Source organism: Haemaphysalis longicornis, unplaced genomic scaffold (genome assembly GCF_048455015.1).
Source record: "Haemaphysalis longicornis isolate Haplotype H1 unplaced genomic scaffold, Haemaphysalis longicornis Haplotype H1 scaffold_1, whole genome shotgun sequence".
NCBI classification, from domain to species: Eukaryota; Metazoa; Arthropoda; class Arachnida; order Ixodida; family Ixodidae; genus Haemaphysalis; species Haemaphysalis longicornis.
In genome coordinates, this window is record NW_027526203.1 from 413,263,557 (window position 1) to 413,404,513 (window position 140,957).

The 140,957-nt window shown below is 46.2% G+C and overlaps 3 protein-coding genes and 1 long non-coding RNA gene across 4 annotated transcripts; 1 reads left to right on the plus strand and 3 right to left on the minus strand.

Annotated features, from left to right (window-relative positions):
- Positions 1-751: 751 nt before the first annotated feature.
- LOC144155533 (protein BANP-like) lies at positions 752-36,674 on the minus strand. The gene is made up of 10 exons (XM_077687043.1): positions 36,629-36,674; positions 36,505-36,551; positions 27,037-27,215; positions 22,261-22,430; positions 19,949-19,992; positions 15,944-16,022; positions 11,299-11,462; positions 7,180-7,315; positions 2,480-2,585; positions 752-1,349 (listed from the first exon to the last, which is right to left on the minus strand). Exons 2-10 carry the CDS (start codon positions 36,545-36,547, stop codon positions 1,179-1,181), a joined length of 1,092 nt encoding a protein of 363 aa, XP_077543169.1. The 5' UTR covers positions 36,548-36,551; positions 36,629-36,674; the 3' UTR covers positions 752-1,178.
- Positions 36,675-42,188: 5,514 nt separating this feature from the next.
- LOC144172564 (uncharacterized) lies at positions 42,189-43,748 on the minus strand. The gene is made up of 2 exons (XR_013323045.1): positions 43,331-43,748; positions 42,189-42,543 (listed from the first exon to the last, which is right to left on the minus strand). It is a non-coding gene; the product is annotated as an uncharacterized LOC144172564 (long non-coding RNA).
- A 22,335-nt stretch (positions 43,749-66,083) lies between these two features.
- LOC144155534 (queuosine 5'-phosphate N-glycosylase/hydrolase) lies at positions 66,084-101,438 on the minus strand. Its single transcript, XM_077687044.1, has 8 exons — positions 101,231-101,438; positions 101,032-101,132; positions 97,286-97,513; positions 94,060-94,209; positions 90,671-90,794; positions 74,829-75,014; positions 72,655-72,722; positions 66,084-67,347 (listed from the first exon to the last, which is right to left on the minus strand). The coding sequence occupies exons 2-8, from the start codon at positions 101,128-101,130 to the stop codon at positions 67,195-67,197; spliced, it is 1,008 nt and encodes a 335-aa protein (XP_077543170.1). The 5' UTR covers positions 101,131-101,132; positions 101,231-101,438; the 3' UTR covers positions 66,084-67,194.
- Positions 101,439-101,555: 117 nt separating this feature from the next.
- Positions 101,556-103,727, plus strand: LOC144155535 (uncharacterized). The gene has a single exon (XM_077687045.1). The coding sequence runs from the start codon at positions 101,877-101,879 to the stop codon at positions 102,711-102,713; it is 837 nt and encodes a 278-aa protein (XP_077543171.1). The 5' UTR covers positions 101,556-101,876; the 3' UTR covers positions 102,714-103,727.
- The last annotated feature ends 37,230 nt before the right edge of the window (positions 103,728-140,957 follow it).

Consider the following 140,957-nt stretch of genomic DNA (forward strand, 5'->3'; position numbering starts at 1 on the left):
CACTTCATCTGTGGTGTGCTGGCATAGATGGCCAAGCAGAGTGGCAGCCATGTGTCACTGCTGCCAGACGCTGAACGGCAACTGCTCCCCTCTGTTTGTGCATGCCCATGTATAGCCTAATCACTTGCGTTTTTATTTCCAAAGCACAGGCTCATGCTATGGAATGCGCTGCAGCGAAGGGGCATTGAGGAGCTGCGAGATACGCTGGACGACGTTTATGGTTGCTTTTTTGCTCAATGAACCATTCAAAGCTTACATTTTAAAAAGGAATGACATCTGTGGAGGTGCAAGTGACATTGAGTTAGGACTGCAATAACCATTCCTGGCTAGCAGATAGCTGGAGATATGCACTGCTGAATACAAATGACAACCGTACAGAGATTACTGTAAAAATAGTGATGATTTTGCTGTAGAAGGGCTGTTAGATGTTCTATACCAAAAACAATAACTCTTTGTCTGATAATGCCAAGACTGCTAGTTTTTCGCATATGTAACATATGGTCGCTCGTGTGTTCCGTCATATCCTACAAGTTAGAGCCTGGTGCACTACCCGCTAAGCATGTGTTCCAGCAATCGTCAAGGCTGAGATTACGGTGAGTGAGAGGAGTTTATCGCCTACGAATTATTTCACTTCATATTTGCACCACTTCACTGCCTAGGTTGCACAATGTTATATGCACTCCAAAGGTCTGTTAGAAATAGTTCTGAAAAACTAAAAGCAGCATTGTGCTTGCGCAGCACAACCACACTAAAAGAAAAGCAACACGATTTGGCAGAGAACTTTTTCATACTTTATGCACATTATTTACAGCAGCAACCAGAACTCACAATTGAACAGGCTGCATGGTCCTTCCTAAATGAAAGTGATGAAAAATTACAGTGATTCACAACTAGGGCCAACATCATAACAAAAAAGTCAACGGGAAATGTACATCGCAGAACACCACATAACAGTAATTCAACCATTACCACTGGCAACACGGCACAAGGTTATTTCCCCCAGTTTCTTTTTTGGCCTCAGGATATTTTGAACCGACGAGTCGCTCCACTACGATGCAGTGTGCGCCTCGAGGCAAACCTGTGGTGTCCCAGTGGCATAACAAGCAACCTGCCTTAGCTTATCGGCCGAGCTGGCAGTGACAGGGTGAACGGGGCCTCGGCTACTTGGGGACCGGTTGTCAGGGCTGCAGGTCTTCTTCCACTTCATTGGGCTCGATGTCTCTGCAGCTGAGGACCTCTGTGACCTCCGTGCTGGCCAGGATGTGGATGTGAGGGTCCTGCTCCATTTGCGCAAGCTGCTCAGCCGTCGCCTGCACAACCTGGATGTCCCCGTGCTCAGTGCGGATGATCTGCGCAAGAGGCCGGTGCCAACAGACGGAGGACTCATTAATGTGCTGCCCCACCACTGCTCTGCTCACAGGGCAACAACTTGGCCCTCTTTGACATGGCTGAGAACAGAAGCATAAATGAACCACATCGGGTCAACTGTGCAAGCAAGCCCATCCAAGTGGTGTACTCAACAGCTGCAATTCTTGCAGCCCCAAGCCCAAAAACACAAAAGAATTCACAAACAATTATGTACAGATAATGCGATGTCCAGCGCCAGCTGCAATGATAACACACCAAAATGCTTACTGTACGGCCCTCTGTGGCATGGGCAAGTTGTTAACATAGTGACTGCACCTCCTGGCAGAACAACAACATTTTGCTCCCTTTATTTTCAAATGAGGGGAAGGAGGCTGCGTGGAGCCTAAATTTTGGGATATGCCTGCAATTATTTGAAAACAAAAAAATATTCTATAATGAAAGCGCATGTTGCGCCACACGTAACTGTAAAATGTTCCTTATAAAAGTTGAATGAAAGCATTTCACAACATATGGCTTGGATGCTTCAACAACGAAGAAAACAGCATGCATGTAAGCCATTGTAATAGTACTAGCTTTGCTTTGAACGTGTGATACAGTTGGAACACGTGATAATGCCACCAATGTGATGAACAAGGCACTGGCACGATTACAATGGGAGGATGTGATGACACCCGGTGATGTTCCTGAGGCAGCAACCACACTGTAACGCTGTCTTTCTGCTCTTCTTTATAATGAAAGGGAGGAGGGGGGCTATCACATGAGTGATTACGTCATATCTGTGAAAAATGTAAACTGATCGTAGGGAGGGGGGGAGGTCTGGCAATTACAGCTAATGCTGTAAAAGACATGCCAAAATTTATAGAGTTCACGAATCGGAATTTAATTGCATAGTTTCCTTATAAAAGTTGACAAGCTCAACAAATGCTGCACATGTTCTACAACATAAATAACATGTCGTTAGCAATGTGCAACTGCTATTGCGGCTTAAACCACAGCATGCATTAACACTGGATACAACGTGACCAACATACACCGCTCTACAAAGCAAAGTAAAACTAGATTAACAGCATATAAGAAAAGCAGATAAGGAATTCACTCTCTTAACTCTCACCTGTGGTTGTAGACCAGAAATGTCACATAGGGCATCTTCAGAGAGAAGTGCCAGCTGCTCAGCAGAGTCGTCCACTAACAGTGAACTCGTGCTAGACCTCACTCCCCTTGGAAAAAAAAAAAAAGAGGGTCGGTGTGTAAAGCTCTAGCAAGCACATCCAAACACTCTAGCATGCCCAGACTGGCAGGGTTACAACAATGCAACTATCCAAAAAACACTAGTGTTTTTTGGATAGTGCTGCTAACTGGACACTGCTAACCTTTACCGGGTCGTTTGTAAACAACACTGCCGAGGACACAGCAAAACAGCATCTCCAGACACATTTCCACAGCTGAAATGTTGCAAAGTGCAATATCTTTGATTGGCGTTTGGAACGTAATCAGTCGCGGGCAGCCGTAGAGCAAAGAGGACAAGCAAGCTACTACCACAGTTGACAGACTAAAATGCATAAACAACAAAATGGCAGTGCCCATAAACCATCACAGCGTGAACACAAGTGTCACGTGATGCGAACTGACCAATGATCATAGTGGCAGCACAGAACAATAGGAGAAAAGAGTGCTGATACTCTGAAGCCTTATTTAGTAACACTAGTCTTGGATTTGACGCCCTGATGGGGTGGAAATTTTTTTTTGTGGCGGCGAAAAACAAGGCACCTGTGTATGCGAGATTCCAGCATATGCTGAAGATCCCCAGCTTGGCTAAAATTGATCTATATTCCAACAGTATGCAATGCCTCAATGCACAGATGCGGCTTCAGTGCACAAAACTAATTTTGAACTTTAGGAGAAACTTCACAGGGCTAAGTGACCCCATCATCTTGCTGCTGTCTACATTGGTACACTATAGGAAAAATGCTGCAGTGCAGGAGCAAAGTTACGGTGTTTGCAAAACTTATTCAAAATTAAGTTGTTTGTCTTTAAGAGAAAAAGTTCACACAGTGAATTGTGGTAGTAGAACATAGTGCTCGGCTGTAAATATTTTACAAATAAATAAAATAAAATCAGAAGAGAAAGAAGGAACATGACTTAAATTTACAAGACTATACTTCACTATACTATACTTCACGAGAAACATTAGCTATGAAATTAAATTTCCACTAAACTCTTTCAGTGTAACTGATGTAACCATATGTTTCATAAAATGCTTGGGGGGAAAAAGAAACTTGACAACGGGGGGTGTGTCATACAACACTGCATCGATCTACACCCTAAAGCCCAGGCCCAGCCTAGGCCCACCTAATCAGCCTGTACATGAACTGGCCTGGCCTGCCTCAAAGTCGTGCCTGGGCCCGACAGTCCAAGCCCTTCCCAAGCCTGTGGAAACCCTCACTGTACCTGAACTGGTATTATTAGCCTGGAAACAGGCACAGGATTTGGCCAAAGCCCAACATATGTGGCACATATTAGCAAAAACACCACAAACAAGATTACAAAACAGAATATTTAAAGCAGCTCAACATGCGACCTTTGAACAGATTATTGAACATTCTAAAAAAAGTTGGCTGTTGCTGCTCAAACCTGGCCCAGACCCAGTGACGACAGCTCGGACTAAGAGGTAATAGCTTTTATATTCATCAGTACAAAACATTTGGCTGCACATGTGCAAAAAGGCAAAAAAAATTTGCCCAAAATCAAAACTGAAACGAAGTTTACCAACAGTACCAGTGAGGGGGCCTGCTTGGTAATGTTTAAAAACTGAAGTTCGTGTCTTACGAAACAAATTTAGAGCTTTGCTCCATGAAGTGGACCCCAATTTTGTGTCAGCCTACTTTCTCTCAATTTCTGCTATCGCTGTTTATCTCCTTATTCTCCGAGCTTTCATACACCTGCGATGCACGTCTTCAAGGTTAGCGAACATGCACTCATGTAAAAAATTGAAAGTCCTTTCACTCAGGTGAATGTGAGAGGTAGCACTCGGGCAAGGGGGTGCCACCTGGTTATGCGCGGTAGCAGTTGACACGTGCACTTCAAATGCTTCCGCTTGCAGTGCCACAAATCGACTATCCGTGGAATTCTTGCTAATTAGTTTGCAAATCTTGTTAATGATTTTTTAATGATCGCACAGCCATCGGGCACATTGGGCTTGTCTGACACGACACTGGTCAACTGGCGTATGCGACATCACCACTAACGTGACATTTTATAGTGCCCGCAGCACTTGTACGACAGCAAACGATGCTTTATTCACTGAGAAATTAAACAATTTAAGCCAAAATTTTGATTCTCCCGCTGAATTATGTGTTTCATGATGTCTGTGATGACATATCCGGGGCAGGTACTTAAGCGAACGTTAGTACAGTCTACATCCGTTACAACAAACCCTCTTTATCCGGGGAAAAAAATCCGCTGTATCCGAAGTATGCAGTGTCTGAAAAGGGGGGGGGAGACACGCCTGCAGCATCTCTACACAGCATTCACACGGGGAAAAGAATCGCCAAATGCTGTTTTCGAAGCTTAGCACCAGCACTTGAAAAAGGCCTAGCACATGCAGTCGAGTGAATAGAGACGCATGCTAAGCTGACAAAATAAAGCAAGAATACAACTAGGAGCAATTACTAACTAGCTATAATAATCACTCAAGGCAAGCAGAATTAGCCAGGCTCTTTTCAAACCCTTTGTGACGAGGCAGGTTTACCCGAAAGTGTTCGTCAAACACTTCGGAAAGCCGCCTGACATTGCCGCAAGGCAGCGTCTGCATTTTTAATAATCTTAGTCTGGACAATAGAACAGCTGATACGAAACAGTCTGATTAAGGAGAGCTGTGAAATTGTAAGTAGACTAATTGGACTGTGCGTGGCCAGCGTCAGATTGCACACAATGGATGGGAACCATCCCCCTGCTTGAGGCATTTCTTACGTTTTTCACCGAACGGGAACGGTGCATGTGTGGGAATAATAAATGTCGAACTTCACTGAACCTGAGTTTTTTATTACATAAAAAACTGTGACGAAACCAACTCGATCTCCGGGTGCGCCACTTCGCATATTCGGAAGTGCTGTTCTTCAGTCTCACCGGAGTTGCGTTTTTCGGCAGCTGCCTTGTTCTTGACAGTCGAACAAACCATCTGCTTATATAGGCCCGTACTTCTGGCAATGTCGACCTGTTTTTCACCATGTTCGACAGCGTTAATTATGGTTCGTTTATCTGACAGTGGAATCAGCTACCCTGTTGCTCGTGCTGCTGGTTGCCCAAAAAAAAAAAATGGCCACCGGCACTGGCTTGGCTGTGCCAACGACCTGTTCTATGCCAAAAATGTTGCAAGACATAAGTAGTTATCTTGCCAAAATAAACAAAGAAAAAGCATATCGGGTTCCGGCACCAAGGAAGTCCGCTATTTACATTCAGTCAAAACAATTTTCACTTAAAATTTAGTCTGCTGTAGCAGATAGTCTGCTATAGCTGGGTCCGTTATGAGCAGAGTGGACTCTGTATGCTGACTAGGGCTGCAGCGAACAGCGAAATGCCTTGTTTACTGTGAGTCTTCCTAGATGGCGCTACGACACTGCCCAGGACCGCTACCCGCACTTGCTTTGTTTCGACCAGATTTGCACATGGTTAATTTTTATTACGGTTGATAGTAGTTGTTTCGTGAAACATTGGATATGCTTGACAAACAGAGTCACATAAGACAATGTTGCTTATGCCAGTTGCCCAGTGTAAGCTCAACGCGCCAGATGGCTGTGCAGTTAGTTATAACCGGCCATAGTGCGCGCAGTACACACTGTTGTTCCCATGTTTACATGTGTGTTCATACCTTCAAATGTTTACCCCGGCATTACTAATGCTATAAAAAAAATAGGCATTACATTTAAGTGAAAATAGCCCGTTCTGCAAGCTTATAAGCCCTGCCTAACATGAGTTTGCTTTTGCCAGCATCAGTCAATCGCACAGCTGCCCATAATATGTCATAGGTTCTAGTGGGAAATGAGCTAGTGGGTCGCATGGCCATTCATTTTTTCCCCCTAAGTATATAGCTTATTTGAGTGAAGTTTGCTTTAAATGTGGCGTCAGTGTCATTCTAACGAGGCAATCTTTCAAATGAACCAAACTTGCATTTTTTCGTCATGGCACTTTTAATTAAGGCCTGCCAACATGTTATTCTGCTCGTGCGGCATTCTTTCCCTCTATGACCTTGACTGAGATACCGTATCGATTCGAGGCACTACCAGTGAACCTTTTGCAATGAAAATTCACTTCAAATATCAACAGCTTGCTCAATATTGCAAACCTGAAAGCACTACGAGCGCAGTTGCCAAGATTTTCATATTCTGAATGATGGAGTTTATCCTGGTAACAACCACCACAATCCTGCTTTTAAAGTGGGAGCAATATTTTCACATAATATATTTGCTGAGCCATACTGCTAAGTCCTTGCCTCTCATTCAAGTTGTGTTGTGGTTTCTTCCTGCTAAAACCATCTGCGGAATCTACTGTACGCTTGCAATCACTTTCCTGCACCCAAAAGTTGGCACATCCTGTAATCTATTAACTTTGTTCAATATACACTTCATGTTTTCCTAATGTCTTTATATTGCAACTTCACAATTGCATAAACAAATGAACCACAGAAGGCGATATTCAATACATCCGAGTTTGATATGTTAGTCTGAGTTTGATTTTATATGGAAAGTAGTTTGTTTTAAACAAAACCACGCTAGGAAAACTTCTGCATGTCAGCTCCAAGTATAAATGTGGTACCTTTCACGAAAGGCCTTGACATTAAGGGGCATTCCTCGATGCTTCCGCCGAAAAGCTGTGCGGCACTTGGAGTCCATGTTTTGCTTGATTCGATGCCAGTCTTGGTCATTGATAGCAAAGTGGTGCAGTAGGTGACCTGCAAAAGATAACAACACATGCAAGGCTCATTCAACTGTCAATGCCCTGTACCACACATTTAGTTCCTTAGAAGTTTAGAACCTGTCTGCACACAATAATGGGTGTCGTCACAAAGCAATCTTGTCTACAGAGGTGGAATTGTTCCAGCATATTATTTCTCTGGGCAATCCTGTTTGGTATATTTTTTTTAAATAACCATGCAACTCTGTGACTATAAATATGCCCTGTTAGATGCTCTGCATTCTCTTGAGGCACATAGCATTGCTGGATAAATGTGGAGCAGCAACTTTTAGAGATGCTCCTGCTTTGCATGGTCCATTTTTGCAGGCTTCAAAGCAGGACGGAAACACGGCAGAATATGAAAAACATGCCAATCATGACACCCCCTCCTCAGGCTGCCAACTCTGAGCCATTCCCCACCTGCTGCACGCATACCGACAGATACTGAGTGAGCTCACAGCATGCTGCCAAAACTGAAAAGCAAGAGTAGTTTGAAAGCTTGAATGCGACAGGCCGCAAATTATGAACGTTTGGCAAGACAGAGGTACACAACTAACTCGAGAGTTTACTATGGCCATCACTCTTTGCAAACTACTGTATTTGCTCAATTCTAAGTTTCTCTTTTCTTTAAGAAAGCAGGACACACAAGTCATGGGTCAGCTTAGCTTTGGGGATTTAAGTTCAAATGCATCGGGTACTCACTCAAACCTGAGAAGTGACAGGTAGTTAGCGCTGCCTGTAGATTCCGCTTAAAAGGTAGTATTGCAGCCACTAGTATCTGTCATAGCCAACCAAAACACAAGCAGCAGGCCCTCAATTTGACTATGCTCACTTGGTGTTCTGCAACGGGTTGGCAGTCAATGTTCGCTTGCCTGGTGCCATTATGTCGGTAGCGCTGTCATTACAGTGCTGCTTTTGAATGGAAAGTTATGCTGACGGCCGAGGACTTATTGAACCTGTAGTCGAGGCACCTACCCAGCACTGATGAAAGAAATGTCCGCATTGATGAGGATCTCGAGAATCCTTGGATGACATCCTAGAAAGCTTGACTCAGACTTGTTCATAAAGTGCAGCACAGCAAATGACAGCTTGACAGCTTTTAATAATGTGTGCACTGTATTAGGGTGACAGCTACACGGAAGAGAGTAGCAATGAATCTAGTGAAGACGACAATGTCGAGTGAACCCGAGCAAGTTCGTGGCTAACAAATGCTGTTTTAGTTTTGTGGTTGCTGTCGTCTTTGTCTATTTTGGCCGGTTTACATTCAAGAAAATTTTTAAGAATTTTTAAGAATTAAGGGCTGGCCTAGAATCAAATAAACATGGTACTTTGAGGTAAAGTGGGAACAAGACTAACTGTGTGTACTTCTCTGATACACAGTAAACTCCCATTAAGATGAACTTGAAGGGACCGTGAAAATTTGTTCATATTAACAGAAATCCGTCTTAAGGGGGGACACGGCTTTCAAGTTCAGAAAAATGACCAAACCATCGTTTTTTTGAAAACCACATATTCGGTCTATATGTTTTCTATTCTGTGCGTCTGAAAACTTTTTGTGCCAAAAACAGCCGAAAAGTGGCATAAAAAAAGAACTTCTGTCAGCTGCAGTGCCAAAATATCAGTGCAGAAGGGAAAAAAAAAAGAAAAAAAAAAGAGGCAATTTTCAAAGCGATGTGTCTCCGCAAAAGTGTCACCGGGTGTGGCCACATTGATATCGTTAGATCAGCCAGGCGGTCCTCTTTCTGTTTCTGGTTGTCTCATTTTTCTTTGTTTATCCACAGCCGTACAAACGGCAGAAAACAAAAGACGCAGAAATGTCTTTACTGATTGGGTGTCACTGCGGCAACGCAAGATGGTGGCCACGCGAGCTGCATAGTGCACATTGTGCGCGATCCCAGTTCATGTTCGGTGCTTCAGTATGCCCCGTTTCTGTTCATACATTTTATCTCCTGTGGTATCCAACACGCACGTTGTTGCGACGGGAATACTTGAGATCATGAGTCAGATTAGGCGAAGTTGCGTGGCTTGAAAGATGGAGATGATCGTACACAACGTGGTGCGCCTGACTTTACCGTGGCCAGTACCCGGAGGGTAAAACACGGTATGCGCTTGTGACAGCAGTTCGCGAAGTCAACTTTTAGGCTGATTTGCGATGTTTACATGCTTAGTAGTTGCTATGTTTTACAGGGGGCTCGTTACCCTTGGGGAAGAAAATATCGATGCGTCAAAAGTTGCAGCATGCACTGCATAGCCACTGGGCGTTAGAGCGTTGCCGGAGTGTGCAAGCGGTTATGATTGAATGCCAGTAATTGTAACTAAATCCTGAGACGTTACATTTAATCTTAAGCCTTTCAGGGTCAATGACGTACACAAGCTTGCCCTGTTAACACCTTGAAAATGGTCAATGACGTACATGTATGTCACCGCTCATATGTTTAAAAACTGCACCTTGTTCAATGATTTCTCTCGCTTGACATGTGCTGCCACACTGTGGAAATACGTGAAATTTTGTTCTTGCACTGGTGGCTCTTTGCTTTTTTTAATGCTTTACTACAGCGGTGCGCAGGCTATCGCTTGCGCATCTGGCCACGCACGAACGCGCAGTCTCTAGTTTCGGATTGGATTGGATGCCCTGAATGTCAAGAGTACTAAAAAAACATGCACACATTGAAGTTGGAGTTATGCAGAATATTATACCAAGTTTCGAAGTAGCTCATTTGAATCCCTGTGGTATGTAAACTTTTGGCAGTGAACCCTTGCATGTATGAGTACTAAGTTACCAAGTTTCTGCTCCAGGTAAGGTTATAAAACATAGAAGCCGAAAGTCAGTTTTTAAATTTTTGTAAAAAGAAAAGTGCTTCACTTGTTGCCATGGTGACAACACTGCATAGGGAAGTTGTCCAGTGCAATACAGGCAACCAGCTAACCTACTTTGCATTGAAACACATCTCCCCTCCTCTTGGTCTGCAAACTGGTCTACATACTCTTCACAGAGAAGCTGAAAATTATGCTTTGTGGAAAGAAAAAGGTGGATAAAAGCACTCCAATTTCAAGACGAGGCCTTCCAGAAGCCCAGTGTTCAAAAGGACATGAAAGGCTACAACGCTGGTGAATTTTGATAAATGAAATCTATGTTGCAACTTTGGAAGCCATTTTCTCAAAACAGTTTTTTTTTTTTTTTTGCTACGTGTGTCGCTTGTTCCAGTGATTGATTTGTGACCGGTAGGTCTATTTTGATTCCGTTTTTTGCATTACATTCCTTGATGAACAGTTCAGGTGGTGACATTCCTGGTTTTCCAGGTTTACATTTTGCAAATTTTTTATTCGTGTCTATATTTATTCACTGTCTACATGCCTGTTATACACTCAACTCTTAAAAAATGAAAACTAAAAAAACTGTAGCAATTAAAAAAATCAAAGATTGTCACAACTTCGTCCATTCCTTTGGGAATGAAAGCACTTCGAACAAGTTTTCTATCATGTTTTATAAGCCGCTCAAGCTTGGTACAAGGTGAACAGAAAAAAAATTGTATAAATAAACATTTTTTTTAAATATAACTTTGAAATTTTTGAAAATCACAGAAGCATTTCCAGATACTGTGCCAAGTTTCATCAAAATCCACATTCACTGATTTCTGATTTCGAAAACCACGTCCCCTTAAGTGGACGTTTTTTGCATTGTGGGTGTTACAAGAGAGCGAGAGTGTTGTTCGTCTTAACTATGAAACTCATGTTAACGAGAGTATATTGTATTATCTGTTTTGTTGCTACAATACAAATGTGCCCCTACAAAAATATCATCATAACATTCCTCTGTTGTCTTTTTAACAGTCATTAAGGTGACACACTTAACCTATTATACTGAGTGAAGCAAATTGGTTGGCCACCTGGTATACACCTTAACGTTAACATTTACTGATTGCCAGGCAGACAGCCAGATTGCCCATGTGCTAGGAAAGGATCTGGGTAAGACGCACGTACATCGTATTGCAAAGATACGCAGTGGGTCCAGCTGCTGCTTTCCATGGCGTCCTGTGCCCGAGATATTGGAGCTGGCTTGTGTCTCCCGATCGAAAAGGTAGTCTAGCAGTGTCAGTGCCATCTTCTCTGGAGTACTGCACGTCCGGTTCATCATTTCCAAGTCCCTGCATGCAGATTGCACCGCAGCCCAAAGAATATGCAAGAAGGTGAGAGAGTGGAAACGTGTTGCAGTTAAATCTGTGCAACCCATACATTCAGAAAGAACTCATCTTTCACTGACAAGAATCCCGCATGTTAAAAGAAGATTTTACTGCACATCTACCAAGTCTCTCAGATTCCCCTTCAAGACACAAATATGAACAGTTTTGTGCATGACTTAGCAGGAGGATTTTTCCAGGAACCCGTGGAGAAAAGTCTCAGTTTTATGAATCCCAGAATACCCAGTAAATCTTTCAAGGCATAACCATTGAGACATCAATCGCTCAGACCAGCTGCCATCGTCACCATTAACTGGGGCTGATGCACCATTATGAGACGGCACAGGGGTACTACTGACTAATTGCAGTTTGAAGCAATTTTTGGAGCACAAATATTTAGGTTTTGGATCACTTTTGGAGCAGGCAAATACAAGTTTTGGAGCACTTTGGAGCAATAAATTATGAATTGTATAGACATATAGGAGGGTTTTTTTGGGAGGGAAATCGCAAGTAACAATGCGTTGCATCGAGAATGAAATGCTGCCTTAAGAAAAACTAGTAAATGTCTAAAATTGGGACACTGAACACAGTTAGAATATGATCACAACTTGTTTATTTGAAATGAAACTGATGACCCCACTGCACCGCATTCTAGAGCTTCTGCAATTTTTCATTGATAGCTGCCAGCTTGGCCATGTTCTCGGCAAGGCTAGAATTAGCCTCAGAAAGTAGCACCTGGCCACATTCAACATCATCCATGTTCCTCATCAAGTCATCAGGGGCTCATCAAGTCACACCAGACTTGATGAGCCCCTGGGCCCTTTCAAGCATTGCCTTTGACGAGTCCAGTCCTTTTTCAAGCTGCGAGCCCCAGGGAGCGCCCAGGGCAACCGTTCCGCCAATGCGAGTAACGCGATACTCGGCCGCACGTGTACCGAGTGGTACCTGTGACAAATGCGACAAATGGCGCCGAAGAGCAACGCCTACAAGCATACAAGGCCCGCCATTCTCGCGCTGTTTTGGTACACCCGCCAGGGGGCGGTAACTGACAAAAAAAAATGCAGGCAGTCATTTTGGAGCACACTGGCGCAATATTTTGTGTTTATATCAGTTTGGAGCAGAGAATTTGCCTTGGCGCAAATTGGCGCATTTGGCGCAAGAATGGAAGCCCTGGACGGCAGCACCACTGCTTTACAAGCAGTTTTTGGAACCAGTTTTGCCTTCCATAGCAATAGAAAGTACCAAACAACAGCTGCACACACTACATTCAGAAACTACAGCAGCCCTGACAGAAAACAAACATTGGTGGATTTGGTAAATGAACCACTGATGAGTCCGAGCGGCAGCTTATCAACCAGCATGTGCTCACCACTCCTCTCAGCCACTCTGTAATACAGGCACAGCCCCACGGAGACGAGTCCCAATAAGCAACGGTGAGAAATACAGCAGCAAATTGTGGAGACAGAAAAGCTTCGACAGACACTGAAGTCAAAATACAAGTTGCTCTACATTGATAGATTAGCTCACTGAAAACACAAATATACCACTCTTACATGTAGCTTTTTTAAAATTAGGTAGAAAATAGCGAAAACGTGAAGACTGGTATCGCCGCCACTGGCTATACCATGCAACTTGCACCGAAAGTGGTTAAGACGTCTGGCATGCGCAACGTCTTTCCTGGCTGCCGCTGGATGGCGCTACTCGTCCATACTTGGGGCGGCGGCACCGCTTTTCGAGGAAGCATGCAAGATACGCATGAGTGGTTGGTTCGACGCCAACATTCACGGAGACTCAAAAGGACAATATGGCTTTCTTCAACAAAGTGTCAATATTGATCAGGGTTCCATGAAAGAGCATTTTGCTTCGTGGTCCGGAGCTGTAAAGGACTGGGAGTACGGCAAAGCACGACTGATTTGACTGAAACTGACCAAACCGCTTGGTACGTGGCAGTGTTGTATTTGGTTGCTTCCATATCACTATAAACCACCACTGCCTCGCTTGCTTCCAGTTTATCGTGAAGCAAACAACGATTGCAGCCGTTGTTTGCACCACGTTTGATTAGTGTTAATTAGCGATTTCTCAGTAATCGAGGCAACTTTCGGCCCCGAATCAACACTAAAAAGGCTATGGGAAGGTCATATTTTCATCTGAAACGAACTAGCTGGTTGCCTTCAGTGCCTCTTTAAGACAGGCCTTCGGTATATTCCTCGCATGAAAAAACTGAAGTTTCTTGTTAGAATCAATACATAATGAAAGAAATAAACGGTCGCTGCCCTTGTCATCTATTCATCATCAAAGGCTCGTCAGAAGCACCATTTAGTAGACCAAACCCAGCAAGACCGCAACTTCACGTCTGCTGTACAAAGTACGTACTGTGGAAAGTGAAGTCAGCAAAGTCACCAATTCTTCATTCCTTTTGTCACCCCTGTGCTCCCCTATATAGGCTGTATAGGCGCATGTGACAGCCTGCCCCAGTGATACCCATAGGACATTGTTTAAACAAACACGGCCCCATAAATTCCTGCGACCAAAGCATGCATTCTGCTCAAAAGTGTGATGCTCTCACTTTGCAATACTCGTTCTGGGTAACTAGGGCCCATTAGAGGCTTTTGTGAGCAGCTTGGTACAAGAAATTGATGCACAATGGTACAGTTCCTGCATCTCTGTGTTTCTATGGTTTGGCCAGGTAAAACAACTATAGTGCAATGTTTTTCTACATGTCTACATGCACAGAAGAACAACCATAATTTTTTATGCAAACTCCGAAGGCTTTCTTAACCCTTTCACTGCCGAGTTTATTCTGTGCACTTTTTTTTGCAAGCCTTTTTTTTTTTTCCAGGTTTGTTTGGCGGAATTTTGAGGCTCGTAATGAACTACGATGCTCTGCAGGATGTGTAAGCACTTTAGTCAGGATTATCTTGTCCAAACAAAATGTTGTACAGGAATACAAAAAATTTAACGCCTAACATTTTCAAAAATAATTACCCACTAATTAAGATGGCCATGTGTTTGGAAAACGATTGTTAGTTAGATATTCTTCAAAGAATGCTGCACTCGAAGTGGCACCTCGCAGCTAACACGTAGATAATGAGCTTTCCTTTGCTGCTTTAGTCGCATCTTACTTGCCACGGCTAATGGGGCCGTGATGCTGAGATAAGCCACAGCAACGCGATTGAAGAAACATGGGCTCTATCTGTTGCCTAAAATTTACCCGACCCAATCTATGCATTTAAGTGGCTTTGAAATAGATGTCACGACACGCCTGCTTAATTTTTTTTACACGAGTTGTCTTGGGAGTAGCAGGGAGTTCGGTATAGAGACAACACGTCTAAACTCGGGCGTGGCAGGGAGTGTGCGTGTGCGTGGTTGGACCAGTTATCTCGGGAGTGACGGTGAAAGGGGTAAGACCAAGCCATGAAAAGCATAGTTCTTCCTTTCAATATCACCTTAAAGATGAGCGAAAATGGCCTCAAGGCCATTAAAGAAATTTTCAGTACAGGTGAATGAATAATAAAACTTCAGCTAAAATCAATCTGAATCAGTATCAAATAGTACAACCAATTTTTCCCCTTTAAATTCATAGAAATTTTCTAAAAAAGAAAAGCAAAAATAATTTCTTGGGCCACTGAAGTTTGAAGGCAAAAGGACTATGGCTTCCCCTGGCAACAGTACTAATTAAAATTTTTTACTGCATATCAAAGATTTTTATCTTATCAAAGATTACTTCTATTTGGTGCAAATTTTTTCAGCAGCCATACTGGTGACACTTCACACCACAGCTTCCCCTATTCAGAGTTCTTCGTGGCTGCGGTGCACCTGTTCTACTCACGGGCCGTCATGTTCACCAGTCACGTGGGTTTTTCACACAATGGGGCAGTTACAGCTTTCACTTCAAAATTCCTTTCCGTATTTGTTCCTGTATACAGGATCCCCAAGAGCAAAAGCGTCAAAAGTGCTGGAAACAGGGGCAACGGGAGACAAAAAGCAAGCTCCTTTGTAGACAGTTCCCCTACTCCCTCCTTACGACTCCCTCGATTCTGGAGAGGAAGAAAAAAAAAGAGACATTTCGCTTCGTCGTGGTGGTGACAAAGTGGGATCGTGTAGCTGCCAGATTCCAAACAAATGCGGAAACAATGTCCACAAGCACACTGGTGGAACCAGCAATGCACCGGCACCACAAGGTGCAGCTGGTACGGGTTGCAGCGAAAATTCCCACTCTGAAGAAAATTACTTTGAAGTAAAGCCTCTGCAGTTTTTTCAAGTTCTTTTTGTTGTTAACAGAATCCACAACAACTAAGTTTCCATGACAATGAATACCCAAAGTACCCCATGAATTTTGTTGCAGTGGGGTACATCATAAGCTGCAGTTACAAGACTTCATAAAGCCAGGAAAAGAGGGAGAAAGTCTGTGTGTGCCCAACGACTGCATAAAGGAGCAAAAAACTTACGAGGGTGAGATTGGCACACGCACGCGCATGTCTGGGTCGTCGGGATTTCCAAGCCAGCAGCCATTGGGGTAGTCATCCACTAGAACAGTGTCAACAAAAATAGAAACACCAAAATTCTTTTCAGTTTGTAGCGCCCAGGTGAGGCGATTAAGATTAATGTGAAAAATTTTGAACAATAGAGAACAGAAGTGTACTGTACTTTCTGGAGGCATATAAGTCTCATTGTGTTATAGGTAGCACTGTCACATAAGAACCATTCTTTTGAAATTCTGTAGCTCAGTCACACCTTTGGTCAAGTTTCATCTCTCAAACAACCTTTTTGTTTTTCAGTGCCTGTAATTTTGCAAAAAAAAAAAAGAAAGCAAGAAAGGAGAGTGGCAAAAAGTATTGTACACTACAGGCTTATCCTGAGGTAATACTGTTTTCAATATATCACAAAAAATTCAATCAAAATAAAATGCTTTTATGTAGCTACAAAAAAAAAAAAAGAGAGAGGGAGAAACTCAGGCCACCCAGACAGGACTAGCTCCTAGAGTGATCAGCAATGGCTTTTAACAGCGACAAGTACATTCACTCCCTGACCAGTTCGAGCCATGGAAGTGACAAAGTGCAAGTTCATTGCAGAATCTTGCAGATCTGCGCCAAAAATTCCGGAAGAATATTGCTTGCATGCCCACCTGCAAAATTTATTTGATGCTATACTGAGTGGCCGCAACCAATTACTCTAAATAAAAAAATTGAAAAGATAAGTAATATGAATACTAAAGACCAACTTTCAAGACAAGGCTTATTTCAATTTCACTCATAAATTAACAAGTACAGCAGGAATTACTGCCTTATTTCACTCAATTTTGTCCACGCTTATAGAAGAATAAGACATGCAAATGCCAAGCAAGGCAGCAGTGTGGCGTAGTAGCAACTTCAAAAGCTTTCCTACAGGCTTTTCAACAAGCTCTACCAATTTGCTTGCATAATTTGGGACATTTCAAATCTCCATGAGTAAGCAAAGGTCTATAGCTCTCATTTATTTTTGACATGCTTAGTTTATAAATTAGCTATGTGTGGCTCATTTTGAAGCCACCAATACACACCAACTTGTTTCTCACCTATCAAGTCCTTTTCAAGCTTCTTTTGCTATGCAATGAAAGCTCACCCAGGGTTACAGACCCTATATATTTGGCTAGCCTGACATTCGAGGGCCTCAGAGCGTGTCCTTCTTGGGATAAAAATTCAGTGGTGCCGCAGACGTCTGGCATGCTGTGAAGCAAGCTGAGGAGCATCAGGCATGGTCACCCCTTGGGAGGGACACCCCCGAAAAGAAAAGGCTGTAAGATTTTTGTCAAGGCTGTCAAAACCTCATTATGTTTCTGGTCAGGCTAAATACATCTTTCAATTCATTTTGCTATTTGTAGGGTAAACGTTTGCCAACAGGCTCCGAACTCCTCGGAATTCAAGACACTGTGCGCACAAACACTGAGCCACTTATGTCTGCAGGGGCCAGCCCCACTGGCATGCTCTGGAAAAGTTAAGAACAAAGCGATTCAGCAATGCTTCAGCAAGTAAATAAGTTAAAGTATTACTAACACCAAATCACCAATTAGTTTTTGGAATTTTTTTGCTTGCTTTTATGTGTCTATAATGCAATAATTAAGACTGACCAAAGTGCTGCCAGTAATGAGTTATAATGGTATTCATGTTCCTCTGTTTTGGTCTCTGACAGCCTGGCAGCAGTTTGGAAGAGGAGGGAGGGGGGGGGCTCTATGGCCTACTTCCACAAGCTGTACAGATTTTTTATTTAGTGCTGTTATTTTCTTGTGCATGGGCGTGTCGACTTTGTTGCCAACTAATATGCATGTTGTTGCAAGAGAAAGAATAGACTAGAGTCACTAAATACAGTTGAATGACTTTATGGCAGACCACATTGTTTGACCAGCTAGAGGCTTCTGTGTCATTCCCCTCCGTACATGCGGCCGTCGGACCATTTGACATCACAGTGGCTGAGGCACTGGTTACAGATTGTACAGTTAACAACACTGTAATAACTGTAACAGCTTCATTTCCCTGCCCCTCAAAACTGTGGCAATAATATTTATTTGAAGCTGGTTCCACACAGCGTTAGATGCACATAATTGAAAAAAGCCGTTTTGGCACCTTCATGAAACAAACCATATATTAAAGTTTTCATACATTAAATTTTGGCATCGGCACTCCCTTAAAGTTGTTTATTAAGCTGGTGTAGACAGTGATGTTCAATAAGGCCATTTAAAATTAAAGTTAGAGTGACACGGTGACATTGCTTCTCGTTTTGCTCCTCAAAGCACGTGGCAGGTGCAGCCGCAAGGTAGTTGCATTGCGAGTAGACGATGTTCTTTATATATGATCACCCACCTTCAAAGGAGCCATGAAGACAAAACACAAGTTTGGTTCATTCAAAAGATTGCCTCGTTAGAATCATACTGACAGCACTTTTAACGTAAACTTCGCTCAAATAAGCTATATAATTAGGAAAAAAGGGAATGGCCATGCGACCCATTAGCTCATTTCCCGCAACAGAACCTATGATGTCATACCAGCCAGCTCTGCGATTGGCGGAGGCCGGCAAAAGCAGACGCAAATTAGACAGAGCTTATAAGCTTGCCGAATGAGCTATTTGCACTTAAATTTAACCCACATTCTTTTTAAAGCAGTAAGAATGGTGGGACCGACAGTGGAAGTTACGAAAGCACACATAAACATAGAAGTACCGATGTGTACTGCTGTTGGTACTGCGCGAACTATGCCTGGTTTAGCTGCACAGGACTGCGGGGCTTTGGGGTAGTTTTAGACGACACTGGCCGACTGACGCAGGCAAACGGTGTCTTACGTGACCATATTTGTCGAGCGAGCACTCTGTTTCACGAAACGATTATTTTCTCCCTGAACAAAAACAAGCCAGGTTCAGATACGATTAAAAACTAACCAGAGGCAGAAAACGGCTTGCCACGGTATGGTGGCACCATCTAGGTTCACTAAAGGTAAACCAGGCTTCCCAATCGGCTGCAGAGCGGTCGGTTCCTGTGATGTTATTGCAGACCACGAAAACACACGATTTAACAGAAAAATCAAAATTTTAATTTAAATTGAATAATTTCTCAGTGAATAACACATCGTTTGCACCCAGACAAGTGCTGGGGGCACTACAAAACACTAAATCTTTCAAATAAAACAAACGTATTTTGTCTTCATGGCTCCTTTAAGCTTGTTGGGTGACTACGGAGTACCAACTAGCTTGAACCTATACGTTGTTTTAAGTTAATTTGCCCCCATTTAAAAAAACCCACAAAAACTAATTTCAGCAAAAAAACGTAAGAAAACCAAGCAATGAATAATAAAGAGCCTTAACAGAACCAAATTAAGTGTGAAAATGCACCACAATTGGGGGCACTGCAGGCGATCGGTGCACTGTTTGCCTGACAACTTTTGCTGCTTCAACAACGTTAACAACTTTTGACCTTACCCACCCCAAGCAGCAACGGGATGGCAAGAGCGTAATAAAAAAACACTAAGGTACGCTAAAAACAGAGCAGAAACTATTTCAGTCATTTATTCCTGCTGCCCTGAACTTTGAAGTCTCATGTCTGGCGTCTGGCTATTTAACTGTCCCTGACACAGCACCTCTCCTACTGACGGGTGTGATGATAAATACAGCGGCGGGCAGGCTCACCACCTGCTCAAGCAGTCTACGCAAAGTCAGCATATAACCAACCTGGCCAATAAACACAGATCAAGCTGGTTCACAACAAAAAGACTGAAGTTATGCAGGCAAGCCAGTTTGCTTTAGCTGCAGTTTAAGTCAGAAGTATTTGACATTCCCTCTGCACATGAATCAAACCCAGCACAGACATCTTGACACCCCAGAGTGCTGCCCGAATCACGATCATGTTTCGGTCACCGCAACAGCCAAGAACAAGAAAAAGCAAAAGGAACTGGAGGGTTTTAGTTACACACACTGTTCTCACGGCTCACCTGTTCCACCCGTCGGCGATGGGACACAGACAGTCACGCTGGGCCTACATGCGAACAGGGACAGGTCAGCAGTGCCAACAATCAAATTTGGCAATACTGCTGTTAGTATAAAACATCTGCTTTATCATACTAGCAAGCAAGCGGTCATAGATTCACAGGTGTCAGATTATTACTCGCAGGAAAGCAGTTTCAGCACTTGAATAAAAAACCTGTCTTCTCTCTATATTTATAGTATATGGATGCTATGCTACAACGAAAACCATTGCAAGAAATGACCCATGCTCAGCAGTGAAGGCACTACAATGAAAATTACCAACAGTGTTTATGCAAGCATGCTTTCTCTTACACACAGCGCTTTCTCTGCAACTGCACATTTCTTATGTGGCAACATACTGTGACCTTCCAGCTGGCATTTCATAAATAAAGCCATCTGCCGGCAGCCACAGCAGGAGTAGTTAACAGGCATCATCATTTTACCGGAGACAGAAAAACCTAAAATAACAGTGCATTGTACAAAAATAGCTGCGACCACGCAATGGGAAAGAGAATACAATAGCAAATTGACAATCTCACTGGCTAATTAGCCACCATTTATTATTTAAAGAAGCCATGCAGACAATACACAAGTTTGGTTCATTCGAACGATTTCCTTATTAGAATCATACTGACACCCCTCTTAACGTAAACTTAGCTCAAATAAGCTATATAATTAGGAAAAACTAGAATGGCAAAGCGACTCACTAGTTCATTTCCCGCACTAGAACATATGACGTCACATGCACAACTGTGCGGTTGGCTGAGGCCGGCAAAATTGAATGCAAGTTATGCAGGGCTTATAAGCTTGCAGAATGAGCTATTTTCACTTAGGTGTAATGCATATACATTTTATAGCAGTAAGGATTGTTGGGTAAACAATGGAAGTTATGAAAGTACACGTAAACATATAAGTACCAGGGTGTACTGCTGTTGGTACAGGGTGCACTATGCTTGTTATAGCTGCACAACAGTGCGGTGCTTTATGGTTGCCTCACACAACCCTGGTTGAGTGGCATAAGTGGCATTGTCTTACGTGACCCATTTGTCTAACATAAACCATTGATTGATTGATTGTAGGGTTTAACACGCCGACGCAACGCAGGCGATGAGGCGCGGAGGGCTCCGGATTAATTTTGACCACCTGGGGATCTTTAACGTGAGCCAAAATCTCATACACACGGGCATTTTTGCTTTTCGCCTCCATCAGAAAAGCGGCTGCAGCGGCCGGGAATCGAACCCGGGACCTCGTGCTCAGCAGCGCAACGCCTTATTAGCCACTGAGCCACCGCGGTGGGTGTAACATAAACCATGTTTCATGAAACGATTACGACCTACCATAACAAAAACAAGCCAGGTGCAAATACAGCCGAAAATGAAGCAAAGGTGGACAGCAGTGCAAAGCAGTATGGTGGCGCCATCTAGGAGGACTGGATGTAAACAGGGCTCTGCAGTCCGCTGAAGACTGAAAAGCATACTAGAATTTTGCTTGAAGACCCTTTTTTGTGACGTCATGGCAGATGTCACGAAACACACAATATGGCGGGAGAATCAAAATTTTAACTTAAATTGATTAATTTCTCAGTGAATAAAGCATCACTTGCTGCTGGACGAGCAAAAGTGCTGGGGGCACTACAAAACACCAAATCTTTCGAATGAAACAAACGTGTTTTGTTTGTACGACCTCTTTAAGCTATTATTCGTCTCTTTACAGGCACATACTACAATTTCCAAACAAGCCAGGTATTTTTACACTCACTCCAATGCTGAAAATCCCTGAAAGCAACATGTGGTTGGAAGTACAGTGGCGAATTATGGCACAAGATACACCCCTGCTACCTGTATACAAGCAACACCACAAGGCGCTCCTCGGCTAAAGTACATCAGCTGGTTATCAAATGAGTCACAGGTTGTGACAGTCTGTCAGTGTTTGTTCAAATATACTTTTTTTGTTGCGCAATAATTCCCACCCTCTAATTGACTGTTGCAACCTGTGCTTACCAAGGGCACCCACAGTTGCCATGCTGCCGCTGATTGATTGATTGACTGGTTGATAGTTAGTGGCATCCCTTTGTAACGGGGTGATGACGTGTGTCATCTCACCAAAAGAATCTAATGTATCTATGTTGTATTACTATTTAGAGCTGTTCTTAGCGGCAGGCTCAAATTAAATTTTGTCCATTACAACTGGTATCTTATCTTCTCTAGGCTGCCTTTATTCCACCAGCATTTCAACCTACCTCTACAGCCTTGAAGCTGCTCGGTGGTGTCTGCCTCACCTGGTGTCGGCCGCGGGTAGATGGCTGGCAGAGGTTCCACCAGGCAGCAGGGCCGCCAGGCTGTTCATGCGGTCCCCGAGGGCCCCGCAGCGTGCCTCGACTGCGCTCAGCTTGTTGGAGATGGTGTCCAGCCGCTGCAGCACCTCTGCCTGCAGCTCCGAGAGCAGGGCCTGTGAGGCCCATCCCGCCCCCTTTAGGCCCCTGCCGCTCACCGAAGCTTCGTCGCAAGGATGTCACAGTGCCCTGCTGCTCATTCCGAAAGTTGAATTATCACTGATATAACTAGCTTCCCTTTTCTTATGCACGTACTAACAATGGCACTACTAAACCTTGGCATCAGCAAATTCTGGTGCCTCCCATTTACTCTTCCTACGCAAGAAATTTTTTGTGCTCGAAACAAACACCTAAAGCTGTTTACACAAATAAAATAACCACTGACATTAAAACTTGTTCCTGTTGTATGCACCTGAACCGAGCTGTGGTATTGCTTTTTTAAAGGGACACTGAAGTGAATTTGCCAAAATTCTATTTTTGTTCGCATTGCAAGACTGGCTGAAATAAACACACTTTTCATTGTTTATCCGGTTGATAAAGCAGTATTTAATTTGTAAAGCCTGAAAGAAGAAAAAATACCATGCAACATTTGTGGCAGCCCCAACATCTAATAGCAGAGACACGTATTCGTTTTGCGATGTAATTGGACGATGTCCAAGATTGGAGTTCAAACCAGTTTGGCAATCAAAATGCTTGGCACGACGTTATGCTTGGTGGGGCATTCTCAATATCTCATGAATTGGCATACCACGCTTCTACCACGTCGCCAGCTGTAGAATGTCAGATAAGCCTGCCAGTGCCACTTAGAATCGCAATGTTTGCTAGCCTAGGCGTACGCTGTGGATGAATGCCCTCCACGTCATCACAGAGGCTCAACTACGAGGCACTCCGCCCCCACCTTTGGAGCTTGCCTGGCTCGTTCCTGTGTCGTAAGAGGCGTGTTCGCACCAGGCCGAGAGTCAGATGATTTGGCACTGTGCCCGCGAGCAGTCGGTGCTGATGTCAACACCACGCCAACAACAACGTGCCAGAGTATCAGTGTCAGTCTGCATGCTGTCTGCCAACTCTTTCATGGAGCAATGAACGTTACAGCGCAAGATGGTGAATGCAGTACAGAAAGCATTACCTAAACAAAAACAAAAGTTAACTAAAAAAAAGTGCAATAGGGGATTCGAATCTCCTCAACGCGACACACTGCTTCCAGTGCTTGAAAGCACTTGGCCATAACCTCAGGGGTGTCGGGAGCGGGAAATATAAAGTATATATGGTATAGGCTGTCTATTTTTTTTTTTTTTGTTTCACCATCCCCAGCTGCTTAGATGAGTATTCCTTGAATAATGCATGTGTGGTAAGCAACCCCCAAATCCCCACAAATATCTTATGACTAGCAACTGCTTCCCTTAGGCAGGAAAAGCAATCGCAAACGTGTGGTTGTGCTGCTGACTGCCGTGCTAGTTCGCCCTGCGCAAAAAGTGCTTTCCGTACCTTGGTTTTACGATTTACAATAAAAGTTTCAGTCAATTTTAATTCCTTATTACCTATATTAACTTCACTGACTCTTCTGCCGTCTTTAATTGGCCCTAGATTTTCTACTAGCGTACCAGTCGCACAGGCATGTACAGTTTACAGCTCTAGTAAAGCGAAGTCAGCGAAGTGTCGCATGAGTACTTGTGTGGAGCAACTTTGACTTATTTGATTTGATTATGAGGTTTTACAGCGCTGACAATCGAACCCGTGAATCAACCCGGGAATCGAACTTGCGTTCTTGGGCTCAGCAGCCCGACGCCTTAGCCTTTGACTTCATCGACTTTACTAAGCTTGATACAGTCTACAAACTAACCAACTCAGGCCACATTCTTCAAGGCACAAACGTTGCCATGGCTTAGTGTTAATTGAGGGGCCAACCGACTCTGCCGGAAGGGTTGGCAAGCCGCGCAGTCAAGCTAAGCCTGCTAAAGTAATTGCACACGAAACGCCATTGAAATCGGCAAGGGCAATGCAGAGAGTAGGACAGCACTTGCTAAATGATTTTTCAACTAAATAAAGTCACGTAAACACACCCACCCTGCTAGTGTGAATCCTTTCTAAACTCGAGCCTCCAGTGGGGGAGATCCTTGAAACTGATTTCCCCATGCATAAGCATAATTATTAATTTGCAGAATCCTCTCCTCAGCCGAGTGGAGGGAGCAAATGGAGTGGAGGAGGGACTCAGAATACAGCCCCCACAGTGGTCGAAACAGGGCCTAGGGCCTCCAGATTTCAATTTGTGCAAGTAATTCCACAATGTTCACGAATCACTTCAGTGTCCCTTTAGGCCTCCAGAGTTCAATTTGTGCAAATAATCCCACAATTTTTACGAATCCCCTGCAGTGTTCTTCACTATGGTGTTATGTTATTTACTCTGTCAAATAATAATGTGAAACTGAAATTGAACTGAAAGAAGTGCCTGTGATCGTACAAATCTGACATGGTGCTATAATGCCTAAAAATAAATAATTTTACTTCCCCCCCCCCCCTTCCGTTTTTTGCACTTAAAGTGCTTACAGAAGGCTTAAGTCCTCCAAGAGAGTAATCTGAGCAAAAAGCACACAGTGGCGATCCGGACACTGTATTTACGAGTGCACAGGCCTATTGCTTCACAAGTTATAGCCAAGTCGACATGCTAGTTTTTTGGCATGTACTTACATAGTCTGTGCTGGGCAGCAAAAAGACAGAAAAAAACCTTGTAACTGTTCCACCCCAGCCAACAATAGATACTTCAATGAAATCACTTTTATTAATCAGCTATGCAAGCTTTTTTTTTTTTCACACACATGGAATTGCTGCGTGACTGGGTATCAAGAATTCTGGTATTTCAAATAGCACACACCCTACAGATCATCATCAAAACTATTAGCCTATCAAAGTCCAGTGCAGGACAAGGGCCTCTCCCAAAGGCGTCCAACCACTTCTGTCCTGCTGCCCTGCCCAAATCCAGTTTTGCCCCTGAATTTTCCTAAATAATTCTTCCATTGAGTTAATGGTCTTCCCCAACTTGCAGTCCCATCTCTGAGCAGCCATAACTGCTGGTCCACCAGCTCATTGCCACCAATCGTTAATATAATTCCTATACAGTTAAAACTCGATTTAGCGAAGTTGAGGGGAGTGGCGAATGATTTCAATAAATTGAGAACTTGAGTAAATCAAGTTAGGCATTCCTTGGTCACATAATTCAGTACAATCGATTATATACTGTAGCAGCATCCAGTAAGCTTATGCGGCATCACATTTGCACAGAGTAAATGCTCCAAAAATGAAATTGCTGCCCGCGCATATGAAAAGTGACCACGAAAATTGTTACCTAAACAAGAATGGCCCCCGGGGGACTACACATTTATTTCCCACCTAAGTAGTCGGTGATCTTTGCTTCCGTGCGCTTTGTAAGCAATGGCCGCACAGATTTCTTTTAAGTTTCCGACTCTGTAATGCGTCAAGTGCGTTTACCATATCCTCGCGCATTCCAGCAAACATCCGCAACAGATCAAGGAAATCCATCACTTGACCCGGTGTTGGCACAAAAGCTTCGATATCTTCAGCATCTTCGCCAGCGTCTTCAGCCGCCACTTTCTCCACACTTCCTTCAAGCCACAAGATATCTCCATCATCCAAAACTTTTGCATTGACTGCATTTGCGTCGGAGCTCCCGTAGTCGGAGAAGCTTATCCTGACAGGCACTTCATCCACTGAACAAAGGTGCTCCCAAGCATCTTCATGCTGGTGCACAGGACAAAGGTGCTCCGCGATATTATCTTTGGTTCGCCATGCATCAATTTTGAGGTGTTCTCTACAAAAAAGACCAAAACTAAAACTTTTTGAGCTGCATTAGTATTTGAGAAAAGGTTCGCTAAGCCAGGGCAGATCTTGATAATTGTTTCATCATTTCGAGTTAGCCAAAGCATTGGGCTCTCTATGGGCCTCTGAGGGGGGATCAGGATACCTTCGTTAAATCAGGTATTTCGTTAAATCGGGTTTGGACTGCATATCCACATCCTGGTGTATTTGTATTTCTCCGAGTTCATAATGACTGACATTGCCTTAAAAAGAACTCAATCTCAAGTGAGATTCTCGAAAAATTATGGGGTATGCTCGGAACCTTCTAAGAAAGTGAAGGAAGAAGTCTAGCTGGACCTCCTGTTGATCTGTGCTTGAACTTACTCTTGAACTTTGTGGCCGCATGTTCATGGGGCTAAACAAGTTGAGATGGGTGCACCCATCACTACTTGTCCAGCCCCATGAACAGCACCCTCCGAAGCTCGTTCCCCTCGCTCGCCATTGCCGGAAGCCTCCTGTTCAGCCCCATCGGTACCTTTGCCTCTCAAGGCAGCTCGTTTTAGACGTGTGACAGCAGCCTACCTTTTTCAAGTGCTGCTGTTCCCTATCCCGGCACATGCCCCGGTCTTCTGTGCGATTATGTGTACCCCAAAAGGATTTTCTGGGCACATTCCATGAAACAGAGATCTAAGGCTTTCACCTTGAACCTTCTTTTGCTTTTCTCCATTTCTTCCAACTGGATGCGGGCTATGGGTAAGGCCACATCATGATGCCCCCGTTAAGTCAGCCATGACTGTTGAAGCAAGCAACAGACACAAACTGACCAGAAAAAATTTAGCCCCAGTTTCACCCCTGGAGAGGCCCCGCAGACTTCACCGGCATCCTACTGGACCCGAAGGCAACCAGACTCACCGCCAGGTCCTCATGGGCGCTGGCCCCAGCTGGGGTGGCCTCCTCCTCCTCTTCGGGGGGCAGGCCAGCCATTTTGGCCAGCAGGAACTGGCCCCCTCCGACGGGCACCAGCCGCAGCGGCGGACTCTCTGCTTGATCTGCCATCTGGTCCACCAACACCAGGCCCGGCAGGCTGTCTCCTGCCGCCAACACAAAGGAACCCATTGGTGGGCACCCACCTTCTCTAGGCCACGATGTTTGAAGCATACACTGAACAAATGTGGCTGAACAGGCTTCCCGGAGGCGCTGAATTGGCAGGCAATACCCTCTTCACTCACCAGCCGTCAAGCACAAAGCAGCATGCTACAAACCAGAGCTAACCAAGCTTGTATGCAGTTGCACATGCACCTTGGCAGCATAACATTTGTGCAACCTTTCAGGAGCTGTTCCTATGAGGCAGGCTGCACACTATTGTCACGTCTTAAATTAAATGTGGGCATCCCTCCATAAGCTTACCGTGCATGCTTCCATGCCAGGCCGCATAATTCTACTGTAGGATGCATGTAGGACACATTTCTCCACACATTTGTCCCCCTCACTGGGGATTAACAGAACTCATGTTACACTTCTCAAATCAGCGCAAGAATCAATTTTTCATGCAGTTGTTAAGTGCCACACAGCACACTTTACAACAGCTGGAATTTTGCGCCGTCACAGCAAATATACATCATGCCAACATTCACTCGTGCAGCTACCGTAATCCCCCATTAACTCGAAGTCGTAAAATCCGCTGAAAATTTCGACACAAACAGAGTTTTGGGCTAGGCGAAATGCTGAAAATTTGTGGTCAGGTAACTGAAATAAGAGCTAATGCTAGTAACAAAAGCTCCACTGCACAGGGGAGCTTTCGTAATAAAGGCAAACAATTTCGCAGGAAAAACCAATTTTCATTATTTCAGAAGAAACAACTGCGTGATCCTCGCCTGTTTGCGTTCGCATATGGTCCCAGAAAAGCGTTTTCGAGCTGCTCAGTGCATCATATCAACTGCTGGTCGCCACCACAACATTCTACCTTGTTTCAAAGCAGGCACAGAATCTTTGTTATTTCTATAGTTGTACACACTTCTTGAGGTTCCACTTCATCATAATGATCAGCTGCATTTTAAGGGGGGACACTGGTCTTAAAACAGCTTCTTTTAATTTTCAAGTAAACTCTGTGAAACTTGTCAGCCTTGCTGCTTTTTTCCCACTGATTTCGAATATGCCGTCATTTTTTCAGCTGGTCAATTAGTTCCAAAGATACTTAGAGATAATTAGCCAATCTTGGTCAAACAATAGACAAGACAATGTTGGTCATAAAACTGTAATCTTTATATTTTCCAATTATGTGAACCGTGGTGAATGCAATAATCGAAGGCGTTTCTTGGTGCATCACTTGGAACTGATTTTACAACTCTTGAATTTAAACTTCGGTGGCACCAGTGGCAAGGAACCATTTAAACTCTACAATCAATGTACAGCCACGATAAAAAGTTTACGGACCAGGGGAATGGTAATTTTAGGTTATTTCTCTTCCTATAGCAGCCCGATAAACTGTCGAATGCATGCGACATGTCGTATAAGTACTGAACTAATGAAAACTACCGCACATAGTACTCCGGGCTGCCGTGCGGCAGAGAAATAATTCAAAATTGCTGCTTTCGGGGTCCGTAAACTTCTGCTCTGGGGTGTACGTCGTAGAAAAATGTTTCGGGGATGTGATTACCCAATACCTGACTATAACTTGTGCCTTTTATGGGAATATAAGCCATGCAAAAATATTTAAGAGGCTGTGCGTTGTTGAATATGTGCCCACTCACGCCTTATTGCAAGAACCAACTTAAGGTAATGAAATCACGGAAAAATGAATGGTTTGCAAGTCCAGAGAAATATAATAGTCGTACGGGAATGAAAAAACCCATCGTAGCTTCGGAAATGCTAAAGACGTTCGTCTGAAATTAAGCCAGGTAGGACTCACCAGATCAACTAGACAACAAATGCACTGCTATTTCACAAGACAAGGGGAGTTTGGGGAGGGGGCGCTTAACTATCGCTGTGTTAAAATGCGGAGTGAAATCAAGGAATGAACCTTTTAGTAATCACACACACAAGCTGCGCATTCACTTTCCATTTGTTTTTCACCTTCAACAAATGGCTGATCAGTTGGCGAACGCATTTTCTTTTAAAGAATACCGGGTAGGCAGTTCACAAGCGATAAGGGGTGTTGTTGGAAGAGCGTGGTATCTGATAAGGCCCTCTCATTTCAGTTTTTGCTAGATTCTGCAGGCTCTCTGTGTCATATGACGATGTTTCGAAGAAGGCTTTAGTTGCGGACGCAGATTACTCTATAAGCCCGTCTTCGCGCTTTTCGTGGAGGATAAATGTAACAGATGAATGTGGGCTGACTCCTGAGTATAATTTTGCATTATCCATCGTACTTCTTTCGTAGAATGTTCATGAAATTTATGCCACATTGGCTTGTTCAGGAAACGAAAGATCTAATCAGGAAACGGCAAACCATGAGTATCTCTACCGCAGCTGACAGAATAGAACAAGCCGAGCTCTCGAAGTTAATCAATAAGCGTAAGACAGCTGACATACGGAAGTATAATATGGAGAGGATCGAATACGCTGTAAAGAACGGAGGTAGCCTGAAAGCAGTGAAGAGACGTCTTGGCGTGGCGAAAGATCAGATGTATGCACTTAAGGATAAGCAAGGCAATGTCATCACAAATAGGGATAAAATAGTCACAGTGGCCGAGGAGTTCTATAGGGATCTGTACAGTAGTCGGGACATACAGGATAATGCCGAACGAGACAGTAGCTCAGAGGAGATAGACATCCCACCAGTAACAACCGAAGAAGTAAGGAAGGCTTTGAAAGAAATGAAAGGGGGCAAAGCGCCTGGTGAGGATCAGATAACAGCAGACCTCTTGAAGGATGGCGGAGAAATTGTACTTGAAAAACTGGCAAACCTGTATACGCAATGCCTAATGACCGCAATGGTACTGGAATCTTGGAAGAACGCGAACATCATCCTAATCCATAAGAAAGGCGACATGAAGCACTTGAAAAATTACAGGCCGATCAGCTTACTGTCAGTCGTCTACAAGGTATTTACCAAGGTAATCGCTAACCGAATCTCTGCAACCTTAGATTTCAGTCAACCTAAAGAACAAGCAGGGTTCCGTAAAGGTTATTCAACAATGGACCATATTCACACGATCAATCAGGTGATAGAGAAGTGCGCTGAGTATACTGAACCCCTATATATAGCCTTCATAGATTATGAGAAAGCATTTGACTCGGTCGAAACCCTAGCAGTCATTCAGGCATTACGGAACAAGGGGGTAGATGAACATTATGTAAGAATACTAGAGGATATCTATAATGGGTCTACAGCTACCATCATCCTCCATAGGGAGAGCAGTAAAATACCTATAAGGAAGGGTGTCAGACAAGGAGACACAATCTCTCCAATGTTATTCACAGCATGCTTACAAGAAGTATTCAGAACGTTGGATTGGGAACAGGTGGGAGTAAGGGTTAATGGAGAATACCTCAGTAACCTCAGATTTGCTGATGACGTTGCCTTGCTAAGTAACTCGGGGGACGAATTGCAAAGCATGCTTTCCGCACTGGGCGAACAGAGTAGAACCGTGGGCCTGAAAATTAATATGCAGAAAACTAAAGTAATGATCAATAACCTCGGGACAGCACAGCAGTTTGAGGTAGATGGCGAGGCAGTGGAAGTGGTAAGCGAATATATATACTTAGGCCAAGTTGTGACCCCAGATCCCAACCATGAGGCAGAGATAATTAGAAGGATTAGAATGGGGTGGGGTGCATATATGGCAGACATTCTCAGATAATGAATAGCAGCCTACCATTGTCGCTGAAGAAGAAAGTGTATGACAGCTGCATCTTACCGGTACTCACCTACGGGGCAGAAACTTGGAGGCTCACTAAGAGGGTTCAACTTAAATTGAGAACAACTCAGCGGGCAATGAAGCGGAAAATGATAGGTGTAACATTAAGGGACAAGAAGAGAGCGGAGTGGGTCAGGGAGCAAACTGGTGTTAAAGACATATTAGTAGAAATTAAGAAGAAGAAATGGACGTGGGCAGGGAATGTAATGCGAAGGCAAGATAACCGCTGGTCATTAAGGGTAACAGAGTGGATCCCTAGAGAAGGCAAGCGTTGCAGGGGGCGGCAGAAAGTTAGATGGGCAGATGAGATCAAGAAGTTTGCGGGGATAAATTGGTCACAGTTGGCACAGGACCAAGGTAATTGGAGAATAATGGGAGAGGCCTTTGCCCTGCAGTGGGCGTAGATAGGCTGGTGATGATGATGATGATGATGATGGCTTGTTCAGAGTAGTGATCAATACCTGAGGTATGATACTGGCATGCATAACTGGCGTGCTGTCAGGCATGAGTGCTCCGCTAGATTATGCTAGCGCACAAAGCCGATTTACATCATAGTGTATGGCTGTAACATTACCATTGGAGGAAACGCTGCTTACGGAGACACTGCTACTAAATTTCAGGGCAGTGGAATTGCGATCAGCTGCATGCATATGCTGGCTTCGGGACACCGGCCTGTGACTCACAACTGGTGCTCATACAGACCGAATGTACCGCAGTAAGATCACGTCAGAATCGCTTAAACTCTCGTAAACACACCACACTTGCAAACAGAGTGGCTGCTTTACATTAATATGTATTTCGAACGCGTACAAACAGTAAATCACAGTCTTGAACATGCCCCAAAGCAACGGTGACAGGGGGGAGCGGGCCGGAGACTCCCGCGGCTGCTTTCGAAACGGGCCGCTTGAGGGATTTCAGTGGCGCCCCTACCGGAAGCGCTCGAGGCATTTAGCGTTTTGTGACCTCAATGTAAAATCAAGGATGCATTCAACAAACGAAAAGTATGCCTACTCCTACTCCTGAGCATGTCGGCGTGCAGGTGTTCATCAGCTTAATTCTGAGTCGTGGTGGGCATTTTGTGGCAAGAATGAAATGCAGAAATGCTTTTTTGGCTTGCTTATGCAAACTTGTGGCTCATGTACAAAAGCGAATTCCAATTCACCAACTTCTCAGTGATGATACTGATCACGAGGTTCTTTTTAAAGCAGTTGCAGGTATTTTCCAAGAATGAGATATTCGCTGTGTGTAATAGATTGCAGGGTTAAAAAACCTCTCTCTAGGCTGAGTGGACTTGCTGCACACATATACAGCAGTCCCTCATTAACTCGAACTTGGATAGCTCAAAATATCCGTTATGTTGAACCTTTTTTTCGCCGTGCATTTACCTCCCGTAGGCGCCATGTATTTAACCCCCTTTATCTCGAAATGCTTTTTTGGGGGACTGCAGATATCTCAAAATGTTGACCCAGAGGACACAAGGCAAAGTCCGCTACAGGAAGTGAATAGGGCTCCGTTCTAACGCTAAGCTCCCACTACGTGCCGAATGTGGTTGTGAACGGCAAATTTAAGTTGTACGGTGCCAATGTTCCGGTTACCAAAAGGTTGTCCGACCCCTACATCGTTAAAGGCCCGTTCACACTAGCGACGAAAGTGAGCGAAAGCGACGGGAATTCCGTCGCTTTGTCCCGTGACGACCGTTTTTGGCGAATGGTCGGGACCAATTCTTGTTGTCGCGCGACAAAGCGACAGAATTCACGTCGCTTTCGTCGCAGTGTGAACAACTTTTTTTAATTTTCAATTAAACTTTGTGAGACTTGTCAGTCTTGCTGCTTTTTTCCCACTGATTTCAAATATGCCATTATTTTTTGAGTCGGTCAATTAGTTCCCAAGATAATTAAGGTTAATTAGCCTATCTTGGTCAAACAACAGACAAAACAGTGTTGGTCATGAAACTGTAATCTTAAAATTTACCAATACTGTGAACCCTGGGGAATGCAATAATCGAAGGCGTTTCTTGGTGCATCGCTTGGAACTAATTTTACAGCTCATTAAACTTTGGTGTTTGAAACTGGTGTTTAAGACACCGACGCAATGCAGGTGATGAGGCGTGCCGTAGTGGAGGGCTCGGGATTAATTTTGACCACTTGGGGATCTTTAATGTGCGCCGAAATCTCGTGCACATTGGCATTTTTGCTTTTCGCCTCCATGAGAAAAGCGGCTGCCGCGGCCGGGAATAAAACCCGCGACTTCGTGTTCAGCAGCACAACGCCTTAGCCACTGAGCCATCGCGCGAGTTCGTGGCTGTACATAATTGAAGCAAAGCCACATTTGTTGCCCCCGCTGCAAAACGAAACCAACCTCTTACAGTGCCAATATCAGGTCTAAACGAGGCGACAATAAATACAATTCATTTGTGCTGACGTGTTCGAAGGTGACAGTGGTGATATGGTGCTGCTGTCGCAGACGCCCGTTAGAGCAGCCAAGAAGCGCGCAGAACCGCCTCCCCGGGTAGGTCTTGTTGGCGTTCGAGCACTGTACCAAGACGCAGCTGTTTTTTTAAGTGCCCCAAATGTACTATTTACTTACAGACGTCACCATAACAAGTTGTTTAACGCACAGAAAGGCTAATAGAAGTGAAAGAAAACCAACACACTGCATGACCACCTATCAGCCAAGCAGCACTAAACCCGTAAACGGCGTGGAGAAGCGACGGCAGGCGGCACAGCGATGCTCGAGGCGTATATTCCCAATGATGCAGTTAACACAGACCCGGTATTAAAAACTCAGTAAAGAATAAAATAATGCTGATGCCTACAGAAGCTCTGTTCACAATATGAGGGTTGTCTGATAAGCATAGTAAAAACAGAAGTTAAGCATCTTCGTCTGAAAACAATTCATTTCATTTCACAACACAGCCTCTTGAGACTTCCTTCCCATTGAGCCATATTTTCACGTTTTCAAACAAGAAATCAGAAACGGACTAAACTAGAGAACACAAGAAAGAGAGGGGGGGGGGGGGGGGGTGTACAAGGAGCCAGTTGAAAGGCGAATTCATGCAAGTTTGCCCTTGCAATGGTCAATTTATTGGATAATGTGTTGTCTTGGTGAAAGAGAACTGTCAATGTGTCGGTCTGGGCCATTCGTGCTGTTTTTTTCTAAATTTCAAACCTATCTTTCATACAGTCCAGTGCGTAAAAATCACGTCATTGTTTTACCATCTTGCCAATAGTCGAAAAAGAGATATTCCTTGACTGCACCAAAATACAGTGGCCATCACCGTCCTGCCTACAAATGAACGGCCTTTAATTTGTCCGAAACGATTTCACTGATTTGACTGCTGCTTCGACTCAAGGGTGTAGCAGTAAATCCATGTTTCCTCCACAGTCATAATCTGTGCAAGAAAGTCCTGCAAATTGCGATTAAACATCACCTAACCCTACCTGGAAACTTTCTTTCGCCCGTGCTTTTGGTCCATGGTTAACTATACCAGCCCCCACCATGCTCACAAGTTCACCTGCAGTTCTTCATGCAAGAATTTGGTGCAACCTCTCAGTTGAGATGCCGATGGTGTCGGCAATCTTGCACATTGCTATTTAGCAATACTGCGTAACAATGCCATTTCTTCCACAATGTTCAGAGTAAGAACCTCAACCGGATGTGCACTGCATGCACCATGTCAAGTTGACATCTGGCTAATATGAATTCATTAATCCAAACCTACTCCCACTTTTCCCGTGAACTTAATCTAACCTGGCTTTGATCTGCGCAGCTGTCCAGTAAAAATTTATCAGAGCACGGAACCCACCTCTTTCTATTTGCATTATGCGTGCTGACACGATTGCCACAATCTTATTTCAGATGACAATAATGCCACACTTATCGATGATATTCTGCTTGAGGTGGGTTGTAGAGCGTTACTTCCCAGACACCTTGTCACCACAAATGTAGTGCAATCTCATGGAAAATTAACAAGGTTATCTAAAAACCCTAATAACTGTGGCAAGGACAGGGCTGCTGTATAGGTACTTACTTAAATGAAATGATAGCACTGTGCGTGTGATGAAGGAAAGGTGTCAGCCAAGTGGTCTGGATTGCCACAAATTTAAAAGCACTACTTTCAGTTGTTTTTTTTAACTCGTATTAAAAAATCAACATTTTTAAAGTCTAGTCTCGCTGTGGGCAGTGTTTCCCAGAAGTTACAGAAGTTACATTTTCTTTTTTTTTTCTTTTATGGAACTCTAACCCCCTTGGGTGCAGCTTACACTGGCATTTTTTCATATTTCCCCTTCTATTAAAGATGCAGCTATTACGACTAGGAACTGAACCTGGACCTCTCACTCAATGGCATAATGCCTTAGCCACTACGGCATGTAGAACACTGGTGATTCAACTCTTATCACCATCAAAATTGAAGGCAAAGACAAAATGGCCCCAATATTTTTACTCTGCTTTTTTGTCAGAATATGCCCAGGGGCTTCACAGCGTGCCCACTGAATAAAACAATAGCACTGTAATTAATGTGCTTCTCATACTTGCAGAGAAATTTGTTTCTTTTTCAAAAAGCTTGGACAGCTGACTTGAAGATCCTTTAATAAGCATTATGGGAAAATTTACGTAGTAAATACAAATGCTAAAATGAGCTACATACAGACAGTAGTTAGTCACTTCCAGACAAAACTGACTGGTGTAACATTTTCAAGCTACGATGTTCTACAAGCAACATCTACCTCCACTAAGTATCCACGCTTTAGCGCACTTGACTGAACAGGTTCAGGCTGTGTAGCACTCATCACAATCTGCAAGTGACGTGTGGTACCTGCACTTCTCTCGACCTGCCACTGGCAGGTCAAGGAGATAAGTGCAGAGGAGGTGCATAAGTTACGCATGCCGTGGCACCAGGCCATGAACTATCGCGAACTGGTGTAAGAAACGCAAGCCAGGCATTTCTGCAAGTGCTCAGTAGTGCCGTATGTGTGTGACCTTTAGTTTTATTTGGAGAGTTTTAACGTCAATTTTATTCAATGAAACCTGAGAGTCATATTACTGCCTGTAACTGACTAGCTCGTTATTATGCAGTTCTGTACTAGCTGCTCACACAATGCGCTTAGTTACACACAAACAGGAAATGCCTGTTTAATAGTTTCTTTTAAAGGTGGCCTAAAACACCAGCCTGCCAAAGTGGTGCACTTCCAACCAAACATTCATTCTGGCCCGTCAATTCCAGAATTTGAATTTCGTTTCGTACATGATGCTGCACAAACCAGCAGATTGCGTGTTTTTTCTGTAATTTTTTATACAGAACGGTTCTTGACAGAAAGTTTCCCGAGAATGCGACCCGTTTAACAGGCGCCAACTCTTCCGGGTTTTCGAATACCAACTGCCGGCACACGCGACAGTTCACACCTCGTCCTGTGCGTTACACTACGGCGGACTGACAAGCAAAAATTCCAAAGTGCGCATGCTACCGAAGGCGACCAAGAAGCAGCCATGATGCCACAGAGACAAAAAAATAAATCATCACCATTCACTGTCAGCTGAAAGGACGATGGAATCTCGTCCGCCATCCTCCTGGGGGAGAAAAGAAAATGAACGTTCGCCGTCTATAATTTTCAGCGATAACTGCGGCGAATTAAAATACCGCGAACCCAGCAGGCGAGCGCTCATCTGCCGCAAGAAACGAGGCGCGCACGGCAAGAACAGCACACGTGGAAATAATTGAACACACTAAACTTTATTTTAACACTTGCGACAGGCAGCTGGTCTCATAAGAGCGAAATCTTACCGTGTTGTCAGAATAAATGTAGCAGTGGATACAGGTGCAGCTCACCAAAACTTTTTCTGGAGGGTAGCAGAGCGTCTGCAACATTAGGTTAATAAGCTATGGATCAGAATGGCAACCTTCAGCAGAATGGCTGCATCAGGATGTAACGTGTTCAGTTTCTTCCAGAACTGAAAGCTGCACCTCCACGACTACCCAAGCACTTCCTATGCTGGATTTCGGCCGGGGCACACGAGTTTCCCTTTTCGCGGATCGCGAGCTGCGCGAACCGTGGGGGGTTCTGAGCGTACAGGCCACGATTGTGTTGCAAGCTAACATGAGGCCGAGGCCTAGATGCAATTTCTACCTCCATTCTAACACGACCGTGAGGCGCACGTTGCTCAGACCTTCAAAACAGAATTTTTTTGAGCAAGCAGGCGATCTGACAGAAACACAGTCGCCGCCTCGCAAAATCTCAAACGAAATCACGTACCTTCTCGATATCGCGATAATGGCGTTCCTTCTCGACAAATTCGAGACAACTAAAATGACGTCATGACATGCCAGGTTTTTTTTCTCGCATTAGTCGACAACTATGCTACTAAACAAAGTTTTTTTCTTGATAATTGATCTTATTTATTTGTATATTTTATGTTTTGTTTCATATTCACTATTTTAGAAAGTACTGAAACCGAAACCAGACATGCTCAGATTTCGCCCGGACCATTTTCGCCTCCTTCACCAAGGTAAGTGTCTGTACTTTGTATTGCAACACCAAATTATGAGGGATGGACATGTAAAATTTACTAGATTCCGTTTTAGCTATAACTTCATGCGCATACGTCATTATATTAGATAAGATTAGGCTGGTCGGCGTCCGCCGGGGACGTGGTACTTTGCTGTTTTTTTGGGACCTTCGCTTTTCTGTGCCGAGAAAGCATCCGGGGTTAACAATATTTGTTACCCCTACCCCCCCCCCCCCTCTCCCACACGACACAACAACAACAATAACAATCTAATTAGTGGAAATCTTCGACTGATTTTCCACTGGTTTTAATTTATTTGATTGATTATGAGGTTTTACGCGCCGACTCTACACAGGCGATGAGGCGCGCCGTAGTGGAGGGCTCCGGATTAATTTTGACCAACTGGGTATATTTAATGTGCGCCAAAATCTCGAACATACGGGCGTTTTCGCTTTTCGCCTCCGCCAGAAAAGCCGGCCTCCCCACCGCCGCAGGTAACTGGTTTCGACTGGGACCAACTGGTTCCAGTCGTACCACCTGACCCCCGGCCATCGTTCCGTGTGCTACATTGCGGAATCTTATAACATATTATGCTGTTACAAAAAGAAAGGGAAATTTGACGCGCGGAGCATAAGACGGGACTTTTTTGGGTAGACGCTCTTTAATTCGTCCACAGCAGCACTCCCCTCCGGAACGAGTAGCAGTAGAAGAAGCGAGTTGGGCAGTCAGTACAAGTGCACCTTCGAAAAAAGCAGATCTAAAAGAGACAAAACTACAGAACAAGCAGACAAGATGATCGCTGGGCGAATGGGACAGTGTGAGGTACGTGTCATCTGCTTTATTACTGTTTCTGCTTCCAAGACAAGGTCGAGGGCTGCAATTTCTTGACATCGGTTGTTATTTATATCTCTAAAAAACGGAACGTGTCCATTGTACTGTCCTCAAAAACTGACCCCGGAACTCAGTTCCTTCGCATTGATGGTACGTTTGGTTGTGAAAGGCAGTGCAAAGAAAAGATTAGAGCAATATCGAAGTTCTGATGCTTTTTTTTTACTTACTCGGTTTTACTTACTTTTAGCGTAATATTTCAAAACAACGTGTTTCGCCTTTTCTTTTTTGTTGTTTTCCGTGTAAACACATTAAAAAAAACTGGCGCATTTGATGCTTCGTCTCTGCTCCAAGGCGCAGCTTATGTTGCAGGCCGGCAGACTTATTTTACCCAGCTGGTAATATTAAACGTGGATGAAATTCTCGATACGTGGACGTTTTCGATTTCCATCTACTTCAGAAAAACGGTCGCGACCGGGAACGGAGATCAAGGCCACTTAATTGTGGTCAGCAGCAAATGGCTTTAGCCACTGAGCAGCTCCTGATTGCTCCAATAAAGTCGCAGCTAGGGAAGGGCAAAGTCGTTTTATATCCCCTGCAAGTTGCCGAGAATGACATTTCGTTTGGTCAGCTTGCACTACGCTCGCGCTTCCAGCAGCAGCAGACCATTGCTACATTGGTGCTCGTTCATTTCCCCGGTTGTTACATCGATCGTGATAATGTTCAATTGTCTGGAGGGAAACGTGGGCGAGCGGGTACGAAGTTGATGGTACGTGAAAGAAAAAAAAGGGCCTGAATTGCATTTTCTGTGCAATATCAACAACGGAGGGTGGAAACGTTTCGGCATGAACCGGTAACCGTTATTTCTTCTTTCGGTTCAGTTCCGGTTCGGGTTCAGCGTGCTCGAAAAATAACGGTGCGGGTTTGGGTTCAGTTCCGGCAAAAATACCGGTTCAGTTCCAGTTTTCGGTCCGGTTCCGGTTCGACACCCTGATATATATATATATATATATATATATATATATATATATATATATATATATATATATATATATATATATATATATATATATATATATATATATATATATATATATATATATATATACAGAAAGAAATGCCGGCAGTCTACAACGCCAAAGAAGGCATAGGGGAACGTTACATCGTTACATTATTTTTTATTATTAATTACGTGAGAAAGAAAGAAAGAAAAACACGCGCCCAGAGTGGGGACCGAACCCACGCCGAACCCATATATATATATATTCATCGCAAGGGCAATCCTACGACCAAAAGCGGAAAATGTCTAAAAGAGGTGTAAAAGCCAACACGAACGCGAAAGCCAACAACAACGATTGCCATGACATACCAAGTGCAGGACGTTGATTCCAAACTCCTGCACATCTGGGAAGCCAGGCACAGCCTCACTAGGCGATGGAAAAAGCAGAGGCATAACCGCCGGCTCAAGAAACGCATAGTGCAACTGAGTACACAGGCGGCTGAGTACGCTGCTCACATGTGCAAGGAAGGTTGTGTGACGGCCTTCATGGCACGCTTTCTACTCGCAAAACGTGGCACCTGCTCATCGGCCCCCTAAAGAACAAGGGAGAAACCAGTAAAAGCTTGGCGCGCACCATGCACTTGTACCCAGGAACGTCCGATGACCTCATTCAAGATGGAAGGAACTAATACCTACGTCCTAGAAACGGAGACCCTCCTCCTCTCTATGAAGGCACACCTAAACTCGAGTTGGACAAGGATATCGAAATAGCTAGACGAGTTCCGAGGAGCCACTGCGGCCAGCAAGCGCAAGACCAAATAACCAAGAAGGTATTGGCTAACCTGGACGACAAGACTCTGGAAGATCTCACGGAGTATTTCAACGTTTTTTGCGTACAGGCAAACTTCCCATATCGTGGAAAACAGCGGAGGTGTGATTTATCCCAAAACCAGGAAAATCACCTCACATATCATCTCTTCGGCCGATATCGTTATCCTCCTGCGTGGGAAAAATAATAGAGAGAATTATTCTCCTGCGGCTTCAGTCACACCTTGATGACGTACACAGAACAAATGTTTGACGCTGTGTTCGGGTTCAGAAGGCACCTGTGTACCCAGGACATCCTCGTTCAGGTCAAGGAGGACATACTCGCCCCTGCCACCAGACACTCACCCCGGGCCATACTGGCCCTTGACCTTAAAGGGACCCAGAAAAGCCTTTTGTAAAAGTTACGAAAGGCCTTTATTGTCGAGTAGTACCAATATAGCGATGCAATGCCGTCGGAATTATTGATCTACATTCAGTATTAGCTGCGCCAGAAGCAATTATAAGTGCACCTCTCCCTCCCCCCTTGCCGATCGATTCCTCCTCCCTCTCTGCTTCTTTCAAAGCAGCTGGAAACACTGGGAATAGCCATGTGACATCGCGACGCTCGACTTCCATTCTCCGCTAGCTACATTCCTGCGCCAAGGCACGCGTCAATCGCTGCAGACCCGCCTTTGCCTCGGGATCGCGCAGGAAGGAGGAAGAGCAACCGGAAGCCAATGGCAGTGACGTTGCCGGCGACCGATGATCGGCCGAATCAGGGGGGCGCCTCGCCGTTGCGTTAGCCGCGGTCGGCGTTGCGTCAGCCGCGGTCGGCTCGCTGCGGCGGCGCGCTCATCGGCTGAGAAAGGCGATCTTCAAAAATTGTTTACAAATTATCCGTACAACGTATGGGGCTCACACTTGGCTCAAAAATCCCCCGTTATGTGTTCTACCACCTGAATTCATTTGATTGCCACCTTCACAAAGCTTTTCTGGGTCCCTTTAAAGGGGCGTTTGACAACGTGTCACACAAGACCATCTTCCATAACCTGGCAAAAACAGCCTGCGGGGAAAGCCTGTACAATCACAATTACAATTACACTCGGAGGCAAGGGCACCCCGCAAGGATCTGTCCTATCCCCCATTCTCTTCAAAATAGCCCTTCTTGAGCTGCCGAATCGATTGGACCAAATTCCCAACATAAAACACGGACTCTACGCCGACGATATTACTATCTGTACGGCCACAGGTTCCATTGGTGGCCTCCAAGACACGCTCCAGCAAGCAACCGATACTGTCAATGAGTACGCTAAGAAGTGCGGATTACCATGTGCACCGCAAAAATCGGAACTTCTGGTCGTGCGCAGGCAAGGCAGAAAGAAAGACAAGGACAATATTCAAATCACTTTGGAAGGTCATCCCATCAGGTTTACAAAAGACGATGCGAACTCTTGAATAGACATTCAGGCGGACACGAAGAACACCGGCCTGATTCAAAAACTGAAGGCCACCACAGAACAAATCAGGGTTGCCAACAGACAGAGAGGACTGAAAGAGCAGGACACCATCATATTCCCAAGCAGCAGAAATTGCCAAGCCCAAGCATGGCAAAACATCAGTGGCCAATGTGTCCGAGCTTGGCAATACCTCGGCCGCCAATATTGGCTGGTGTTTGGGAAAGGTGACAAGCCAACAATTGGCCAAGCCCTGGAAGGCCAATATTGGACAACGCTTGGCAAAGTACCTTGCCATGATAATGCCAATTGGTGGACCCCACGCTATTTTCATGCACATTTTTGGCTTTGTGGCCAGTCCTTATGACCAATGCTTATTTTACGAGTTGCCTCGCGGCCCGATTTCTGCTTTATACATGCCAGTATACAGGAAATTATTAAACGGGTGCGCATTATTTATTTAATGCGCACTCGTTAAATAATTTCCTGTACAATTGCATGTATAAAACAGAAATGGGACCGCGAGGCACAATAAGCAAACTGCATCAACTTTGCGAACCAATTATAGATAAGTGACTTGCCAAAAACAATGGAGCAACACAACACACCGGGTCTCTCTGTGTAGCTTTTTTATTATTCTCATCAAATATACGAGAAACCTCGCTTAACAGTGGCAAGAATACGAACACAAACATGAAAGCAAACACAAATAACAGTCGAGAAAAAATTTTAAAAAGCGCTGCTCATGAAGCGCGAACCGATTATCATTCGTTTAACTGCTTGAGATGCCTATAAAACAGAAGCATTCAGGTAAATGAAAACAGGACCCTCATTCCCGGTAATTCGCCGACCTGCCAAGACCACAATATGTTTTTGAACAGCACTATTGTAGAATAGCCCAGCTTGGAAAGCTTGTCACTGCTGCATCCGCCACTTGTCCACGGGAAACACCTGTGCGTCGTAGCGCCTGTAATAAGTAAAAAAAAAATAGTTCACTATAATGCTAAATTCACGCTGCTTACTAAATACAGCACCTATACAAGCCTTACCACATATCCGTGTGAAAATATTCAGCCTAAAGTTCTAGCTTGTTAACACTCGCAATGAAACATAAAACGTACTGCACTATTCATTTTTCAATACTGCGTTTTACGGTGGCAGTTACTTGGCTCGTTCTTGAGAAAACAGTCCGGAATTTCACCGAAAATGGGCTTCACTCTTATTGCATTAGCGCAAAGTAATATAAAAAGTCCAATAGACAAAGCGACACGCCAGCGGTTCCGTGAAATTTTGTTGTGCCTTCGCTCACTTCTGCCCCGTCAGACGCGGAATTCAGACGCGAACGGAACCGACGGAGAAGCCCAGCGGTAGTGTAATTACTTTGTCGCTCGACAATACCTTTACGTTGCTCAAGAAAATAATGAAACGAAAGCTTCATTAATAGGTAGAGTTTAATTAAGCCAGCGTAATACATCCGCAACTCTTATACTGCACACGAGTCTTGCTTCAACGCATGCTGAACGTCGTGAACCTGCAGTGGGAGCACGGCTGCTTGTTCGGAAAACCCAAAGCCGGAAAAAGGATAGCTAGAACTGGTGTCACACAATTGGAAGCACATGTATGTGACCACTTTTTTCTTCGCAAGAACCAACAACACTAAGCAGCACTCGCGAGCGCCAGTTATAAACGACAGCTGAAGTTTTGGCGGGAACGAGCGCACTCCCGCACCGCGAAAAAATGAAATGGTGACTTACGTTTTCAGCGGCGGCCGTAGCAGGCAAACGATGTTATTACACCAGTCAGTATACTTCACACAGCCACCGACACCAAAACGCACCTCACAGACACGTACAGGAGTACTACCGCAGTTTCAATGCCACAAAAGAGACGGAGCCGTCGGTGCAACGCGCCCGTGCACCAGCCCCGCCGCGGGTTCCAAGAACGCGCAAAGGCACAACGCTGAAGTAGTTCGACGTTCACCGTTGCGTTAGGACACACAAATGACCAATTCCTACTGAACGTTTAACACTCTCTCTCACGCTGTTTTGAATAAGCTGCACTTTAGTTTAAGTACGCTTTGTTTCGTGGCACGGTGCTGTGGCTCTTTAGGTAACTACTTTTTGCTGCGTTTTGGCCTGTGCACCGCGCTCTAACCGTTTGGGGAACCGCCGCGGGCAACGACCGCAGTGCTGCCCTGGAGTGGTGCTGCTTGCGCGCCGGGTGCGCATGTACACACGCAAAATGACGCACACGAGTGCTCTACAGTGAGACTTCATGTAACAATATGCAAAAACAGGCAAGGCTGTCGGCATTTACACCTGCCAATACTTTTTATTTAAATGTGCTACTTGACACAAGCTTGAAAATGATTTGGAACTACTTTTTTTTGTTGTGCGCTGCGCGTGAAAACAAATTCAAAAACACGCAAACTTCAGTAATATTTTGAGTAAACTTGAGTGGTCATTCAACTAACAAGAACATGCCAAGACGTGCGTAAAGGCACTCATAAATACCTGCGTCACATATAGGTTACTACTCTTCATAAAATTTTATGATCAAAAATTACGTCTGAATGAGCGCGCTGTCCAGTGTGATTTTTTGCGCACCGGCCAATGTGTGTCCTCAAGGCCGGTCGTATAGCGCTCGTTGTCCACGAATGGCTTTTGCGTACAGGCCGGCGTCTGGCCAAGCTATCGGAAGCCAAAGGGAAGCCAAGGGGCGTCCAATGATTGGCTATCGGCCAATGCTGCTTGGGTTGGTCCAGGCCTTTATCCTCTCGCGCATTGCCTACACGGCCTCGTACGTAGTTCTTACCAATAGAGAGGAGGAACAACTCGACGTCATCATACATAAAGCCTGCAAACAGGCTAGGAATCTCCATTAGCGCTTCGACAGCGCGACTGCTGAATTAAGTTAGACCTTCACAACACCATATCCGAACTAATCGAAGGTCACCTCTCGAGCCAGAAATTAAGGCTTGAACTGACACCCGCTGGCAGAAAGCTCATGGGGAAACTTCAGTGCACTCCCCAGGGTCAGCTACAACCCAGAGCTCTTGCGTCAAATACCAGGCAGTGCATACAAATCAGGCCAATCCCTCAGAATATGCATCCCGAACACCAGGAAGGAACACGACAGGCCAGGGCCAAAGGCCTAGATAAGATGTACGGCAACGACGAGGGAACGGTGTATACAGACGCAGCAAGCTGCAAACAGCCGAGAGCAATGGTGGCGGTGGTGACAATTAAGATACAAATGCCTCAGCAGCGCAACCATTCCCAAGACTACCCCTGGTATTCTGAATCCTTCTTCCACTCAAGCCTCCAGTGGAGGAGATCCTTGAAATCGATTTGCCCATGCATGCATTAGCATTATCTCCCCTCAGCCGAGTGGAGGAAGCAAATGGAGTGGCGGAGGGACTCGGAATACGGCCCTACGAGTCAAGAGGCGGAAAAAGTGGCCATAGCGCTGGCTATCACTCAAACCAAGGCAACTACGGTCATCTCCGACTCATAGCAGGCATTCAGAAGATTCATTGCGGGTATGGTTAGCACAACGCCGCCTGAGCGCGAACCCCCCAAACCGGAAGGCCGTGATAGTTTGGGCCCCGGCACAGCTCCTCCCTCGCGGGCAACGATTTCGCCCACGCGACGGCCTGCAGGCGCACTCGCCAACCAGGCCAAGGGAGGAGAGCCTGACCCCACCCCTGTTTTGTTTTACCGGACATTACCCAGCATTACAGGCTAGAATGAAGAATCTATTCACCGCCACACCCCTAATTAATTAAAAACCAAGGACACACGCTTCGATTGCTACAAACCAACACGTTCCCTCATCCGGTTTGATTTACCCTAACCAGCATTCACCGCAATGCAAGTTCTGCGGACAGACAGGCTCACCGTATCACGTAATCTGGGAATGCAGTAAAAACCCCGCACTTGCCCCCTCATTTCTGTAGCCCGAACCTCGAGCAGTGGGAGACTGCGTTGTCCAGCGCACGCCTCGCTGATGCTCAGTCGGAGAGGGCGGATCGTGCGAAGACAGCGTTTGGTCTTCTGGACTGAGAAACCACTCCAACGCATAAATAAACTAAATAAAAGTTTCGCGCGCTCTCTCTCTCTCTCTCTCTGGGTGTTTTAAAAACGATAGCAGAGTCCTTCAAAGCATTGAAGGACTCTGACCATAGTCTTTCTTGGGCAGCTCAAAAGCGAAAACTTTTGTCTGTACATCTGTCTGTCCCTCGATTCAACCACCTGGCCTAAGTTGAAAGAATTCCTCGAGCGATATGTTTAAATAGGCAAAACATTTTCAATGTAATAAATCTACAAATATGCTCCATATTTGTAAACATTGTTCAGCAAGAAGATAATACTATGTTTATTTGAGGAAGAACTTCAGCATATAACTGGTGCTTGCAGTGTTCTTTTAATTAAAAGGAAATGTGTACTCAACCGGTTAGACTCAGGTGGTATCGGCAGTATCGGTAGGCACTATGCCACTTTACTAAATGTCAATTAGCACCATACCAGTTCATGCAGCACGGCACGCTTCTCGCCGGTTTTGTTTGCTTTAATCTAATTTTTTTACATTTGTATCTTTATGTTTTTCCGTCAAAAATGGAGCGCTAGCCTTGAATTGGCGAGCAGTGATGTTCCGTACTGGACAGAAAAAATGTCCACTTCTAGGTTTAAAAATTCCAATTTTTTAGATTTTTTTTCAGTGCAGGTTCGTCAAGAATTCCCTGCAAATTTCCCTGCGTTCTCCTTTTGCAGCTGACAGATCTCTACGTAGATTCCTGTTCGGTGATGATGATGATGATTAGTGGCTTTAAACCGGGGCGTCGGTTGTCAGCAACCGACTTGCCTGTTTTATTCCACATACTTGTTCTTCTACTAGCCTAGATTTGCCTCCCCCATTTCCCCTCCCTTCTGTTTTAAACTCTCATCACTCCCACCACACCTTTTTTTTATCCCCCCGCTGTTCTAAATTCTCATATGCATGATTACTCCGCTGGCGTACCCATCCCTTCCCTGATGATGATGATTAGTGGATCTCCCTTTGAATCGGGGCGTCGGTTGTCAGCAACGACTTGCCTAAATTTATTCCACTCACTTGTCCTACTCCTAGCTAACCTATTAGATTTGCCTCCCCCCACCTCCCCCTCACTCCTGTTTTAAACTGTCATCGCTCCCCCCCCCTCTTCCCGCTGTTCTAAATTCTCATCCGTATGATTACTCCGCTTGCGTACTCAACTCTTCCCTACTTTCCCTCCACCACCATACCAACCGCCTCTTCGTCACCGCTATGGCTCTGAAGTTGAGGCTCCCCCTCACTCCAAATCCCAAAGCCTCCGCCAACGTCGTTTCCCCCTCACCCCGAGGTGTTCGTATCTCTGTGCAGCCCCTGACAACAGTTTCCCGATCACTGCCGCAGCACATGTTTCATCCTGCTGTCTGTAGATACCCGTGTATGCTCGGGTCCTTAGGCACCCCTCCCGTGCTTCTAAGAGCAATGCACTGCCTTTTAAATGCAGAGCATTTCAGTAACTCACGATGTCACCCGCGTTGACGTCCGTCGCAGTCCGCACCGTCGTTGTTCGCACCCCTCCCCCTACACTATAAAAAAAAATACTATCCGGCGCCTGGTTTCGATCCCTCGACCCTGCGGGCGGAACGCAATGTACATGGTGTTCTACCCACGGCGCCACAAAGCCGACACAGAATGGGAGGCTACGAACGCGCCTTATATCCTTGACTCATTCAAACTACGTCAAGAAGCTGCTGATACAACGCATTCACTACCACCAACTCCCCAAACACTAAACGTTAACGCAATACACCCACCCCCTATGCGACGCATTTACTCGAGTCCCCCTCGCGGGGAGATGCGACCGCCAAAAACAACGCGTTGTGGACTGCGCAGTAAGGTGCCGGCACGTGCGAGAACCGCTCGCGCTGTTCGTTCCAGGCAGGGGGCGCGCGAGCACTGCGAAGGCGGGAAATTTGAACTGCTTAGGACAAACCTCCGTTCAATTCATCAAGAGAGAAGTGAGACAGGGAGGCGAAGAGCGTGATGGGTAGTAGCAGTAAGCGGATAACGGTGCCACAGGCCGTTATGGCGAATCACTGCTCTGCATTTACGACAGCTTTCACGTTGAGTGGAACGGCTTTAATTTTTTTAGATGCGACTACGTCTCATTCACTCGCCTTGTCCATGCAGTCGGCGTTGTTGTCGTCCGCCCCTCCCCCATTCTCCTCGCTGCGCGAGCTGCGCTCTCCGCCGCTCACCCCCTCTCCTCTCCGATGCCCCTCTCTCGTCCACACCCCTCCCCCTACACTATATAAAAAACAATAGTTAGCGGCGCCCGGTTTCGATCCCATGACCCTGTGGGCGAAACGCGGGGCACATGGTGCTCTTCCCACTCCGCTACAAAACCGAGACAGAATGAAATGCTACGAACGCGCCTTATATCCTTGACTCATTCAAACTACGTCAAGAAGCTACTGATACAACGCATGATGGGGCAATGATTAACACTTGCAATAAAAGAAAAGAAGCTCCCACTTACAGCAACAATGATGGAGTAAAGGTCGTTGCGACAGCGAAAACACTTGTTGCATGTAACGTGAAGTTAATAAGACATGTCAGTCGTCTTGGGGTGTAAACTAATGTGCAAATATATGCCGGCCTTGCAGGGACACAAAGTTTTAATAGAAGTAAACGCGCATTCGGCGCGCACACTCTTGCTCGTAAGGTGAATTTGAGGCGGCATTGCCGTTTTATGATTGCCCTAGTAACTCGATTCATGATTCTTATCAATGTATTTTTATTGTTGTTTCGTGCAGTGGGTTTGAGTCTTGGTTGGGGCCCCAAGTCGAGGAAGGTTTGAGACTTCATTGGACGTTTCCTCTGGTGAATCTCCTCAACCCCTCCAAAGTCATCACGCTGCACCTGCTCACAAAGAAGGCAAGCTCAACTGTACGCGCTTCTTGTCATTGACTGCGTACCTATTACCACAGCGATTGTTGGCGTGGGGGTGGTGTGCCCTAACCAATTCTTCCTGTGCCATTTTGCTTCAAAAACGGATATTTGCGGCAAAACTGCTGCCAAGCGATGCTTCAGTGCTCCGAAAAATCTGGCGTAATACCGCGGTGTTCAATGCCAATCGATTTCCGCAGGGAGCAGTGGAAAGCCAAGCCGAAATAAATGCGTTGTCTGCAGCCGCCATTGCAAGCGTTTACCTTATTAAAAACAAAATCAAAAACAAAAAAACAAAGTAGCATTGCCGGTTTTGCTCTTCACTCTAACCTGCGCGCCCGCGCCTTGTCATCTTATCGCGAGTGGCGAGTGGATGAGATAAGAGGCGCGGCCCAGACACGAGCTAGAGAGTAGCTTGTGACAACCTAGCCGATATCTGCAAGTAATAAGCCCGGTACATTCGGCTTACAATACAGGAAGGCTTTTTTTTCTGCGCGTCTTCTCTCTCTCTCTCTCTCTCTCTCTCTCTCTCTCTCTCTCTCTCTCTCTCTCTCTCTCTCTCTCTCTCTCTCTCTCTCTCTCTCTCTCTCTCTCTCTCTCTCTCTCTCTCTCCCTGTAATGAGACTGTTCACGGGCCATTAAAAGAAAAGACGGTGCGTTAGATTTGTATTGCGATTGTGTTCTGTGGTATACGACGTGGTTGCGCGTTATTTTTGTACGCAGATATATTCCAGCAATGAGTGGTCAATAGTGCGGTTATTGCGTTGCAACAGTTTTTTCTCGCTGCATTTTGTTGGTGTGAACATGATTTCTCGGCAGTGTATGCAGGTTAATGGCCGGGTTAACGCTTTCTTTCAGAGTTTGCTTTAACAGGCCCAAAAGGCAGGCCTTGAAGCATACCTGTGCGTGCTTTCTTTTAATTTATAGGTTCCCGATTACTGTGTCTCTGAACTAAAACGAATTTCTTGAATGTCTAAGAATATTTTTGTCTCGAGGCGAGCCTAAGAAATAAGTATACATAGTGACTAAAACTTTCGAAGTTCTTCTTGCGTAATCAATTATTGTGTACCTAAACGTGTATCTCGCACGTTTATTTCCTATTGTGCAATGTTGTATGCCTAAATTTGCATGTCATAATTTTGCATAGAGTCCAATAGTGTGTTCATAACATGTATGTGTAATATATGAGTGCAGTGCATGTTTTTTCATGACTTCGAATCAAAGATGTCCTCTCATGAATTTTGAATAAAAGAAAACGGAAAAGAATGTTTGTGTAACGCTCCAATTAATATCGCCACGAAGACAACAATTCAACATAAGAAAACGCACTATTACCTGCATGTTTTCTTCGTTCAATTATTAAACGCGTTACTGCACACACATACTGCGAGCGTCAGTTGCTGCGGCCGGCGCCCGGCGGCCGGGCTGCCGCGGAAAAAATGACGTCAGAAGCGTCCGCGACGTCACCAACCTCCTTTCTCCCCCTCTTCACTCGTTGCCATGACGATTAATGCAACGTTTTTCAGACGCCACGTATACCATTAGGTGAGGATTTGGCGCTGTTGACGCGAATTACGCGGGACCACGGTGGATGCTACAGAGGACGCCCCGTGTTTAAAGCGTTGCTTTCCAATTACCTTCACAGCGTGCATTGGAGCCAATTTTTCTGGTACTATATGAAGCACGGGGTTGAAGAGGCCGTACATTTAAACTTTATTAACCTTGTCGTGTGCACTGTGTATTCCAAAATGGGTCTAGTAGTTGAACACTGACTAATTGGTGTGTGGAAACTGCGCTGAGCTGCCGTGCGTGCATGGTTCAGTAGTTGTGGTTACGACGTGACTGCAGCGGTCGAATGTTGCATTGTTGAAGTCGACGTGACCCGTGGGACTGTTTTTCCTGAGCTGAGGCGTAGACGGTGGCGCAGGCAATTGAACAGGGCGCACATTTCCTCTCCTAAGTTTTCGGCGTGCTGCTGCGCACACGAAAAAAATGACACCCACCTCCCCTCGCGGGAACCTTGGTGTGATGCGACGCTGAAGGGGGTTCCATTGTGCGTTTCCGTTGGGTCGATCACTCGAATTGCGTGAGCAATCGTCGGGTAATGCGAGAGAGAGAGAGAGCAAGCGTAGCGCGGACGACCGTCGACTGAGAGACCGGCCGCAGCGCGCCCGAAGCAGAGGAGACCGCGGAGAGAGAGGGCGCTGCACATGCGCACAGCGCGCTTGCGCCGCGCGCAGCGCCGCCCACCGGCGGAGTGAGAGAGCGCGCCGCACTGCGCGCGCCACAGATGTTGGGGGAGAGGGCGCGCTATGACGGCGAGAGGAGAGGGGGTGAGCGGAGGAGGCAGCTGTGCGGACGCGGACAACGACGACGACGGACGCAGGACAGGGCCGCCGGCAAGAGATGCTCCTCTCACCGTCGCATCTAAAACTAAGGCTCATGCAGGCGCTTGATTGATTTGATTGATTATAGGGACCGGGCAGCTGGACGGGTGGCGCCATCACTCGGCGCTCCCCTCGTCAGTGGAATGAGCCGGTGCATTGGACTACACAGCCTCCCGTTGTTTTTGTCGTGTTTGCTTCAGTGCTTTGAATGTTTTGGTGGTGTTGTGAACGTATATGGGCGGTGAAACAAAGTCTAGACAGATGTGTTGGGTTCTTAGATGCAGTAATGACTACGTAAACTTGTCGGACGCTTCTAAAGTTGGGTATCGGCTGCAATGGCATGAGCGCTTTTTCCAGCGATCTGCGCTTGGCTGCACCCGTTCTGAGTACGAATAAAACTACTATTAGTAGTATTATATTCTTCTTGAATGCACTAATGGCTACGCAAACTTATTGGATGCTTGTAAGGTTAGTAATGGGCTACATTGACACGAGCGCTTTTTGCAGCGCTCTGCGCCTGGCTCCGCGCGATCTGAGTAGGAATAAAACTATTAGCAATATTATTATTCATTTCTACCACTTTAAATTATCTTCACTGGTTTCAATGACTACGGTTTCCACGCCAGCCTTAGCGCTGGGATATCTCGATACGTGTGCTTTAAATAGAAAGGCACCTGCATACGAGATGGATTACCGTGTAGCCGTAGAAATGTTGCGGTAGTTTACACTTTTTGTAACCGTGAGCTTTGTGCCTTCGGTTTTGGTGAGCGACACTGTGACAGCATGGGAGCCTGAAAGCCGAAGTGTAAATCCCACATTTGTGGTGGTCATTTTATCCATATCCAAAGTTATTCACCAACTCAACAGCCCAAGTTACAAACTATCCACCATCCCTCCTCCCCTTCCCGTTTTACCACCTGCGTAGAATAAAGGCTGGCACCGATAGTTAAAAAATGTGGCAGCGGTAACGTCAGCCGGTGTTTTTTAATGCTTAAGTATTCTTTACAGAGTATCTAAAAAAATCGTGTAATGCCTGGTGAAGACACCAAAAACGCGCGATTAGTTGCCTCAAATATGGGTGCATCAGCCCGAGTCCTCCAGCACAGACACATTTCCGACACGCTGGACAAAGTTTAGATTTGGAGAGGGGGGCATGGAAGTTCAAAATTAAACAGCAAAATCATCTAGCCCTCCGTCTAATGATTATGATGGTTGAACGTAAAGCTTTCTTCCCGCGAAATCGAATGGGAAATGGTCAAAGTCAAAGACGCTGCGATCAAAAGACCAAACTGCGTGCTGGTCAAATTCGACGCTCAACTAGTCAAAGTTTAAATCCAGAAGGCAACCAAGGAAACCCATACGATAGAGCTTTGCGATAAACCCTCATCGTCGTTAGACGAAGGTGTGCATGATTTTTCAAGCGTAGGTGGCAGCTTATACACCGACCGCAGTATTCAGTTGTGAAGCTGAGTACAGCTTTCGGGCATCCTCCTGTCTTGCGTCCTTCAGCCACGCAGGAATTGGTTTTTGAAAAACCATTTACCAACTAGCCAGCAACCATTGCAATTCCTGTAAAGCAATGCTTCTCCACGACAAGCAATACCGTTCTACTATCATGCGGTATTTATTCTATCAACGATTCCCGATGACTGCAGTAAGAGCATTTCTGTGAAATTAAACACGTTTCAGCCGTAGGTAATGAAGTTACGGAAGCGTCATCCATCACAATTTCTGTTTTGAGGTAAATCTAAGAAGACACCCCCCAACTTTGTATTTCGCTTGTGCACGACGTCGACGCTGTCTCGTCATCCACTGTCCAAGGCCAGCGCCGCAGCATTCCTAGATTGGTTGCACACACCGGCTTTGTGGGAGCATTTAGCTGCAGTATACTCCTCGATACGCGAAACTGCATGTAGGCATCAAAAAATTGCATGAAGCAACGAACTTTCACTTCCAGCTTGACTTCCAGCTTGGCTCATTGAGCGTCGTCTGCTATTTGTAAATACTGAGTATGGGCGTAAATCACACACATGGCACGCCTCGTAAACGTCACATCCACGCTCAAGATTTACCGATCAGAAAAATGCATGTGGGGTTACGTACGCTTTGCAAGCCGCACCGCAGAAAAATGACAGAAAGCCATGCACAGTTACGCTGCGCTGACCGCCACCGGCATTCCACTGACGAGCGGTTCGCCACGGGCGGCGCTGTTCGCTGAAGCGACGGTGGTGCCATACAACGGCCGCCCGGTCCCTATTGGCGGTGAGCGCGAACACAGGCGGCGCTGCGAAGCGCGCCTCCGTGACGTCAGCTTAGGGATTCTCGCATTTGTCGTCTGCTTCACTCAGGATCGCTCTCCCTGCTGTTTCTTTGCGCTCGGTCAACGTATGATGCTTGTCCGTACCAGAATTGGCGTGTGGGTAACTTTTTATCATAATAATAGGCTTAAAATCGCATACACTAGCCCATGGTGTCAATTAAAGATAGTTTTGGATACCGCTACGGGAGAAACATTGCCGGCGGAAACCCATTCCTTGCGAAGCCGGTCCTGTACGGAGCGCGAAGAGTCGGAGCTAGGCGTCAGCTTCTCATGTAAGCACTCGAACAAAAGGAACAGTAAGCTGCTAATAACCGACAACAGCGAAAATGGAAGACCCAAACCAATTCTAGACCTTCAGGGCTGTTGGCTTTGACAGAAGGCATCACGATTCCAGGTAATCATATGTAAGGTAAAACAGTTTTTGCAACCTTGCCGAACGTTCGAACGCGTTTTGTAATATCACTTTACGTTGTCAAGGCATGAAAGTTTGCCGACATGCAAAAACTGTAGGTTGAGTTCCAAATAACCCAGTGTGTATATACGCGCGTGCTGATTCTATACCAGGCATGCCAGTATGGAGGTTTATTGGGCAAAACGAGTCACGTTTTCGTTAAATTTATAGTAACACATATATGTTTGTTAAGACCTGGAGGGATATTTCGGAACATTTTGCACAGCCATGTCTTCCCGATATTCGAATATGCGTTATAGGAAAACTGCACTCAATAGGAGGGGGAGGAGTAAGGGGAGGAGGGGGAAACTTTGTTTAACAATTAAATCGATCTGGTTAGTGGGACGGGTCCTCAGTCCAGGACAAGAGAGTAAAATTAATTTTCTTCAAATCATAGAACGCCATCCCGAGTAGAATAGGATTTGTTCTTCGCGCCTGGAAGGGTTGAAAAGCAACAAAGAGCTACTTGGAATTCTTTTTCGGTTTCGAGTCTTGTAATATATGCAGGTATACTATTTATTACATTAGTTAGCGAGTATATCATGCCTTCAACACCGTAATCATGTCATCATTGTTCGATTTGAGAGTCAGTTTGTTATGTTAACGATATAATTACGATAGAAATTCGGAGCACAAAAGCCGCCTTCGAGTAGTTTGGACCACGTTGTTTCGGGCGCGATCGCGGTGGCGAGCACAAACCTTCTCATTGTATTTGCATGTGAATAGCAGGCTGCGGATATGCACCTTCGTGCACGCAGCCGTAATGAAAGCCAATTTGTGAAGAAGGGAATGTATGCCACACGAAATGAAGGAAATATCCACACGACCTTTGTGAGGCTCCCAAACATCCCGAAACCTCTTAATAAGAAGTTGGTGATGGCGCATAAAAATTAATGCGTTGGGCAGAAAAAAAAAGCAAGAAAAATTAATCCGATACAAGACAACAACGAAAGAAACAGAAGAAAGCCGCTTTATTTCCTGCTGTGCGATGAGCGTGTAGAGGCCGCTGCTTGGTACGTAGTATTAGACTGTTGAGTCTTCTTAGGAGCATCTCAAAAATACTGCAGGGAAGCCTACGCATTTTGAATACTTATCGAGAAGCTCTGATCGCTGATCCTCGCGAATAAGCAAGAAAGGACGAGTTACACACGATCTTCTGACCGATACTCTGAAGAAAGTTGTTCTCTATCTCTTCGTGTGTTGCAAACTTGTGGGGGATACAGCTTCAAATTATTCAGATGCGTCAGAAGCTGGCAAAATAACTGAGTCCCTAGAAATACGCTTTTTAAAGCACTACAGCAACGAAGCGGGCGATTTCTAGCCCAGGCACTCTTGCCCCTCACAAGCGGAGTGTAGCAGACGACAGCGGCGCGAATCCCTAAGCCGACGTCAGAGCCAGGGGGCGCCACTCAAAGATCTCACCGCCAATAGGGGTTAACGCTCCGACGCAACGCAGGCGATGAGGCGCGCCGTAGCGAAGGGCTCCGGATTAATTTTGACCTCCTGGGGATCTTTAACGTGCACCGAAATCTCGTATACACGGGCGTTTTTGCTTTTCGCCTCCATCAGAAAAGCTGCGCGCCGCGGCTGCTTTTCGTCGTCCTCGTTCCATCTCTCGGCCGCTCGTCGTCGTCCCATCTCTTGTCTCGTCCTGTGTCTGCCTCGCGCGTAGCCTAGAAGAATGCATCACCAACAAGCCCAACTTTACACTCTCGGAAATCTAACTCGCGACCTCGTGCTCAGTAGCGAAATGCCTTAGCCACTGAGCCACCGCGGCGGGTATGCAGGCGCTTTCCTTCATGGCTTTATATATAATGTTTTTGGTGGTCAGCTTAGCGTTCAGTTGCTTCAAACTCCGCCATGCGTTTAAAGTACAAGACCCTTTGCATTGTGTTGCCATGATTTGGCTGAAACGTGTCTGCATGCAGTGTCTTTGTCTTGCTTCCATTTTTCGGCCTGGATTAACGGGTCGCTTGTAAAGCAAGTGTTACGCAGCGAATGTAGTGTTGAACAGTGTTGCCTAGAAGTATAAAATTTTTTCCCTTGTCCCAGGTAAAATGCTGGAATGTAGTCAATGGCTGCAACGTCACTACAGCCGTTTCCAACATCGCCCGACACTTTCAGAAGGACTGTGAGTACCACGTGATCAACTGTCCCAAGTGCTCAAGAAAGGTGCTGTCGGGTGACCTGTATCATCATCTTAGGTCTTGCGGAAGTCTCGCGGAGCACAGCGCAGCGCGCGCCAACTTCGGCCACTATGTTGATGAACGGAAGAGCCAAAAAAAAACCGCCCGCAGAACGCTGGTCAAGTGGCGCTTCTCAAGGCTGTGCTGGAAGAACACACAAATGAGTGGAGACGAGAACTCGAGGAACTTTCGAGTTCGCACAATGACCGGCTGAACGAGGCCAAGCAGAAGATCGCTGCCCTAAAGGACAGCTTAGATACCGAGCGGAACCATACCAAGGAACAAATCAAGCGCAGCCAGAAAGTGGCTGCAGAGTGCAAGAAAGAGAGTGAGCGTCACGCGGCAGAGTTGGCGGCTTTGAACAAAAAATTGGAAATCCTGAGGGCACAAGTCGATGAACTCTCGGTGGTAACGAATCTGCATAGTGGAGTCGTCGAAAAGATGTCTAACTTTATGAATGCTGTTGAGGCCGCACTGAGAGAATAGATGGATGAAGCAGCAAGCCTGTGGGGTAAGGAAGTGGGGGGGGTGGGGAGGGGGGGGGGGGGGGGAGGGAGGGGAGGAGGGTTTGTGTTGGCGGTCCGGCGAACGGCGGAACTTAGGCCATGGGGAACTCTCTTGGTGCGGGTGAGAGCCGGGACATAATGCCAAACCAGACTAAAGAAGTGAAACATGGACGAAATGTTGCCAGATGGTGTGAGACTTAATAAAGGCACTCTTGGACACCCTGGTGGACTCGATCCCAGGTGACCCGCCGCGGTGGCTCAGTGGCTAAGGCGTTGCGCTGCTGAGCACGAGGTCGCGGGTTCGATTCCCGGCCGTGGCGGCCGCTTTTCTGATGGAGGCGAAAAGCAAAAACGCCCGTGTTTACGAGATTTCGGCGCACGTTAAAGATTTTCAGGTGGTCAAAGTTAACCCGGAGCCCTCCACTACGGCGCGCCTCATCGCCTGCGTTGCGTCGGCGCGTTAAACCCTACAATGAATCAATTTTCCTCCTTCTCAAGCTTTGCTTCAGACCACCACAAACGTGGAGGAAGGTTACAAGTATTTTTTTTTTCGAACACCGCTAATATGGACACTTGGTCGTTGCTTGAACTTGCTTCACCTGCGTCGCCAAGGAGTGCAGTATGATGGCCTCAGAAAAGGTCATATGTGATGTTCCATTTTATAAATTGCCTTAGGCAGCAAGTGAAATTGCTGTGTTTATCTAGCTGAGTGGTGACCATGTGGCATTAAAGGTGTGTGTTTAGAGGCCAGAGCAACGAGATGCCTATTTTATTTTGGATGATGGCGTTCACTTACTGTCCGGTCTGGTGAACATATCAACAGCATGTAGCAAGCGTTAGCTGAAATACAAACATCATCGGATGCACTGGCAAGCTCTTTTTAGTTACCAATTTGTTCTGCTTTGCCAATGTTATTTGCCAGCTTTGGTGTTAAAATTACAATGGGAAATATCCGAAGTAGCATTGATTACGTGTTAACGTTAAGCTTTCTTTCCTTTGGTGCTCTTTGCCCTAAGTCGGCCATGCGAATAAAAATCCAAACATCATCATCATCAAGCCCCTTTAAAGATGCACGCATTGTAATCATTACAACGTTGTTACACTCTCCATCACGTTAGCAGAGAAGGAGCGGAACGTCAAAGGAAAAAGGCTTAAGATGTAGCTGGCATGTGGGAGCGCAAAATATTTCTTTGTCAGCAGGCGACAGGTTGAACAGCGGCGCCCGAACTCCCTTGGGCATTCTGGAGCGAGCGAGCGAGCGAGAGAGAGAGAGAGAGAGAGAGAGAGAGAGAGAGAGAGAGAGAGAGAGAGAGAGAGAGAGAGAGAGAGAGAGAGAGAGAGAGAGACTTTATTTGAGCACCAGTTACACTAACGGCGAGTGGTGACCAGCGCTTGGAGGGTATGCCATTTTCCTTTACAATTTAGGCATTCAAATTGACCAATTTTCAGAGGGAAAGTTGGTGAATATTACAAGGATGCCAGACATTGTTTTACATCGTAAAATTCTTAGCAGAAGCAACTGATAACACATGGCTAAACTGTAGCGTTAAAATGTGTCCTGGAACAGCATGCCACTGAAGAATATAAATAAAACTCATTGTGAAAGGAACACTCATGTGACGAAAATACGTATATGGTTATTTTTTACTGGTTTCTTTTCGCTGAGGTGTGTGAGCAGCTCTGTCGAGAAGTAAAAAGAAAAGCCAATCGTAAGTACACCTCATTATCAAGGTTATTGCAGAACCCCTTCTCTTGATTTGAGCGTCGTAACTAAATATCTATATCTGCGAGTGCCGGCCCCTTCATTTTGCCTTATTCTTGACAGGAAAATTGCGCGCTCCAAATATGCTCCATGTTTTACAACAGTATACACATCAACGAAGGACATGAAGGATGCATAGAAGCTAGAAATGAAAGGACAGCCTCTCGTTCCCGCTCTATTCTAAAGTGAACTGCATTAAAAAAAGGAGGTGAGCTTTCTCAAGGCACTTTTCGGCACAGGAATAAATGAATATGAATACAGTGAAAGCTCTTTAATTTGAACTTCGTGGGGACGCTTAGCGGTCTAATTAAAGCGAATTCGAACTAACAAAATGCATTGAAAAACAGCAAAAATTGAGATGAAGTTGCTTGAAATCACTCGAAAAAAACTCCCACCTCCCCTCGCGGGAACCCCTGTGTAGATTCCACGCATAGGCGGAGCGGCGAAGGGACCGCGTTTTATAGCGCGCATAACGTTGAGGGGACTGCGTAAGCCGGCCCCAGTCGATGACGACGTTGGCGTACTTGTAAAGCGGCGTGGACTCTAGGTGTTTGAGCCAAGCGTGGATGTTGCTTCGCCGCAGAACGGCACACCGGTTATATGCGCAGCGCGCCCGAAGGAGAGGAAACCGCGGAAGAGAGAGTACTGCACATGCGCCGGCCCCAGCGCGTCTGCCGCGTCTATGACGCAACGTGCCGCGGCTATGACGCAACGCAATCCAACACAATCCACTTTAATCCAATCCGAATCCAAGCCAAGCCAATTCAAGCCAATCGAATCGAATCCAATCCAATGCTCCTCGCGAGAGAGTGTTCGCTATCGGAGAGGAGCGGCGGAGAGCGCAGAGAGCGCAGCTGGCGCGGCGAGGAGAATGGGGGAGGGGCGGACAACGCCGACGACGACGACGACGACGCCGGAGGGACAAGGCGAGTGAATGAGATGCTCTGCATCTAATACTGGCGAAAATAATCGTTATGACTTTCTTTCTGTTCCTTGAATGCGACGACCATGGCTTTGTTTTCCAGCGCACGAACGTGATGGAAATAATCCTCTCCCCCCTCCTCAAAGCTAAAAAATAGGCGTCCGACACCCATAGCCTCCATTAGTTGGGAAGCCGAGGGCCGCGTCAGCCATGGGCGTCGGCTGGGCACTTGTGCTGGACAGGCTTCGGGGTCCATGTTCGGGGGGAACAACTTGCGCCAATGGGGAGGCGCGCGCCTCTTGGCGGCAGTTTCGACGCGTTCGAGATAGTTCGAGAAAGTCGGCTGGCTCCGCCGGTGATGTTTAGGCTTACCACACCCACACCGGCTTTCACTAGCGGCGCGGATCGTCTTCAACCTCCATCACCGCACAGGCAACTTCTTGTGTGCCTTGAGCGGCATTTTAGAGAGCTTCCCACACCACTTCGCTGTAACTTCGCGGCCGAAGCCGCCGCCATGTTGCCACCACCGTCCGCTTCGCGCGCAATGCGCGGGAGGTTCCGCGGCGGGTTCAGCGCGCCTGTGGCGTGCGCGGCGCGTTTTCGCGAGCAGAAAACGCTCTCTGAGGCACCAAGGCACTGGTCAAGGAAACAGTTTGCTCACCGCGAAGGAACAAAATACAGCGCCACGCTTTCCAAGAAAAGAAATGGTGCTGGGGATGGGGCACGTACAGCGCTCCGCATGTGCCTTTCTTCCTGCATGCCTTTTTTTTTTTTTTTTGTCCTCGTCCGCATCCCTGTTTGAGTAGAAGTTGGGGGCCCAGCGCTAAATTGGCGAGGGCAGGAAAAAAAAAAAAAAAAAGGAAAGACTCGTCCTTGGTCAATGTGCCAAGCCCCTCTCACAGGCACATGTAGCCCTGGCTGCGTTGCAGTGTTGACAGTGGTCGGTCGGGTAAACCGTGGGGCAGATGTGCTTGGCGAATACGGGGGTCCATATCGCTTCCGTTTGGAGTTGACGGAGTATCGTCGACTCCGCTCGTGGGAGGTCGGGGTGCGGCGGTGGGTACTTTCGTCTGGTGTCGCGGTACCAGGCTAGAATCTCACCGTATGTGAGGAGCGGCGTGGGTTTGGGGGGGGAGCTGTTGGACGGAACGTGCGGGGTCGTGTACGGCTGCGCGACTGGTAAGCGCGCGTGCCGCAGCGTCCGCCTCCGCATTCCTGTTAACAGTTCCGCCGTTCGCTAGGTCGGTGTGGGCCGGGAACCGTGTGAGTCGGGCGAGCTTTGCGGGTGCCCGGGAGGGGGTGCAGATCCGTAGGGTGGCGGGGGCTAACTGGTTGGTGGCGAAACGGAGGATCGCTAAGCGAGAGTCGCTGATGATCGTGGTGCACGGAAGTTGGGTGAGGGCCAGAGCGATAGCGAACTCCTCGGCCAGAGTCGTGTGTGTTGTACGTATGCTTGCGGCTGTCTTGAGGGCTCCCGTGGCAGCTGATATGACGGCGACCGCGTAAGCATCTGGTCTGCCGGGGTATGGCGCGGCGTCGACGTAGTAAGCGCTTGTGTCTTGTGCGTACATCTTGGTTAGGGCCTTCGCGCGGGCTAGGCGACGTTCAGGGTTGGCGTCGGGGTGCATGTGTTTGGGCAGCGGGGGGATCCTGAGCCGTCGGCTGAAGACTAGTGGCAGTGGGCCGGTGGGTGTAGGGCCGATATGGCCGGGGGGGTTGTAACCGATGCGGGCCAGGATTGCGCGGCCTGTCTTTGTCTGGGTGAGTCTTACGAACTGTGTGGTTCGCTGGGCTTCGGCGATCTCGGCGAGCGTGTTGTGAACGCCTAGGTCGAGGAGTTTCTCCGTGTTGGTATACGTGTAGAGACCGAGCGCTGTCTTGTATACTTTCCTTATTAGGGCGTCTATTTTCTGACGCTCCGCCGGCTTCCAATTGTGGTATGCCGCCACGTATGCGACGTGACTAACGGCGAAAGACTGAACTAGCCGGAGGAGGCTGGTCTCTCTCATGCCGGCATATCGTGTGGCTACCTTGCGGATGAGTTGCATGGCCGTGGTGATTTTGGCGTTTAGGCGCTGTAACGTGTGTCCGTTGTGGCGGAGTGCGTCAATGTACATGCCGAGTACCCGTATGGACTTGACTTGCGGGATGGGGGTGCCGTCCTTCGTCTTCAGCTTGATGTTAGGGGGTGCTTCACGATTGTTGCGCGTGCCAGGGGGTGGGAGGATGAGCAGTTCAGACTTTGCCGGGGAGCAACGGAGTCCCGTACCTTGGAGTTGCTCTTCCACGGTGTCAATAGCTTGCTGCAGGGCGGTTTCGATTTGTCCGTCGCTGCCACCGGCCTTCCATATGGTGACCACATCTTTTATGGGACTGCAGGCCCCCAGAAGACACCCAAGACCCAATGCCACCAAGCATGGCACTCGCCATAAGAAGCGACGACATCGGCCATCAACGCGGCACGGTCCGGCAAGTGATGAACATCCTCGCGCGGCAGCGGCCGAAAACGCCGTCTCCACCGAGACGCGCAGTGAGTAGGCGGCCGTAGCGGGGAGGTCCACCACACACCTCGCCGCCCCATCCCTTCTTTCCCCACCCCACTACTGCTGGACATGATAATAAATGTTTTATCTCTCTCTCTCACAGGCACATGCGCGGTGGTGTCGCACGTGTTGTTGGGCTGGCACTTGCACCCCCCCCCCCCCCCCCCCCCATTCGCAAAAGTATAGTGCCTAGAATATACTGGTATATTCTAGGCACTATAGCAAAAGAACAGCTTAACGACCCTTTTAGGTACAATTTTGTAAGCAAAAGACATGGCTGTATCTATATTTAGTTGTGTAGTGTTTCCATTGCTGGTATTAATACAATTATGAGTACAATTAGGCGAGAGCTACAGTTTTGTGACAGTAATCTTTCAGTTTTCGACGTCCACTTTACACGCTGAAGCACAAGCGGCTCTAACCACACTCCCACCTACTCAGAAGGCTGCACCGTACTTAGTCAGACTTTTGAAATAAAGTTTTCTCTCTCTCCGTCTCCCCCCTTAGCGACACCACTGCCTCACTGATCCTTTTCAGTGCCTTGGTCTCAATTTTACGTATCATCACATTCATTTGGCACATGACCTCAATACAAAAAACCCATTTGCCCCTAAATTGCTGGCACAAGCAGCAACTGAGACTGAGGCTTAATTCTTTGTCAAATATTTGTCATCTTCTAACCACCACATGATTAATATTGCTGTAGTTATCTTTTTGCTTATTTGATCTTTGTCAACATAAATCTTGCAGATTAGCCACGTTAAGGGGGCTTGGAATCTCCTAAGGAAATGTCACCCTCGAAAGAAAATGAAAAGGAGTACTGACACGAAATTTCAAAGCTGAGATAACTATGTAAAACGCTTCCTTTTTATCAGGAGATATCTCCCAGCAAGTTTCAACAGCAACCGTTCAGCGAAACATATTTAAAATCCATTTTAATCTTCGCCCGCAGGAGAAAGCCCAGAGCGGGCCGACGTGACATCATCTGCTACGTGCCCCAAACTGCCGACGTCGGGGCTCCCGTGACGAAGCCGACGCGCTGGCTGTGGTTGGCGCGCGCTGCTCGGGCGTGTGTACACGTCATGGTTTTGGGACTGACGTCATGCTGCCCGGGCCTGTGGGGACGGCGAAAACCTCGGCCGGTCTGGGCGCGCGCGTGCGCTCGCTCGCGCGCGCTTCCAGAGAGGCAGCGATACGGCAAGAATGGTGACGTCATGTTATACATGCTGTCATGGCGGCCGCTCGGCGTTTTTCAGTCGAAACCGAAACTGGCACGAATAAACGACGCCGTAAATGAATGTTTACGCTGCGCTCGACCGTCTAATCTGTCATTCTATGATTAGTGGGCTGGTAGGCACGCATAGCAGCGAAAAAAAAACGTAACATACAAATTTCGTGTCAGTACTCTTTTAAGGTCGCTTGGGGGTGGGGGGGAGCGGCCACATCCCCCCCCCCCCCCTTCCCCCTTTTTGAAATCCACCTCTGCCACGATGTCAGCGCTGCCATGGTGATAGCGGGTCCGCATAAGCGGAGGACAAGGAATATGCATGAACACGGGGGAAGGGGGGGGGGGGTGCTGTACACATACACACAGAAACGCGCACTATGCATTCCTCTTCGTATATAAAGTGTTTAGCGGGACCCTTTCCAGCACTTTTAGAGACCGCTCCTCCCAGGAGAATGACATGAAAAGAAACCACCGCTCTTCACGGCCTGTGCGGCGCCACATATGGATTGTCTTCTCTCAGGCAATCAGGGCTTGCTCAAAATGGACAATTTAAACATGAAATAGACAAAACTGGGAATTGTGCCTCTCCACAGTCTTCTAATCAGTTTTCACATGCTATGAAAATTCATACCCAATTGCTGTCAGGGTGTGGGAACAAAATTATTTTCCTCCTGGTTCTTGTATTGTTCCGAGTTAAACAGTTTTAAATGGTTCAGTTCCGGTGCTTCAAACCAAAATAACAATTCGTAACAGCTCAAACGGCTGCAGTTACATGCAAGAAAAAATTCATAAAATAGAAAATGTCCTTTTTTATTCACACCAAACTTGAAAACCTTAAAAGACCACAACAATAGTAGTGATAATGCAGTTGGAATTCCAAAGGCACATTTGGGAACATTCACTCAATACAGTAAGAATAAAAGTAGTATTCAAAACAAAAAAACGCCAGCACATTTGCATAACTTAGATTTAAAAGTACATGCATAATAAATGCATCACAGCTAGGCGCACACGCCTTGGTGCAAGATGATCTCAAAGTTGCACGTCATCTATCGTGCTTGGCGACATGTATACCTTCGGTCTGATAAGACTGACTTTAGCAGTGAAACACTAACCTGAGTGGCAGGCACCCCAAGGGCTACTTGTGCCAAAGCAAAGAGTATTCGGTAGCACTAGCATTTTTCTTCTCCGAACTGCAGTACATATGGAAGCTGTGGCTCTTTGTCCTGTCATTTCAAGCTGACAAGAAACGTCATAGGGCACAACATGGTCGTCAGCTGAGACTGCACTCAGGACTCACTTTTTTCCCCCCTGGAAAGCACCTCCAGACATACCATTCAGGCTTTCCAAGTTTTGGCAGCCCCATCTTTGTCTTTCCTAATTACCTTGCCTAATTAGGTGAAGTTTGCATAAAATTCACATTTGCTATTCTGCTATTGCAACCTTTGATTAGAGCTAAGCTGTATTTTGTATACTGGAAGAGTGTTAAAGCTGAAAAAGTTCATCACATGTGTTCTCCCAGCCAACCCTGCCATTGATGTACTATTGCCGTGATAATTATTTCCACCCACTGCCGATTTAAAATAATGGAGTGTACTCAAAGCCATTACTTTGTCCTTTATATGCCAAAATACTGAAACTTGTCTGTTTTGGTCCACATGTTTGGATCCGGATTGTTGCGGCGTGCAATATAATATGAATAAAATGAAACATGAACACAAAATTTAAGTTTGAACACACAATTTTAAAATGATGTCACATGGAGGTCAAGCAATGTCTTAAATATACCTAATAATCAAGTGTTAACATTGTTTTACGGGTCTATGTAAAGCACGTCGTTATTTTATATCTATGAACTGAAAATCCCAAAATCCAAGTGGTCAAGTTTAGCATTTAGTGTTAGCATTTCATTCTGCTCTGAATGTGTACAAATGTACTATTCTTTTCCTCCCCCGTAGGTGAACAGGTGCCCCAAAAAGTAAACAGAGCACAGATTCGAGATTGAGGGGATTTCTCCACCATGTGCCTTCGCCAGCAACCTCGGAAGACTATTCAAGAAAGTCATTCTAAAATAAAATCCGGCCGCACATACTCTATTTATGCTGGGAGCCACATAAAATAGGAATTATTCTAATTTCACGAAGCCATGCTCCGTTTACTTTTTGTCGCACCTGTGCGTTCATGGTCAAATGAAAACTGAACAAGGATATAGTAACTACAGCACCCCAAATAAGTCACTTTTTCCAAAATTATATGATCACATCTTACCACATCAAATGATCACAACAATGAAGTGTGCAGTAATGGTACTTTCTGAATGCCAGACACGTACACATTACTCAAACAAAGCAGCTAAATGCCACAACTCATTACTCACTCAAACAGAAACCAGTTTCATTGTTTTATACTCAGGTGCTGATGCTTTTCACTAGCAGCTGCACTGAACAGTTGCCATCAGTACTGCTTCCATGCTTCCTTGAAAAGACGTCTCTGGTGACGCTGAACCGCCCCTCAATGGAAGCACATGAACCAATGGCAGTGTTGAATTTGAAGAACAGCCCGTGGACCTTAGGCAACCGATCCTTTTAATTAAGGACAACGAGCCCTCATCAGTAGAGGCCGGCACCAGGTAAGTTAATCTGGCACATCAGTGGATCTCGTGCTTGGATCGAAAAATAAAGACGTTGCCATCTAGGCCACACTTCTTATCCTGCACTGTTTCATCCTTGGTCTGCTGGGGGTTGGTGAGTCGATTCCACAGCACGTTAGAAGGCCAGAAGTCACAATAGCTATGAAATTATGCTCCATAACGTCATAAATGTGGTGATGATCAACAGGCACAAGTGTGGAGAATAAAATAAGGTTGGGTAACTTGTGTTGTACATGTACCTGCCTTACAGTAAATATATAATGTTATTTATCACCCGGTCTACAAAGTAATGAAAGTATGTTATTATTTCTTTTTCACTGAATGTAACAAAGAAGAACCCTTCGTTTTGTCTATGACCGTGCATTTCAGAAAGCATCATATCATGGATGAAGTGTTGCATGCAGAGCCACACAAGAAATGAGCTTTGACAAATTCCTTTAGCCACACCAACAGAAGTGTGGCACTACCAGTGGTAAACTCTCTATGGTCTTCCATGCAAAACTACATTTGTCGCATTGAAAAGAAAACAAAGAGAGAAAACCATTAAAAATGACTGAACCAACGGAAGGCACTGTAACAAATTACCAACATGATTTATTTCTACAAAAACCTTATTACAAGGGTGTATATGTGTAAAAATATTTCTGTTCTATTTCTACGTATTTTTTAAACAAAAAAACAATATGTACGCACCATCGCACCATCTTGTGCCACCCCCAACACCCTCTCCCTCCCTCTCCCTTTCATTCACAGCCACATATCAAACATTATTGCATCAGCCTTCTTTTTTCCAGCTACTACAACATTTAATTTCATTCTCAAACATGTGCCCACCGTTCGAACAAACACTTCTGGCCGACTCAACAGGTACTTTTTAAGCTTTATCTGGACAGCTCCCAATCTCTCCGTAGCATAAATGCAGCTTTAAACTCCTATTGTTTAATACAGTCTTTGTGTGTACCTGCAAGAAGCACTTTCAAAAATACAATTGTTTTAAAGCTACAAACAACATAGCTACAAACAACATTTGCAATACATCATCTGTGACGTATAAAGCTTTATACTGTTGATTGGATTGAACTTAATGGGCCACTGCATGGGCTTTTACCTAAAATTTCGGCTCCTTCAATGCTCTATCATGCAACTAAACAGTGTTTTCCCCACTACTACTACATCGTAAACCTGTAATAACGAATCAACATGCCTATCTAGAAAGCAATTTGTACGCAGTCTTGTACACTTGTACGCAATTACGATAACCTCGACATTTGCCTAGTTTTGAAGCATTTAAAGTTATGAGGGTTCACAAGATACCTTTTTTAAAACAGCGCACGTAGTAAACCCCTAAAAAAATCTATACTGCTAAATGGTTACCAAGTTGTCATTAAGGGCTTGGATGACTAAGGTACATAAAATAGTAACCAAAAAGCAGAAGCAAACACAGCAGAAAAAAAATCTAATTACAGCCTGTACCAAACTGACAATGGTTGGATACAGAGATTGAGCAATCAAAAATTAGATGGATGTATGGTGTCTGCAATAGTCATAGTAAACAGCCTGCACCATAGTTATTTTTGTATCAACAAACATCATTTTTCAGTCCCTACCACAACAATACTAAAACGCAGCCCTCATTGCAGCTGTTGCATAAATCTAAGCACTGTTGTCTGACCTTGCCAATTTGTTCAGTAGTAAATGCAGCGAACACGGTGAAAAGGTGTGCGTGCAATTTCACTTTCATGCCGCCGCCGGTAATCCCACAGGCAGTAGTCAACAAGCACCGAGTTGACTGTGTCGCTGGACGATTGCATCCGTCTCTTCAGCTCTTCTTTAACAAGCTGCAAAGATTAAATTGTGACATTGCACCCACCACCACTCACTCTGCACACCAAGTTATCAGAAATGAATTTTCTTGTTTGTGGAGAAGTGAATTGACAAATAACACCCTCCAATGCCTACTTTGCAGCATTAATTAAAGGGACAGACAACCAATTTTTATCGAGTAAATTTTCTTTGTCCCAAATGAAAGGGCATCACTTAAAACACCTCAACCTATAACGGTTTCACTGATAGCGTCCTAGAACTTTCGAAATAAGAAATTTTAGATACACCAGCCATACGTGCCCCGTCAAAAGGAATGCTGGCAACCGTGACAGTGAACTGTATGGCAACACACTTTTAACTGCATGTGAGATTAAAAAAGGCATCTAAAAACTTGTCCCCAGCTGAAACAACAATAATGTGCAACCTTTCCCATTCCTTCATGTGGTTTTTGAGTCGCATGTTGAAATCGACGGAGTTGCTTGGACACGTAAAATAGTGTCACGTTTAGACACTACGTGTCGCCACCTTCCAGACTTCAGAAATTTTAGTGCAAAATTAAAATTATTTCCGCCTGTTTATTTAGAAATTCCTGCTGTTACCCCAGTATATAATATCGTGGCTTTCATACGAGTGGTTATGCTTGTATCTCTGGCTACGTGCATCAGTTCATGAACGCGCCAGTGCCTGGTCGCCGCTCGCCGGGCCGCGTGTGTGAAGTAACGTCATGAGTTTCTGACACGCGTTGGAGGCACACGGCTATGTCACTTCTTTTTCCTACGATGTTGTCACGCTGGTGCCGTTTGCTGTGCGCCACTCCGTGTGCTGTTCCGTCGGCGCGATAAATGAAATCAAATTGAGATATGTTCTACGGGTCGCAGGCCACTCACATTTCAGCCCGGCCATTCTGTTGAGTAAAGGAAGCGAATTGTGTAATAATATTCACACCGAAAATTGGTTTCAGTACCCCTTTAAGACGTCTGACGTGCACAACATCTTTCCTGGCTCCCGCTGGATAGCTCTACTCGTCCACACAGGGGGCGGCGGACCGGCTTTTCAAGGAAGCGTGTGAGCTACGCACAAGCAGTTGGTTCGACGCCAACGTTTGCAGGGCCTCAAAAAGACAACACATTGTTCTTCAACATATGTCAATACTGATCATGGGTCTCATGATGGAACATTTTGCTAAGTAGTCTGGAGCTGCAAAAGGACGTGGGAGTATGGGAAAGCACGAGTGATTTAACCAAAACTGACCAAACCGCTTGGTATGTGGTAGCATTGGATTCGGTTGCTTTTATACCGCTATACATAACCGCTGCCTCGCTTGCTTCTGGTTTATTGTAATGCAAACAGCGACTGCAGCCGCTGTTTGCATCATGTTTGATCAGCGCATGATTTGCGATTCCTCAGCAATTGAGGCATCTTTCGGCACCGAATCAACGCTAAAACAGCTATGAAAAGGTCACACTTTCATTTGAAACGAACTTGGTGGTTGCCTTCAGTGTCCCTTTAAAAAGTATTGTTGCACAGCTAAATTGACATGTTCTATGTTACACGTCAAATCCAAATGCAAGACAAAGACCGCACCTTTTTATCCAACATCACTCCCCTCTCCCCTTCCAAAAAAAGAGAACAGCATGGCTGGGGTGAAAATGAGATGCAAGAAGGATTTAGGTGACAGTGGCATCCACCAATTGTTTTGTGGGAGAAAGTGTCCACATACTGTTCACACCGGCCTGCACTTTTGGCTACCAGCTACACCTAAAATGACAATGCAAGTTTTTTATTAGTTTAGTTCACTAAGGTAGTAAATTTTAAAACTACAGTAGATTCTAGTGAAGCCAAACAATTACCTATGTGCCAACCAAACCTGGACAAAAAGTTTGATAAGCTCTCCATAGAAAAAATCGTGCAACACAAGTAGCTAGGAAACAAGTGTCTTTATTTACTTGGCTTCACCTTTGCAGGAGTGGCTTGCACGTACTACAAAAGGTGTAACAAGTAGGCAGTAATGGTGTGCAATAAGGTAGTGCCAATGCACTCTGGCGGACATTACTATGTTTAGCTGTGATACTTCCATAAATGCCTATATGTACAGGTGCCCCCAAAAGTAAACGGAGTACGGGTCAAAGATTTTGAGGGGATTTCTCCACCATGTGCCTAGCCAGCAACTTCTCAGTGACTTTTCAAGAAAGTCATTCTAGAATAAAATCTGGCTACACATATTCTATTTTTGCTGGCACCCGCATAAAATATAAATTATTCTAATCTCATGAAGCCATGCTCCGTTTACTTTTTGGGGCACCTGTACTACCATGTACACCCGTGGACACTTAACTGCCACTTAGGCAAAAAAATGAAATGATTGAGCACTTTTTTATTTACTGATGGGATACAGTGTTCCACTGGAACATCCTCCAATGAACCTTGGGAAAAGACCTGCCATTAACGCCATATAGCATTCGCTTTTTGCCAGTAGACAATGATGGGGGCGTGCTCTATGATATGTTCATGGTGTTTGTCTGCATTTTATGTGGAAAACTTACATGGCACTTCAAAAAACAGATGAGGATACTTATACAGTGCAAGAGCATTTCAATGAAAGTGCTGCTTATACAGTGTAGACCATTTATAACGTAACCGCAAATGGTGCGGGACCGGACATAACGCGGGCTTTCCTGGCCGCCAGTAGGCCTCCCATAGAACTCAATGTATAAGAGCACCACTTATAATGCAGTTGCTCAAAGCACCATACCGTTTACAGTGCGGTTTTTTTGGCGGGTCCTTTGATCGACTGGTGCAGCTAGGGCATCGTTTTACGGTCGCAAAAAAGAAAGGAAGATGGATTCCGCCATCCGACGCAGTCCACGCTCCCTTCTCTCCTCTAACTTTGGCATGTACAGTAAATCGAAAAAAATAGGCACCCTCTAGATTGCATGTTGCGTCTGCACCCATGCGATAGCCACAACTGAACTTTCTCTCTGCACACCTCTGAAAAATAGCAAGCCGCCGCCGCCCCCCACCCCTCCCCCACTGGGCGCAGTAAGTTGTTGCGATTAGAACCTTGTGCAGAAAAGCAACCACCCTTTTCCTTTTCAAACATCTGGAGATTGCGAGCTGAGCCTTGATGCAGGTTTCCATTACCAGCACGTTGTGTTGATAAGCCACTGCCTTTGGCACTGCAAACGCAAGCCGAGGATGAGAAAAAAAAAAAAAAAAACTTGCGTTCTTATTAGTACATTGTCTCGCCGGCATAGGCCGGGCTTCTTCCCTTTCTGCGGCATTTGTTCTTTTAGACACTAAGAAAAGCAGATCTTTCAAAACATAAACACAATGCATTTGTTAAAAGCCGCGCTCGCGGTTTGTAAGACCGTGCAGCAGCATCTGATGCAGAAAAAAAAAAAAGACGAAATAAAGACCATAGCTGTGTTTTTAAGTGGCATTTGTTTGAGTGATGATAAACAAAGAACGATTGAAAGGTAGCTTGCGATATTGTTGGATTCGCGCATGTTTTGTTTATAGTGCGGTAGCACTGATAGTGCGGATTTTCGCGGCTTCCACGATATACGTTATAGGCGGTCTACACTATATATAAAAGAAGAGTATCAAGTCATGCCAGAAGAAGCTGAGTGGCTACCCATTCTAGATGTACTAGCGTAGTTTAAAGCGGCTCTGCAATACACTTCGAGCAGAGCAAATAAACCTGCGTGGCGTTTAGACTACACTACCAGGAATACTTGAGCCAAATATTACATGTGCACGTGAAGCGGTAAGCTCGCAAATTGCTGTGAAAGACATGGAAAAGCCAACCATGCTCTCTTCTATTACCCTCATTCTACACCACTGTAATTACGTCATTATAGTGGTTGCTGTCCTATTGGCTGTTGCTGGTCTGACGATCCACCATCATCGGTGCTGTGCACCAACCTCTTCTATGCCTGAGCCTGTACAACTGGTTTTGGAGTTTCTTTTGTGTTTTAAGTGCACGCGGAGTTGGAGTGATGAACTCAATACATCCCTTTCAACCAGACCACTCGACAACAAACGTTTATTGCTTCAAAAACGCCTTACCAGCCTGAGCACACGCTTGCGAGTAGGCAGCCATGCCTGCTTTTTTGTTGCACCAGACCGGAAATAGACCCCTCCACATTGTGGAGAACAAGAGAAAACTCTCTGGCCTGTGATATATTGACGGCCACCGACCAGACCGCCACTAGAGCTGCCCCCGTCTCCAAGAGAGAGTGCGCAGCTTTTGTTGCATAGTCCGCGGTCGAGTTGAGAGGGAACGATTATGCGCGATTTTTCATCTCGTGTGGCTTCGGTGATAGTGAACAGATTTTTATAATTCTTGCAGGAAGAGATTGCCGGGACAATAGACTTTACCCCAAAATACATTCCGAATGGTCAGTGATAAGTGCTGCAAAGCTCCTTTAAAAAGGAGTAAGCCACCCACTTCAGCCGACTGGAGGCTGGAGCTTTTAATTTGTGTACTGTACAATGCGTTTTGCTTTGTTGCCAAGCAGGCAATAAAGAAAAAACAAACCACCCCATTACAAGGTGAGTGCATGCCAACAAAATGAAATTGTGGCAATTATGGGCCTTCTCGATTATCAGTCCTGGATCGTCCGCGGACTGCCAGAGACTCAGTCCGGCGCTCGATTTTCCCATCTATTCCTATGGGACTTCCGATACACAGTCCTTGGACTGCCCGTGGACCGTCCAGGACTGGTAAATCGAGGAGACTCGATATTAGCAACAGTTTCAGGATGACGGGGTGCATCGCACAAATAACTAGTTTCCCCCCCATGTAAGTTTTCAGTAGCTGCCTTTCCATTTTAAATTGGATGAAATTAGTATTAGTTTCATTAATGCCCTTTCATCTCATGTGCCCTGAACTGAATTTTGAAAGTCTGCTTGTTGTGCTATTGCACTCTTAAGACCAGGTAATGCCATGTTTATGACGTGTGTCCCCCTCTTTGCCACATAGGATGCAATTAAGTGATGCGTGCATCACCCCCAAAGTTAGAACTGTAACTCACTTGTGGCAGCACGGTGCCACTGACGCATACATCTACCACAAAGTGATGCTGTGATAGGAGTCCCTCTGCACGTAGGTCACAGCATAAGCACGTAAATATCAGCACACATATATGCCCTGTTGCCCAGGTAGATTTTTGGATGCCTGTTTAGCTTCAAACCTGTTTACAATCCACAGCTTCCTGCATACAGTACAGAGAAGTGCCTTAAACAGATAGACATAGATAGACATTGTTAGCCCACTACCCATCTTGAATTTCTGCCATAGTAATAAACTTGGTACTTGCCTCACACGCATGTATCGTGGCCCCCCGAATCTCCATCTCTTCTCTGCTTCCATTCTGGAGGAGGCTTTCTGGTGAAAAGTGTAGCGTGCACAGCATTAGAACACAAGCCCAGCATGTTGAAGGCATGCTACTAGAAACCATTTCACAAAAATGCCTTAGGAAATTCTAATGCCCACCGAAGTTCATTTAGGCAAGACAGCAGCCTGCGCTAACAAATGCAAGGCTTGTTTGCAAATCAAATGAAAGTGGAGCTTAACTCAGCAGGACAGTGTTTACTGTCAACACCATGACCAGGGGAAGCAATTATAACAGTCTGCCGGCTCTTGGCATGCAAATTTAATGGCCTAATTGATTGGGAGCTAGAGTTTCAGAGTGAAAGCTTAGCCAACAGCCAGTGCTTTCATGATTCTGTGATCGAAATGACGCATGAGGTGTTTGCAATCATAACCACATAGGCAAGGACATTCTAAATACACTGTAAAGCACAAGTCCAGAAGCAGGCTTTGTGGTATTTTACCTCTGCCGGTACTAGCCTGTCACCAATACTGTATCTGCAAATTTTTACAATTTTTTAGTCCACCTTAACAATGTACAAGGCATCTAAAGTAACTTAATGTGACCAATGACAATGGTTCATTTTATCTGGATTTTATCAAGTCTTCCGTGTTCAGAATGATTTCACTTTTGCTTTGGTTTAAAGGGACAGCCAACCACTTTTTGTGGAATGCATGCCCCCTAGCTCACATGAAAGTCAGTGTTTTATATAGTGAGAAAATGGCAAGTAATTTCTTAATAAATTGGTGAAAATAATTTCAATTTGGCACTAAACATGCTGAAATCAGAAAGGTGACGTCATTTAGTGCAAAATGTGATACTACTACCACTCTGTACAAAGCGCTCCATCAGATTCAATGCGTGATTGCAATTTATAGTTGTTTCAGCTGAGGACAAGTTTCTAAATACCTGTTTTCATCTCACACACAGTTAAAATTAAGTATGTTGCCGCGCGGCAACATACTTAACTCATTGCGCTCACTGTCACATGGTTGCCAGAATTCATTTTGGCAGCACACTCAAAGCTGATAGATCTAAGAATTCTGCTTTCAAATGATCTATGGCCCTATCAATAAAACCATTTCGTTCAAGGTGTTTGAAGTGAGTGCCTTTCAATTCGCATAGACAATTGACGCCATAAAAATTGGTTGGCTGTCCTTTTACATGAGCCCAGCGTATAGTGCTACATTATTGAAAACAGTTTGTAATAAGGGGGTGAAGCTCAGTTTTGTATTTAAAGCTTATATATGTTCAAAATTTGAAAAGATTCACTGGCACCGGTCACTACTTTCCTAGCAGGTTGCTTATCACTAGGTCTATTTCAAAATGCTGTGCACCACTACGAACGACACAATGGCTGTGGTGTGTGCATACACCAATCTCCCATCTTTTTTCCCTGGATCCAAGAGGCTCAAAATTTTCATTACTGCATCTAGGAACAAGCCTCTTTGAAAGCAACCAAGGGCTGCACTTCAGAAGGGCTTTACCCACTTCATGAAAACGGGCCCAGTGTTTTCCTGCTAAGCCAAACCCTTAAACCAATTTCTTGGATAGGCAGGAAAGAAAAAAAAAATTGTTTCAAATAGGTGCAATGGGAAAAGTTAGTGTTTTAGACAAACAAGTTTTCACAATCAAATTTTATGAACTCTTGACACTGCTTGGTTATTTGAGAATTTGGCTAGTGGGTTTACCTGAACAGTAGAGCACTGATACCATTGCTTTCCGATTACGATTTTAGGAATGTGCATGTATTTGTTTTTCAATAATTAAGCCTAAAACCAAGTGTGATTCTAACCTATAGGCCCCTTAAAAGTACAACTACGCTAGTTGAACTTAAATGCATCAGCTTCTTGAAGGTTGCCATGAATGCCAAGCAAGCAGTGCACAAGCATGGCAACACTACTGGGGAGGGAAGGCCCTCACTCCCCACCCACAGGACATCTTGCGGACAACTTGTGTAACGAAACAGATATGCACAAGTAACAAAAGTGCCTGCACACAGAAACAAGTCCGGCCTTGCAGTTCAAGCAACAAGTGGTCCAACATGAGTGGCTTTTAACGGCCCTAGGAGCTCGTGCAGCAACTACAGTGAAATGAAGAAGCCCCCTGGACAGTGTCACCTTTTGCAAGCATGGCTGTCAGCCGCGGGGAGTAACGCAGGGCTCCAAAGTAGGCGAGCACTTGAGGAACACGGTAGTCGGCAAACGCTGTCAGCGTGCCAATATCCTCAAAGTCGCCCAAGCCGTGGCCATCAAAGCAACTCCAAAGGTCAGCAACAAGGATCTGAGCACGCTTGTAGAATGACACTGCATCAGTTGAAAAAGGTAGCTTAAAATTAGCAATGCCATAAAATTAGGAACCGAAAGAGAAAAGCATTAAAATGCAGACAGAAAAAAAGAACAAGCATGACACAAAATTTTCTCATTTTATTTGCAAGACCTGCTACCAGTTTCTACACCTATTTTTGCAAAGCAAGAAACTGTGTATGATAATATGCATGTGGATAACTCTTACAGCCCAGATCAAGCATTCCTTTTTGTTGTTGCTGTTGTTGCTGAAGCATGGGCACAAATATACAACCTGCACTGTTGCTAGTGAAGACATGCACCAGGGACTAGAGATGTAAATTTTCATGAAATTTTGAAGGTCATGAAAAAAAAGTTTTTTTTTTCGTGTCTGTGTGTGCTTTTTTTTTCAGAAAAATATAAAAAATTGAAACAGGGTGAGCCTGCACAGATTTATAAAAAACTCTACATACTTCCTAAGGTGAAAGCCTTAGATGTCTTATCAAATGCAAAAAGTGACTGTAGTTGCTGGTGGCTGCATGAACAGAGCCAAATTACGGCCACTGTAAGACGAAAATAAGTAAATAAAATATACATAGAAACTTATTTGGGTTCGAATTGGATTTGAACAGGGTTGCCAGATCTGCAGCCAAGTGTGGTAATTAATGCCAACCCGGTACTGTGCCAGGATGGAACAAGAATTATCCGGATGCGTGCCACATGACAGCTGAACGTGATGGCACCGCAAACACGATGCAGCCGTGAAGACGTCTTCAATAACCGCTGGTTTTCACATTCAAATCACTTTAGTGACTTAAGTGCCCGAAGAATTTTTCCGTTAACACTGAAAAGAATTTATATGGTGCATCACGGAAGCCTTAGCAGAGCTTTCGCTCTGAAAATCCGCACACGATTTCACGTCGAGGCATTGATTTCAAAAAGTGTTTCCTCACTGCAGATTTGCCGCATCACAACGAATTTCTCTGGAGAAACTCTTTGTTTTTTTTTTTTTTCCAATGCTATCCTAGTAAAAAAAATGAAAAAACCTGTTTCTTTTTTTTTTTCAAAGGTTTTTTTTTTCTTTTTCAATTACTTACATCTCTACCAGGGACACAAGGTGTACAAGGTTAAAACAGCACAAAAACGCTGCATCAACTAAACAGTAATGTCCCTTCAACTAGATCTTTGGTATGACAGAAGACTAGTAGTAGTAGTACTAGTACTTGCACAATAAACATCACAAGATACATAGTCTGCCAGTACCAATCAGACTAGGAGTAATATTGTTAGCGCATATAACAAGAAGATGATAGGTGTAACATTAAGGGACAAGAAGAGAGCAGAGTGGGTCAGGGAACGAACACGTGTTGAGAACGTATTAGTAGAAATTAAGAACAAAAAATGGACGTGGGCATGGCATGTAATGCGAAGGCAACCGTTGATCATTAAGGGTAACAAAGTGGATCCCTAGAGAAGGCAAGCCTGGCAAGAGACAGCAGAAGGTTAGATGGGCAGATGAGACCAAGAAGTTTGCGGAGATAACTTGGTCGCACTTAGCACAGGACCGGGATACTAATTGGAGATCTATGGGAGAGGCCTTCGCCCTGCAGTGGGCATAGATAGGCTGATGATGATGATGATGATAACAGGAAAACTTGTTGTTCATGCTCTGGAAGTATGCACTGCCATGAACCGCAAACAAAAGGTGGGTGATCATGGGTTCCAGGCTCTGCTCGGAGAATACATGCCCCACACACTGCAGTTCTTCTTGCGAGGGTGCTCCATTAGAGCAATCCACTCTGCATAAGAATTGCTTCCTTAGTGCTATTTTCAGAAAGCAGCAGCAAAATTGGAGGCAGGATGTGTGCAACCTGTTGGCCTTATCTCTCTCTGGTCTATTTTTGAGTTTTTTTGGGCAAATTAAAATTCACAATTACTTGATGAGCAAGTGTGTTTTTTTTTTGTTTTTTTTTTTTTTTAAGATTTATTTGAAAATACCGAACTGTAGCTAGTTAAAGCAATTAAAGCTTCCCTGTCTTTACAAGATAATGCCAGCTTTTCAGTTTTGCAAATTTCTGTTTGCAGGTTGCAACAAATGAGCAAATTTCAATGCCATTTCGAAGAAATCTCTGGCTTAATTCCGTTTGAACTCTGCACCAAGGTCCCGTTTTGTGGTCTATTTTTGAGTAATAATATGAGCAAGCATGTTGCCTTACGTTATTTTAAATTAAAAGAATGAATTATCTAGACTAAGCATTCTGGGTTTTTGCATGTATCTATAGAGGAAAAAAATTCTTTCAGCTTGTTTTTTTTCCTGCAAGAAAAAAAAAACTGGCTTTTAATCAATTGCTAAGAGAACGGACCACTAATGGTGCCGGTTTTATTTTTTTAAAAAATTGACCATGAATTGTGAACCTCATTTAAGATTTTAGCGCAAAAGGTTCTGCAGTGTGTAAATTAAAATTGTTTGACGACACATTTATTGTCAAAACACATTACACCTAACACATTATAATGGCCATTCTGGCCCCTTACGATTCCTCGTGACACAATTCCTTGACACCACTCTGACTAATAAAAGCATCCTCCTTTCCGTTGGAGAAAGGCGTAGATTGAATTACACAAGACTATAACTACCCTGGAATAACAGTGGCTGGTGCTAACATCGCTAGTAGACGTTAGTAGGTATGAACGAACAAACACTGGCACACAATCATCATTTTTCAAGCAACACAAACAGTACCGCAACTGACACCTATAGTAATAAGTGTTGAACTTAAGAATTCAGGAGGCAGCTACACTGCGCAATGCTTATTTTCTAGAAAAGGAGATATACAGTAAGCCCTCGTTAACTCCAACTCTGATATCTCGAAGTATCGGTTAAATTGAAAATTTTTCTCGTTGCACATTTACCTCCTATAGATGTATTTGCCCCCTTTATGTCAAAATGATTTATCGGGGGACAACGGATATCTCAAAATGTTGACAGAGAGGACACAAGGCAAAGTCCGCTACAGGCAGCTGATAAGGTCTCTATGCAAACGCTTAGCTCCCACCACGTGTCAAATGCGGTCGTGAACGGCAAATTTGAAACCATGGCCGCCGCCGTGGTTTTCTATACAACGTGCCCAGCAACTGTGGGAGTGATAACATGTGCGTCAACAGGGCACCCATGGGGGGGTGCCACTTGTGCACAGGTGATCACAGGTTTTTTATCAGCAAGTCGGACCACGGCCGGCCCAGGCCTTGCAGGTGCACGAAGCAGGTTGTTCTGACTGCTTTTCTGGGACCAAATGCGAACGCTAGACGTGTGAGGATCACGCAGTTCTTTCTTCCACAATAATGACTCGTTTTCCCTGCGAATTATTTTCTCTTTATTACAAAAGCTCCCCTGTGCAGTAGAGCTTTAGTTACCACTAGCTCTTATTTTGATGATGGTTGGTGTTTCATGGCGCAAGGCCAGCGAGGGCAAAGAGCGCCAGAAAAGAAGTTATATAATGAATCGAAGTGATTACCATAAAAAGGTAGGTATAAAAACATGTAAATCGGACATTGTAAAATCAATTAAAGGTAATGGTGATGGCTGGTGTATAGGGCCAGATTTGATTATGCGTGATATGAGATAAGGTTTAAAAACTTAACATCTGACAAATAATCAAACACACGTTTCATAGAAACACTGGCATCGTCACCTAGAAACAGCGATGGGTGTAGTGGGATATGTTGTCTGTAGAGTTCTCTGAAGTGTTTGTGTCGTGTTGTGTGAAGTGCCTTGCATGTTATTAGTATGTGGGCTACGGATAGGCCCTCCCCGCACCTGCTACACAGGGGTCTTGGAGATCCCGTGAGCAGGTGGGAGTGTGTTGCATGCGTGTGGCCTATCCGTAATCGAGCCAGGGTAACTTCGTTGTGTCTGTTGTGAGTATCAGTGGTGTATGCTCCCAAGAGTGGCTTTATAATATGTAGTTTGTTGTCAGTCTGTTGATTCCAGTGCGCTTGCCATGTTGTGCGAAGGTGTTGTCTGATGTGTGATTTGAGGTCGGTGTAGGGTATTGTTGTTATGTCAACTGTTGTTGTAAGGGCAGCAGCGGCCGCCATTCCGTCTGCGGTCTCATTACCTGGAATTCCAGAGTGCCCTGGCACCCAGCACACGGTCACCTCAAGGTTTAATGCATGCACAGACATAATAGTACTAATGAGAGCACTGACCACATGGTTTTTAGACTTCTGTGAGGATAATGCACGCACAACACTTAAAGAATCAGTATAAATTACAGATTTCGGAATTCGACTTAGAACAATATGTTTAACTACAAGAAGTATGCCATAGGCCTCTGCCGTAAAGATACTTGTATTTCTATTCATAGTTCTACAGACATTAAAGGTACCACCACCATGCGCAGCACAGGAAACAGTTGTGGCAGTTTTAGAAGCATCTGTGTAAAATTCAGCACACTTGTATTTGTGCTGAAGGGACAAGAAATGTTGCACGATCGCGCTTCTAGGCACTCTGTTTTTCTCGACACTTGTAAAAGATACATCACATGATATCGGGCGAAGCTGCCACGGTACTAGAAGTTCAGTAGCGGAGGTTTTGATGGTGTCTGAGAACATGACATCAAGTTGTGACGCTTCTTCTCTTACTCTGAAAGCGAAGGGAGCAGAGACTGATGGGCGATTTGCAAGAAGTTGAGATATTGATGTATCATAAAAAACTGACGTAAAAGGATGGTGAGGCATTGATGAGATTTTAAAAGCATAAAGCAGGTCTGTGTAGGCTCGCTGACGTTCTAGGCTCCATTTGTTGCACTCTACATACACACTTTCGACTGGACTAGTCCGAAAGGCACCACACGACAAGCGGAGCCCTAGATGAAGCACAGGGTCCAGCATTCTGAGGGATGTTTTAGTGGCTGACCCATAGACAACGCTACCATAGTCCAGTCGTGAGCCTATCAAGCTGGTAAAAACACGTAAAAGAAGTTGTTTGTCAGCACCAAAAGAAATGTGCGACAGAACCTTCAGAATATTCATTGTTTTTAAGCATTTATGTTTTAGTTGTTTTATATGTGGGATAAACGTGAGCTTTTCGTCAAAGATTATACCTAAAAACTTGTGTTCTTTCTTGACAGGAATCGAGACACCATTGAGATGAATGTCTGGATCCGGCCGGATGCCACGCCTCTTGGAAAACAAGACACAAGTGCACTTCCCTGGATTAAATTTAAAACCGTTGCTGTCTGCCCAACCAGCTAGCTTGTTAACACCAAGCTGGATTTGGCGCTCGCAGACAGACAGGTTACAAGACTTAAAGGATAATTGTACGTCGTCTACATAAACGGAGCAGGAAATCGACGGTGGCAACGCCTTCCTGAGGGAATTCATTTTTACAATAAAAAGGGTGCAACTTAAAACTCCACCTTGCGGCACGCCGTTTTCCTGCACATGAACCCTAGAAAGTGCCGTTCCAACTCGCACGCGAAATGTTCTTTCAGACAGGTAACTTGCAAGCGTGTTCATCATGTTACCCGACATGCCAAAGGACTTCAAGTCGCTAAGGATACCGTACCGCCAAGCAGTGTCGTACGCCTTTTCAAGATCAAAGAAGACCGTCATGCAGTACTGCTTGTGGAGGTAAGCATCTTTGATATATGACTCTAACGCAACGAGTTGATCGTTCGTAGATCGCCCCGCCCTGAAGCCCGCCTGGCAGCTCTCGAGAATACCGTTGTACTCTAAGAAGTACACAAGTCTCCTGTTTATCATCTTCTCGAGGAGCTTGCACAGGCAGCTTGTCAGGGCAATGGGGCGATAACTGGCAGGAGAGGAAGGGTCCTTCCCTTCCTTCAGGACAGCCACTACTATGGCCTCCCTCCAAGAGCGAGGAATGTGCCCCGAAAGCCATATTTTATTGTATAGGTGTAAGAGTGTTTCAAGAGTGTCTGGGTGTAGGTGTTGTATCATGGTGTATGTGATTTTGTCTGCACCTGGAGCTGAAGGCTTACATGTGCTCAGAGCAACCTTCAGCTCATGAATTGAAAAACAAGAATTGTAGGAAGTGTGCGACTTGTTGTTATCACGCAGGGACTTCTTTTCTACAGATGTTTTGTGTTTCATGAAAGTGTTTGTGTAGTGTGCTGAACTGGACACGTGTTCGAAGTGTTGTGCAAGTGTGTTAGCCTGGTCTTCCAGTGTGTCCCCTGTTGTACTAACCAGGGGCAGGCTGTGTGTCTGTTGTCCTTTTAGTTTTCGTATTCGTGTCCAGACTTTATGTGTGTCAGTGTATGAGTTGATGGAAGTGAGGAAGGTGCGCCAACTCTCCCTTTTCGCCTCACGACGCACTCGCTTTCCAAAAGCCTTTGCCCGTTTAAAAGAAATTAGGTTATCTGACGTGGGGTACCGGCGAAGGACACCCCACGCCTTGTTCTGGGCCTCTCGCGCCCGCCTGCAGTCCTCGTTCCACCAGGGCCTCCTTGGGCTGCGGGACCCACTGGAGGCCTGGGGAATGGACTTTTCGGCGGCGTCGAGGATGTGCGCCGTGACGAGTTGGGCGGCTTCCTCCACGTGTAGGTGTTTTATGGTTGTGTGGTGTAGTTCAGATGTTTCTGTGAATGTACTCCAGTTTGCTTTGGATTCATTAAACCTGTTATGGGAAGATGGACTGCTCGGGCCTATACCTATATACGTTAATGAAGTGGGGAAATGGTCACTACCATATGGGTCCGTGCCCACACCCCACTCAAGACATGGAAAGAGAACTGCGGAACCAATAGCCAAGTCAAGATGAGAGTATGTATTGTGTCCTAAGTTATGATATGTAGGCTGTTTTTTGTTGAAAAGGCATGCTCCGGAGGATGTAAGAAACTTCTCCAACAGGCGACCTCGGGCATCCGTTCTGGAGGAGCCCCAAAGAGAGTTGTGCGCGTTAAGGTCGCCTGTTAGTATGTATGGTTCGGGCCGCTGGTCGACCAGTGCCTCGAAATCAGAGCTCAGAAGTGCAAAATCAGGGGGAATGTAAATGGAGCATACCGTTATCAACCTATTAAATATTATGGTACGGATCGCTACAGCCTCGAGGACAGTGTTTAAAGTGACAGGGTGGCATGCTACTGATTTCCGGGCGATAATGGCCACACCTCCTGAAGAGTGGGTGCAGCCAACCCTGTCCTTTCTGAATACCATGTACCTATTTAAGAAATTTGTTTGTTTAGAGTTGAGGTGGGTTTCCTGGAGACACATAATACTTGGCTGACTGGCATGCAGAATCTCATACACATCGTCAAGATTTTTAAGGAGGCCTCTGCAGTTCCATTGGATGATATTTTCTGTTCCCATTATTTAAATTTAAGAATGACTGGAATGTGTGTGTTCGTGTGTGTTCATGTGTCGTCTTTCGGGGCCGTTACTCTTGGATTGGGCTTTTTGGGCCTTTCTGTAGGCTTGGAAGTCGGTGGCCGCTCCTTGCGCTGCGTTGCAGGCAGGAACGGCCCAACATCCATCTCGTCGTCGGATGTCCGAGGGGTGCCCGACGGACCGGGCCCCCCGGACTTGGCCCCCCTTCGGGAGCCCTTCGTTTGAGCCGCCACCGTCGGGGGTGCCAGAGGTGGCACGGGCGGTGCGGTGGCGGTGGGAGCCGGTGCGGGGCCCGTGGTGTCCATCACCTCGGTACCCTCCAACGCACTGGAGGACGGGGAGACAGAGGCGGGAGCGGCACCGGTCCCGACAGGAGTGGTTTGCACCACAACCGCTGCTGCCTCAGCAAGCGGCGTGGTGCCAGGTTGGGCTGCGTGAGGCAACCCAGCGGGGGGCGGGGGCGGGACCAGGTCAGACTCGCTGAACTGGGTCCCTGTGGACACCAGACGCCGCTCCGCCCCCCGGCGAGCTGCGTCGGCATACCTCCCCAGAGGGAAAGAGGCGAACCTCTTTCTCGCCTCTGGAAAGGTGATGTTCTCGGTTACCTTAATGTTTATGATCTTTTTTTCGAGTTGGAACTTTTCACACTTGCGGGAGTACGCTGCATGCGGCCCGCCGCAGTTCACACAAGACAGGGTATTGGATGGACAATTATCGCTTGGATGATCATTCGCCGCGCATTTCGCACACGTCGTTCGGCCACGGCATGAGTTCGTACCGTGCCCGAACCGCTGGCACTTAAAACAGCGCCGCGGGTTCGGGATGTAGGGACGTATTGAGCACCGGATGAAACCTGCATTTATGTGTTGTGGGAGAACTGCGCGGTCAAAGGTCAAGATAATGTGCTTGGTGGGAATCTCCTTGTCGTCTCTGCGGATTGTGATGCGTCTCACGGCAGTGACGCCCTGATCCTTCAAGCCGGCAAGGAGATCCGCATCCGTTTCGTTCAAAAGATCTGTCTCGGATATCACACCCTGGGAGCTGTTGAGGCTCCGATGGGGTGTGACCCGGATGTCTAGATCAGCCAGTCTAGTCTGAGCTAGAAGCTTTGTGGACTGCTGCTTGTCATGTACCTCGATGAGGAGTTCACCAGTTCTTTGTTTTTTGGCCTGATATGATTTTCCTATTATGGCTTCAAGATACTTGGCGATCAAGAAGACTGACTGAGATGCAAGAGGGTGGGTTGGATTCAGGGACTCCATGACAAGAAATCTAGAGTAATGATCTGGTTCAGGAAATGTCAAAGATGGCAATGGGGGAAACGATACTTCGGTGCGGCCCCTTTTAGGGGGCCGATCACGGTTGGGGGGGGTTTTAGACAATACCATAAAGCATAGTATAAAAGCAGGGAGACGGGGGTACTTTCTCCTTTGACCTTACCCTGGTAGCCAAAGAGGTCCCGGAGCTCCCTGCCTGGTGAACAGACAGAGAGCCCATCCGCCGGAGCTTGACCTGGGCTCCGACGGCCACCGTTCGTGGTTTCTAACCCTCCACCTATAAACACATCGCCACGGTTGGATCCAGCTTATGTTTGGGGGCTCGGGGTCCGCGGTATCGCCAGTACCGTCACCAAGATTGCTCAAGGTGCCCCGTGCGGGGCTAGCTCTTATTTTAGTGAACTAGCCACAAATTTTTAGCCTTTCGCTTAGCTCTAAATTTTTAGCGGATTTTACGATTTCAAGTTAACCCTTTGAGGGTCACGGCCGTATATGTACAGCATTGGCAAATACTTTCAAAATGGTCAATGACGTACATGTACGGCATCGCTTGTATCTTTAAAAAAGCGCGCCTTTTTCACCAACTTCTCTTGCTTGGCATGTGCTGCCACACTTCGGAAATACGTCAAATTTTTTTCTTGCGCCCATGGCTCTTCTTTTTATTTTTTTATGATTTATTACAGCGGCACACTGGCTATCGCTTGTGCACCCGCTAACGAGGGGGCGTGCTGTGTACCGCCCACCGGGTATCCAGGCGCCTCTCGCTTCTTGCGCCTGCCACAGACCAAGGTCGCCTGCGAAACTGATGAGGCTCTTTTTTTTTTTTTTTTTGCATTTTATGAGCGGTGCGCCGGCTACCGCTCCCGCATCCGACCGCACGCGCCGGCGGGCGCGCAGCGGCTGGTTTCAGTATCGTCCTCCGGGCGCTTCCAGCTTTTTGCGCCTGCAAAACTGATGTCTATCTGATTTTTTGATTCACTCAAAAGGTGCCGGCTTGTTACTCTCTCGTTTTTATTTAGAATTTTTCTTGTGTAACGCCAGAATAAACCACATGTATGTAACAACACAAATGATTTTTTGTCACTTTACGGTCACGCAAAAAAATTTGATTATTTTTTCTCGATATAGATTCGTCCGTAGAATTTAAATCAGCAATAAAAAAAATCAACCCTGGCTGGACGCATTTGGCGAAAAAATTCGACCCTCAAAGGTTTAATGAGGTATTACTGTACTTCAGTCAGGGGCAGCATACAAAATAATGGAGGGAACATGATGAAAATATGACCATTTGAGTTTTTTACAGCGGAGCTGTTATACGTGAATGCTCCCGCTTTTTTGCGTGCATTGACAGAGCAAAACTGCTCCCCTCCTCTCCACTTAGGCCCATCCTCTTCCTTCGGCCACCTGCTCACCTCTGGCGCTTCATATTTTGACACAAGATAGTGTATATTGCCCCTAAAAAAATGTATTCTCAGCAATGCATTTGTGTTTACCAGGAAAAAGTGACTATAAGGAAATAAGCTTGGTCATTGTAAGCTGGCTGTTCTACATCATGTGTTGCACAGTAAAGCCTACTCATTAAAAAAAAAAAACGGTACGAGACCACTTACGACGATCGGGCTGCGGACGCCAAACGTAAGCATCACGCTCGTTCGGACCCTAAATACCACGAGGTGCAAAAAGTAAGATGTTGGCGTGGCTACAATCCCACTGAACACTCCCCTGGCCCAACTGCATGATTTGAGAGGGAGTTTGTGGCCAATTAATAAACCACAAACAGCTCCACTGGTCATATACATTGTCAGAGTGGAATGGCACTGAATATTTTTCCTGTTTTGAAAGAAACTTTTTTTTTGTAAGCATGCATACAGAGCCATTAAATACTGCTCTGATATCTTATACTTTTTGGCTCTTGAAATTCCGTGTACAGGTTCTGCCAATGTAATAATATACACCGTAACACTGGGAAAACAAAGAAACAAAAAGAGAGCTTGAAGTTGTCTTACTCACTGGTTCATATAATCGAAGTATACCAGCAGTAACTTCTCTCAAGATACATTAAGCACAATTTCAGCTCTTAGTCACACGCCATCTACATGGCTTGTTATGGTCCTAATTAGGGATGGGCGAATATTCGGTATTGTCGAATATTCGATCGAATAGCTCTCTATTCGTTATTCGCTTCGATCCGAATGCAGGTATTCGATATTTTCGAATTATTCGATGCTCCCGAATAGGCAGCTAAAAGCCAAGCTTTTCGGTCAAGCTTTCCGAGAGTTACCCCAGGCTTGGCTCAAGACCCACCGACGCGGACATTTCTACTATCAGTGCCGGCACTGCCGAGTTGCTGCCTTGCCTAGAGGTTCGACGAAGCTCTCGGCCGCCAGCACACTTAAGTTAAAAAAAAAAGGCGGCACTGAAACGACACCGCTCCGAACATTGCGGCACCAAGCCAGCAGACTTGTACAGGCCGCCATTTTGATAAGGCATGCCGCCATTTTGAATAGGCTCGCACAGCGCGGCAGTACTAGAGTGTACTAGAAGCTTTAGAGTGGCCCGAGCGGCGGCCTCTCCCATTGCTCCGCCGGGTCGACTTTCGCGCAGAAAATAAACCCGGTATAGCGGCGGCGCTGCTGTCGCCGACAACTGAACAGCCTACGCTCCCCGGCACCTGCGCGCGGCAAGATTTGCTTTGCTCACTGCGGTGTTTCACGCTTGCTCAGCTGATTTAGTTTGGATTATGAGGTTTAACGCACCCGTGCTACACAGGCGATGAGGCAAGCGGTAGTGGAGGGCTCCGGATTAATCTTGACCATTTGGGGATCTTTAGCATGCGCCGAAATCTCGAAGATACGAGCGTTTTTCGCTTTTATCCTCCATCACAAGAGCGGCTGCCGCGGCCGGGAATCAAACCCGCACCTTTGGTCAGCTAAATCTACTTTGGTGATTTAGAAAGTAGACGCAGACCGTTATGACTCCGCTTGATCAAACTATAAGCTAGTACGACCCAACATTTATCTAACCCCCCTCCCCCCCCCCCAAATACTTTCTCATGTTTTGATGCGTATTCTGAGAACGTTGTTGATATACAGTAACCTCTCGTTAACTCAGTCGTAAAATTAGCTGAAAATTTCGAGATAAGCACGGAGTTTCGAGTTAAGTCAAATGCAAGAAATTTGTGGCTAGGCTTCTAACAAAAGCACTATTGCACAGGGGAGATTTCGTTATAAAGGCAAAATAATTCGCAGGAAAAAGAAACTTTTAATATTGCAGAAGAAAGAACTGTGTTCTGCTCGGCTGTGTCGCGTTCGCATCTGCATACCAGAAAAGCCTACTCGAGCTTCTCAATGCATCGTATGAATTGGAGTTCGCCACCGCTACATTCTACCTTGCTACGAAGCAGACGCAGCATCTATGTTGTATCGGCCGTTGTTGTATGTTGTATCTGCCATCGTAGTCACTTCTGGGGGCTCCTCCTTCTCCGCATGATCAGCTGCGTCGTCCACAGCTATCTCAACGATGTACGTGCCAGACAGCATTCCGGTAACGGGGACGCGTAGCCCGCGTAATTAAACTTGCACTTCACGGCCGCGTTCGGTGCGTAGTGGGAGTAAGCATTCGAACGGGGACCTTATCAGCTGCCTGTAGCGGACTTTGCCATGTGTCCTCTCTGCCAGTATTTCAACATATCCGTGGTCCTCCGAAAAAAAAAAAAACGTTTCGAGATAATGCGGGCAAATGCGTATGGCCTTTGGGAGGTAAACACACGGTAAGAAAAAGTTTCGAGAAGATGTTCTGAGATAGCATGAGTTCGAGTTAACGAGGGATTAATTTGACGGACAGGCACCAGGAATCTCTTCCCTTGCCCTTCTTGACTCTGCTCGCGAAGCAAAAATGGCGGGGCGCACATTCTATAGGCTGAAAAAAGTTTGCTGTTTTTTTACGTTCCTATTTGGAACGAAAATATTAATAGCCTTCTTCTGAGATACCCCTAACGTTGGTGCTTGTACTGTCGTTAGTGGAATTTCTTATTTTATTAACGTACTATGTCGCACGCACTTGGTCAGTAAGTGTGTACTGAAAACGAAGTGCCAAAATAAGTCTGCAGGACCAACTACTCTTCCTGCATGCCAGGGGGAGATGCCGCTGTATTTACTACCTCTTGTAATTTTGGGGGACTTCTCAATCCTTCCGTGCATTTGTAAAGTTTATTAGCGATCTCTAGGACGTTTTTACCGGTTGCTTCAGCGACAAGGAGCTCCACCACGACAGCGTTATGGATGCGCTGCAGCCCTTATTCACAACAAACACCTTCACGGCGTTGGTTGCGACCAGCACAGTGAGACCTTGAGAACAAATTTGGTTGGTTCTGTATACATTGTGACACGGATTTATTTCTATATAAAAGGTTTAAACAAGTTTCGTGATTACATGCGAAGGCGGGAGCAACACCTTAAAACTTAGCCGTCGCTAATGATTGCAGGCTAGTTATGAAAATGCGTTGGCCAAAAATGTAAATTTAAATCTCCCTGTTAGCGTCATTCCTAAACCGTTACCTGTGTAGACTTTTTGCATGATTTCCTGCGTAACATTTTATATGCTGCGCTATTGAAAATGAAAACACAATGTGTATTTTGTTCTAGTTCCGTTTATTTGAACCAGCTATGTTAGCTTTCTTGACTTCGTGTATGATTTCCCGTGGTATATTTCATTTTTGTCGCGTCAATACATTTTCTGATCTATGCTTTGCTTTGGTGTTATGTGCGTCTAATTATACTCTCAGCATACTTGTGAATTAAATTTGTGGTAATTTGATTGAACTACTTTCTTGACCGAATCAGGTGAAAGGTGGTGCGATTAATAGAATGTTGTGGGCATAGTTCTGTGAAAGACGGTGATTGGGACAACTGAGCTAACCGCTGGGCTATCCCATTTTTATTTAAAGAGATATCTCCCTTGCGCGTGTAATTTTCTTTTCGGACAGGCGACAGCATTGACACCATGGTGACCCCTAATTATCACAAGCGGGCCACTGCTTAAATAACAACTCACGCAATAAAAAAACAAACACAACCTATGATATTAACCCACATAACTGCAGTCGGAGCGTAAAGTGCGAGACAATAAATAAGAAATTCTTCTGAAAAGCCATCATCCCACTCCTCATATTTTTTCATGTCATTTGTGTCGGCCCTCAGAAATTATGTCCCTCAAGCAGCGCAATAAGGACACACTCATCAAGCAATCATGAACTGCTATATCAGGCAATTTCGCGCAAAATAAATTTTGATGGTAAGTTGGAATAGCCAAAATGTCGTTGCAAATACTTTATTTACAATCCGCTAAGAATATTGCACTCAATTAAGAAAAATCCGTAATTTTTTCGTTGTTGTCGAGCGGGAAAGGCAAAACTAACGCAAAATGAGCTGCAGCGTTTATTATTGCTTTCGTTACCCACAGTCCACTGTATCTACAGTATATTGAAGCAATTGGACGTCCCGCAGAACAAATTTCAAGCGCTCCGCGCGTAAAGAAGCAGCGTTTCCTAGCCCGACTGGGCGTGCGGCCGTACGCGCGGCCAGCCGCCGCTTTCAGTTGTTGTTGACTGCAGCGCCGCCGCTATTTTCTGCGAGAAACGAGCACCTCTCCGGGCGGCCGGTCGAGCCACTCTAAAACTTCTAGTACACTGTAGCAGTACGCCGCACTAAGCGAGCCTATTCAAAATGGCGGCCAGCCACTTGCGCTTTGCTTGGCTACGGCCGAGGATACTAGTGGCTACAATACTTCTTTTTTTTGCGGAGCTTCTAGGCGGCGCTTAACTCTGCGAGTTTCTAGGCGCCGGCGGAAACTGCTGCACCTAGAGCATGTGGCGCAACAGGCATTTCTTCATGAAAACTTGTGAATACAGCAAAGGAAAGCTGTGTGTACGATTTTGCAATAAATGTTCAACTGGTAATAGTTTTACACAATGCTCGTGCCTACGTGAGTTCTAATTATTAGAAAAAAATGTGTACATTAGTCAGGTCACAAGTTGCTCATTTGTCTTTGTGATTTGCAATGTGCACTATTCGAACTATTCGATTCGAAATTATTCGACCAAATCACTATTCGCTTCGAATTCGCTTCGAACCTCAAAATCTATATTCGCCCATCCCTACGACCCTACTACTCCTCTCAACCCATTTCTCATATCAAACTAACCAGTCTTTTTACTTCCATCTGTTTGCTTGATGACCGAGGCATGTAATGTTATGAGCTACGCAGCGCAAAGATAGACCAGAGACGAGAAGAAGACAACAAACGAGCACTGACTTCCAACTAATTTTAATGAAAAGTTGGAAGTCAGCGCTTGTTTGCAGTCTTCTTCTCATCCCTGGTCTTCTTTCGCGCTGCGTAGCTCATGGATTACCAACTGGCCGGAACCCTCACGCTTTTATGTAGTGCTAAGACAAAAGTTCGCATGTGATGCCCTCCTAGAACAAATAATATTACTATGAATAAATTTCGCAAATAAAAATGGAGTGACTGAAAAAAAAAACGGTTTTCCTGAAAATTTTACCAACTTCTCCACAGCTCCCAGGCCAGCCAAACAAATTGACTACATCTAATATCTCCATGAGTAAATTTTCCCACCTTAAAAACCTGAAGTGAAATGCAAAACAAAAAACTCAAATCAAAGGCCCTTTCTTAAGAGGGAGATGGCTAAATTGCAAAGCTTTATCCCATGCAACCCGAGTCAATGTCAAAGCCCAAAATCCAAACTGCTTCAATTATGTCGGAATAGCGCAATCAGATAGACATTGGCTTCATAACGCGAGGGACCCATTCTGACCCCAGGAAGCATTTTTTGTTGAGGCGCTTGATGTGCCTTCGCTTATCATCATCGCCGTTGTCATTGTCGTCGTTTTGTGAAACCCATTGGGTAAAGTTGGCTTTTTGGCAGCGTATTATGTAGTGACATCAAACGCCATCAGTGAGGCCTGGCTAAGCATGTAAGTAAGCATGTAAGTTGTGCTACAGTCTTAAAATGACAAAATTTGGACAAACCTTTAACACCATCAAAAGTTCCTTCATCTTGAAATGATGTAAAGTTTTTCACAACGCTTTTTAGCAGAGTCTGGCAGCTTTTATTGCATTCTAGAATGCAGTTAACAAAGGACCCACTGTACATCTGTGTCCAAAAAAACGGGAAAAGAAAAAGGAAGCAGTTGCATAGTTAACAAAACTGCTGCACAAAGAAGGGCTTATCAAGCTCAGCACAAATGATGGTATAAATTTAAAGTGTCCATTGGAGGCCACGAAAAAACTGACAAACACATGCCAAATATGATGCTGAATCAGCGACCCAAATGTAGGTGAAAAACTTGCCCTGTCAGCCGAAAACCAGTCAGGTGGCAAACACGGTTTAGATTGAATTTCCCATAGACGTGTTTGTAAAAATGCAAAGCTTTCCCGAAAAACAAGGCGCCTTGTTGTTGACACAAGCCAAGATAGTCAAGATGACTATTTAAGAAACGCAACCAGACAACTGTTCTCTAAAAGACCCTGTCGCCCCTCGCCACCCCTCCCTGCCTGTGCCTCCACACACCCATGTGCCATGCACACACACACTTTTTTCCATTTTTAACCCTGTAATATCATACGGTTGGTCAGTGCTTTTAGTAAATTGTTTGTTTTGTGTTTCGCATACATAGACTGCTTTGGGTAGTGCAACTAATGCATAAGAGAGCAACCTTGGTCTTCACCTGACACTTCTGCTTAAGGTTCTGGCCATGTGAATCTGAGGACACCACTGCTTATGGCGACTGAGCCAAATAATGTGCGAGTAATGCTCCCACAATAAAAACGTACAAAGAGCTGGAAGGGTGCAAAACGGCAAACAAAGGGCAGCCACATACTAAACAGAATCCAGCAATGCCCAGTACAAAGGCATGCTGAAATGCTTGACATTTTAGATCAATCAGTTACACTGCTGGCTGTTTGAATTTTCTGCTTCTTAGGGTGTGTAAAAAGGTTAGTTCACTTTGTAATGCAACCTTATAAGACTCCTCTGCATATCGGAACACCCACAACAGACAAGACCAACACCTTCCCCTCTCAAGAGCCCACTTCACCTTAGCCCATCTTTCAGCCTTTTTAACCCCATTCCCACAACAGGCCTAGAGTTGGCCCTGCCCCCAATAAAGACGCATTATTCGGTTGAAAAGGGTGTTTTAGCTAACTTTAGCCAGAGATCAAAAAGATGATGCCACCAAATGCATGTTGCTCTCTTTTGTATGCAGTGTGTCATGCTATTTTTGTATTTTGCTTAATAAGATAATTAGCCAATTTTAATTAGCCAACTTCTGAAGAAACGAAGCTACGAAAAAAATTCTAATTAGAAAGTTGCCGAGCGATATGCAAAACACCCGAATATACAGTTTCTGTCCTTCTACCTATTAAATATTAGTGTGATTTTCAGCTCACTGACCATGCCCACGAAATACAAGAAACCGCCATGCGACATAATATGGCCGTTTGAGCATGGAACGTCTGGGAGCACTGCAATCGCGACGTGCAAGTGGGCATGGTCAGTGAGCTGAAAAACACTAATAGAGAGTTTTAGCATATCGTTATTGTGCTGCCGTGGTGCAGGTAGCAACATCTGATGAATTAGTCTCAAACCAAATCACGCATAATTTTGTTGCTCATATCTATTTGCTTTTGTTTAAAGTAACTCGAATATTTCACTCTTCAAGTGAAGCGTTCACACACTGCAGCCACCACCTGCAGAGCTTAAAAAAGAAAACGTGTCGGTGACGCCATCTATCGAGTAGAGTTAGAATCAAGGTAAAATAGAATTTGCCCCCGGACTAAATATTTAGGCAAGAATTGAGTAAAATATGTTGTAGTAATTACTCAGTAACCAACACTATCTCACCGAGCACAGTTTTGGAGGTCTAAAAGCACTTTGCGAGCTCAGAAACACACCTGAACTATTTGAGGTGGGCAAGGCTTAGCACGAGTAGGGGGAGCCATTTTGCTTGCCCATCTGAGAAAAATGGTTGTTTGTCATTGCCCTGAGCATTATTTAACTAGAAAAACATAATAAACAGCATCAAGTAAGATTACTTTTATTGGCTGTACCAAGCAGGAAGTGCCGAGCGACTTGCATTTGCTGTAATCAATACACGAGGGTACACTTCGTCTGCTCAGAAAGCTCGCTGGCAACAGTAAAGCAGGTAAAGCCTGAGCCGGTAAGTTACCGTTCGCGGCAACCCCTGCGCATGCGCAGTCGACTCCCGCAAACACGGTAGGCGGTAACGTAAACACGGTAACGATATGCTAAAACTGTCTAATATTTAATAGGTAGGACAGAAACTGTTTATTCGGGTGTTTTGCTAACCGCTCGCAACTTTCTCGCTGGAATTTTTTTCCTAGCTTCGTTTCTTCAGAAGTTGGCTAACTCCGTGTTTTCCTCCTTTTTGCCAAACCTTGCTGGCAATGTTAGTTGGATGACTTGCACGTGTAATTTCTCTGAGTAGCACATGTGCTAACGTCGGGTTTTTGCACTACACACTCGCTATGCAGAAAAGCCCGACATACAGGCCAGGTGCTTGGGCGACTTTAGCTGCAACAGCAAATTGTGTGACAATATGACAAGTATCAGCATAAACGTCAGACACAAAAGGCAAGCATTCAATAGGTTCATGGGCGAATTCAGCAGCAAGTGCAAATTGTTTGACATTACGGCACGGATCAACAAAGTTCATCAAGGAGAGTCCCCAATACAAGCCCAAAAGGGGTCCCTGGCACACTCACAGTTGAGAACCACTGCACTAGCAGCACGAATAGATGCTGAACAAGGAAGACACATGCATTATCTGTGCAGATGTGTTTTTTGTCCAGTGTCCTTGTGTTGCTCAATGCATTGTTACAGTATGATGCATTGTGACACCGGCAGCACTGCATGAATGCGTTACGCAAGACCGGCAATGCCAAAGTCAGCACTGTGCTGAGTGCTCCGTGATAGGGGATTGGTGATAAGGGTGCAATAACTTGGAAAAGATGAAGCCCATGATGACGCCAATATTATGACAAACATAGCCCAGACACACAAACAGCTTAAACAACATCAGGATGTAGCCAGTTGCCCATACACATGACAGGGGCTAATAGATGGAAATATACCCATGCGTACCACAGGCAACCTGGGAGCACTGCAGTTCCCCCTCTCCTTCCCAATCCAATACCACTGCTATTGTGGTCACAGCTTTTCATTTTCTACCTTAGCGAAAAGGCAAAATAGTTAGGATGAGCAGAGAGAACGGCTAATATTTAGTGCACACAGCACAACTCAGTACATTACAAGTGTCACCACTGTATTTCAACCTAATTTCTCTCTTTTGTTCCCCCAGACATATGAGCAACCATTAAAAGATCAGGCAGGTACGTACAGTGGAAAGGACATGGCCCCACTCTTGCAAAACCTTGTGCCGTTCTTCTAGCAAGGGTATTTGTACATTGGTGTCTGACCGAAATATATGCTCCACTTGTTGCAGGGAAATGCTTCGGCAGAATTCAGCGTCGAGAAGTGGTATACCTTCCTGTAACAGATAGGACAAGTGAACAATTGCAAGTCAGTACAGAACAATTTGCATTTCGGTTGGTAGACCTGGCAAGAACACACAAAAAGAAATCTCGATAAAAAGCTGAACGATGATGCTTGTAATAATCTTAAATATATTCACATAGAAAATAAACCTTGAGCAATAGGTTTTGTACTGGAAACCAAGACCATTGCGATACACTCCATTAAATGTGCAAGTAGGTAACTAATTTACAGATTTATGGCTGCAATGACAAGTGATGTCTTTGACCCATTCACTGGAAAAGGATTTGAGCTTGTATGCTGTTATAATAAAGACGTCAGCACGGGCACAGTGTGTACATCTCGATGATGGTTTGAGTTTAATGGCGCAAGGCCAACAAGGGCAAAGAGCGCCAAAGACAGTTATTTGATGAGGACAGGTGCCCAATTAAATACTAAATTGTCTCAGTAAAAACAAAAGTGAAGCGAATCCATGAAGATGGCTGGTGTATAGGGCCAGGGTGATTATGTATGATATGAAAGAAGCTGTAAAAACTTGACGTCTGATAAAAAACTGAAAAACACGCTTGTTACAAAACATTGGGTTGTCGGCCAAGAAGTGTGATGGGTGTAGCGGAATGTGTTGGCCGTACAGTTCAGGAAAATGTTTGTGTCGTGTGGTGTCGAGTGCCTTGCATTGAATGAGTAAGTGAACTACGGATAGGGACTCTCGCACCTGCTGCACTGGGGTGTAGAAGATCCCGTAAGCAGATACGAGTGCGTTGCATGCGTGTGCCCTATCCGTAGCCTGGCCAAGGCGACTTCCATGTGTCTGTTGTGCGAGTCAGCTGAGTACCGTCCCAAGTGTGGCTTTATAACATGTAGTTTGTTGTCTGTCTGTTCACTCCAGTGTGCTTGCCATGTTCTACGCAAGTGTTGTCTTATGTTTGGCTTGAGGTCTGTATAGGGTACCATTGTAATGTCTACAGTCTTCCTGAGTGCAGTAGCAGCGGCCCTCTCATCTGCCAGCTCGTTGCTAGCGATCCCAGCGTGTCCTGGGACCCGGCACAGGACCAGTTCATGCTTTTGTGCATAGACAGACATAATGGTGTTGAAAACGAGACTAACTATGTGGATTTTTTATCTAGGCGTGTGGGATGACAATGCCCGAACTATACTCGAGGAATCTGTATAGATGATGGAATTGGAAATTTTATGTTCAAGCTTGTGTTGTACAATGAGCAAAATTCCATATGCTTGTGCTGAAAAAATGGTTGTGTGTACGCTCATGGTTCTGGAAGCATGAAAATTCGGACCATGAGCAGCAGTGTGTACATCTCACGCTAGATTATTACCTGCCTCCGTGATAAACCAAGGTGTTAGAACAAGGTGATGAAAATGCACATCTGCCATGGCTAGGTTGCCACAGTGAGTTTTATATACAATGTCCCAGCAAGACTGATTTACAGAAAAAAAAATTGGGGCTGAAACTCTCTCTTGGCGAATTGCTATATAATTTGCACATTCTTTGTGGGTTTCGGTGGTGCTAATTCACCCATTTATGCAATTTCCTGCATTGCAAGGTTGTCAATGGTGCAACACCTGGTGCTTTTCTATTCTACCAACACGCGAATGCTCGTGAACTCTGAAACACATAGCATGATTAGCTTGCTTATCTCCGGCATCAGTTTTTCTAGCCTATCTTCCAACAACTGATTTGGCAAGCACTTTATTTTTAAAAAATGGTTTCAATTTTCCCCTCCACTGTTTCCCCCATTTCCCGTCAAAAAATTATATATATATATATATATATATATAGAATAGGAAATGAGGGGCTCGTTGAAAATAAGACAGAAATATGGGCTGGCAGTCAAGGTTGGCAGAAAGTGGAGAAAAAATGCCCGCCAGGTGGGATCCGAACCCACGACCTCCAGATTCTGGAGGTAATCTGGAGGTCGTGGGTTCGGATCCCACCTGGCGGGCATTTTTTCTCCACTTTCTTTCTTTCTTCCTTTCCAAATTCTTTATCTGTTTCAATGACCTACCACATCCTCCCCTTTGCTTTCCGAGGTTTTCTTGACTGCCAACCCATAGTTCTGTCATATATATATATATATATATATATATATATATATATATATATATATATATATATATATATATATATATAGGGTTTGAAAATGAGGGGCTCGTTAGGAAATACAGAAAGAAATGCCGGCAGTCTATGACAGGCAGTAGACGTTCGCGTCACGCCCCGGGGGTTGAAAAGAAGGTTCCCTTCTCCCCGTGCAGTTTGAGTGGCGCCGGCTACCACCCTCAAGCGTCAGATACAGTTGTAGTAAGTATAAATACCACAGAAAGTGAAGGAGAACACAGTCGCCCAGATAGCCGAATTGGTAAGGCATTCGAGATCTAATCGAAAGGCGTGGGTTCGGTCCCCACACTGGGCGCGTGTTTTTCTTTCTTTCTTTCTCACGTAATTAATAAAAAAAATAATATAGTCTAACCATTCCTCTGTGCTTTCTTTGCCGTTGTAGACTGCCGGCATTTCTTTCTGTATATATATATATATATATACATACATATATCCTGAGAATCAGCACGGCATCAAAGGGACATTGCCTGGATATCCTGTGGGCAGAAAGTTGACTTTCCTGTATATCCTCTGGACATTGAATGTCGACGAAGTTACATTGCATGGACATCCACAAGATATTTTACGGTTTGCTAGCTGGGATTCTGCCAATGCCAGATCTGCATTTGAAGCTTAGTAGGTTAGCATTCAAGCAGCCATCAGACAAAGCATTATAATATATTTACTTCCTAATTATAGTCAAAAATGCCCAGCAAAAAGCTGTCCTTGTGCAGATAATTTGGTTCAAGATTCATTCAATTCCCTAGCAGCCACATGCCTTAATACCACTTGGTACTACGTGTCCACACAAAATGCATGTTGTTTTCAGGCACAGTGTTTGCATTGATTACATCTAAGCCATTTTTCTAAAGTTTTACTTCTTAACTGCATAACAAGTCTACCCATATAGTGCCAACATATGAAAAATGTTGGCACTCTAATGAGGGCTATGCCTTACCCTCAAAGCCCTAGCCACCACAGCACACAATGAGAAGTAGCCAGTATGTAGAGCTCCATTCCAGGAGACCGCAAACTTCTCTGCGCTGTCTCCTGCCCAGAAGTTGAAGTTCAGGGTATCCACAAGAAAAATCCACTGAGCTGCAGAGTCATCCGCCACCTTCGGATGCAGAGGGTGGTCCCGCCAGGCATGCGTTCCAACAAGGCCTTTGCTGTAGCAATCTTGAACCTGCATTAGACCGGTGTTCTTTGCAAAACAAGTACAGTAAGCTGTCTTTGATTGTGACACCAGTTCCAACTTTACACAATGCCTGTACCAATCATCAGTCCTGTTACAGCACCTTCACATTTGGCTCGGGCAATACATCCAGGGTGCCAGAATTTTCCAACAGGCAGTGCGCTAGCAAATGGGGTCGGCCCTCTGCATACATCGCACAGAAACCCAGAAATAGTTGACTTTACAGTACAGCCTTCATCAACCTTGCCTAAAGCATGCGACCGCAAGTGTTCTGAATACTGCAACAGCCTACAGTCACTGCTGTGGCCACGGTAGGTTGACTTTGCACATGTTCTATAATACCAGGCAAAGACAGAACAGTGCATGCTGACTTAGCAACCCGTTTCGAGCCCTGCAGCCACTGGGAGATCCTCACTTGAAGCAGATTATTCGCACACTCGAGACAAGTCTCACATGGGCTGCATCAGGGCCGTAGCCAGAAATTTTTTTCCGGAGGGGTTATGGGTTATTGTGAGGGAGGAGTTTTACCAAAAGGAACACAAGTTTCGCTTTCGCACTGCCTGGAATAAATTTCGGGAAGGTCAAACCCCCAAACCCTCCCTCTGGTTACGGCCCTGGACTGCATACTTAAGTTTAAGGGTATCCAATGCAGGCTACCACATTACCTTCCACAGAATGACAAAAATAATGAAGAAATAGTCTCAACTTAGGTGACCTCATAAACGAATACAACTTTAGACACTTATAAACGGATAAGTAATTTCCACAGCAAGATGTGGCTTTTCTAACAAGACTGCTATGTATGGGCAGAAAAGAATTAAACATGCACAGAGGCACAATGGCATTGGATACTCCATGGGTATGCAAACTGGGACTTTAACAGTATACATTTCACGCAGTTAATGAATTGATTCGTTTTTATCACGTTACAAGTGGGCAGCTGCCAAAGGCTTCTTGGCCTTGCACTGGTGCATCTGTAGTGACTGAATATCCATTATTTCAAGCAAGTAAGAACTTGAAAGCAAACCAAAGCTCTGTTGTGGGAAACTAACAACAGCCATTTGGCTTCAATAAGCAAGGTTTTGCATGCAAAAAATTATTCCTCCTCTTCCAAAGAGACTGGTTTAATGTCTCAAGAGAAGCGCGCCCTCCAAGTTGGTTACCCTGCCCACATGTGCTGGCTGTTTGAACAGTTTTGCATAATGCCTTACTTGCTTACATACTTGGCTGTGGAAACAGCTGGATGAAATCCCTCCAGCAAAACCATCAACTGGGCCTGGTTGACAGGAATTTATAGTTTAGCATCAACACTAATAAACAAGACCTATTTAACTGGGAAAAATAAAAGAATATACACACAAGGGCAACAATTCATAAGCTACACACATAGCATGAACAGCCTTTTCCCTGAACTCCCCCCTTGGTCAAGAAACTTCACCACTGAAAACATCAATGAGAAAACAACCTGCATACACACCTCTAAGCCATCTTCTGTTCTCCATGTAAAAAGACTATGCTATTTCCCTTAAGCACATATCTCAGTGGACAAACAGTGCTTTCGTGAACTCAAAAAACGTCATACATGTGCCCTCCCTACGGTTGCCCATTAGAGAAAGATTTTGCTCTTTGGAGCATGCTCATGCAATGCCTAGTTTACCCTATGTATAATCAGCTGCAACTGAAAGGGACTTTGCATAGTACACTCATTTTTCAATCAATGTATTTGTTTGCACGTTTCACCTGGCACTGTTGTGGCCCCTTCCCTCTGATCCATTTCTTAACTAGGAAGACAACCTGTACTCCATATTTTGAAGCAGCTTTTAGTCGCGTGTTGCATACAAAATACCCTCATTTCTTCCTTAGTCCTTGTCGCTGACATTGAACAGTCCGGATGATTCTTTGTGCTTGCGCTTGAACTCAAAACCTTTTACCAGCTGCTGAGAAAAGATAACTGATACACAAACTCAGCAGCAGTTCTCTCTACTTTACAAGCAAAATTTTCATTCATCTGGTGAACGCACATCTTGGCGGGTGCTTAACCAAGGCATGAACATGCAACTCCACTCATCAGCTTAGGGTGCCCAGGACAATAACTGAACATGGCTTAGCCAATATGGAGGTTTCCTGCATCAATAATAGCTGCTCTCTAAGAAGTTTGTAAAAAGCTTTAACGTTAGGCACAAGAGCAAAGAGCGACATGAACTTTTGAATGGCACTGGGACAAGGACCAAGAAAGACATTGCAGTAATTCCATATGTGCATTATTGCTTGGAGCATCGAATGAAAATGGCTGTGTTGAAATATGTAGGAGAGTCGTGCTAAAGTGAACAGAAAAATGGATGGGAAATGGTCACAATGATGCGAGGCAGAACATGGTAACAGGTTCACTGCTTGTAATAGACTTTGCATTCGAAATCCCTTTCAGTTGCAGCAAATCATACAGGCAAACCTGACATTGTGTGAAATCGCTCCCAAGGCCGCACCATTCTAAAGGGAGCATGAAAGCGCTTTTTTTTTGGGAGCATGAAAGCGCTCTTTTCCACCAATGTGGGTGCACGAGAGAAATAGCAGAGGCCTTTTGCATCCAGAAGAACAACAAGCATGTAAGCCAGGCTTCTCTTTCCCTTATCTCTCCAAAGGCAACATTTCTTGACCGAGGTGGTTTGTGAAAAAACTACTCTTGTCACATGCACACGTCATTGATCCTTGTCCTTGTAAGCATATGCCCGTATTTTTTCGGGGATGAAATTTAGATGAGTGAATTGTCGCCCTGTTTTCCCATTTCTTCCTGTTTCGTCACTCAGCACAAGTAAACCATGGATAAAATTTGCATTTAAACTCAAAAGCATGGGTGCAGCCTCTTTGGTTATACGCTGTCACCCAATTCCAAAGCCATTTCAGCTAACATTGCATCACTTCAGTTTGCTTCCTCCCAGCTTGGCACCAACTACATGCCCTTCCACCAAATATGTTCAGTACGTACATCCATGCAGCTTGTGCGGCCGAGCCGCTAGCACACACGACTGCTGCCACGTATGAAATCAAGGATCCCATTACGAACTTCATTTTATTAGTACCAACCGTGAGCACTTCTTTTCTAAAGATTCGTTGTACCGATAAGTGAGGATTTTCGCAAAAATTTTCCAGATAAAGGTGCTTTTACAAACACATTTTCAAGCTTTAACGCAGAAACAAGGCTGCTGTAAGAGTACACAGATCTCACGAGTCGGTAAGGGCACACCACAGGGCATATTTAGGCAGGCACACTATTTTTCCAGTCCTTCAACATCATTAACACTCAATACCAACTGTTGATAATGTGCAACCGACAGCGCTAGGATGTCTTCTTGTGCTTTCACACATGTTGAGGGGAGTGAACCGAATAAACATCGTATCTTAACGTATTTTAACATTTTGCCCAAATTGTCCACTAGGCACCCACTGACTACCACTAGTGTTAAGCAGGTGGGCGTAAAGCCTTGGAAGAGAGAAAGCAATATCGCACTCACAACATCCGCGACCCCGCAGATGCCGACCGAATCAATGGTCACATCTTTAGCATTTCGAACGATGAAGTCTGCCGCATCTCTTGGGCTTAACACGCTCATCCCTGCACAGAAATGAAACGCATGAACGATGTGTGTGTGTTAGGAGCAACATTAGGCAAGTAAAAAAAAAAAAATGGCAACGGCGGTGCGCTTCACTTGCTTGTCGAGAAACCACGTGCGAGGCGTCTCAGCAGCGTTTCCCCTGTGATCTACGCTGTCGGTTCCCGGAGCAGACGCAAGCGACGCAAGCTCTGTCGTTCCGTTCTAGCTCGGCACCAGCCCGTGCAGGCACATACACAGACAAACAAACGTTCTCGCTTCTTTTAGCAGCACGCGTGATGCCGCCTCGCTTCGGTGTCAGTGAACGTCGCTATCTACCGGTGCCGAAACGGCTCGTTGCATTGGCTGCGAGATGAGCACGTGACAGCCGCTGCACGTGACTGCTGCGATCCAGCCGCAGCCAAGTTGACAGCCGATTTAAAAATGGCGGCGCGCAACCGGCGAGGATGCGGCGAGGGAACCACAACAATCCTTGCGCAACCACCGGTGAACAGCGGCAAAGGGCAACCGTCACGTGACGGCGACGTACAATAACCCGTGAGGGGGTGAATGTCCGGCGGTCACCTGTAAACAGTTGCCCCGCGGTCCGCCGGGCGGCCCACGATACCGCGGCGGCTGCTGCAACCCGGGCCCGGAGCGAGCAGCCAGGTCAGTGGCCGTGATGCTGTCGCCGCGCAGGTGTTTCGACGTGGCGCGCTGGCTGGCCCCGCCACCGCCGCGATGACCCCGTTCGCTGCCGGCTAGCCATGGCGCTGAACTTCTCGGGCGACGACTACGGCAGCTTCAAGGGCCGCCTGGGCCGGGGCTGCTCGTGGACGCGCGAGGAGACGCTGCTGCTGCTCGACCTCTACGAGAAGGAGCGGCTGACCGACGAGCGCGCCGACTTCCCACCACACAACACGCCCAAGTACCAGAAGGTGCACCAGGCCATCTCGGGCTTCCTGGGCGCGCACGGCTACAGCAGGACGCCCATGCAGGTGCGCGAGCGACTCAAGCGGCTCAAGCGCGACTTCAGGGAGAACCGCCACGGCGAGTTCACCGACCGCGTCGGCACCATCCTGGCCAAGCGGGCCGCGCTCGGGGCGCCGGCGTCGCCTCCTAACGGGTCCGCGGCTGCCTCTGCTGCCGGCCCCCACAGCTCGCCGGAGCATTCCCTCGAGGCCTGCTGTCCGGCCGTGCTGGTCAAGACGGAGCTGGGCACTCCGCCGGAGCAGCCGCCGCAGCAATGCAGCGCGTCGCGCAAACCGCGCCTCGAGTGGCCGCTGCCGGCCGCGGGGCTGCGGCTGCCCCCCGAGCCGCCGAGCGGGCGAGTCGCGGAAAAGCAGCGGCCAGCCGTCTCCGAGGAGCTGGGCGCCGACCGGCCGGCCGCGTCGAGCAACGGGGGCCCCCGCACGCGACGCAGCCTGCAGCAGCGGGTGGTGCGGTTGCTGAACCAACTGCTGGCCGAGAGCCGACGCCAGACGCAGGCGGCCGAGGCCTTCCAGCAGCAGCTTCTGTACCAGATGCACCTCATCTCGTGCTCCCTCCAGGTCCTGGCTGCGGGCAGCCCACAGGGCCCGCTCAAGCGTGACGACGCCAGCTGACTGTTCTCGCCCACCCCGCCGTCCACGGCCGCCACACAGGGTCCCCAGCTCAAGCCGGCCGCCTCCCCCGTACGCAAAGTGACGGCAGGCCCCTGCCGAGCTGCTGACTTGACAGAACACTTAATGGACCTCGGTCAGGTGCTTGCTGCAGGGCAGAGTGTGAGCCGAAAGGGCAGTAGCATGCGGAGTGCAGGAGGCAAGCTCCGTGCTGTCCTCTGTTCCCTTTCAGAACACCAGTCACAAACCATTCTCCACTAATCTCTCGGTTGGCGCCTGTGCATATACCTCGTGGATCCCAGTTTTGAAATGCCGTTCTTGGTGGCTGCATTTCACATTTACTCGGAGGGCAAGCTAATAGGGCACATGTGATTACTGGACTTTCAGGTGGGGTTGTTAATGTTCTGCGGTGTACTGTGGAGTATGTCTATTTTTGAGATTGTACGGAGGCCGTTTCTGTCGAGCTTTGGGGGCTGTGTATAGCAGCAACTCAAAGAGAAATGTTATTTATGGTCAGACGGTTGGTAAGACTAATAAGTATATGTCTACAATATATATATATATATATTATATTATATTTATTGAGGGGCAATACTAAGAAATGCATTTTGTATTCATAAATCTCCAGTGTATTTTTAATACTTCTGAGCAACCAAAGGAATAATTGCAGTGCAATTGGGTGAATAAAACAAGTTTTTACATTCATGAATTTTGTCGATAGTTTATCCGTCCATTGGGATTGTATCGTTAGTGCCATTAGACACCACACAGAATGGAAGCTAAGGCCAGGGTTGCCAAGAAGGCTTAAAGCTGCCATAATTTCATGACCAAATACGTTTATGACTGAATAGTTGTTGACTTGTTACGGTCATTGTACTTGCTTGCTTGTTTTATTTTGCATGAAGTCCTAAGAATTGTGTTCAAGGCATAGCACCATGTCGGCGCTTATTGCTCACATCGTAATTTGTGGTAAAGTGCTGTTTTTAAATGCGGGATAAAAATTAATTTACCTGCTTCCATGATTCTATCTACGCCATAGATGATGCTTCACAACAGTGATAAGAGTCTGCAGTGATACTCGTGGTGACAAGTCTTGCTGTTATCAGCAACATGTAATACGCTAAAAGTTGTTGGCGGTTGTTCAAGCTTACTACTGGCGTAATTAGTGGCTCTAAAATAGAGTGGAATGGATGGTTTGGAAAGCTGGTCAAAGTTCATGATTGGAAAAAGCAGTGTGGAACAATGTACTCAGAATTGTACAATAACACAAAACAAATGTTGAACTTGCCACTGGCAGTCTTTATTGAAACATGTAAACTTATGCACGAAAAAATGCATAATTGCGTGTTTTAATAAAGACTGCGAGTTCAGTGCTTGTCCTCGGTCCTCGATCCTTACACTGTCTAAGCTGTTTCGTGTTTTTTTCAATTGTGAACGTGAAATAGGCAAAATTGTTCTGCCAGGATATGATATCTGTATTAAGAAATGAGAGCCTTGCTGCACCACATGGTAACTGCTGAAAGGGTGCATGTGTGCAATAACTAAAGTAGGGAATGAAAAATGCTGGGGCATGATGTGTCTCTATTTCAACCCAGTCGAAATAGTTGTTCTTTGGAGCATAGCAAACAGCCACAACCACAGTTTTGTCTCATAGCTCCTAAGGAAGCTTCTCCAGAAAGCCCTACTGTCGGCTATTGCCATTCCGTACTCTCAAATGGGATATTTCTGTGGTTGAGACCTTCATGCTTAAAGCTGCTTTAATTTTTATTTATAGCCTAGCAAATTTGCCAAGTGTTGCTGGTGGAATAAGACATGCATTATGACCCTGAATGAAGGTATGAAAATAAAGCGACCTCTAAATTTTTTGTAAGAGCCAAGTTTGTCAGGCAGCTAGCTTTTAGCAGCGTTCACCTGCAATGCTGCAATAATTGCGTGCATTGTAATGGAGTTTCTCAACATGCTGCTAGACTTGATAAGTGATAGACGAATGTGATAAACCAATGATAGGTCTGACTTAGCCGGAGCCAAGCGACTATGCCCCAACAGCAGTGGCAGGTTCATAGGGGATGAGGGCCAGGGGACGCAGTAGCAGAGGCTCCCAAAACTCCGTATGCAGTTCCGACTGCCCAGGGGTGCAAACGGGTGAGTGGCTGCACCACAAAAAGATCTTCTATCTTATCTTTGCGCTGCCAGAGTTTCATTGTCTCTGTTATGGGTTTGGGTTCTGGTGGTGGTGGTCATTTGAGCATCAAGGTGTACCAAGTTTGGCCAACCGCTGGAAGTCTCCAGGTGGTTTGAATTAATCCATCTATTCCTTGCGCATGATGGCACACCCTATGGCCGAGGATTGTTTCGTGTTTTGGTGTCTAAAACCCCTGTTGCAAAATTCTTTTGCTTCATCCTTTTGCACTCCTTGCACCTTCAATCTCTTACTGGTAATGCCTGAGCAATCTCAGAACCTCCCCCACCACACACACGCATGCTTGATCTTGACCTGCATCGTGAACCACTAAAAGTGATCCTTTATTGCAAGTACCTTCCTTTTTGTTTTCCATGTGATAACAAATACACAGGTAGCTTGCTGTCCTTGCAACAGGCTCCTTGTGTTTCTATCAGTGTTTTGTGAACAGTTCCTTTTGATTTCATCTTAAATTCGAAGCATTTCCTTCTCATTTCTGATAATGATAGTACCAAACAGCAGGTTCTTTCTTTGGTGCATAAAGTATGTAAGTAGCAATTTGTGAACTATCATGGACACGTATAAGCAGTGGTAGAACATATTTATTTTGGATGTCTGTTTTTTTTTTTTTCGTGAACTTTTATGTTGCTTCACAGTGGATGCTGTAAATGCTTAGGTGTCACCTTCTGCTAAGCTTTTCCCTATGTTTACGTTGTACAAAGCACTGATAATATTGCTAACAACTGCAGCCATTTCCCTACATCATTGTTACTTAACTGGGTTGGTAGAGAAACATTGCAGGCAAAGTACCCCGGGTTTGGTACAATTTCAATGAAATGCAGCATGGGAAGAGTGGATGTGCAGTGTTGTTTACAAATACATTTGCTGCCTTCCCTACACCTGTGGGCTGACCACAACTGGGATACATGCATTTGCTGGCTCCGACTCCAACTGGATGAAGCAACATGGAAGTGGTTAATTTTACCAGCCCTGGGGCAATTTTCTGTGAAAGTGGTGGGACAACTGTTATTCATGAAAAAGCAGTCATCCGCAACCTGTTCTGCAGGAACACCATTGGGCACAATGCATTCACCCACATCTCGTGTGTGCAAAACTTTTTGATGTCAACTGTGCGTCTTTCCACATTCAGGCTTGACTAAACCACATTCAAAAGACAATTTACTATGGAGGTATGTCCAACGTATTGCTTTTGTTGTGCGTTTTCCCAGTAACTGGGATGCCAGTTGGACATTTTGCAGGCAGAGTATGCATATAGGTACAGGATAAGGGAAGAAGATGGGGCTCATTGTGAAAGATGGGAGAAGGGGGGGGGGGGGAGGTCATCTGTCTCCCGCTTCTCGGGTATTTTTCATCACTTGCACTTCACCTCTCAGTATCTCCAGTTCTGCACACCCTCCCACTGACTTGTTTAATACTTATGATTACAATGGCAGCTAAAGATTTCCTCAAAAGTTTGTCCTGTTTTTGCATAACTACACTCTTCCTACAAAGAAGCTGCTGTGAAGATCAAGTTGTATTGATGGGAAGTGTCTACTTTTCGGTTATATGTGTGCATACAAACTTGTCCACAAGCAAGTGAACTTGCAGGTGTTCCAGGACGCAAGCAAAGCAGGTTTTTTGCAATCGAGAGTCTGGGTGGTGTTAGGTGCCTCTGCACACTACAAAATGCTGAAAGATTGATGTGGTGCACTGTGCACACAGTTATCAAAGCACCAGCAAAGTACTTTCATATTTGCAGTTAAATAATTGTGGTTTAGAGCCTCCCAAGCCTACAATGGTACAAGGTATACCATTTCTATCCTTTGTGAGTAACACTGGTGACCTTGCAGTTTTCAAGTGAAGCCTTTCTGCAATGCTGTATGAGCATGTGGGTGTGGCACCCACTCTACTGCGCATCAGTGCGTTGAAGTAGAAAAACACACAATAAAACGTTGGCAGGTTGCAGACAATACTGTAGAAAATTCACAAATTGTGTACTTGTTGAAATCACGGGCATACTAGCTTGCTGAACAAGTGGGCTTGCTTTACTAATGGCAAGAAAAAGAATGTGCCATATTACTGCGTGTGCAGCATATAAAACTGCACAAGTCGCTCATTTTACTTTTTTTTTTTTTTTGAGCAGGAGGGTTTACTTTTTCTCAGTGCAGCTAAAATGAGGCACACAAAACTAGCGAGGTTTGGCCTTGTTTTGATTAAAATTGCACCTGCCATGAGAAATGGGAAAGAATTGGCCGTAGGAAATATAGTTGCCATGCTTCATCAACAGAGCTTTACAAGCGTTTGGGATTTAGCTAAGTGAAATGCACACAGACCAGTCGCAGGCAGCCCTTTTCTTATGCTTGTTTAAAAATGGGTTGCAAATTGTGTGGCATTTGGGTTCGCATCCAGCTACGATAGGCCATAATCTCAACCCTTTCTTTTCACTACAGCTTTATTGGCACACTTTCACGTTGCACTTACTACTTAATATATTGAAGGCGCCTCGTGCTTTGAAATGTGTCACCAAATTTTCTCTTGAAATGTGTTGGCATTGTTGCTCATAGCTTTATGACCTTAGCACTAATTTGATGAAATAAAACAACGTACATATCGAGCCACAAAGTTGGCACAAACCATAGAATTTTTGTGAAGTGGGCAATCATGGCGCTTAATATATATATTATAAGTGCTTCCTTCAAATCTACAATACAGCCATAAAATTATGACAAAAGCTTTTTTTTTATAATTGTAGTTGGGCGCTGAAATAGATGGCTATGATAATTTTTTGTTTGCCTGGGAGCAGTGGTGCATATATGCATAATTGCATTTCATAGGGAGAGGGGTTCTGAAAAGAAGGGAATAACACGAGAGGAGGAAACACGGGAAAAAACTTAGGGATTCCGTGGGCGTAATTTACGCACACTTCCGGCTGTTTTGTACATTTTTGGTATTTTTCTTCGGGTACTTTGTAAAATGTTTATTGCTGACTGTGAGGGGAGACAATAAGGCCGCGGTAGGATATGGTGTGTAGCTTGCAGCAGAATTATAATTTGTAGCCATTGCTGAGTTCGATCTCCGCCCTACCCACTCCCCACAAACCTCGAAAATTTCTGGGAGGAGGGTTCCGCGGCCCCCTCACGTCCTGCGTGCGCCAAAGTCCAGCAAGCTGTAGAAAAATAAAGGACAGGGACGGTAATTAACTAGGATTCGCGAAGGAAAACCGTCGATATCTTTTCAGGGCAAAAGCAGCACAGGGCGTGAGGTAAAAAAAGCGATGGAGGTAAAAGCCCAAATTTGGCACGTATTAGCGAAAGCGTGGCTTCGCGCGGCCGAAGTGGTGCAAAGTGACGCCGCCAAGAGCCATGCATGGCGTACTCGTGTAAGCCGATCGAGGTGCTGGTCAACTGACAGGCTTCGGACAGCTGCACCGCCAGTAATGTAATACACCCAAGTCCCACAGCCTACAGGATCGCCTCAGCATGAATCGGCGTTAAAAAGAGTAACAACGCGAGCACACGCGATTGGTCCTTACTGCGCTGTAGGTGGAAAAGGTCGACCGCCACAAGTGAGGAAGATGTATAGTTTTATAGGTGGGTTATTAAGCGCATCGAGAAGGCTCAGGCCAAAGTAGGAGAAAGATCCCTGCGTGAGTATCTCCTATCCGAAAGGAAAAAGAACCTGTAGCCCCGTCAGCATGCCGCAACGTTTCGTCGAGCATTCAAGGGGTCACGGGCGTCCGATATGGTAAGGTTATGTGTTCGTGTCTTTTTTTTTTTCCCCTCACGGCACGATTACTAGAACTTGACTGGTTGGTTGATTATAAATAATAGTATCGGGCCTTAAGAACTTTACCGGTGTAATCAGTATAGACACATGTGCGTCCGGTCAACCCAGACGCACACGTGTCGATTGTCTTACTTTAGGATTCATACGAGGCCCCGAAGGGCCTACCAAACGGAGCCAGCAATAATATACCCGACGAAATATCAGCTTTACTACGTCATAATGCATTGAATACCTCAGCAGGCAATACAAGATGGTTTGAACATGCATTGAAACGGTGCCGCGGGTCACTCAAACAAGCCTTCACAAAGTGCTCTTACGTTCGTAATGAATGCAAAAATTGCCTATTTGGCTAATACCTGTTGCTTTACCCTGTGAAATGAAAAATGTAGTTTTCTGACGCAGCCCATTCTTTTTATATCACTTTAGTTTTAAATGCAACATTTAAGTGAAGAAAACGTATTTATAATGCGAGAAGCGCACATGCTTTGATTTCTAAAATTTGGGTGCGCTTGGTTGGCGCCTAGAACTGCCGGTGCCTCAGCCGACTTGCCGACTTGTGGGTGTACGAAATTAACCCGCTGACATCGGTTACCTGTGTGTCACAGGGTTTTTTCTAACGGTCGCTGCCGTCTCGTTGTGGTTGTCGTGCTTGTCCAAGGGCGACTGAACGCGGGAGTAGCACGCGCCGTAGTCGAGTAAAGACCACCCGCTGAGAAGACGTAAGGGCCCGCGTCGCGGCGCCACTTAATGGTGGTGTCGCTCTGCAGGCGACTAAGTAAAGTTGCTTCTATCTATCTTCTAACGGTCGCTGCTGTCTGTTTCTTTTTAATGCGATAGATTGCCCTACGGCATAACAGGGGGGTTTAAAGGTACAACACTGCACCAGTTGCACGCAGAAAGCCAAGAAGAGACCGGTACTGGGGTCCCCATATTCAACGCTTAAGATCGGGGGGTCTCCCAGGATGGAGCCCTGTGCCTCGGAGGTGTTGGATTCTGGCGTTTCTAAGACCTGAACAAGTCCACAACAGGTGTTCAACGTCAGCTTCTGGCGCAGGAGTCACACAGAAGGGGCAGGTGTCCGCAAACGGGTTGTGGTATCGGGCAGGCCAAGCGTGAGCAACTACTCGCAGTCCGCAAGACATGCAACGCCGCTGCAGAACTATTGACGCCTTAGAACAAATGACAAATGATGAGCTACGACGTGATTTCTGGCTTTCTTTTTTACTTCTTTCAAATTTACAGCGAAGCTGTCTTGCGCTGGGTTATGACTAAAACTGCGTGCGTGGGTCGCGTCGACAAAGAATACCACGAACTCAATTCAATATGTAGGTATCCCGGCAAAAAAATCTACTGATATTGGCCGCTGAGTCTACCATTACGCCGAGACTAATTTAGTTCTGAGTATACGGTTACAGGCGGCTGTAACTCTTGTTTCATCGAAACTATCCCGAAACAAATAATATGATTCAATTCAGAAATGACTCAAGGGTGAGTTGTGTGCATATTATTCGGTCAACATAGTAAGTCACCATGCATAAACAGTCTTTCTCTCTGATCTTCCATATACAGTAGTGGAAGGGCTCTAAATTTTTTACCTGTCTGAAGTAACGTACATATCAAAAGGACTTCACCTGTGATCAGAAATGTCCCTGTAAGAACTGCTTCGAAGTTTTATTAAGCTAGCATAATCAAGGTTTCTATAGTGTGATAAATACTTTTTATTTCACTATTGTACAGGGTGTTAGACAATAAATGAGCATCTTTAAAAAAATTCCTGGCCGAACCGCTTTTTAGTTCATGCTAAAACTTTACATGAAGTTCCTTCTTTGTGGTTTATGATTTTGTTTAATGCAAGAACCGCGACGGAAGTTGCCTGCTTGTTTAAGAAATAAATAAAAACGAACAAAGGACTCGATGGCCCGCAGATCAGCATTGCCTGTTTTGTTCCGGAAACTCCATGCCGCAACTACAAGGGCTGTCGAGATTGTAAGATGGCCACCGCGGCTTTCCCGTCGTCACCTCCTTTGTATTTAAGTGCCAAAATATAGTGCCTAGAAATTCTAGGCACTATTGCCAAACACACACATATGTTAGCCCCGTGCACGCAACCAAACCTTTTCGTGCCAATCCTCCTCTCTCCGCCAATTGCAAGTCTTCACGGTGCAAGAGTCACGTGACCTTTCTGAAGTAACATATCAAAAGAAGGACTTCACCTGTGATCAGAAATGTCCCTGTAAGAAGTGACGCGCAGTGGGAAGCGGCGAAAAGAAAAACCCGCGCAAGGTCTCTGAAAGAAGCCTCCTGCAAGAAAACCAACAGACAAGTAAAAATGGACAAAACAGGTCTATAGCCTAGTCAAACAAAAGCCAAAGTGCCGGCGAGTTCCATTTATGCAATGGAAGTGGAACTAATGCACACTAGTGCAACACTAGTGGCGGATCCAACGAGGAGCGGGACGGTTGGGCGATCGCCGCCCCCGCTCATCCCCCCCAAAGCCACTAACTAATCCCGACACTGGTTTTTCGGCGGGTGTAATTTTTTAGACCACGGCGGGGACCATGGCTGTCCGCGGCGAGCAAAGCACCTCCCACTCCTAACTTTCTGTTAGCGTGATACAGGCGTGCAAATCGCTTTCTCCCCACAGCCGTTTTTTTCCCTCCAAAGCGCAGACTGTCGTTCAAGGCTTATTGCGGCCATCAGCGCGGCAGCGAGGCCTTTTTTTAACGGGTCACATGGGTCCTGCAAGAAGTTGACGAAAAAAATTAGTGCCCTGTCATTCTGTGAAGATGGATGATCTGCGAAGCTGAACGCAGTCGACGGAGTGCACGAAACAATTAAACCACGCTTAGTTTGTCATTTGCGATTGAGCATGCTTCTAAATACCCGAATGAAACTTGGATGGACTCTGTCTTTATTCTAGCGAACAAATGTGAGCCTGCCAGTTTCCCTCCCGCGTACGTGGTAGGCAACTGCAGTGTAACACACAACCCAATCCCAATCCGCTCGACCAGTGAAAACACCAGAAAGGTCGCGTTCGGCTGTTTGTCGTCCACGTCTGCACAACGGACATGTCATCAGTGAGGGCATGAAACCTATAACTTCGCGTGCACGCTCCCCCCCCCCCCCCCCTCCTTCTTTCCCCAACTCCCGCACGTGCGCGCATAAACCGGCAACCGTTTATGTGCGCGTGCTTAAACGTGAAAGACACCGGCAAATAACAGTTGTGAAAGAGGGGTCGGCGGGGCGAGGAGCAGTGCCGGAGCGGCGCCGAGTAAAGCGTCTTCACCGGAATGAAAACTGGGAAGTAGGGGAGGGGGGTGTAGACATATATTTCTTCGCAGTTAAAAGCACTAAATGTGCAACTGAAAACAAATCATGCCTTTATGGTTGGTTAAACCCTTCTTTTCCCCTCTATCAGCATTATGGAACGCCACCGCCTCCCCCCTCCCTCCTCAAAGAAGTAGGCACCTGTATCCATCCTGCGATCGGGACCCTAGCACTTGCTCCTAATACGGCCAGAATGGTGCCTGGGAGAGTTGGCGAGTTCCGCCTGCGCGTCACGCGCCTGCATCGGAGCGGCACTTTCGGGGAGACGTGCCATATTCGCTGAGCGTCGTCTGCTACAGCCACGACTCCGGGGCGCTCTCTTGAAACCCAGTTTTCCACTCTTCGATTGAAGCTTTCGGGCAAGGTAGCAGAGTCATTCGATGCTGACGGTAGTCTTCTTTGGGATAGTTAAAATTTTGTTTTGTCTGTCTGCATGGTGGGTAGCACGACAGCGGGACAGTGGGGTGGCTTGAATAGTGGTGAAAAAGGGCGGGGTGGCCTAGTAGGAGAACGGGTAGGGTTGGAGCAATACCTTTTAAAGAGGGAGGGAGGGAGGGAGCGAAAGAGAGGAAGGTGAGAGGAGGAGGCGTGGAAGGAAAATGAGAGCGTTACCTAGCAGGGGCTGCAACCGCTATCGTTTTTTCATCTCATGCAGCGATGCGAGGATATACGCGGCCATTTTTTTATCAACAGCTTCAACGTGATCGTTCTCCTTATGAAGAAAAAAAAACGTTCGTGTGAATAAAATTCCGAACCCGCCCGCGCACTTCAGCGGGGGCCAGGGCCTCTCTTCCCGTGGCCGCAACCGACATGGTTGCACCGTTCGTGACGCTATGTTGGCGCGGCTCGCAACATACAATTTGAAAACGTAGGGCGCTTACTTTGTTTAGTGTAGGGTTGTGGTTATTTGACTGGTCTGCCCGACAGTAGGGTTTCGCTAAAACGAATAATTTTACGCTGTACCTTGAAGTTCGTTATAACGAAGTTTTACGCTACTTCGTTCGATCCAACTGCTGCTTGGGATCCAACCTTTCCATCTGCTCTTTTCGACTTTAGGTTCTTAAAATCTGCTCCTCTTTCGGTGGGATTCTTTGGCGCTATCGGTGGAAGTGCCTTTTTTTTTATTTGTGGAGGTACCGCTTTTTAACAGTGCCAGGATGTCAACAGTATTATGTGTACAAAAAATGGGGAGGGGGGGATTGACGGGATGTATAGGCTTCTATGGCCTAATAACGAGCTGACAGTTGATTGCAGCGCAAATATGGAACCTTTTATAAAAAGAATACTCGTATTATTTCCATATCCTGATTTTTTTTTCTACCTGTGTCGAAATAACTTTATATTCTAGCTTCTTGGCCAATCAGACCACGTTGTACTGAGCCATTTTTTCGAGGACACCCCCACCACAGCAGGAAGAAAATAGTAATAAAAAGAGGAGATGGCGGAGCCAGTGGAGAGAGAGAGAGAGAGAGAGAGAGAGAGAGAGAGAGAGAGAGAGAGAGAGAGAGAGAGAGAGAGAGAGAGAGAGAGATGTTTATTAGAAAAAAACTCTTTAGAAATTCAGAAAATTACCTAATGCGTAGTATTAATTATCATGCCGCTTGTCTTGAGTGTGAGTTCTTTACAGCCAATTTTTTTTGTTTTTTCTAAATCCTTCCCGACCAATTATCTCCATTACGCTAGTATAACGATTACAGGTGTTACTTGCACCAAATCTCTTTTTTTTTTGTAAATTAAGGGCGTTACACGGTTCGCCATTTGGTGTTTTTTCTTTTGTTTTTCTTGTTTCTTGGTTTTTCAAAATTTGGTTAGACCAATTGCCTCCAGTTACGCTACTATAACGATTACAGGTGGAACCTCCGAAAAATCTGCATTATTGTTGAAATGCAGGGAGTTACACCGTTCGCCATTTTTCCGTATTTTTATAATCTTTTTTTATTTTTTAGTTTTTCAAAATTTCGTTCGACCAACTATCTTCTTTTACGGTATTATAACGATTGCAGGTGGAACTTCCACGATATCTGCATTTTTGGGGAAATGCAGGGCGTCACACAGTCCTGGCTGTGGGGGTACTCGACAAATAATGCTACGTGCTACGTCTTAAAGAAGAGGTGTTGGCATTGTTCTATAGGGTGGTGCTTTCCTTTCAGGGCCCCAAGCTCTTCTGCTCCTCTCCTGGCTCGAAGAACCAAGTCCCTCGAGCTTGTGAGCGTATAGATCTACTCCTGCACGCGTACCACACCTTGCCGTCAACGCCGCCCTCGGTGATTCCTTCGAGCACCTATTGCTAGTTCCTGCGATATCATCCTCCGTGTTCCACGGAGGTGACCACTGGTTGCATCGTTCTGCACCACCCACCAGACCTCCCACCATGGCCTAGAGCCAATCAGTAGCCAATAAAAGTTTCAACTTGTGATCGCAAGTTGATGAAACTTGATCACCTTCACTTCTTTCACAAGCTTTCGCCTGTAATATAAATTAATCGACTTCCTTCGTTGTGGGCTGTCCTTGTCAGCCCTCTGCGTGCTTTGTAATTAAATGTAATCTAAGCAGGCCATGTTGTTCTCTGAGTCAGCGACGGAGATACCTGCAGGAACGGCATTCAGTCAACTGCACACAACACCGTATGCATGCCTGTAAATTTGTCATTCGGGGCTACAGCACTATCTTCGCCACGCGGCCCACTTCCAAATTTCAGGAGCTGGCAGCTTACCGCGCTGGCGATCATCTGTTTTTTGCCTTGCATGCACATCCGAAGTGAATGCCTATATCATCAAGATGACGATGGCCTCAACGAGTTTGGTCCGTATATGTCCTTACTCTCACAGCCTCGTCTTCCACGCTCTCCTGTTTCACCCCATCCCCATTTTTCGTCCTCCTTGCTCACTTTTTCTTTCCTCCAAATCACCGCACATTGCCCCCTGTTGAGCGCCCTCTCCTTTTGCCGGCCCCCTTTGAAACAACGAATGCACGGCAGCCGCGCTCCGGCCGGTCTCTTTTCGAACACCAACTGCCGCAAGAGTACGCATATTCTGTGGCCGGTCGCTAGCCGTGCTTCGGCCTGTTACCGCTTCCCGAAAAAAAACGGATGCCCTAGGGCCGTACTTCGGCCGTTCTCTTTCTCAACATCGGCAGCCGTAAGAGAACTGAATATCTGGCAGCCGGTTAGGTGCCGTTGTGCGTCCGGATACGGGCGGACGGAAAAATACCGAAGCGCTGGTTGCCGAATGTTGGCCGTTCAACGCATGATCAGTGGCTGCCAGAACCTGGATGCTGGCCGGACATGCCAGAAAGCGGCCATAGACGGGCCGGTCTTGGGGCACACTTTCTGTGCCGCCTGGGCTCGTCCGCAACGAGGTAAGGCATGTCGATGGGTCCGCAGGCGAGCGTAGTGAAACGCAGAATCCTCGAGCCGGAACCAAAGCCGCGTCCTTGCCCCCGCGCATTTGAGAGCGGAGGAGGAGTGGCACTTTGGTAGCTGCGAGTACGCCTCTTGGAGTACATATGTCGCCATGTCTTAAACCACGGTTACCCCGGGTGGTAGAGCGTTGATGGGCATCGACATGCGCTGCGAGGTTTGGACCCTTCCTTCGAAGGCGCCCACCCCAGCGCAGTGGCCGGCACGGGGAAAGAGAGCAGCGGGAGCGACGATGCGGCCGTCTTCAGTCTACAGCAAGCCAAACCGGACTGGAGGACTCATCCGTCCAAACCCGGCGGCTCGTGCTACCTGTCGGTGCAAAACAAGCGAGGCGACTAGGGACACGCTGCGGCGACGATATTCGCATTGAAGAGCCACGGCGACGATGGGGCCTTCACCACGACGTGTCCAGTAATTGCGTAGCGAGATGCCCTGCATGCGGAGCAGGTGATTGCACTCTGATTTTGGGGCCGTCAGCCTGCCTGATTTTCGGGCGCGTGGGAACATGGTATCTTGCGGGAACTACTGCCGTCGGTGCAGAGCAGCCCGCCGTTTCGTGGTTAGACCGGTTGGGCCAACCGCGACGGGACCCGTTGCAAAGCCCAAAGAATGCCGCTGTTCCAGGACCAGGCTAGTGCAGGTTTACATAGTTTTTAGCTACAACTGCGTCTACAATCACATGCTCAACTATACAGAGGCCGGACTGGAAGATCTTGTGTGGGCGTTTGGCTCAGTTGCATGAAATGATTCGCCGCAGGCCTTCGTGGGTTCTCTTGAGCGCCGTGTGAGACTGGCGCGTTTTCTTCTTTTTTGTTGTTGTTGCTGTTGTTGCTGTTGCCGCGAAGTTTGATGCGCAATATTTTATTTAAATTAACTGCCGTTTCCAGACGTCTTGAAGCGAACTGTTCTTGTTGCAATCTGCTGCCACCGCAGAGATATATGGACGAGTCGCTTGTATATATGGCGCACTAAAGGTAAGGAAAATCAGCATTAGTGCAGCGTTTTGGATACGTTCGAAATCACCCAGCCGCGCTGCATAACTAGTTGGACATCACGTGCTTACATCACTCATTCGAAACACCGTTTTGCGATCGTTTCAATAGTACGTAATGCATGGTTGGAGCGAAAATTAACAGACGCAAAAAGAAGATGGGGCAACCACACACCCTGGAGTTCAACCAAAGTTTATAATGAGAAGAACCAGGAAATCACGCGTATATATACGCCTTGGTTATTGTGAGTAAACGAGGCGAAATCTAGCGTGTGTGGTTGTCGCAACTTCTTTTTGTATGTTTTGTAATTTTCGCTCCAACCACGCAGTCCATATAATAAGTAACCAACTTACTCGACTTTGTGGGAAATGGGGCCAAAGACAAGTACGAAAACAGAGAGTAACAAGAAGGACTCAGTGTCCTTCTGCTCAGTTCGTACCGGCCTTTCACCGCCCATTTATCTGCATTGCCAAACTGCCCGCATTCCTTTAGGTATACGTCAGTCTTACGCCTGCAGTTGAAGTATCTACGCTGGTGTGCACGTGTACGACGTCATTGTTGTGAATTTGTGGGTGCAGCTTGGACGTTTTGTGAAGGCTTCAAGTTCCGACTCCTCGGGACATTTAATTCTGCTCACGTGCTTTGAAGGCGAAAGCCTGGCGATACTTATCGGACTTCTTTACTGCTCCGTCGTATTTGCGTCCCTTTCCTCACTATTGTTTCTTCGTTTTTTTTTGGTGCGAATTGGTTCGGCAGGCTCCTTTGCTGCTACATCGCGTTTTCGTTTCTTTGTCTCTCGATGCGAAGCACAACAAGCTGACTGGTGACAATTGACAACGCAGCTTCCCCAGAATCAGTGGCCTGCGCGGCTGTGCTGTTCTGTCACGCGCTATCACGCTCATGTGTCACGTACTAGAGGTAAACCTGGATGTAACGAACCTCTATGTAACGAATTCCTGGATTTAACGAATTTTTTTTTTTTTTCATTTCCCGTTGCCAACCTTTTGAAACCCTTGTGTTCGCGACCTCTATGTGACGAAGGCGTCGCTACGGTTTACCTTGATGTAACGAATTTGCTACGCCGATGAGACATTGTTTTTTTGCTCTTTTTCTAAAAAATTGTCTGGAGACATACATTAATTTAGCGAACTTCGTCCGATCCGCAAACTACCGTGCGTTTCCAGTGTGAGTGTGGTGTCGGTTAAGCTCGCCTGTCGGCGTGTAGCCGCGCGTCTCATCTGCCATCTGTGGTGTCGGTTCGTGGGTGATGAGTTCTGCTGCCACGAAATGAAAATTTATGTCTTTTCAAGACAAGCTCGCAATTTTAAATGCCGTCTCCGCCGGCGAGAAAGAAAAATGTCGCCGCACGGCACAGTATTCCAGCTGGAACGCTCTCAACAATTTTGAGTGCGGGAAAGAGCGTAAAGTTCTCGAAAAGGCACCCTTTCAGCGTCATTTTCGTCCTTGAAACGGGTTAAGGCACCGAAGTGTCAAAAGGGATACTTAAGTTACGTTTGTGAATACGTAAGTGTCCTTGCTTCTTTGGGTGCGGTGTAGTGCCTAAGCTCGTGGGAAAGCAGCAGGCGCAAATGACGCAGTTTATCACCGTAAAATAAATCCTTGAACGGTGAGTTCACCATCACTGATGTCTAGCAGCTTGTTTTCGTTTCTCCTTCATTCACGCTAGCGTTAACTCGAAACCTGCATGTCTACGAAAACCTGGGTGTAACGAAAAATTGCGAATTTTCGTCACTGACTTCGTTATATCAAGGTGTAACTCGTTATATCCAGGTTTAACTTGCCAACGTGCCGTATCGTGGTGGTAGCGCACTCGGCTTCTACCCTGACACCCGGGTTCAAATTTAAAAATGTTTTTAAAAACGATAGCCTTTCTTGGGCTCCTCAAACGCGAAAATTTTGCTTTGCATGTTTTTCTGTCTGTCTGTCTCTCGATTCAGCAGGCCGGTCAAGGTTGAAAGAATTCTTGAGCGAGCAGTTTGTATAGGCGAAACATTTTCAATCTAATAAATCCCCACTTGGCCTTGAGTCCTGCCAAAATAAAAATGAAGGAAGCGAGGAAGGTAGCGAAGCTGCACGCAACCTTCTTCAGCACTGAACTGCCGCTTCTTCTTAGATGCCACAATTGGAGTTCAGCGCTCCTTGGCCCGTTTGCGTTGAACGGATTCGTTGTTCTGGGCCCACCGACGTCTCTTGGCAGCATTCTCTGTGACCACTATAAACCGTGAACTCTCTGTAATCTGTAGTCGTGGACTTAAACCGTCGATCGTGCACCGCTCTACTACTACTGACGATGAAGAGAACGCCTACGTGTAATAGTACACAACACGACAATGTACTTCCACCACCACAGGCAATGGAAGTGGTCACCGAGGGAGAAGAAGAGTTAGTTAAATTCTTTAATGGAGATGAGTACTACTCAACTACACTCAATGATGATTAATAAACGCACCTCTAACTTAACGATGTCAGTGTGAGGAAATGTGCTACTGCACACACAACGTCCAATGTACAATGATTATAACTTATAAAAAAATGAAGGAAGCTCGCACTTATAGCAACAAAGATGGGGTAAAGGTCGTTGCGGCAGCGAAAAAGACGCAGATCGGCTGCAAGCGTGGACTTAAACCGTCGTAATCGTCACGAAAGTTGCGTACAGATTCGCTTCTTTCAAGTCTTTAGTGTGAACTTCCGTCATTTTTCATCACTTGAGCAGCACGGTAGTTCGGGCTACCGAGGAGTATCAGGCGTGTGACCACGCTGGGCTAGTCCTCTTTTCCAAAATGATATTTAGTGCAATTCAGCATGGTGATCTGTAGCATCGAGACCTGCGTCGTTGAGCATGTCGACCCTTGGCGTACCTGGCCCAATCGGTGACGAGGTGTTTTTTTTTTTTTTTTAATTTGAGATTTTGAGGTTGACGTACAGGATTGCTCAGGTGTGAAGGGGCGGGCGTACATTCTTCATGCGCTCATGAAAATTTCCCAGTTCTCCTTATTTTCCTGAAAATCCGATCGCGGCGCACTGTTTGACGCTGTCCGTCGCTCGAACACTGCCACACCTCGCGACCTCCAGCGCGCGTAGCTACGCGATTTCAGATCAGGGCTGATAGGCATTTTGCGATACGTATCGGAGCCGTGTGGCTCATACCTATAGGAAGGGTGTAATTCCCTGTGCGCACATTGTAATGCCGTCGGTTTTACCACGCCATTGGTTACAGCGAGACCCGTCCACACACCACTTCGGCGTTGCACCCGTAGAATGACATCGTCACATAACGCGACTTATGTATTTTGCCTTATCATTTGGACGTGTGCTCCGTGGGTGTACATGTATGCGCGCATCTGTGTTGTAGGGAGCTACGCATGCGTGGCGGTGCACTGTACACATAAGCGGATTTTTCCTCATGAACTCGTCCATGTGGCTGGTGTGGCCTCCCCTTCCTTATTTTCCCTCATTTTTGCGATTCTTTTCATTTGAAGCATACGTTCCTCATTATAAAACGCCAACACTCCTTGATATGTGCTGCTCTGTGTGTTTACGCAACACTTTGGTGGAATTCGGAGTATACGCACACGGGATTCAGTACGGGGTCAGATTTCTTATCGAGCGTTGGCCACACCCCCCACTGCGCGTAGCCTAAACATGCTGCTCTGTCCAAAGTTGGGACCCTACTCGGGCGCGTGTATTTCTTCACTTTATTTCCAAAAATTAAATAGAAATATTAAGTTTCCTAATCATATTACTTTGTTATAAAAATTAAAAAAAGGAAATGAAAAGAAAAAAATACTTTCCCCCTATGCTTTCCTTGGTGCTTTGGCCTGCTGGTTTCCTTTGTGTATTCCTAACCAGCCCCTCAAGCCGAACCATATTCAGCTATGCATGCATGCATTCATACATACATGCACACATACAAATAGACATACACACACACATACATACATACATACATACATACATACATACATACATACATACATACATTCATTCATTCATACATACATACATACATACATACATACATACATACATACATGAAGGCATGCATGCATGCATGCATACATACATACATACGCACACACATACATACATACATACATACATACATACATACAGGTAAACCTGGATGTAACGAATTCCTGGATTTAACAAAGTTTTTCAATTACCCATTGCCACCGCCAGAAGCCCATGTGTTTGCAACCTCTATGTAACAAAGGCGTTGCGGCGGTTAACCTGAATGTAACGAACTCGCTAAGCTGATCAGCCATTGTTTTTTGCACTTTTACTGAGAAATCAGACGGAGAAAATGCACTAATTTGCTGAATACCTGCACTACTTTAAGGGGCCAGCAGCTATGAAAACGTCTACAATCGTCAAAAACAAACTGCGTCGTGATGATGATGATGAAAGCAGCAGCTAGCGCCATCTTATGGCTAAGGGAGCACCAACTTGAGGTTGTGGAGCGTGACACATGGCATACGTACCTACCCGCCTTCGTACATACATGCAACGTGCGTACATACATGCGTGTGTGCGTATGCATTGTGCGTACGCACACACACATATACATACATACACACACATACATACATACACATACATACATTCACACACGCACATACACACATACATACATGCATACATGCATACATACATACATGCATGCATACATACATACATTCACACCCTACATAATCTTGACGTATCATGGTGCGCCCCAGCATAGGCGCACGCGTCGTCTCCACTATGCAGGTACCTTATATGCAGGTGTTTTACAGCGCCATCTGAAATAAACACCACACAGCTTACGCTTGTCTTTTTTCTGGTCTTCGAACTTTTATTTCACGGGCGGAAAGTTCCACCGTCCATCCCTTGTATTTCTCCCTGGCTCTCCCGTCTCCACGGTTCTGGACAGGGCTCTGAACGCAGAATGAAAACACAAAATGACCCGTTTACAACGTGAGTGGAAACAAAGTTAACGCAACTAGAACTGTCACTGTGTTTTAAAAAGCAGGTGTTAAGAAATTGTATATCATTTTTTCTTTAAATTATTCCTTCACCCAATATCACATTAATATTTGTATGAGCGACGTGACACGCCTTCCACAGGCGTCACGAGCCCTCTCGAAGGCTTGCTGCGGACATGACGGGAGTGCTGTCGTCACCTGGAGCGCTAGGCGATTCCCGCGAGTGTGCCCGCACCAGGGGATACACATTTTCCCGTGACGATACTGACCACGTAAAAGTTAAGAAAAACAGGCGGCGGAGCGGAGTCACACGTGGCCTGACCTGCAGGCGGTCTTGATGTTTACTGTGCCGCGGCGGCCAGTCTGATAATTAAAACAAATTTTGCAAGCAAAATATATCGAAATGAAAATGTCCCACCAAATACTAATTATGGGCAACGGCAGGGCTTTTGCGAGGAAGAATATTGTCAATGAGATATTCAGTGAGCGCCAAACCTGATCGGAAGCTAGAATCCACGCATCGGCTTTCTCCCGCGACGATGGAAGCTAAGTTCGGGTGCGTGCAGTTAAAGTAAAGCATCTCGACTCCCTGGTTCGCACGTTCAGTCGGTCGCCACCGTGAGTTTCCCGGCATTGAGGCCTCAGGCACTCAATCAAGCTTCTGGGAAACAACGTAAAATGAACTATAACATCGTTAGCACTAACTTCATGATAAGCGCCATGACATTAGACGGGCTTCGCATTCTTCTGCTGCAGCATGCAGAGTGCTCCTATTAATTTATTGGTGATTGCAAGACACGACAATGAAACTCATTGCAAAAATGTGGCAACCAGCCACCGATCCTTTTTTCCTTAAAAGTGTCCTCGCGATTTGGAAGCTGGACCAGTCGACTGGATAAGGTACCGGTCGTCTAAAAACAACTATACAAAAAAGTACCGCGCATGAAAGGCGTCAGATGGGCGCAACAAAGGAAAAGTTTTTTTTTTTTCAACAGTAACTCCTATTTTTTTAAATTGTAATTCGGTGTCCATGGTAAATGCGGGGATAATGAGATAAACAAAGGAAAACCACAAAAGAGAAAAAGAAAACTACAAAATGTTTCTTAGCTATAGCTAAGAGACGCGAAGGCGAAAGCCTTGACATGTATACACTGCAGGCCTCTTTGGGGTGGCCGAGGTCAAAACGGGGATGCGCCCGTACCCTAATACTAAGAAACCGGCAAAACTGTTCTTCCATCAGTTCTTCAAGAGGAAGACACCTGCGGGTGTTCTATCAGCCGGGAGCAGGCGTCTGGGTCCCGGCACTGATTAATGACTCCACATACGCGGCTGGTGTGCTTCCCTCACGCCGTCAGTCCTCTTGTGGTCACGGTATTTTTCGTACGTTTCGCGTCCTCAAGTTTTGGGCCCACTTTCGGCCCAGATTTTCAAGGATGTTCAAGGGAACCTCCGTATGAGACACAAGGATTTCGCCTTAATATCTTTCTCCACACCCGCAACCCACCTCATCCAAAGTGCTCCCGTGGCCCTGGCTTATTACTCTTAGCCAAGATGCAAAATATCACCTCCAGTAAGTGTATACATGACGGCTGATGTTCGGGACGAAAAAGGCTTCGCAACGGGGCGATATTGGGAAGCTGCACTGGCCTGAGCCATGCATGGCTCGGCACAAAGTGGAAGCCATCCAAATACGACGTCCTCACCTCGCGTTTCGGCTGAGCCAGGTCGAGGAGGTCGTCCACACGGTTCCCTTTGGTCGGCAGCACGGCGGCTGCCGGCCCGCTCGATGCCACCAGCACGGCCTGATGGCCGGTGGACTCCGTCATCCTGTGGCTGGTGGGAACGTCCACACGACTCCCTTGGGGCGGCACCACGGTGGCTGCCTCCCTGCTCCATGCCACCGGCACGGCCTGGTGGCCGGTGGCCGCTGTCATCCTGTGGCCGGTGGGAACGTCCACACGATTATCTTGGGTCGGCAGCATGGCGGCTGACAATCTGCTCGATGCCACCGGCACGGCCTGGTGGCCGGTGGCCGCTGGCATCCTGTGGCCGGTGGGGCCCAGACACTTGTCTGTGAAAGCGGCGTGCTCCGCGGTGGGCGGGGATCGCTTCACGTCCTGCTGGGCGTACACGCTTCGGCCCTGGCTGCTGTGTAACTGACGCTAGCCGTGGTGTTTGCTCAGCGTTGGGCTGGCCCGGAGAGCAAGCAGTAGTCCAGGAGCAGAAGTGGCCATCTTTGCCAGCAAGAACAAAAGAATGAGGTCACGTGAAAGCGCTTCAATGACTTGGCTGCGTGGCTTGAGGACGATGATGATGAGCCTCATGAGGTGGCACGTTACAATTCGGGGATACGCTGCATTTTTGAACAGCCTCGTAAAACATCGAAAAGCCCGGGTTTTTTCTATCGCCTTGAACTCCCGGAATTTCCAAACACCGGCTCGCCCATGGCCCCGTCCACTACAACGCATCCCTCAACGCGTCTCAGTGGTGACAAGCAGCTTGAAGGCTGATGCAGCGTAGACAGAAAAACGGATCCTGAGCCATAGTTTGATGTCCTTCGGGCCTTGGTTTTTTGCCTCTAGGACCTTGTCTGTCAGTGTACCTCGCGCGCGGCGATGTGAAGTATTCACGAAAATTGTCCCGATTAGGCACGATTAGCACAACAGTAAACTATATGCGATGGACCTCGGACCATAGATAATATTTTGAGTTAGGTTTCTTACGTACATCTAGACGGCGACACTTGGCGTCGAACCACCATCATCATCATCATCATCAATCTTGGGTCTGCCATAATATGAGTCAGCACAAATAATAAAGAGATTGGGGGGAGGGTGAGGGCATACCACAGTAAACTGGATCCTCAAACAAGGAGAGCAATTACTCCAGTTTATGTGAAACGAGTCTCCAATAGGCAGAGAGGTCTTAAAGAAAAAGACCTACTCCGACTTGAGGAAGCCCTAATCATATCTTGCATAAGATACGCTATTCCTTATACAAATGTCGACAAGATTCCACTGCAAAAATTGCATACCCTACTACGAAAAACCTTGTGTCTCTCTGTGTCTCGTCTTCTGCGCTACATGTTTGAACGCAAATATATCTTTAGGACTGCTCATAACCACCTGTAAGAACGTCATCGAGGACATGGGCCCCACAGCCACAATACAGGAAATCGTCTCAGTCCACAAATATAACCAACTTAGTATACTGAGGTAAAGCAAGGCCGGGATTCAACTCCTGCAATCAATCGGGTATGATTCCCAGGTAACAGTGGACGAGTACTGCAAGTTAGAGTCTATAGACAGACAACAGTTAAAGATAGCACCCATTCCCGGCAATATGGACCCCACTAGACACGCAGAATGAAGAGCCAGCAGGGCCAAATACTTCAACAAGAAACCGGAAAGAGAGCCCCAGCAAATGCATCTCGTGGGAGCTGTCACTTACTGGACCGGACTCAACAGAACTTATACAGAAGGCAACAAACACTTCAACTCAGCAGAAGAAGCGGAACTACACGCCATCCACCTCTCCCAACCAGCCCGCCCCATCAACATCTATACCGACAAGAGGGCATGTTGACTGTTACACTCCAGTTATACATCCCGCTCGGCGGCACACCTATTCAAACACATTAAAGGAACGGTGAAGCTGTACTGTATTCGAGGCCACGCCGGAGTACTGGAAAACGAAAAGGCTAATCAACTTGCCTGAGACGCATACATCCGAGCTTCCAGCAACGGCTGCCAAAGTCCGTCATTTCAGGAACCAATTCACCCGCAACTTCGCAAAACAGCGAAACGTCCACTCCCAGCACACCACCCTAACTTAATACGACAGCAGCAAACCCTATTCCGATAGGCACAAGCCGGAACACTCGAAACGCCAGCGAGGCTATATCTAATCAGATATGGCAAACAACACCCTTACCATCATGTTCCCAGTGCAAAATTATCAATATCCAAAACGACATCCTTTGGGAGTGCCCCCAATAAATCCAAATGAGAAAAACTCCCACCTCCCCTCGCGGGAACCCCTGTGTAGATGCGACGCATAGGCGGAGCGGCGAAGGGACCGCGTTTTATAGCGCGCATAACGTGGAGGGGACTGCGTAAGCCGGTCCCAGTCGACGACGACGTTGGCGTACTTGTAAAGCGGCGTGGACTCTAGGTGTTTGAGCCAAGCGTGGATGTTGCTTCGCCAGAGAAGCGCGCCCGAAGAAGAGGAAACCGCGGAAGAGAGAGTACTGCACATGCGCCGGCACCAGCGCGTTTGCCGCGGCTATGACGCAACGTGCCGCGGCTATGACGAAATCCAATCCAATCCAATCCAAGCCAATCCAATCGAATGCCAGTCGCTAGTGTTCGCTATCGGAGAGGAGAGGGGGTGAGCGGCGGAGAGCGCAGCTGGCGCGGCGAGGAGGATGGGGGAGGGGCGGACAACGCCGACGACGACGCCGGAGGGACAAGGCAAGGGAATGAGATGCTCTGCATCTAAAACAATACACTAGAGAGTGGCTGATCTCACCTAGAAGAGAAGAGAAGCAACGCGACCTGATTGACTTCATTCAAGAAGCCGTCAGCAGAAGCCTGGACCGAGGCCTCTGAATCACGATCTCGCAACGCTCCCTACAATTCCTCCTTACATTCTACCCGTAAATAAAATCTCTCTCTCTCTCTCTCTCTCTCTCTCTCTCTCTCTCTCTCTCTCTCTCTCTCTCTCTCTCTCTCTCTCTCTCTCTCTCTCTCTCTCTCTCTCTCTCGGTGGATTAAGCAGGTCCCCGCGGATACAACAAGTTCATGTCGCGTTAGCGCTGCAATCACTAAATTCCATTCATGTTGATCGCGCCATCATCATCGTCATCATAATTATAATTACCATCATCATCAGCCTACTCGGTTCCACTGCAGGACGAAGGCCTCTCCCATTGACGTACAACCACTCCCGTCCTGCGCTGCTCTAGCCCGCAGTTTACCCTGAATTCCCTTATTTCATCCCTCCCTCGTGTTATTGGCCTTCCCCTCCTAGACCCATCTCTTGGTATCCACTCTGTTACCCTAATTGCCCCCGGTTGCCGGTTCGTCTCACTACATGGCCAGCCCAAGTCCATTTCCTTTTCTTTATTTGAACTGTGAAATCGTCTACTCTAGTTTGTTATCTGACCCAGGTAGCTCGTTTCCTGTCCCTGAGGGTTACTCCTAACATTATCCGTTCAATGGCCCGTTGAGCCGACCTAAGTTTGCTTACTAGTTGTTTAGTAAGGCGCCAAGTTTCAGCTCCATATGTCATAACCGGCAGCATGCACTGGTTGTAGATTTTTCTTTTGAACAGCGATACAGAACAGCGATACAGCAGAGATTCGCGACATATAATATCCTTATTGAAGCTTTGAAAGAAGGAACTTTAGTCAACCAAAAATAATGAGCCATTACTCTCTGTGAAGGTGGGTGACCAGCGAAATTTTTTAATATACCACATAGAAGTGACACAGCATTTAGGTGAAAGTTACGAGGAAATTTCATTTCTCTTGAGCGTTGACGGCGGTCACCCATAAGAAAAAGAGATACATATTCCGTGCACGCTCATCGGTGGTGGTGGTGGCCAGGACAAAAACGACGCATACCCACTCAGGAGCAGCAAAGTTTCCTCGTCCTCCTTCCCAGGTTGATCCGCTCGAACCGCAGGTCTTAGGCATCCGACAAGGGGTCAGCAGACGTGGCCGATGATCTCTTGTGCCTCCAGGGGCGGGAGGCGAGTAGACCGAAGGGTTCGTCGGTAGATGGTTCCCAGCGAAAAAACGATAAAGACTTGCGAACGTAAGGTACAACCTGAGCTTTATATGCAGAACTTATATTATAGGGTTATATTACAAATATACATAAAACGGGCTAACTCATAAAATGGGTTAACACATCATAGCTCAAATTAAGATGGAGTGGACTGACACTTCACTACCGCCCCTATCCCTTCAAAAGCCAATTCTGCTAAATAACACGCAACAGTGCCTACAGGTTCTCTTTACGTTTGCATTGCTCTTTCTCCCCCCAAAACATCTCCGCTGCGTCGAGCCCTTTATTCATTGCTTCCATCCTTACAAGAGCCTAGACACACAGAAATCTGGCTTAACGAATCGACCGACATTCTGGCGGGCATTGCATTGGATGGCCCGGGAGTGGAGGTTCTGCCGCCCATAAATTTCCTCACTTCGGCACGTTTTCGTAGATTAGACCTGCTACAATGCATGGCTGAAACTGTGGTCGTAGGTTCAGTGCTCGAGCACCTTCGGCACTCATGGAAGTGCCGGATTGGTCAATCACGGTCTTGTGAAGTTACACTTACTAGATTTCGCTGCTGCGTGCCAAATTTAAATTATTACTTTACTTCCACCGCTTTGGTCTGGCCCCTTCGCCACTCTGAGCATTTTGTAACGAATTGTAACGCCGAACCCACAACAGCCGGAGAGGGCAGGGGTACGTGTCTTGTAGTGTGTGGACTCATTGCGCTGTGGTGGCCTCTGGTGGCGCCGCCGAGAAGCGATATGGCAGGGGTGCAAGTGGGCTGCCACTGCAGCGGAAGGGGAATCAGGGCTGCGTTGCTGGTGTTTATTTGTTTCAAGTGAATTGTATTGCCAACCTAAAGCTGCAAAAAGAATAACTATGCTGGAAGACGTACATTTTCAACGTGGGAAACATCCTAACAAGCGTGCGACGCTCGTTTCTTTTTGCAGCAGTTCCGCAGGTGTCAGTATCGGAGGGTAGCTATCTGAGGCCGTGGAAGCGATGGTCTTACAGCATTTTTTTTTTCTAGCGCTTAAAAGAGATGGGAGAGGGACAGCAACATAAACGCAGGACCTTAATGTGGCCTTTATACAAATCATTGTTTGAAGCTGGTATGTGGATATCAGCGATGCAAAATATACGTGGCTGCAGATTTGTTCAATTCCGCCGTTTTTTTTTTTCTGTTTCTTATCATAACGAGCATAAATGCATGTGCAGATTACTTTTGTAAGCGTTTTGACCGAAGAAAGCCAAGTCCAAATCAACCGAAGTCCACGTATCTAAAAAAATTGCTTTTTGGGGTGCATTTTTATTCGTAAGCGCATTTGTTCATCGTAGTCGCACGATTACATTTTCTTCTTTGAAGAACTGTCAGTTTCAAAAGTTAGTATTGGTTCATCCTTTTAAACAGCGCAATATCACGAGCGAAAAAAGTGGTGCACAGAACTACATTTCTACTGAAATCGCAAGCTCCTCGTCATTTGGATGAACACATTTCGCAGCAGTGGAGGGCTGTATGCAGATTACAACGAGAAAAAATACATCACTTACCGCAAGCCTGTCAGGACAACAAAAAAAAAAAAAAGGAGAAAGAGAGAGAGAGAGAGAGATCCCCGACAGGATTCGAACCACCACATTCGAGCAGGCCCGTGTTTCTGACGCTCTAGACCACTCGGCCACGGCGCAGCAAACCACCGCTCTCGAATGTCGCGGACACAAAGCTGAGGTTTAGCTTATATTTTTGCACCTCTGAAATTTTTTTTTACAGTATTGTTGGCACAGAAACTGATCATCACTCTTTGAATAGCACTTGTCCACTAAGCGTCTCCTACTCTACGTTACTTATTAAGCCAGGAAATACGATAGCAAATTTTAGCTCGCAAGCAAATCGCGAGTCCACCAGTCGAGCATAAAAAAAAATGTGTTCTTCATACTTCTGTTTCCCGCTTTACGACAGAAACATTAATTGATTTTGATTCTCTGTTTCCTAGATGTAGTTGAGTAACCCTTCTTTTAAATTTTCTACAAGCGGGCCAGACGTGTACGCATATGGAGCTTCGGTTAAGCGAAGTCAGCGAAGCGTCGCTAGCCACGACATACGGATCGCATACATAGTGCGAAGGTACGTTCGCTTCGTTGACCTTACAAAGTTTATTACGCTCTAGGAACTAACAAAATAGAGGTAAATTCGTCGCGGATCGAATCTAATCGGGTCTACTGGCCGCCTTGGTCAAAGAGCCTGTCGTACAGTACTACGGCAACTTTCGGTCGGCCGGTGTGTTCGTATCGTCGTCGGGCGATCTCTGGATTTGTGTGCCAGCAGGTTATCGTCACCGGCGGTGTGAATGCCTGGTGTGACTGCGACGGGACGCAAAATGGGTGCCGTGGCGGAGAGCTCCTATTTGTTCACTTTCGTTTCGGGGTTGGCGTCTGTCGATAGAAACAAAAATTTCACCCTTCATGTTATGGTTTGGCTGACAGTTGCATTTGTAAAACGTACTGCATTTTGTTTTCTCGATGGGTGCCGAACCCGGCCGCATGCTTTCACTATACAACCGCAGACAGCAGTGGAATCACCGCGGAGCAGACCGGCCGACCCCTGCTAGACTGTTTCTGGCCTCCTCTGCCAGCGCAATGCGCATGCGCAGTAGCGTTGTGAAAGAGGCGGATTGCGCTATTTCAAGGGACATCCACACACTACTAGACACGTACCCCTACCCTCGGGCTGTTGTGGATTCGGCGGAACACGCTCCCCGCTCACATTGCAGCGGATAGGGCTTGTCATCCTACGTCTATTCCTCGGCCGCTGCCAATGTTAACAACCAGTCTTAAAGAAAACTTTCTCCAGCGGAAGGACGATCTGCGTCGCGCCACACGTGCCCTCATCCACGGCCGGACTCGACTCTCCTCCTCCCGCGCGCGGGAGGAGAGTCGAGTCCGGCAGTGCCTCATCCCACCGTGTGGAACGGACCTCCCCAGTGGACTTGCTCGCTGGGCAGGCTTCGCGTTGGAGTGGCGCTTTCACCTGCTGTGACCTGGGCGTGGCCACCACGCTACCATGCCCCGTTCGATGACACCTGCCCCTTCTGCACAGCTCCTGCCGCACAAGCTGCGCAGGCTTCGCGTTGAGTGACGCTTTCACCTGCTGTGACCTGGGCGTGGCCACCACGCTACCATGCCCCGTTCGATGGCACCTGCCCCCTTCTGCACAGCTCCTGCCGCACAAGCTGATGCGGACCACCTAATATGGGCGTGTCCTGCACTAAACGACTAAACTCAGCCAGAAAGCGACACCTGAGAGGCACAGGCCTTCATCCTGGAAGACCCCCCAACCTCCAGCGGTGGCTCTGGGGACCCCACCACCGCTCTCTTCTTGCCTTCCTCCTAGAGACGGGCGCCCATCTCTACCTGTAAAAAGGTTTTTATGCCAACGGGCATTCTATCGCAAATAAAAAAAATCAGCCTGATGCGTACGCCGTGAAACGGGCGCGAGGGGAGAAGAGCTCCGACTGCTGCCGCGTGAAGTGCGGATGCAGTCGCAGTATTCATCCTCGTCGTCGGCGTATTCCTCCTCCCCGTTCTGACGCGAATATAGGTGGAGGAGGAATAAACATTTATTGTAGCGTGAGGTGCACTCGCCGAGGTTGAGCAGTTTCGCGTGGCTCCTGGAGAGCCGTGCTGCGCAAGTGCGGCACGTGGTGGCCCGGTCCACTACTTGACCACGCGAGAGGTGACCGGGTGTGGAACCGATGGCTCGTGCGTCGCGGTAACACCGGCGTGCACCTGTGGAACCAGGTTAGCTCTGGGGCGATTGGTGACGCTGCGCCGGAGCCGCTTGATAAATATGCATGTGTGACATAATGCGTATACCATGTGTGTGTCAATGAAGCAGCAGTAAGCATGATAATCAAGCTAATCCTAGACAACCAGGAAAGCTAAGAATAACCAGCTGAACCTTAACTCACGCTACGTATATCAAGGCATAGCCGAGCTAAGCCACTGCTAATTCTTTGAACCGTGGGAGTTCCTTTGTGGGAGGCGTCGTTAGTCCAGAAAGCTTTGGTCTTTGATGGTAATTTGATGGTATGCATTCTTGTCCTTGGTTCTCGGTAGAAGAGCCGCAACTTGAATGTCGAAGCTGCTGTACGTGATTATTGACTCCACATGGCCCTGCCGCGGGTGGTTCGCACGGCCAAGGAAGAGGCTGCGCTTCGAGAGGCTTGGCGTGCAAAGCATCCGCTACAGTAGCGGTCCCAGAAAATAGTTTTAGGGGGGGGGGGGGGCGAATGTTTTTTTTTTTTTTTTTGGGGGGGGGGGGGGGTCCCTTTTTGCGCAAATTCTGCGGAGGAAGTGATAAACATGCAGCCATGTGCGCGTATGCGGTGTAACCCACTTGCGCACAAATCACTTGGCGACACAGTGCTTTCTAGCGCCCGCTAGGCGGTGCAACGGCTGGCTCGAGCCCGCATTTCTGATAATCGCAACATGTTTACGGCCGCGCACAAGCGGGATTTAACCTCGCGCAAGTGGAATGCTTTAAAAAAAACAAAAAAAATAGGAAGCTGATGACCTGTTTGGGGGGGGCGATCGCCCCCTTCGCCCCCCCCTTGGGACCGCCACTGATCCGCTAGCGACGATAAATCGCGCTTCAAGAGTGGCGTATACAAAAACGTCGACCGAAACGACGAGCTCACTCTGGCCTTGCTCAACATAAGGTCATTGAAATGCCACGCCGCCGACGTCAACGACGACATCACAACTATACTAAAACTCAACTTTGTGTCCGTTAATGCTCACCTACAACAGCTTCGCCATTCAAGTCTTGCGCGTGACTGCAAGTTTCCCTGAATTTTTTGTTTCGAGTCATTGTTTTGTGTCTTATTTCGAGTTATCGTTTTGAACTTCCTTGTTTTAAGTCATATTAACGAGAATTAACTTCTGGTAATTCAAACTCCTGTTAATTCAAACCAAATCCTGGGGTCCCTTCAAGTTTGAGCTACCGTGAGTCTACTGCACTCCAGGTTTATTCAACGGGCGAACACGGGCTGTCCGTTTGCCTACCGCGTCGTAGGCATCTTACTGTCTGTGTAACAAACTGCTGGACCACGCAGGACCGCAGTCAGGTCGCATCGGGCCGTGCGACGTACGTCCACTTTGAAATCTTAAGCGCGTGGTCTACACCCCCTACACCCTGCTGTGAACGTATGTGGGGCATGGATACAGGGGTTAGACGTAAACAACATCGCTGTAAAATTTTCCTCGGCTAATTTCGAAGATAGGCATCTTTGAGTAGAGTCACGCGCCACGCGCGAGCCAACTGCACGAGCTCCTCGGCGTAATGGATTGCCTACCTTCCGGGAGGACAACGAACGTCCCGGTGTTTTCTCACCGCGGTCACCATCAAAGTTGTAGTCCGTTCGAAACATGAGGGGGACCCCGCAAGCGCGTTAGAGTCGAGAAGAAGCCCCGAGGGGAGGGAGGAACAAGCAGACGCGAGGCCACAAACGGCGGAGCGTACGGCTGCAGACCAGCCTCTGCTCCTGCTCCCTCCCCTCACCCACCAACTAAACCAAAATTAGGAGCCATCTCACTCGGGGGGAAGGGGGGGGGGGGAGGGCGGCGAAGGGGACCGGCGAAGCTGTATAAAGTGAGTGAGTAAAAACTTTATTAGAGCACCCAAGAGCGAGTCAAGGGGAGGCTACCCTGTTAGGGGCGCCAGTGAGAGCGACCAGTGCTCAGCCGTCCAGTGAGGGGGATGTCGTTGTCCCAGGCACTGTCAAACCCAAGTACCGGTGGTGTCCGGTATTATCCTGGGCGGTGCCATGGGTAATCCCCTCTGGACGGCGAGCCGGCCTCTGTTGGTCTAGTGCGGTGTTGAGTCTAGTGGCCCGGGCTTGTGTCCCGTAGTCTTCGCTTCTCATTGCAGCTTCAAATTGCGGTGGGAACGTCGTAGTGTTGCTAGTAGGAGGCTGGCAGTTCCATAGTAGATGTACCAGGGTAGCTCGTGCTTCTTGGCATAGACGACAGATGTCCGTGGCGTATCACACATATTGTTAGGTAATGTACGCTCATGTGTTTTGTAGCGTAAGCTACACTGGCCGAGGTTGAGCGGTTTCACGTGTGCCGTGAAGGGCCGTTATGCGCAAGCGCGAGAAGCATTGGATTGGTTTGGATCGGATCGGATTGGCTTGGATTGGATTGGCTTGGATTACATCTGATTTGGATTGGATTTGATTAAATTGGATTGTGTTGGATTGAAATCCAATCCAATGGGCGTATGGGTGCTGAACCTTAGCTCACGCTACGTATATCCTGGCATAGCCGGGCTAAGCCACTGCTATTTTTTTAAAGATGATTAAAAGATGGTAATTTTTTAAAGATGGTAATTTTGAAAGATGGGCTACTTAAACTCAGAAATTTTGGTCAGTCTGTCTGTCTGTCTGTCTGTCTGTCTGTGACTCGATTCGGCCACCCGGCCAAAGTGAAACAGAAGCTGCGCAATAGTTCTATATACACACAGCCAAATCTAAACTTCTAAGTCCGGTGTCAATGTTCATACTTGTCAACATTGTTGAACAAGAACAGGACATTACGCAAATATCAGGCAGAATATCAATACATAAGTGATATTTGTAGTGTCCCTTTATTAAACAATTTACGGATGTTTGGTCTTTGCGATATATAATATACCACATCAACTGCAGAAAGTCGTCGCCTGTTGTTGCCCGCGCTACTATAGCTCCTGGCGGAATTTAAGAAATCAAACGGCAACATCAACGAAAGGTACCACTAGATAAAATAAAACTCTCCTAGCAACGTCAAAGTTCACTATTAGTACATAGCCTAGGTGAATACTGTAACTGTAGTGAATCATGCATGGGGTCATTAAAAATTGTTTACATCAGGGACAGCCTGCTTGCTTGGAAGCGTTTCTCACCTGTGCATGATTGAAGGAAATTACTGAAGCATAGCTGAAGACATGAGAGGAATAGCAAACGCCTTTCTGATGTTATTCCCAGTTACAAAATGAAGCAGCCCGCAGTTGTAGCGTGTCCAAGATGGCACCTGCAGTGGTTGTGTGCGTTCTACAACCTCACTTTCATGCTCTCGCCAGTTTTCTTGCATGCATTATACATTTGAAAGTATAGTGCGTTTTATAGTATATTAATGGAACCAAAAAATTCTTGCTTGTTAACTGAAATTGAAAACCAACTTCGGGAAAAATGTTATTGAAACTCGATTTCTCCCGAATTTTCAATTTTCAACATAACCCATTTTTTCTGCTAGAATTTTGAAAAACATAATAACAGGAAACAAAGAACTTTAAGTGTACTACTTTTTTTCATTTTTGGCAGGTGTAGAGGATTTCGTAGTGCAAAGTTACATTTCCCCCCACCCAAACAACTGTTTCTGAATTTTTGTTGCTTTGCTTTTCGGTATTATTTTGTGAAGTTGCATACTCCAAACCCTAATTCTTAAGTTTGTAAAAATATTGGCAGAATGGCGTCCAAACTCTCAGCAGTGGAAATCGGTATTATTTTGTGAAGTTGCATACTCCAAACCCTAATTCTTAAGTTTGTAAAAATATTGGCAGAGTGGCGTCCAAGCTCTCAGCAGCGGAAATGCTTTCTGCTAAAAGTGTGAAATAAGCACACGAATGTGCCAAGCCACGTTCAACTGTAGTGTCGTTTAAGAAATATAGGCTGCGGTGCTTTTGTCGACTGAAAAGGTTGGTAATACCACCGGCAAGTATTTTTGTAGTAGTTTTTGGCCCTTATACACGTTTTTTAGAGGTTAAAAACTGGCTCTGATAGAAGAGGCACATTTTGTAATTGCTGCTTAACTGCGCCTCGAAGAGAGATCTTAACTGGGGCGCTATCCCAGAAGGCCCGAGTTCCGCCTACACCCGAGTTTCCAGCTGCTTGGGTTATGAAAGTAGAGAAAGCATAGAAGTACAGCGCTCTGTACGCCAGGGATGCCCACTTAGCCCGTTACTTTTTTGTTTATACATTGAATCACTTTGTTTAAGTATTATACGCAGCGACAGCGTACACGAATTTCGGCTGCATGGGGCAGAAGTTAAACTCTTAGCCTATGCGGACGATATTGCTGTTTTTTGTTCAGATGTCGAAAGCATCAATGCGGTAGTGGAAATCGTCAAACGATCCTGTGAGGCGAATGGGAGTGCCGTAAACTGGAAAAAATGCCTGGGCTTTTGGCATGGAAATTGGCCATCAACCCCAAGCATCTTCGCTAACATGAATTGGGTCAGCACACCGGCAAAGTACTTAGGTGTGCCTTTGGAGTTTTATAAAGACAGCGATCCGTATTGGAGGAAGGAAGCCGAAGTAATGAAAGAAAGGGCAGAAAAGTGGAAAGGGTGGAGCTTATCAATATTTTCAAGAACGACTGTGTGCAACTTATTTTTTGTAAGCAGACTGTGGTATGTCCTTCAGGTTCTTCACTGTTCCCGAGCAAATGTTCAAAGACTGCATCGTGTATTCGCTGTGTTTGTAAGGGGGTCAAACTGGGAACAGACAAGCCGGACAAACCTGTTTCGTAGGGTCAGGGACGGAGGTTTGGGACTAGCACACTTGTTTATACGTCAAATTGTAAACCGTTTCTTGTTTCTCCGCGATGTTAAGGACCCAACGTTAAGAACTATCTGTCAATTGCGCTTGGGTAGAGCGTTACCGGATATTATAGCCACGTCCAATGTTATACCTGGCGGCCTGCATGGTTTTATGAGAGAAGTTTTACTATCATGCCGTTTCTTGGCTGTTCGATTTTCTTGGGAATACTTGTGTCAAGTAAATAGGAAAAAGTTGTATAAAGACGTGTGTGATTTAGTCCTCCCTGAACCAATGTACCGGTTGATTTATAGAGTAGGTAGGGGTAAAGATGTGCTTAAAAGAGTTAAGCGTATGCAGGTACCCCCTAGCGTAAAGACTTTTTTCTTCAAACTGCATACTGGAACCCTCTCTGTTAAGACGTGGATGGCAGAAAAAGGCTTGTTCGTTCCATGACTGTATCATATTCAAAAAAGCTGAAACTATTGAGCATGTATTCATCGATTGTTGGGATGCTGTGTTCCTGTGGGATGTGCTCCAACGAACTCTGAAAAAGGATCTGCCTGTGGATGCCCAAGGCATACGGTACTTGCCTGTTGAAAACGAGGATGGTATGCCTTACGACCTGATCATGCTTGTTGGATTGAGCTCTATTTGGAAAGCAAGAATGGCCGCAAGGTACTCTGACATCGATGCGCGAAGCGCGAGACAGTATTTTAGAGAGGCAATGAGTGAATACGTGGAAAATCGAATCCGCCCGAATGTCTTGCAGACATGGAATCGTTGGTACACCTACGGGACTTTTAAACACATGACGTCAACCAAAGTAAGGTTGATGGCTGTCTGTGAATGAATGTCTGTGTTCTGTATGTGCCAAAGCAGGCAATAAAGAAAAAAAAGAGAGATATGGTGGAGCATTCGATACACCTCGAGCGAAACCGCCGGAATCGCGCGCAGCACGCCTGGAATATACAGCGCGCTGTATTGGGGCCGCATAATTACGTTAATAAAGTACGGTTTGTGCTATCTTCAGCATGCAGCACCATCTGAAATCGATCTGCAATACTCATTCCTTAGCATAAACTAGATAACCCCACTGTTACTTTGAAATCCCCAGCCTGGCTGTTGGCCACGCCCGGCGAGGGGCGGTCCGTTTTTCTCGGTGTTCTGTTCTTTCACAGAATTATGTTGGGAACTTGGCTTGAGGGTAGCCCCAGTGCAGCTCTGCGCAAGCACAAACTAAGTAATAAAACGGGTCCACTGTAGCGAACGGAACCCGCCTTGCTCCCAACCATCAAATATGACTTTTGTTAACGGCTTGCTTGAGTGTGCACGGCGGGCGCTTATCAGAAATCGTACCGTGACAAGAGCCTGTTAGAGCATTGACGAGTGCGTTTTAGACGAGACGTTGAAGTTGTGTCAAGAAGGCTCCCGTGAGAAAATCGTGTCGTCTTAGCCTCTCCTATCGGCTCGTACAATAGTAGACTCCAGTTCGAACCGAACACCCCCGCGACTGGGGCACCATTGGGCACCATTGGCACCTGAGGACTTCATTTTTGTTTTTCGCTAAGTTCTTGTCGCTGCTAGCGGGCATCAAATGACGACTTCGTGGCTATGACGCTACGCCCACAAAAAGTGGACGCCATGGGTGGGTGTGGCTTCGGTTGTTACGCCACACCCACGAATTGGATAGGTGTGTTTGACTGACATTAGAACTCGGAGGAAACTCGGACATGGTTTTGCACGGCCGAGTTGAACTCGGGACGCCCGTGGTGGCCGCTGCTGCGGCGTGGCTTATTTTTATAAGCGTAGCAGGCATATTTCTACCCCGACAGGTCTTTTAACGAAGGAGGACTTTAGAGCTTGTTTTTAGCTCTCGAGAAGTGCTGTGCATTGGTTGTACAGCCGTTTGGCGACAGACCCCCGTTTGCGACGACTTAGAGGCGTCTTTCGCTTCATGACCGTCGAGGAGCAAGTGTAGTGTGAGCTGCGGTTATGCGCGACGGGCAGCTTCTACATAAGCGTTGTGGCGATCGCACCACCGACCGCCACAAGTCAACCGTCAATCGGTGTGTGCGCAATACAATCAGTGGAGACGTGTTTCCAAGACCTCGCCTTCTTTTAGGTGATTTGGCGGACATGGCTTCCGCACGTTCCTACCGCGCGTCTATCCGTCTGCAGCCGGAGCGTGCGCTTATTTCAGTAATCGTCTGCTCGCAAAGCAGTTTCGAACGAAGAGTTGCATGACGGTGCGTTTTGTTTATCATCAGCGCGGCAGACAGACTCCCTCGAGGGGTTGCGTGACCCGCATTTCTTGTGAAAAGGTGACTGGCAGGACAGCTTATACGGATTACATATACTGTCAAGGAGACAGTCGACGCACCGATAGCCTGTTGAGGTGGTTTTGTCGCAGGGGTGAAGCCGATAGGAACGCAAGTGCGAGCGTTGAGATAACCCAGCTAGTTTCTCGCGCATGCACCTTATGGGGTTCATATTCTTCCCTTGACACGCCTTCGGCGCATATCCTCGCGTCTGGATAGGACATAATCCTACCTTCCTCTTCCACATGGTCGATGCTGGTACGACGCATACCCCGATAGCTTGATGGCCTGTTGCATCTGTTCATTATCCTCGCTACAATACAATCAACGGCGAGTGCCTATTGTAAGAGGCGATCTTCACACATTTCAACGGGTTTCGTTCAGCGTCACCGTCGTATGGAAGGAAGCAGAGCATGGAAAGCGAGTAAAGGGGAGAGCTAAAATTAAAGTAACCGTGTGACGCCAGAGGGAGGGTAAGCGGGAGTGGGAAGGGCGCGAAAGAAGAGAGTGTTATGAGGGGATTGAACTCTATGGGAAAAAAAAAAAAAAACGACTGTGGAGAGCTTCTTTGGTCAAAAGCGGTGAGGAGCGAAATAAAATAAAGCAAACAAATTTGAAAAGTTGTCGTCATTCTTGCTGTTCCTTCATTCGCAATGGGGATTGGCCCGCACACTTGGGGGATTGGCCCGCAATTGGGAGCTTTGAGGAACTAATGCGCCCGGTTCGCAAAATTCAAAACACTGTGAATTTGAAAAGTAACAGTTGTAGAATAGTGCGTGCAGAGTGAAACCTGAACATGATGTCACTGGAGTAGGACAGGTGCACGCCACCCTCGCAGAACCCCAATTCTAGGGAGGCTGTGGCGGGTTGCAGTCTGCTTGCACACAAAGACGAACAAATGAAATAGAAGAAACTGGCGCAAACACGTAATAGCAGAAAAGAAGCCGTTGAAATTAATCTGTGCCAAAAGACAACGAAAGCGAGGAAAAAGGCGCAAGTAAAATGTATTAGAAAAGAAGTTGCTAATACGTATTGCCAGGAAGCACGTAGGCAGACTGCACCGCGCAGAGGAAATTTTGTGTCGAAAAGCGGAGGGTTTCGATAACGTAATACGAGCAGCAACTGTTTTAAATGTGGTGCGCTTCTATCGCCCGCTTTCTTTTTTTGCCAGTCGGCGATAGTCATGTGATTGCACTGTCTGCCACCGACGGCAGAAACTACTTCTTAGGAGAGAGAGAGAGAGAGAGAGAGAGAGAGAGAGAGAGAGAGAGAGAGAGAGAGAGAGAGAGAGAGAGAGGAGAGAGAGATGAAACTTTATTAGGCAGCTCAAGTCCGAGCCGCGGAGTTATCGGTCCACGGAGGAAGGGGGTGTTCCAAGGTCCTCCGACGGTGGTGGGCTTGGCGGAGGTGCAGAAAGAGTTTCAATGTGGGACGAAAAATTTCAAACAAAAAGCTCATATGAACGCCTGGAATAAAAAATAAAATGAACTTTGTTGTGAAATACGCATTAATAAAGTAAAAGTGCAAAAAATAAAGTAGCTGGATTTGCTTGCGCCCTGCAGGCGCCAGTGCAGCAGTGGAACGAGAGAACGCACTGAAATATGTGCCACGCCCCAGCCCAGCATCCTTGGAGCGCGCTGCCCTGGACCGATTACGTCACCTCAATAATCAACAAACAGCGTGAATCGCATTTTTAAGGCGTTTTAACCCTTTCACGAGTTTTGCTCAAACTCGAGCCTTCTGGAATAGCACCCCCGGAGCGGAATTCAGCTTCACTGTTGATACTGGCTAGACTGGTCCAAAGCGCGGTGCCCAATACCAATGAGTCATCGCACTTTGGATCACTCATTACAAAGGAGTCGACAACGCTCATGTGCGGGAAATTTCAGCGCACTTAACGTTAAAGATTCCTACGTGGTCAAAATTAACACGGTGCCCTCCACTACGATGCACCTCATCACCTGTGTAGCGTCGGTGGGTCAAACCTCACAATCAATCAATCAATCAATCAATCAATCAATCAATCAATCAATCAATCAATCAATCAATCAATCAATCAATCAATCAATCAATCAATCAATACAAACGAGTCATTCTGCCAGAACCCATCTGCCAAGGTTATAATCATTGACAATTCCCCTTGTTTCTTTTCTTCTTGCAAAGTTTTACTGCCACAATACTGTCGCAAGAGTTTTGCTGTTTCCGTAAGGAGTAAGTTATTTCCTTCCCATAAATTTATTCACAATGTCAATTGTACCACGCGTGAAGGCATGATACCTGTGCAGTTCGAGTGTCACGCAGGCGGTACGATTCCTCTTTTAACTAAATAAATAACCTTAAAATAATATTAAATGGTAATTCAAGATTCAGGGGTAAATGCCAGGGCCGACCTCCTTCTAAAAAAACGATGCATTACACGCGCCAAAAAACGCGGTTTTGTTTCTGAAACAAAAATTCATCATCATCATCATCGTCGTCGTCGCCGTTGTCGTCGTCGTCGTAGAGTGTTTTGAGACCCCCTGCTTCAAAACAGTTCCAAAACCTCTGTAGTGCTTCATCCCTTAGGCTTATTTGAATCTTTCACGTAGATTGGTACATTTCAAACTTAATTCAGCAAGTTTCTATAGGCATTTTGCTTTCTTTATATATACACCCATGCAAGCTTTTTGAATATTTTCATTAAAGGGGCCACCAAGAAAACACAACTTGATTTGGTCAGCCCATACTTCGCTGCAGTTTTGTTCAATGCCAGGAAAACATCTCAGCCATCGCCGAGGAAGTACTGTTTAAAGGGGTGGACTTGAAATTACCCGCTTACTGTGCCATTATATGATGCAGCGGGGGTCCTGTGAATTAGTTTAGGGGGCAGCCAAAAACAGGCAGGCAGTA

Coding starts and splice junctions, on each gene's coding strand:
- LOC144155534 (XM_077687044.1), bottom strand. CDS start 101,130: ATGAGCGTGTTAAGCCCAAGAGATGCGGCAGACTTCATCGTTCGAAAT. Junction 94,210..97,285: donor TGGTGGCTAGGGCTTTGAGG/GTAAGGCATAGC, acceptor TATCTGTTACAG/GAAGGTATACCACTTCTCGA. Junction 67,348..72,654: donor CCACGATACATGCGTGTGAG/GCAAGTACCAAG, acceptor TAATCTTTGCAG/CTTGTTAAAGAAGAGCTGAA.
- LOC144155535 (XM_077687045.1), top strand. CDS start 101,877: ATGGCGCTGAACTTCTCGGGCGACGACTACGGCAGCTTCAAGGGCCGC.
- LOC144155533 (XM_077687043.1), bottom strand. CDS start 36,547: ATGGCGGACGAGATTCCATCGTCCTTTCAGCTGACAGTGAATG. Junction 22,431..27,036: donor GCGCCCATGAGGACCTGGCG/GTGAGTCTGGTT, acceptor TGGGCCTCACAG/GCCCTGCTCTCGGAGCTGCA. Junction 2,586..7,179: donor GTCAAGGCCTTTCGTGAAAG/GTACCACATTTA, acceptor TTTTTTTCCAAG/GGGAGTGAGGTCTAGCACGA.